The following is a 121,896-nucleotide window of genomic DNA, read 5'->3' as shown; positions in this document are numbered from 1 at the left end:
GTGGGAAAAGCCAGCGAGCGGCCGACCTGCATCGGAGCCTGCCGGTTGCCTAGTAACACGTTGGCATCAGGAATGGCGGTGGAGCGCCGAGGGCAGGGAGCTCGCCGGGCCCGAGCCTCGGCAAAGATGTTGGCACGCCCACCTGCCCCCTCCCCCCACCCACGGACACCGGGGTGACTCACTGCCTCCGCCCTCCCCTCCCCGGCAGGCAGCCCCTCACTCCGCAGTTGGAGCGGCTGGCAGCGCGGAGTGTGGAGGCGCCGCAGCACTTCGCAGCACTTTGGAGCGAAGCTTCAGGTGCCGCCTGCGCGGGCGGACGGGCGGGCGGTGGGTCACCTCGTGGGGGGATCCCAGGAAGTCACGAGCGGGGTAGGACTGTGCGGAATGGGAATAGGAGACGCTCCTGCAGCCGCCGTTGCCTCGGGCAACTCAGCCGGGTGCAGGGTCCTCAGTCTCCCGTGGTCTTCGGCGCGTTGCTCTCCTGGAAGGTGGGGGGGGGGTGGGGGGGGGTCGGGTGACTGACTGCTGCTCCCTTCCGTGCTGGGCAGCGCAGCGAGTTGGATCGCGGGATCCCTGAACTGTTGGTGACTTTTTAAAATCCCTCCTCCTTGTCTCTTTGCAGACCAGCCGGGCAACTCTCCGCGTCAGCCTGACTCGCGAGTCGAACCTCTGAGACCGACCATGGACCTTCGGCTACGGGATCTGCGCCTTCAGGAGGAAAGGGAGTTTCTGGAGAGCGTGGCGCTACCCCAGCCAGGTAAAGCGATCCAGCTCGGAAGGGTAGGGGGACGGGTAAGAGGAACCCCATCCAAAGTCCCCTACTCGCCGCGATCCGAAAGCAGAGAGCCTTTTTCGAAAAAAAAAAGAGGAATCGCCGCCTCCGGCCCTTTGCAAGCTACTCTCTCGGGGTCGGACTGGCTCGAGGCAGACCGTACGAATTGCTCTTCCCGCGAATGAAAGCGAGATACAATCGGGCACACTGATGCGCAGCTCCTATTCATTAGAATGAAGCTTGCGCAGGAGATTGTGGTAGGAGGGGGTGTCAAATGTCGCCCCCGGCCCCACATAAGGTCCACTTCCACCTACCCTTGTCTCCAGGATGAGGGGGTTGGGTGGGTGATGAGGATGTCTGTCCGGATTCCTTCTAGCAAATCTGCCTTGTTTTTAGGACTATGTTCTGTGTCGGCAGAGATCTGTTCAGTCTTTGACAGGATGCTACTTGCTCCCACCATCCACCCCAATCCACTACCGAGGCTTTTCAGTTTTATTTTACTATCACTAGTCCTTTCTCCTCCAAGACTCGCTGTGTGTTTCCACACCAAAGGGAACTCTGCAACAGTTCAACAGGTGTTCCTGAAGCTTTTTCTGACTGATAGTTAGAGCCTTCCTCTTCCATAGTTATTGCTGCCTGATCACATCTTGAGGAGCCCAGATCCTCCTGACAGCTCCAGAATGGAGGCAGCGGTGTTGACCACAAGCCCCGTGTTCAGGCTGGGCATCTTCTTAAAACGAGCCTTCCATTGCCATCAGCTTGGGGCACCCCACCATGAAGTCCTACGCAGGGAGGAGGAAAACAATGCATTTCAGCCATTTGCTTAATTAACACCCAGGGCTTTCTTCAGAGAAATGACAGCTATCTACCTGATTTCCCTTTTAATCCTTAGATTTAGAACATTTCATTTGGTTGGTTGGTTGGAGAGAAAACAAACGGACTCAAATTTAGTACTGTAAGTGGCTGTGTTCACACAGCACGTTTAAGCAGATCAGATAAAGACCAAGCAGACACTTTCACGCAACAAAGTACACTTCATTCCTGCTAACCTTAGACTAGGGCTTTTTTTGTGTGTGTCAGTGCTGCTAGATGTGAATTAATTTATAGTTCATTATATTCTGCAAACCCAGAAAATGGATTAATCAAACAAATTAAGTGTATGCAGTCACCCCTCCTCCCCCCTCCCCCGGTCTTTTCCTTCCTCGTCCAATATTTGAAGAAAACTTTCTTCAGTTAAGAATCACCCAGATTTGTTGGGATGGCAGAGGATTATAGCGGTTGAGAGAAAAAGGGGAGATGTTTAAAGATTCCAGATTAAGGCTTTTTTGTTTGTTTGTCTCTTCAATCACAGTTAATTCAGAACATGCTCCAGGGCCAATGAATGAGAGCGCTCTGGATCACTCCCCAATGGAAGAAGCCAGAAGAGGCAGTAGGGGGAAAGTCATTGTCCCTGAGCCCCTTATTACTGATGCTGATTGGCAGATGCCATGTGTCCCCAAATCCCCAAGGTAACACACATTGCCTGCTTAAGTGGAATATCTGTCTTCAGGGTTATAAGCAGGAGACAGAATTTGGAACTCCTGTCCCTGCTTGTGATAATGGGGATGTCGTGTGACATGCGGGGATGGAGTGTGGGGAAGCTGCAGGAATAACCACTGGGTCTTTTTCTTCCCTTACCCCAGAGATGCCAGTCTAATTCTGGAAGCAGTTAAACGCAATGAATTCCTGCGGTGTCTGGGTGATGGCCAAAGCCAGACACTAGTGGAGAGCTTCACTCCAGAGCAGCGCCAGCCTGGTGACACTGTAGTGGCTGAGGGCGATGAGGGAAATGCTATGTACATCGTGGCTGGTGAGGGGGCTACGTGGCAGGCGGAGGGGGCAAGAAGGGTATTCGCCTACTAGCCAGTTCCATCACTCATCCCCACCTGGGTGATTCATTAGCCTTTCTCTCTGCCTTTCCTACCACCACACTGTTTGCAGCACTGTTTGATTCCAAACAGGTTCAGCTGATATTCAATTAAAAAAGGAGGGTTTTTCCCCCTATTCATTATCCATTCATTTTGCTTTGCCTTCAGTTAACTGATTACTGCCTCTATGAGAAATGAAAAACCAGAAAGGGAAGACCATTTAACTGCATTTTCCCAGGAGGAGATGAAATTCTCCAACAATTTCTCCGCACGAGGCTCAGGGCTTCTATTCTTTGTTTGCCCTAAAATTACTTTTTTGTTAGTTTTTGCTACCAAATTGTAAGTGTAAGCTGATCTTCATTCTATATGGTTCAGAAAGTCCTGGAATGATGTTCTCTGAGGGTATTTTGTTTGTGTTTTGTGTGTGGGCAGAGGATAATTGCCATTCCCACCCCCCCAAAAAAATTGATTGGGTTCCTGAAGAAAATTCTCTAGTGACCTTTTTCAAAAGGAAAAAGAAAATGTCAAAATGTGAGTCTTTTCTCTGACAAATGTCTTCTGAGAAATTTGTACTTTGATAAGGAGACTGTTTACTTTCTGTTATCAAAGGCTCGTGGTACTGGGAATCTATAGAATTTACCAAATCAGGCATGGCTTGGTGCAGCCGAAAAAGATGGAGGTCACTCCTGTATATGATGATTTTTTGTGCTCTGAGTGCAGGTAGATTCAAAGGAGAAGAGAGCTTATATGAGATAATGAAAAGATATCACAGTCAACTGAAATTTAAAAAAAATGTTTCAGCATGTTGTTATCTCAAAACTGCAGATTGTTAGCATGGTTTTGACATACAAATTCAACCGCTTGTGATTTACTCATTAACCTAGGCTTAAGCAAAGACCCAGCCACTTAAGAGAAGATGAGAATGTCTCTGAGCCAGTAGGGAGTACTTATTCTTAACTACTCAGTGGTGACAGCCTGCTCTTGATAGGTATTCAGTATCATGGGATGCGAACTGCTTCCCGTGCTACCTTTTGCTAAAAGGGAGCTTCTCCCAACTGTCTCCTGCTCCCTGGCTGTTCCGTGTGAAAGCAGTTTGACCACTTGGTTGCCAAGGAGCTACAACATCATTTGTATTGCAGCTGTTTTCCTAATGCAATGGGGTTACATTTCCCTTGAAGTTTGGCAGGGAGGTTGAGCCCCCAGAGAAAATCAGGCAAAAACAAACCAGTGTTCGAGGAATATTGATAAGAGGAAGAGAGAGGTGCGACTCCAGCAACTGACAGCATCTTCTTGCTTTCAGCACAGGAGCGAAGTTGAGTTGAGAACCGATGGGTGGGGAGAGGAAATCAGAATGAAGAAGAAAAGCTAAACGTAAAATGCTGCCAGTTTCCTCCTCCTTTTTTTTGCTACCACAGACTAACAAAGCTCTCCTCCTCAGTGGTGTGAAATAAGGGGTTTCCTATTTTTTCTGCTGCGTAGCATTTGTGAATTGAGCTCTTTTTTATGCAGCCTAGATCCCCTTTTGACTTCATGGGATATTGGAGTATCTTAAACATATCGCTGAAGCCAGTTCCAACCTTTGTTAGGAAATCTCTTGCGCTGTATCTTCATGTTGCCACAGAACGCATGATGATAACCAATTAGGTAGACAGTACATGTGAAGATCGGGCAGAGACCTGGAGCAAGACGAGAGGTAGGGTTCAAATGTTACCTTGTCCTTTGGTATTACAGTACCCCCTAAACCAGAACTTATCAAACTAGCAGTTTGGTTTTCACTTGTTTCCCTTTGTATGAAACTAGTCAGCTAAAATAGGGAAGTTGTGGAAACCTAATCTAGTTCACATGTTATGTGAACTAGATCATCATTGTTAAGCAATAATATAGTTTATTTGTTTGGGCATACTATGGTATGGAAAGACAGCAATTGTAGACCAAGACCTTGATCCCCCTCATGCCACAGGAGAAGCCAAACTGCAATCAAGCTTTTATTAGCTTGGCTTATTACTCCCTGGAGAACCCTAGAAGTGCTGGCCACATTCCAGAAACCCTTCTATTCACTTGAATGAGCTTTAGGAAATGAAGGCCAATGCCATAGAGCAGGGGTCTTCAAACTTGGCCCTTTTATGACTTGTGGACTTCAACTCCCAGAATTCCTCAGCCAGGGTGCCTGGCTGAGGAATTCTGGGAGTTGAAGTCCACAAGTCATAAAAGGGCCAAGTTTGAAGACCCCTGCCACAGAGTGTGGAGCTGATAACACTGCCTTGACTCTCAGACACCATTAACAGAACTGGATAAATTATAACAATGCAGGGTAGGTTGAAAACAGATGCTCTGTGTATGCCATAGATACACAATGCAATAACACTGCCTACTGAATCCTAGGAGCCTGTGCTTTTCTATCAGCCCATTCCTGGAGTCTGCAAAAATGATACAGGAATCTTCCTGATATCTAAATTGGTCAGCATCACCCTTCAGAACTTTGTTCACTCTCCAGCAAATTGCTTATTTCGTAATTTAGGCATGGGTTCAGGGTATTTGAGGAGCCACCCTCATCCCAATGGGATTGGCCTGTTCCACTCGCTCCAGTGGAAGAAACCTACTCTGGATCCCATCTGCCAAAGGCAGGGTCCAGGAGAAGAGCCTTTTCTGCTATGGCCCCTGGCCTTTGGATTATTCTCCGGCTGGAGGTGAGGTCAGCCCACCCACACTCCTGGCCTTCCAGAAGAACCTTAAAACCTGGCTCTGCGACTGGCCTGGAGCCTGAGTAAGGGTGCTCTTTGCTGGGCGTGGCTGACAGGGTAGAGAGAAGATCCCCAACCCTATGTTGCCTATCCTCTTGAGTTTGAGTCTTTATTTAATCTCTCTTAATTTTAATCATTTTGCTTTATCTTTTTTTACCTTTTTCACATTCTATATGCCTCCCAGAGTCAGAGCCACAGTGAGATGCGTGGCATATAAATTTCATAAATAAACAAATAGTCTGTAAATATAATTTCTGTGGCTCATAGTAGTGGTGAAACCAGATAGACTTCTGCACTTACTTGTACGCCTTTGCTCCATTACTGTGTGTGGGCATGGGAAGAATTAGTGTTAATAGCAAATTACAGGAAGGTAGCATTTTACTAGCATGGCTAATAGCCATGAAGAGATCTCTTCCTCCTCCATGAAACAGTTCAGCCTGTGTTTATCTTGGGTCAGGGAGTTAATTCCACAAGTGATGAAGCTGCAGGTGGCAATGACACATCTTCATAGCCCTTATTCCCGTCTTGCAGAGGGGGAGCTCGGTGTGACACAGAAGGGGCGCCATCTCCGCAGGCTGCTCCCAGGGGATGTGTTTGGAGAGCTGGCTGTGCTGTACAACTGCCAGCGCACGGCAACTGTCATGGGTAAGGAAGGAATTGTGATGTGTGTCTGCTTGTCAAAATTCTCTGCCGCTAATGTCAGCTCCAGGTTTTATCAGCCACACTTCTCTCCAACAAATGAGTCCAACAATCCATGTCCACCAGTTTCTACAATTTCCCAGCACCTTCATGTCTTCCTTAGGGTCAATGTGTAACTCTTTTCAGATTGGTTCAGAAGGTAAAAGTGGAGGGGCGGGGATTTAGGAAGAAACGGAAGAGAAGAAATGATAGCTAGGGGTTGATGCATTCTTAAAGAAAACAACGAAGATCTGTGATACCATAACATTGAAACAAGAGATTGGGGCAGAAGCTATCACGCACATGGAATTCATTTGTCTTCACATTGCTTAATCTTATTTGGCTTTGCCACAAAAAAAACTATCACAATTATGCCTCTGGAATGTTATGCAATATTTGATAGTAGTTATTCATAAAATGTTAATGGCTAGGGAATATTTTCACCCATCTAAAATAATTAGCCTGAGAACTGAGAGAGGAAGCATTTATATTTTACATAAAGTATTTTATATTTAGCACAACATGTCTAAGATACACTCATCAGCCCCCTCCCTCCCCATTAATGTTTAGCGTGCCTAGAAGTGTAGCTTCCTATGGCAAGTGTACTGACCACCAGGGGCACCAAGATGTTTCTGGCTTCTTGGGCAGGGGAGATGGGGCAATTCTGGGATGAGATGGTGTCAAAATATCTCTTTCCCCACGATGCCCACCAACAGCACTCAGGCCTTGGTGTGTCCTGCCTTTGCAAGTCATGCTGGGCTGGGGCATTCTTGATTCTGTTGCTATGGCAATTGTACAATTGCATCCTTTCCCCTCTACTTCTGGAACAGAAACAGAATCTGCTTTTCTCTGTTTTCTTCCTGTGTGAATGGCTAGTTGCTGATAATGTGTCTCAATGTGTTCATCCTATTGGGATTTGTGTATGTCTTTGAATTTCAGCTCTGTTATTTGAGCACCATAGCACTAACTATAGCACCAGGAAAAAATGGAAATATTACAGGGTTTTGGAGGCTATGTGCGTCAATCACAATGTACAAGAGTGTTTCAGAAAGTTAACGGCAAAAGCTGCCCACGCTGCTTTTTGAAAATTACAGTTTCTTTCTGAAATACCCTTTCTAAAATGTGGCAGTTCCCTGTGAGAGGTGAAAGAATGTGCATTTTTAAATCAACTTTTTAAGCATTCTATAGGAAGAGATGTTTTCAGGGGCCACGGCAACAGTTTTCTCAATAGTGTTGCTGATGACAGTAAACAAACCCAGAAATAAATAAATAAAAACATTTGTTGTTACTATCAGACGTTGAAAGATTTATGCTGGAAAAGAACTAAAGTTAAACTATAGAGAAATCTTTTTCCTTGGTTAACCATAACTTCTGTCTTCTCAGCACTCACTGTGGTGCAGTTGTGGGCCATTGACCGGCAGATATATCGCAGCATCATCACGGAAAACGCCAAGCGAAAGCGTGCTTTGGCCCTTGCAGGCTTGCGAGGGTGAGTAGGGAGGGGGCAAAAGGAGGGGAGGATCAAGAAATGTTTTGGAGAAGGGAAGGAAAAAGAATAATGAACGTAACTTTTGTTCACCAGAGGTGCAGTACAAATAAGTAACTAAATGCAGGCATCAATTCTGTGATGAATATTCCCTTCTTGATTTCTTCCATGATTCCAAGAATATTGGCTGGGCTTTGGAAAAAGAAGCAGTGGAAGAAACAATAACCAACATTACCTCTAAAGCAAGATCTGAGGGGCAGAGCCGGTTGGGGTTTGAGGATCTATAGAACTGAATTTTGGATTAAAAGAAAGATTAAAAAGAGCCTTGTTGGAGCAGTGGGCTAATGCCTCCTTAAGTAACACCAGCTGCCTGCAATTAGTGCAGGTTCGAGTCCCACCAGGCTCAAGGTTGACTCAGCCTTCCATCCTTCCGAGGTAGGTAAAATGAGGACCCAGATTATTGGGGGCAATAAGCTGATTTTGGAATAATTCCGCTTGGGGGTGGGTGGGGCAAAAGCCCTAATAAGCAGGCATATACATAGAATGAAGGCTATTGCTAAGCACATTGGTTTGTGCTTAAATTGTAAGCCGCCCTGAGTCTTCGGAGAAGGGCGGGATATAAATGGGATTAAAATAAAATAAAATAAAAAATAAAAGGAGGGTGCCAGGAGTGCATTCTACAACACTGCAGGATTACCGTACCTGGAATGAAGATTTGGGGGAAGAGCAGATCCCAGAAAATATTCCAAATTTAGTATGAGCAATCAGGAGAGAGTCCTGGGTCATAGATTTCCAAAGCATTCCTTGTGTGCTCCCCTTCTCCCTCTCCCTCTCCCCCCTTCTCTTTCTATTGCCATCCCAGGGTGAAACCTCTCCAAGGCCTGTCTGATGCCGCTCTTTCACAGCTGCTGGACTCTGCAGAAGAGGTAATTGCAAACATAATAAGGACACTTTCTGACTCAAGGATGGCTAGGATCGTGCAGTAAAGGGGTCAGCACTGAGATGGGCCCCAGCGCTTTTCAGGAGACTGAACATTAGTCTGTACATTCTTGCAGCGCACCTTCATGCCCAACGAATTCATCATCCAGGAAGGAGATGAGGGGAGAGCCTTTTTCTTCATTCTCATCGGAGAGGTGAGTCTCAGAACAGTAAAGTAACAATGAAGAGATTTTGAGAAAGTGAAGACTTTCTTACGTTGATCATTCTCCTACAGTTAGCTTTCTACATGTGTAGGAGCTTCAACTCAGGGCATGTGCATGGCAAACAAGCTTAAAGCAGAGTCCCCTCTTTTTCATAGCCTTCTTACCTAGAGCTCTGCTTGACTGGACACAGGATTTCTCTGACATTTTGAGAGCTGTTTGCTAGAGGCTCTCTGTTTTCCTGCTCCTTTGTTTACTCTGAGAGATCCTTCCACAATCTCAAGCAAATTGCTGATTTCTCCTGCTTCCATCCGTCCAGTACCCTACACAAAATTGGAAAGAGCTTCACAAAACATAGTAACGTAGCTATGGCCAAACTTGAATTCAATTCTTAAGAGTTTCATGGATCTAAGTGTTCTTAACAACAGCATGAAAGTGGTTTGCCAAACTAGGCTAAAATGCAGTTTGGTGGTTTGTGGCTCAGCACATCACAGAAACGTAGTCACTATTTTAGTGTGTCGTGCAAACCAAGCCATCACATCAAACCATTATGTTACTTCACTTCAATGGGCATAGCATGTTATGTGAATACAACAGTTGCATCTTTTCAACCAAAGTCTACAGTTCAGTGTGTTTTGTGTATCTAGCCAGTATGAGCTTTTTTAACCCCTTTCCCATCTGCTGCACCTGGTACAAAAATAGCTTACCGTGTCTGGCTGCTCTCAAGTGCCAAACTGCGGACCAGTCCCCTCCTTCCCTCCTGCCATGTTGCCTGGTCCTCATTTCTTTCCTGGCCTCTGCAGGTTGAGGTAACCAGGAATGTAGATGGACAGGAGGAGCACATCCGAGTGCTAAAGGCTGGAGACCACTTCGGGGAGCTTTCCCTCCTCCGGTAAGCATGGGACACTGGCAGGCTTTGTGCACTGGTTGATACAGATGCCCACTAGAGGTGACAGAAATATCATAGTATCGAACGTGCATATTGATATAACTTTTTGCTAGACAGAAGTTGACTGGGATAGGAGGCCCTCATGGAAGATCCACATGGGTCAAGAGTTTTGGACATGGATCCCACTGAACCTCTTCCTTTCAGGAATCTTCCCTTGCTCCAGATCAATCTTCTCAGAGAGGATGCTTATGCTGGTGTGTTTTGGATGAGGAGTTACAAATGCATAGCACTTGCACTAACACTTAGGCTTATATACCATTCTACAGTGATTTACAGCATTCTCTGAGTGGTTTACAAATGTCAGCATATTGGCCCCCAACAATCTGGGTCCTCATTTTACCGAGGACTTCAGAGGACGGAAGGCTGAGTCGAACTTGAGCTGGTCAGAATCGATCTCCTGGCAGTGGGAATGCAGAGTTAACCTGCAATACTGCATTCTAGCCACTGCACTACCATGGTTCCTATATATCTTTGTATTTTCTTGTATATCAATACATCCCGCACTGTTCTCCAGCTATGGCCTGTAGTCTTACTAATCAGAGATCACAAGAGGGTAAAGTTTGAATTTCCTTTTTTGGCCATTTTTTCACTTCTCCACACTTGCAGCAACATCCGCCGGACAGCCAGCTGTCGAGCACAGAGTGAAGTAACCTGCATCGCAGTAGCTAAAGAGTAAGTGTAATGTTGACTTCTTCCACGTATGGAGCCTGAATGTGCAAAGGTGTATCATGGAACCTCTGGTTAGAAGTGGCCTTAAAAGATCCTATGATTTCTCCCTAAAGTCAGAAATGCAAACTCCCTGAAATAGTATTGTAGAGGCTGCTTCTAACCTAGCCTGCCTCATTTTCCACTCTGGGCTGGTAGGAAAGTGAAAGGAAAGGTGACAGATTTGTTAGCTCCAGAGAAGCAAAGGCACTCAAGAGCTGTCCAACAGCTCACAAATCAAAGAATGATTCTATGGAAGCTGAACTGTAGAAAATGCACAGGGTGCTTGTGAGAATCTTTTGGGTGATTTTGCTGCAGCCACAGTGACGGACTAAGAGCATTTCACCAGTATCTGGGATTATCTTCAGTAGGCATATGGATGCAGAGGGTACGAAATCAATAGCTGTGAAACACAAGAGGGAGAGTTGAACATTTTTAGGTCAGGTTGCAGTGCAAATTCAAGAATCAACAACTTTGTGGAAAGCTCAAGAGTCACATCAAAGAAGCTTTTCTTCCTTGGTTTGGAGGGTCTTCTATCCTAAGCTTATTGAAGAGCTTACTGTTTAGGTTTCATGTGCTTCCTTCCTTAAATGCTGAGAAATTATGCCATCGGTTTTCAGCAGTGGTCAAGGGACACCATGGGGACCTCACAAAAGAGGCCATATGGTATTAGGACCATGGTTAGCCACCCAAAATATAAGTTAGGGACAATTTATGGCTCTTTTCTATCTTAACTTGCACAGCTTTACATCAACGACTAAAATTTTTAATAACTGCATAATAACGAGACAGCCCTCTGATTAGATTATTGTTCGAAATATAATGGCTGGATCCTCACAACATTCCAGGCTGAAAAGAGTTTGAGTAATTGGTAGCTCAAGCTATTAAAGGAATCCAGATTTTAAAATGAAGTAGGGGTGACAACAATCACTTTCATTACTTGCCTTTCAAAAAGGGTAGAATTGGTTGTTGTATTATATTGGTTTTATGCTCCACTTTTGCAATCAATAGTCAAATAGCTTACACTTGAATAATAATGTGTATGGCAAACTTGTTTCTAATGGCAAAAGGAAAAATATGTCTTTCCCCCCTTTTTATTATGTTGTTATAAATGTTATTATACTGTATGGTTATATACTGTTTCCATTCATTGATGTTTGCATAATATGTTAAAATTATTAACATTCTATTATTTAAATAGCTTAGAATATTGAGGATAGAAAAGAGAGAAAATAGTCTATCAATGTTAATTACCATTTATACTGGCAATTTTACAAGTATAAAATTATTTAGCTTTTTCATCCAAAGTTCAATGTAACATTGAAAAAGAACCACTACAACTCACATCAAAATAATGGTTATACTAGAGATTTCAATAGCTGATTACTTATTAAAGTCTCCCTTATATTGTTACTGTGTGTGTGTGTTTGTGTGTGAGAAACACCTATTAACAAAAGGAATAGTAGAGCAAATTTAACAATTTAATTATCAGAGGGGGGGAAAAAGAAAATTAATAAAAGAGAACTATTGGGTTTCTGATTCCCCCCTTTTAATACATCTAACTGATTTGCAATATCTGTAGACATTTAGAAACTAGACTAAAAATGATTATATTTGCCATGCTGCATGATGTGTTTCAAATTGCAAAATCTGGAACCAGTTATCAAGGGAGCTGCTGAGCTTCTCTTGTCCTGATGCATCTAAACAGAGGCTGAACAGATTATTTCTTGCGGATGCTTTAATCTGAATTCTTGCATTGAGGAGATAGTTGTTCTAAGTGGCAGCTCCTCTTATAGTGGGGAGGGGGATATTGGTAGTCTTTGACTTACAACCATTTATTTAACAAACCGTTACAATGGCACTGGAAAAAAAATTGACAACCAGTCCTCACACTTATGGCTGTCGCAGCATCTCCATGGTCACATGATCAGAATTCAGGCGCTTAGCAACCAGCATGTATTTACGATGATTGCAGCTTCAGGGTCATGTGACCGCTATTTGCGACCTTCCCAGCTGGCTTCTGATAAGCAAAGTCAACAGGGGAAGCTGGATTTGTTAAACAACCGCATGGTTCACTTAACAACTGTGGCTAGAAAAGTCACAGCATTGTGCACAATTCTCTTAACAACCACCTTGCTTAGCAACTGAACTTCTGCTCCCACTTGAGGTCATAAATCAAAGGCTACCTGGATGGGGGCCTGTGAATAGTTCCAAACTGAATTTTCATTTCATGTCTCCTGTCTTCTGAATCCACCCCCTGCCCTTTTCCAGGGATTTCCAAGAGCTGAGTCCAATGTGTGCTCGTGAGCCGTAAGTACTTCCCTGCTTCTGGGGTGGGTTGAATGGGGTTCTGTGTTGTGATCACTGAGGCAGTTCAACAAAAGATGCATTTTCACCAAGTTCCCCAGCTGCAAGTATGATCTACCAATTGTTTTTGGAAGGCAGAAATGGGCAACACTCCTCTAATCATCCTAGACTCACTGCATGTGATTCCCATCCATCTATTCCTATTCCATTTTTCCTGTTTGTGCAGTCACAGGATTTGTTATCTGATTTGCCTGCTGTGCTTTACTTACTTCTAGGCACAGCATTTCTCAACTTCATTGACTTTAAGATATGTGGTCTTCAACTCCCAGAATTCCCCAACTAGACTGCTGGATGAGGAATTCTAGGAGTTGATGCCCATGCATCTTAAAGTGGCTGAGGTTGAGAAACATTGCTGTAGGCAACTCTGGCACTTTGATTGATTACTATGTGCAGTGGCAAAAATGTCTTTTCAGCTGGCTTAAGGGTTGCTGCCTTGCAACTCTCTAATCTCTGTTGCCAGCGGTGTCCCAGCAGCATTTCCCTGACATGCAAACTCACTGATTGAGAACCTGGCACAAATACATTTTTGAAATTAATATTTTTCCCCAGAGTTACCCACTTTTCCATCAGGATTTTTTTTTAAAGTTCACTTCTGCACCAATGAAACATTCCTTCCTTCCTTCCTTTTTTTTAATTTTAATTCCATTTATATCCTGCCCTTCTCTGAAGACTCAGGGCGGCTTACAAGCTTAGCAGTAGCCTTCATTCTATGTATATGCCTGCTAATTAGGGCTTTCACACACCCCCCCAAGTGGCATTATTACAAAGTCAGCTTAATTGCCCCCAACAATCTGGGTCCTCATTTTACCTACCTCGGAAGGATGGAAGGCTGAGTCAACCTTGAGCCTGGTGGGATGCGAACCTGCACTAATTGCAGGCAGCTGGTGTTACTTAAGGAGGCATTAGCCCACTGCTCCACCAAGGCTCCTTCCTTCCTTCCTTCCTTCCTTCCTTCCTTCCTTCCTTCCTTCCTTCCTTCCTTCCTTCCTTCCTTCCTTCCTTTTCTTGTTCCAAATAGCCCATGTGAATAAGAACTGCAGAGTCCCTTTTTTGGAGCTGAGATAAAACCTTCCTTTCTCTAGTATCAGAAAGAGTATGAAACAGTATATTCTTTCTCAGCAAAAGATACAACTTGAGGTGTCCTTGGTGCTTTCTGAGCTTGGTTGTTTTCTTGCAGACATTCATTACCCAGACAAGATAATATCAGTGCATTGATCATGTTACCTAGTTTGGGTAATGAATTGTCTGCAAAAAAAAAAAAGAAAAATAAACCTGAGCTCAGAGAGCTCTAAAGATCCTTCAGGTAGCAAATTCGGTGGTTCTGGGCAAAATATCTCCTAATAATAATATAAAAATCTGCTATGTTTTGACCAGTGACCTTTTGTATGTCAGGAAAATGTTATACCCACCTCACCTGAGAGGCTCCTGCAATGCGGTAATAATGGCACACAAGTTTGAGCCAAACTTAGGAAAATGAAAAAAAGGATTTTTTTTCATTGTAAAGATGCCTGGATTCATTTTTATTTGAATGCTTTAATTTTCTATACATTAATTTAATTTTACAAATATGCATTTCTATACATGCATATAAAAGTACATCTGTTCAGTAAAACCTGCCCAGAGAAAGGACTATGATTGGCAATTGCTTTCCTGGCACAGAATTTTGAGAGGACACAACAGTAAGGGAGAGAGAAGGGTGGTTTCTAAAGATGAGAAATAAAATAAAATAAATAAATATTGTCTATCATCATGAAAGAGATCAGTGCAGAATGAACACCCAGCAAGTTGCTCCTGAAGCATCACAATCCAGACAGAATTTTCTTAAATCAGTTTAGAGCCTAAGTAGCATCAGCATGGGATAGGAGCAGCTTAAAGGTACAGCACTGGTGTGCCCAGAATCACCAGGTAAATATAAATATGTCTTATTTCCTGTACAAAACCATTCAAACCTGGGCCCCATAAAATTAGATTTTATATGGTCTTGAGGATGGATACTTTGTAAAGATGAAACTATTTTTTTAAAATATAGTCTTGTATAATGATTCTGCCCCTTCATGGATTACTGCCTTGTCATGGCGAAGGGGCTTGCGTAATTCAATGAAGCTATGAACTAAGCCATGCAGGGCCACCCAAGATGGAAAGGTCATAGCAGAGAGTTCTGACAAAACATGATCCACTGGAGAAGGAAATGGCAACCCACTCCAGTATCTTTGCCATGAAAACCCTATGGACAGTACCAAAAGGCAAAATGATATGACACTGGAAGATGAGCCCCTCAGGTTGGAAGGCGTCCAATATACTACTGGGGAAGAGCAGAGGGCTAGTACTAGTAGTGCCAGAAAGAATGAAGCGACTGGGCTAAAACCGAAAGGATGCTCAGCTGTGGATATGTCTGGTGGTGAAAGGAAAATCCGATGCTGTAAAGATTTTTTCTCCATAGGAACCTGCAATGTAAGATCCATGAATCAAGAAAAGCTGGATGTGGTCAAACAAGAGATGACAAGACTGAATATCGACATCTTAGGTATCAGCAAACTAAAATGGACAGGAATGGGTGAATTTAATTCAGATGACCATCAGGTATACTACTGTGGGCAAGAATCCCTCAGAAGAAATGGAGTAGCCTTCATAGTCAATAAAAGAGTAGGAAAAGCAATACTGGGATACAATCCTCAAAATGACAGAATGATCTCAGTTCGAATCCAAGGCAAACCATTCAATATCACAGTAGTCCAAGTCTATGCCCCAACCACCAGTGCTGAAGAGGATGAAATTGACTGGTTCTACGAAGGCCTACAGCACCTGATAGAACTAACATCAAAAAATGATGTCCTTATCATCATGGGGGATTGGAATGCTAAAGTAGGAAGCCAAAAGATAACCAGAATAACAGGCAAGTTTGGCCTTGGAGTACAAAATGAAGCATGGCACAGGTTGATAGAATTTTGTCAAGAGAATACGATGGTGATAGCAAACACTCTTCCAACAACCCAAGAGACGGCTGTACACATGGACATCACCAGACGGTCAACACAGAAATCAGATTGACTATATGCTCTGCAGCCAAAGATGGAGAAGCTCTATACAGTCAGTAAAAACAAGACCAGGAGCTGACTGTGGCTCAGACCAGGTGTTCTGTACCAGCCTGCTACCGGCCCTGCAGAAAAGGCAGGGACAACCCCTTTACAAATGGCAAGAGGCTGGAATTAAGCTTGCCAAATTTATTAACATAAAACAGAGCAAAACAAGACACCAACCATGAAACAGGAGCTATGAAACAGGAACTATTCAAGCAGTTGCCTTCAGCAAACCAGCCCTCCCACGCATTCCCCTTTTAAACAGTTCAGGGCGTGGCTTCTCTCTGCCTCCTTCCGAGGTGCCCCATTGCCTTCCTCTGTTTACTCCTGATTGACTGCCTCCTGCATCGGGCGTCCTTGAACAGGGCCAGCTGTAGGTCATCTTCATCCACGTTGTCAGGCTCACACAGCTGGGTCTCCGTCGGGACCAGGTGGGAGGGGCCTGGCTGGGGGCTTTCATCAGCAAGCTCTCCAACCCCCTCAGCAAGCTCTTCAACACCCCCCTCCTCCTCTGAGTCGTCCAACCCAACTGCCGAACCCACAGGCTGACCCTGAATCACAACACCAGGAGCTTCTCATTGCAAAGTTTAGGCTTAAACTGAAGAAAGTAGGGAAAAGCACTAGGCCACTCAGGTATGAATTAAATCATATCCCTGTTGAATATACAGTAGAGGTGACAAATAGATTTAAGGAATTAGATCTGATAGACAGAGTGCCTGAAGAACTATGGACGGAGGTTTGCAACATTGTACAAGAGGTAGCAACTAAAACCATCCCAAAGAAAAAGAAATGCAAGAAAGCAAAATGGCTGTCTGAGGAAGCTTTGCAAATAGCTGAGGAAAGGAGGGAAGCGAAAGGCAAGGGAGAAAAAGAAATACACGCCCAATTGAATGCAGAATTCCAGAGAATAGCTAGAAGAGATAAGAATGCCTTCTTAAATGAACAGTGCAAAGAAATAGAAGAAAACAATAGAATAGGGAGGACCAGAGATCTTTTCAAGAAAATTGGAGAGATGAAGGGAACGTTTAATGCAAAAATGGGCATGATAAAGGACCAAAATGGCAGGGACCTAACAGAGGCAGAAGAGATTAAGAAGAGGTGGCAAAATTACACAGAAGAACTATACAAGAATGAGCTTAACGTCCCTGATAATCACAATGAGGTAGTCACTGACCTCGAGCCAGACATATTAGAATGTGAAGTGAAGTGGGCCTTAGAAAAGCTGAGCAACAACAAAGCTAGTGCAGGTGACAGTATTCCAGCTGAGCTATTCAAAATCTTAAAAGACGGTGCAGTAAAAGTGCTACACTCAATTTGCCAGCAAATTTGGAAAACTCAACAGTGGCCACAGGATTGGAAAAGATCAGTTTACATTCCAATTCCAAAGAAAGACTGGGCCAAAGAATGTTCAAACTCGCACCATTGCACTCATTTCACATGCTAGTAAAGTTATGCTTAAAATCTTACAAGCTAGACTCCAGCAGTATGTGGATCGAGAATTACCAGAAGTACAGGCAGGATTTCGAAGAGGCAGAGGAACTAGAGATCAAATTGCCAACATACGCTGGATCATGGAGAAAGCTAGAGAGTTCCAGAAAAACATCTACTTCTGCTTCATTGACTATGCTAAAGCCAGGGCTTTTTTTCTCATAGAATGCTCAGAACGGAGTTTCAGTACCTTTTTTGGATGGAACCTTGTAGGGTAGGCATGGCGGGTTGTATGACATATGTGAGTTCCGGCACCTTTTTCTTTTACAAAAAAAGCACTGTCTAAAGCCTTTGATTGTGTGGATCATAACCAAACTGTGGCAAGTTCTTAAAAAGATGGGCGTACCAGACCATCTTATTTGTCTCTTGAGAAACCTATATGTGGGCCAAGAAGCAACAGTGAGAACTGGACACGGAACCACTGATTGGTTCAAAATTGGGAAAGGAGTCCGGCAAGGCTGTATACTGTCGCCCTGCCTATTTAACTTATATGCAGAGCACATCATGAGAAAGGCAGGGCTAGATGAATCAAAAGTTGGAATTAAGATTGCCAGAAGAAATATCAACAACCTAAGATATGCAGATGATACCACTCTAATGGCAGAAAGTGAAGAAGAATTAAAGAGCCTCGTGTTGCGGGTGAAGAAGGAGAGTGCAAAAGTTGGGTTGAAACTTAACATTAAGAAAACCAAGATCATGGCATCTGGCCCTTTCAATTCCTGGCAAATAGATGGGGAAGAAATGGAGGTCATGACAGATTTTATTTTCCTGGGCTCCAAGATCACTGCAGATGGGGACTGTATCCAAGAAATTAAAAGATGCTTGCTCCTCGGGAGGAAAGCCATGGCAAATCTAGACAGCACACTAAAAAGCAGAGACATCACCCTGTCAACAAAAGTGCGTATAGTCAACGCTATGGTCTTCCCAGTTGCAATGTATGGCAGTGAAAGTTGGACCATAAGAAAGGCTGAGCGCCAAAGAATTGAGGCCTTTGAACTGTGGTGCTGGAGAAGACTCCTGAGAGTCCCTTGGACTGCAAGGTGATCAAACCGGTCAGTCCTAGAGGAGATCAACCCTGACTGCTCTTTAGAAAGCCAGATCCTGAAGCTAAAACTCAAATGCTTTGGCCACCTAATGAGAAAGAAGGACTCACTGGAGAATAGCCTAATGCTGGGAAAGATTGAGGGCAATAGAAGAAGGGGACGACAGAGAATGAGGTGGCTGGATGGAGTCACGGAAGCAGTAGGCGTGAGCTTAAATGGACTCCAGAAGATGGTAGAGGATAGGAGGGCCTGGAGGAACGTTGTCCATAGGGTCGCGATGGGTCGGACACGACTTCACAGCTAACAACATAATGATTCTGAAGGTGGGACTTAGTTCCAATTTTTTATTTGGGTTGTAATTTGAAACAGCATAATTAGTAAACCAAATTAAGTCTTAAAATGTCTAACACTCTGCACCCGAGACATGACTGTTTTCCCACAGTGTTTATCCTGTGTGATGCTTTTAACTTATACTGACCACTTGGAGCCAGTATATAATCGGTTATACACTGCCTTCTACTGGCCAGTATAAATAATAGGCTAATAATCCTCCTAATAGTATATATCTACATACACCTATAAGGGCCTGTAGCTGCTCCATTGTTGTCATAATATATTTTTTTCCTTTAGACAAGCAACAAATCACCCTAGAGTTATCATGGGTTCCTTTTGGCATCTTTACTGTCTATTTGGTTAGAGTTGCAGGCAAGCAACCTATAAGGAATGAGATAAAACGTTTGATTTATTGGCCAGTTTAGGCTGGCATGGGCATGCTTTTTCCCATCTGGCCCCTGGGCATTGTCTTTCAGAGTAATTCTGTTTTGGAGAACACAACTGACCAGCATGGTTAGAGTTGTGCAGAGAAGTGTGTGTGAGAGAGTTCTCTTCTAGCTGCTTTGTGTTCTGGCTAATCCATGTCTCTGAACTAGGGATCAGCTCAGGGATCTGGCAGGCAAAGTGCTGAACTCATATTCAGAAGGTGTCAATGATCAACTTTGGTTTGACTTAGCAGTTTAGTAGGGGTGCAATCAAAGGAACATGGAATAGTGCTTGTCCACCCTTGTCCAAACATTGTTTGAGGTCAGCTGATATTTAGCCTTTCTTTGAATGCCTCCATGCAAAACAGCACCAAACCAGAAAGAGTTGTGTCATAGGACTAAACCTACTCATTTAACCATCTGTCAAAATTTTCTTCCTCCCCTATCATTCCATATTAAGCAGAGTAATTGGTGGATGTTTGCACACTGGCTGCTAACATATGGAGGGGGGGGGAGGGAAACAAAGCTGGAGGAATCCATCAATCACTGTCCTTAGTGTGCCCTGTACACTGTAAAGGATGACAGCACCATTTGCTGGCATTGTGTCTCTGGTAGCACAAGGCCAGCCAATGGGAGCAGAAAATCTTACACTTGAATTTTATTGTTGGCTTGGTGACTGATGATAACACTTTAAAGTAGAGTCCTAAGTATGATTCTGCATTGATTAATTATCATCCCAGTACTGTAGGTATAAGATCTGTTTGATTCCCATAAATATGATTTTAGTTGTTTTGTTGTATTTTTGTAGCTGTCTGATTATGCAATCTTTGCTTTTTTTATTGTTGTTCTTTTGTGAACCACAATCAATCATCAGTGTACAAATTGAATTTAATAAATAATAGCCTGTGGGGAAAAAATACAGAACTGACTATCCTGTTTGATAGCTTAAAGAAAATTTAGTGATCTTGTGAAGAACATTTATCTGGCTTTCATTTGGATTGGTTCAAAATATATACTAGTTATGTTCACAAAACATGCTTAACCAGATCAAATAAAGATCAACCAACTGCATTCATGTAATATATGTTGAGCTTGTTTAATTTGAACCAACCTTAACATATTTGTTTGTTAGGTTCATTATTTTGCTGGGGATAGCTTAGCATGTTGCACAGACTCAGCTAGTTTGGTTAATTTGTAATTCAGTGTATTTTGTAAGTTCAGAAAATAAATGTGGTGAGTCAAAACATAGTATCCAGTTCCCTGTTTTGTTTATGAGTATAGTCAGGAGATGATAATTTTTAATTTTTCTCTCCATTCCTACTGAAAGGCTTTGTCCTTTAATTGGGATCTACTAGGTGATCTTCCTTCTGTTCTATTAATTAAAAATGAAGGATGCTTTATTTCTGTCTGCATTGTTGGGCCTGGGAAGTTCCTTTTTCTTGCCAAATAACAGCACAAATTAAGTTTATTTCTTCCTATGGAATCCTAAAGTGAAAGGATCTGGTTTTGCCTCCTTCTATGATTTCTGCAGGTGTAGATTTTGTCTTAGGCTTCAGTTTGAGAAATATGGCTTATTCTTGCTTTGGTAACTTGCTCTCATTCTGAGAAAAACCTCTACATCCGTCTGTCCAACATTCATGAGAAAGCATCCTGTGTGTGAATTCTTCAGAGCTGAAGAAGGATATGTAAGGAAAGTTTTATTCCATTAATGTCTTCTTTTTCTTCTCCTTTCCCACCCTCCCAGGGAAGTCACGGTACAAGAGGATCTCCCTCTTTCTGAAACAAGACGGTCAGTGTTAAACCTTCTTTATGAATATACTGGTGTGTCATTGCTGGGTATCCACCTCAGTTGCTGTTGCTGATCCTGGGAGCACATTCATGGAAAAGTGATCAAGTAAGGCTGAGAGCTGTTAGGACAAATAACACCTTACTTGGTTGGTTTCTGCACTGATGGCAGGCCATAGGTTGCTGTTCCATGGCTTGTTTAGCAGACATCCTATTCTTCTGTGGATATAAAAGTTACAAAAACAAATGGAAGGCAACACCTCAAAGTTCCTGTTTTTTGTTTTAGTCTAAGCTTATTTCCAGGGGCTGAATAGAAACAACAGTTCTAGGTTTTAAACTTCTAGGTTTGCCCAATTAAAGGACATATTGGGATTTCTCTTGTTGCTTGTAACCTCCAGGGTTTTGTCAGAATGATGCCTTTTTCCTGCTACTTCCAGGCACTTGCTAATGCTCTGATTTCAGTTCAGGGGGTGGAAAATAATCTAGAGGTTGCCCTAGACAACAGGAGTAGCAGCAGTGAAGTTATTCATAAAAACAGACCTCTGCTAGCAGTCCATTTGTCTTGTTGAGATCAGCATATCACACCAACATGGGAATATTTTTCCCCCGCTAATCAACAAAACATCATGACCATAATCTGGAACATTTCCACAAAGTATCAACTTTGTTTTTTGCACCTCTTATAGATTAAATAGCACTAAATAGGAATTATAGGAGCAGATTTAAGGGCAGAAAATCTCAAAGTTTAGGTGCCACACTGCTCTGAGGAATGGTCATCAATCTATACAAGTCAAAATTTGGCAGGCTGCAAGTGGAAAAGAGAGATACCAATGGCAAACCAAAAAAGATTTAAATGCAGCTGTCTCAATTAAAGAAGTCAAGCAATACATGAAGCCAAAGGCAAAAACTGTCAACTCTTTCTATGCAGCCAGAAGACCCCGGAGGAAATGCAGATACTGATCAGCTGTATCAAAGTAGAAGCAATGCAGGGAGTCTTTATTGAGTGAGGCTATCCTTGTTGAACTGAACCAGGATGAATCTGTTTTAATGGTTGGGTAATCATTTTCCTTTCAGGCTGCATTTCAGTGACAGTGATGTTATTCATGGTGGATGAGACTGTAGGAAACAGTGGATTCAAACTGGTGTTCTGCAAAAGATATTTGCCACTACTGTTTCTACATGAAATAGCTAAAGACCATATACTGTCTGGTTCTAAGATCGGTGGTAGCCCATCCTGGTTTATCTAGTCCATTTCCAACCTTTTTCCAAAAGGAGTCACCCAGATGGTTCTCTGGATTGGCATACTACCTAAATGTGAATGTTTTATTTCTCACTAACTTCTCAGCGGACTACCATGTCATTCATTTTTCCATCTCCAGCTGAGGTTCCAGAAGGTTGATAGCTGTGGATGAGAGATTCCTGACTTAAGTAGTTAGAGCAGTTGCTAGGTTTTATGTATTTGTCTGCGGTTAAAATAATATTTCAGCTTATATTATTTAGATGCAGGGCTTTTTTTCTCATAGAACGCTCCGGCACCTTTTTTGGATGGAACCTTCTAGGATAGGCAAGGTGGGTTGTATGACATGTGTGAGTTCCGGCACCTTTTTCTTATACAAAAAAGCACTGTTTAGATGGCTGTCTAATATTATTCTTCACTTTAAGAACTCTTGTGGGTTGAAAAGCTGACAATAATAGATAACTCAAACTAAAGCATCTAACTAGCAGGTATTTCAGGAATGACAAAGGCAAATTAGCAAAGACTATTTCCCCCTTGTGAATGGAATATGATGGCTCCAGAAACTTGTGATAGGTTGTCTGTGCTGTTGAGAATAATCTTCTGATGGTAGGACTGAAAGAGGGAGCTTAAAATCATCGAGTTCACCATCATAGAGGAAGTGGGGTTTCTCTGTGCTTATAGTAGGTCATGAAATTTGCTTTCTCAGGAAAGCATCTCACAGTGAGGAAAGGCATGGATTGAAAATGAACAGCTTATTCAGAATTCTGGCAAAAGAGTTAGTGAGGCGTAGAAAGTTTCCCAAACCCTAAATCATGCCCTGGCTGGGCCTGAAGTACATGCTAGTCTGTGATAAAATGGGGGTTGGATAGTTTATAAGCCAGCATGTTTTAGAACCTAGTTATTTTCTTAGCATGTTTGTATCTTGTCAACTTCAACAAGATTTAGGTTTAGTATACTGTGGATCAGTGCTTTTTTTGTAAAAGAAAAAGGTGCCGGAACTCACACATGTCATACAACCCGCCTTGCCTACCCTACAAGTTTCCATCCAAAAAAGGTGCCGGAACCCCATTCTGAGCGTTCTATGAGAAAAAAAGCCCTGCTGTGGATTCATATCCTGACGACGTACGACAATTTGTCTTGATTCTATAGCCAAGGAGGGAAATATATCCCTTTCCCTCCATTAGACTATTTTTCAAACTTACTCTGATCATGGACCACACAATTAGATAATCCCTATGTTTTTTTGTTTAAGAACATAGGTGTTCACGTTCATATTTGCTTTGGCAAATGGGATGATTATGGTTGGGTTGAGTTTGGTTATGTATGCCTTCCTATTACCTCTATTTTTAAAGGTTTTTTGTGTGAAATTTTATATCAAAAATTTTAATGCCAAATTAAGGCTTTATTTATCAGTTCAATAAATGGGCACCACATGCTAAAAGAACAGAATGTGCAAGACAAACTTACTGATCCAAAATGTTAGAAATCCCTGAGTGCTATTGAAAATCATTCTCCAACTGTATGAAATCCAATTTTTAGGTATTCATCGTAACAGTGCCTATTTGCACTTTTTCTGGTTGCCTGTGAGAGATCTGACATCCACTTAGCATTACACATGCAGACTGACAACTGCTAACCGAACTTGTTCATTATTATTGGATTCGTTTAATATTAATCTCACAGTGCTACTTGCGTTATTGCTTGCAGTTTTCAGCCCCTGATCCATCCACTGATTGCCAGGCACATGGGGACTAAGTGTCAGCATGCAGAGGAAAGTCAAAGGCTGAGACAATGAGCAGGCTCTGACCCACACATGTGAGGAGGCTGCAATGGACCACACTTTGAGAGTCACTGCTGTGGAAAGTAGTACCTTTTCAGATGATCTTTGCTTTGAGAAGGGAAGGGCTGTGCTGCTATGATTTTTCCCCCTTCACAATACTTTTGTTCCTGGTAATGAAAAGCCATTTCCCTTCCCAGTGACTATTTGCATTTTTTACAACATTCACATTAAATACAAAGTCACATTTAGGTCAATCATATACACCTGCCCCCGCAGAAGAGGATGCAGCTGCCGAGATTCAGCTAATTTTTGAGAAGGAAAAATGAGGCTGCTGGGAGGAACAAGCAGCTGCCGAGGTTGGGGTTTTGTGTGTGTGTGTGTTGCTCTTATTTTGCTAGGCTGCTGCTTTGAGCAAGGTTAATCTCTGAAAACGAAGCTCATCAAGTGACCAATTAAAAACCCTATTCCAAGAAAGGCCTTCCTGCAGCTACGTTCACGCAAAATGTTGAACAAGGACAATTGGCAGTTTAGCAGCTGGATTGACAAGCATGTTATCTTTGGTTAGTTTTGTAGCATCATGTGTGAAGCTAACCTATTTGATTCAAAGTACTATGCACTCTTTGAAGTGAGCACGTGGCTGTTTTTTTATTTCAGGTGACAAATCTAATGAGCTGAAATATAGCTAAAGGTATTCTGATTTTGCAGATTTTCTGAGACAAACCTGATTATTATGTTGCTGACTTCAGTAAGCAATGAAGAAAAAAGAGCATAATACTGTAACTTCATTAAAAAGAAAGTAAAGGGGATGTTCAAATAAATGTCCAGACCTTGTACCTCAGATTAAAGACATTGTGTTTCTCTGCACCAACACTGAGAATTTTTGATGTTGGACTGCTAAAGGAAGAATATAAATTTTTCTGCAGCTTTCCTGATCCATTTTGTAGCAGGTTGATGGTTTGCTGTCTGTGGAAGAAAGATTACTAACCTTGGTCCTGGGAAATCCCGAATCTTCGTATTATTGATGGACAATCTCTCTCTTCCCCTCCTTATTCTTTTTTCTTCCCAGGGGTTCCTTCCTAGAGGGCCCCCCAACTCCAGTGCAACTCCAGGATCTTCTGCCTGTTTTCTATGAGGATGGGGAGCAGAGAGGGAAGCCAGTGGTTTTGGGCACTGGTGGCTTTGGCACTGTTGAGCTGGTAAAGAATGGCTTGGGTGTGGGTGGATAGGTTAAAGTTGCATCTACTGTAGTTTGATTTATCTCACAGCTGAGGTGGCCTGACACCAGAAATCTGCTGTTGGTTTGACATTACACCTTTTCTCCTGAAACTCAGGATGATGTACATACTATTCCCACCTCCACTTTTTCCAACGTGAGGAACTTGGCAAAGTATAGTTTACTTTATAGGAGAAGACGTGTAGCTCAGAGTTGAAATGAGAGGTCTTTGGTGTTCTCTGAGCTTGGCTATTTTCTTGCAGATGTTTCATTACCCAAACTGGGTAACATCATCAGTGCTCCGATGACAGCACTGATAATGTTACCTAGTTTGGGTAATGAAATATCTGCAAGAAAACTATCAAGCTCAGAGAACACCAAAGACCCCGCCAAGATATGTTTTTGCTGAGAAAGAATAGCTGATCCAAGGAGACCCAGTCGTTTCCATGCTTGAGGAAGAACCTGATTCTGAGCCTCTCTAGTCCTGGTCCAACTTCATAATTATTATATCATTTTAGGTTGTTGCCAACTATCGTCAGTCTTGCCTCAATTTACCATAAAGGTTAGGACGCTGAGCTTGTCGATCAGAAGGTCGGCAGTTTGGTGGGTCGAATCCCGAGTGCCGCGTAACAGAGTGAGCACCTGTTACTCGTCCCAGCTTCTGCCAACTTAGCAGTTCGAAAGCACGTAAAAATGCAACTAGAAAAATAGGGACCACTGCGGTGGAAAGGTAACAGTGTTCCGTGCACCTTTGGCGTCTAGTCATGCCGGCCACATGACCACGGAGACGTCCTCGGACAAGCGCTGGCTCTTCGGCTTTGAAACAGAGATGAGCACCGGCCCCTAGAGTCGGAAACGACTAGCACGCATGTGCGGGGGAACCTTTACCTTTACCTTTTAGCATGGTAGAAATCGATGGGATATTTGTATTAACCAGGAATACTGTGTGAAATTCTGGTCTCCATAGTTGAATGAGAACAAAAAAGAGATGGAAAAAGTGTAGAAGAGGATCACACACACAAACACACACACACACACACACACACACATCCTTGAAACTTCCCTCGTGAGAAAAGGCTAAAATATTTAGAACTATTTAGCTTAGGAAGAAAAGACAATGCAGAGTGAATATAATCAAGATGCATAAAATCTGGTGTGGAGAAAGCTGATAGAAAAGAGTCTCTCAATGTATTAGGATCAAAGGCTATCCAATGAATAATTGGAAGTAGCTTTAGAACAAGCAAAGAGGTATTTCTTCACACATTGTATAACTGACTACTTACGGTAAATTCGTTACCCAAGATTATGGCAATAGCCATTAATTTGGACATCTTTAAAGGGAAATTAGATAAAATCCCAGGGACAAGTATTTCAACAGCTATTCATCTTTAATAGTTTGTATGAGAGACGGCATGCCTCCAAATGCCATTTGCAAGAATTATGAGCATGCCAAAGGCATTTGACTGAAAAAAAAAATGAGTTAAAATAAGTCTTGGTTGGGTTCAACAAGGGTATTTTTATTGAGAAATTAGTCCCATGGAAGTTTCTGTTCCACCCAGTCTTCCCAGCACACTGGCATGCTCAAAAGTGCTGTGGCAAAATCTAGGCAGAAGATTATTAGAAGTTCAAGGTAGATAGATGAAGGTGTGGGGATGTGGGGATTAGAAAAGGTTTGATGGAAACGGTGACTCAGCAAACTGAAAAAATGCCATCAGTGTGACAGCTGAGGATCTACTGAGTGGAAAACCTGTTTTCAAAAACTTAACAAAATCAACATTAATCAAGTTTAACATGCTGTGGATGGCAGCATTATGTCTTTAACTCACCTACATAAAACTATATTCTCATATATAGAAATATTGCAAATAAGAGTGATCATTACATAAGAGCCTGCAATCTAAAGAGCAATTGACAGAGATGCCCCCAAGAGCATTTGGAGAGAAGAAAGCTCTTGGAACACCTCGGATCTGCTAGTTAAGCTTTGTTCATCTCCCCACTTCTACTGGTCTATGCTAGGAGTTGCTGCCTGCTGGCCCTTTAAGAAATACCTTGCGGTTCTGCTACTCCTGCAATCTTCCCATATCTGCAGCAAAGTGAAGATGCTGTTTTAACAGTGGGGGGTCAGCTTAATTGGGAGGAAACTGATAATGGAATAAGAAATATGTTCCTAATGGCTTTGGGGGATAGAGATTTGATGATCTGACTTTCATTGCAGTCCTAGCTAGTTAACAAAATGAAGTAGCCTCATGGGTAGTGGGGGGATTTTTTTTGAAGAAGCTAATTACATGAATTTCCCACCTTGCCACCTAAGAGAGCTACCCCTCTGGGAATCTACCAATGACTGATAAAGGCTGATCTAGTCACATGAACATATCATTGCATAAAGGCAGCATAGTACCATGATAAAGTTAGAAATCTAGCTTTATGTTTAAGCAGGAAAAAATGAGCTTGCGATATAAGAAGCATTGGCACAAGTTGTTTAAATCTTAGGCTAGATTCAAAATACAGCAGCTGTCATGAACTGAAGAGGAAACATTAAGGCTGACATGATATTCTTATGCCATTGAAATAGTAAATGAAGAACGGGGGTTAGTTTCCTCTTTACTGGAAGTGGGATTGCCAGTTCTTTTCTTCCAAGAGGACAGAATAAGGTTTTCAACCTCCCACTTCTGGATAAAGCCTCTCTGCCCCACTTCTGTTTCATCTTCCCATTTGCTCACTAAGAGGAGGCCATCAAATACATCTGGGTTTTCAGGCACCTTACTGTTTGGGTCATAGGAGTGAGAATTTCTGAGCTACCTTCCTTCTTCTGCAGGTCCGAAACACAGTGGAGGGCCAGGATTATTTCTTTGCCCTCAAGCGCCTGAGGAAGGACCATGTGGTGCAGAAGCGTCAGCAAGACCATGTTCTGATGGAGAAGAAAGTCCTGCAGCAAAGCCGCTGCCCCTTCATTGTCAGGTTGGAATTGCCATGCTGTGGAAGGAAAAAAGGAAGGATGAACTGGGGTGGGCATGAGCTGAGGGCTGGAACTGCGGAGATGGCAGCGATCATGGCCCAGGTTTCAATGGCCAGACTGAAGCTTTTTAGCTGCCTCAATGAAGACTATCATAAATCTGGATAATCATTAGGACTCATTCTTGTTGTCTAGAGGTTGTCCAAAATTTTGAGCCAAGGTATAGTAGCCCTAGCTACTATGACCCCCAAAGGCTAATACCATTCTCAATTATGCTAACTGGACAAGAGAACTGGGGATATTTAACGAGGACCCTGCAAAGATCTTGTCTAGTATGTAAAAGCAAACATAACTCCTCCATTTTGAAAAAAAATCCAAATCCATAGTTGGATAACATCTTTTGCAAAGCCATCCATACTGATGCAAATGAGTGGGCAAGATTTTAGAAAATGTCATCATGCAAGATAGTACAAAGATGGGTGATAACTGGCTGTCTCCAGAAGTAACAAAAGCTGGAGTAGGTATTTCAGTCATGAGAAGCATAAAATCAGCCTCAGAATTGAGATTTCATTGGATATATTTTTGGTGGTTAGTATTGTGTATTCAGTTCTTGCAGGCATTGAGTGAGACGGAGGGTTCCAACAGCAACTGACTTTATTTAGAGTCAGAACATAACAGAAGCGATCTAATAGCTGCTGCGCAGCTATTTATCCAGTTGGCCTCTAGGCGGCGACCAATAGATTTAAAGCAGCAGTTTCCTGCCCAAAAACCTACTTAACCGGCTGGAGACAGCCAGTCTAGTTCGGCCCAGCAACCATTACAAACATGCAAGTGAATTCAACCATTAGCAAACGATTTAAACATAAGCAAGTAATTACAGCAAATAAAGCTAGTACATTACAGTTAGTCTCATTAGACTGATGTAATATTCAAATAAAAGGGTAATAGTTGCTATATCAGCTCCCAAAGTACAAGACCATTAGTCAACACTGTTTCTGACTTGTTTGATGTGATCTTTTTAATACTGCTTGGGTAGGCTTGTAAGAGTCTGAAAGAAAGCAGCTAAGAGGAAAGACAAGATAAAAATCAATTGATTTTGTAAAAAAAAGCCACCCCCTTGATTAATAGGATCCTCAAATTCCTATAATGGTGAATGAGATACAAGGGAAACATCTAATTCAGTGTTTCTCAACTTTGCCAACATTAAGGTGTATGGAATTCTACACCTAGAATTCCCGAACCAGTATGCTGTGAAATTTTGGGAGTTGAAGTTCACGCATCTTGAAGTTGCTAAGCTTAAAATGTGAAAGACAAACTCTCTTGTTGGAGAAGATGGATTTCTGTTAATGGTTGATCAACTGTGTCTTTTTCTTGTTGTCTGTTACTATGTCCTTTTTTATTTATCAGTGGGTATATCTTTTGTTTTCCTTTTAATATGGCTTAAAGAATGGATAATGCTTAGAGACAAAAGACTATTGTACCTAGAGGGGCAGGACCTACAAATTGTTTGGCATGCCTTTCTGTGGTATGGTAAGAATAAAATACATAGATACTTTCAAAACCATTTTATAAGGAATGCACTTCTTTCAGAATGGGAAAAAATAAAAGAAAAAAATTATATTAAGATACCTGAATGGCTTTCAACAATGGAAGCTTTTGCTTACCCAAATTTAATTAACTACAATAAAGTTGAAGGAAAATTGAAAGACAGACAAGAATTACAAGGTATTGATTTAGCATGGTAGCCATATCTGCAAATTCAAACAAGATATGAAAAAGATGTTAAAACAATGGGATTTTATAAAGAACAGATAGACTTTGATCAGATACTGTTAAAAACAGATGAAAAGTTGATTAAGAAATTCTATAGATTTCTGTTAAACTTAAAGATGGAGGAAGAACAAATAAAAGAAACAATGATAAAATGGGCAAAGAATTTTGGATATAATATACAATTAGAAGATTGGCAAAAGTTATGGGAAAGAAATGTTAAATTAACTAAAGCAGTGCCATATAAAGAAAACTTATATAAAATGGCATATGACACCAGTGAGGTTAGCAAAAATGTTTAAAAATACTTCAAACAATTGTTGGAAATATAAACAGAGACCAGGTACTTATTATCATATCTGGTGGACATGCCCCAAAGCAAAAAGATTTTGGGTTAAAATACATTTATGGTTGAAGAAAATGACTAAAAAACAAATAGACTTTAAGCCAGAATTATTTTTGTTAGGAATAATAGGAGCAAATTATGAGAAAGATTGCATATATTTAATACTACACATACTAATGGCAGCAAGAATTGTATTTGCCTAACATTGGAAAAATGAAAATTTACCAGCTGAAGAAATACTAATTACAAAAATTTTAGAGTTTGCAGAAATGGACAGATTGACTTTAAAGATAAAAGAGAAAGAAGACTCAGTGTATTTTAGAACATGGGATAATTTTTATCAATGTCTAGAAAAATGAGTTAGAGAGAAAGGAATGTGATATGTAACTTTGAATATATATTAGCAAGAAGAAGACTATTGAGTGATTAATTAACATTGTTTATGATAATTAACTATTATCTATTATTGTTTGTTAAGCTCATGAACCTAGACATTATGCTGTTTGCTGAATATTGAGAATATTATTTGGAAAACCCCAACCCCAACCCTAACCCAAACCCAAATCCCAACCCCAACCCCACCTTATTCCTAACCCTATAAAAACTAATAAAATTTATCCAAAAAAAAGGTAACATCATCAGTGCTAATAAGGAGTGGGATTTGAATTCTGGGAGTTGAGGTCCATACAGATTAAAAGTTACCTAGGTTCTTCTATAATATTGACTGTCTATCCCAGCTTGAGAAGGAACAATAAATTAGGGAAATATGGAGAAAAAACCCTCACAAACTGAAATTATTATGGTTGCCACTACCTTGAAGATTGGAAGATAATTTATGTTCATATGGCACTTAGAGTTGCATTGGATTTTCATAAGTAATTGAACTGAATTAACCCTAGGGTTCTGTAGAATGCTTAATGTATTATTTATATTCCATATATTCATTTACATAGTGGCCAAGAAACACAGAACTTACTCCGTTCAGCAAATGTGATGTTAATAGTGTTGTACTTGTGCATTTTACTCTTTTTTTATTGCTTTGTATTGGCTGGGGAAATCTAGGAGTTGAAGTTCACACATCTTAAAGTTGCCAAGGTTGAGAAACACTGATCTTGTCAAATGCAACAAAACAACATAGTCTGTTCCAGCTGTGGAGATGGTCAAATGCTTTTGCAAAGCAAAAATAGCCTGAGGAGCATTCTCTACAGGAGCTGAAAAAGCAAAGAAGGGATTGTTTTTGATCATGCTCCAAGGTTTAATATGACTTCCTGTTAAAGTGCTTTCTCTGAACATGATGGCTTTTGCAGAGAGAATAACAATAACAATAATAACAGTAGTAACAATAATAACAACAATAATAATAATAACAGTAAAGTTGGAAGGAACCTTGGAGGTCATCTAGTCCATCTAGTCCAGGGGACCCCAACCCCCGGACCAATACTGGGCCTTGGCATGCCAGCAACCGGTCCGCCCAAACAAGCAAAGCCCCATCCGCGAGATGCAGGCAGCACACAAAACCATGTCCCCTCCAGTCCGCAGAAAAACCTATCTCCACGGAACCAGTCCCTGATCGAGTCCAACCCCCCTGCTCAGGGAGGAAACCCTATACCATTTCAGACAAATGGCTGTCCAGTCTCTTCTTAAAAACTTCCAGTGTTGGAGCATTCACAGCTTCTGGAGGCAGGTTGTTCCACTGATTAATTGTTCTAACTGTCAGGAAATTTCTCCTTAATTCTAGGTTGCTTCTCTCCTTAATTAGTTTCCATCCGTTGCTTCTTTTCTTGCCTTCAGGTGCTTTGGAGAATAGCTTGATTCCCTGTTCTTTGTGGCAGCCCCTGAGATATTGGAGCACTGCTATCACGTGACCCCTCATCCTTCTCTTCATTAAACTATCCTGAAGCCTATTAAGGCAAAGGGGCTTTGAGGAAGAATATGGATTGTCCTGTCCACTGTTGATTAGACTAAAGTGCTTTAGTTCGTTTTGCTACCCCTGGGACTAATTCTGTCCATCTCTCTTCACCCTCTTTTATTCTCTCTAGGCTCTTTTCAACCTTTCGAGATAGCCGCCATGTCTACCTGCTGCTGGAGTTCTGTCAAGGAGGCGAACTATGGGCCAAGCTGCGAGAAGTGTATGAAGTCAGGGGACCTGGGCAGGGTGGGACAGAAAATGATCACCTGCATATCTTTACCAGTTATTCCAAGGTCAAGGAGGTTGTGGGCCATAAGAAACTGCTAATGTGGGAGCTGCTAGTTTTGCTTCTTGGCCCACAAAATATATCTTCCACTTAGGATATATACTTCAGGCCCATAGCTCCAGTGCCAAGGAAAAGTCCCATACAGTGCATTGTCTTCTCTATGCTGCCCTTAAGTACTTACCACCATCTAACTTTTGGGTGATTTCAAGCTTTTCATGTAGACATTGGCTGGGTTCACACAACGTATTGAATCTTACAACTTGGCTAACAAAGCACAATTGGACCAAGTCCGATAAAGCAGGGCTTTTCAACTTTTTCACCCATTGTACCACTTTTAGGATATGGCAACATCCGAGTAGCACCAGTCGCCAAGCAAGGTGTCAAAAACTTGATGACCAAAAAAAGGGGGGAAAAGTGATGAAGTACAGGTAGTCCTCGACTTGCAACAGTTCACTTAGTGACTGTTCAAAGTTACAATGGCAATGAAAAAAGTGCCCCCCAAGCCACAGCTGAGCAAGACACCTGCCTGCCCCCCCGGTGGCACTCTTCCTTCTGTCCCTGTGGGTTGGGGGGTTGTTTGGTTTTTATTCCCCCCGTCTGCTGGGTGGTTGCAGCAGGTTTTGGTTACTTCACATGACCCTGGGACACTGTGACCATCATAAATATGAATCAGTTGCCAAGCATCTGAATGTAAATCACCCTGGAGATGCTGCAACATTCCAGCTGATCGGCGCTTCTTCTGGGCTCAGCAGAAGTGCCAGGATCAGCACCGAGCTCCAGCTGGAGCCTGGCATTGATCCTGGCACTTCCATTGAGTCCTGACAGCCCTGCGGCTCCAGCATCTGTTGCTCAGGCTTGTGCGGTGCTGCCACCGGTTCAGCTCATTCCCCTCCCCCGCTACCACTTTTCTAGGATGGTCGTGTACCACCTGCCAGGTGCCAATGTACCACAGGTGGTACCCATATCACTGGTTGAAAAGCCCTGCGATAAAGAACTAACATATGATTCTTAGTGTGAACTTTGGTTATATTTTTTTATGGCTTAGTTTGTTGGAATAACTCAAAAGGTTGTACGTATGCAGGCAATTGCTGTCCCCTGAAACATGTTATACCCCTAAAGAAAAATTGTATCATGGTTTAATGTACTCATAAAACAACATTCTAAAATAATAGGAAGCTCCACACAATTTGCTTAATCATGAAAACCCAATTCCACTCTAACTAGTCTAATGAGTGGGGTGAGGCCTGTCATACAATTGCTTGTGAGGGATGGGCAGTAGATAAAAGATGGAGCTGATGAAGCAGCTTCCCACTCCACCCTGTCCATGAAGGAAGTTGCTTAAGCTACATCAAGGAGCAGCAATCTGGAAGGGTACATAGGGTCTTTCCTGGTTCAAACTGGAGATAATGTGGACTGAATCTGGGATTATTTGTACTCACTGAACTAATCCATGTTCTGGATTTGCACAATATATTGAATCAAATGCAGTCACTAGATCTATGATTGTCCTGGGTTAAGTATGTTGTATGAGAACAGCCAGTAATATAAACTCTACCACTTAAATCTTTCTTTATTTCCAGCCGCTACTTCTCAGAACCTGTGGCCATCTTCTGTTCTGCTTGTGTGGTTGAGGCTCTGGACTACTTGCATGGACAGGGCATTGTGTATCGTGACCTGAAGCCTGAGAATCTCATGTTGGATGCCAAGGGCTATGTAAAACTGGTATAAAGCATTTTTCACACAGCAGCCCTAGGCTGATTATTTGCCATGCTGAAAAACAGCTGGAAATGACATTGATGTCCAGATTTCATGCTCTTCTTCAGCTATGGCATCAGTGCTGTCCAGCCCAGGTGTCCTGTCCCAATGGTGACATTTGTGGATTCTCCTGCTGCTTTATCCCTCCAACCTGCTCCTAGAAAACAAAAACCAGTGACTTTTCTTTCCATGAACTGATGAGGATGTGTGGATTTCCATTGATAGACTATGATATGAGGCCCCCTCTTTTGCCATTCCCATATAAAACGTCTCTGAATTTACCCATTGGATGTGTGTGGCTTTTTTCTTATTTTTTCCCCCTGGACCATTTCTGAAAGTGGATCTGCCTGAAAAGCAGCAAGTCAGCTGTATCTGCCCTGTGAGTTCAGAAATGTACAGTCTGAGGCTTCAGGGCATATACAGTGCAATCTCAGCCTGGAATGTAACTCCTAGTGACCGCCAAAAGTAATTCCCAAATTGTAATTTGCAATGTGATAGACGGATAAAACAATATTATTAAATACGCACCTGGAAAAATCATCAACTATTTTCACTTTTAATTACATTTAAGTATCAATGAAATAAAATTAAATATAGCTTTCACCCTGACCCTATTACTTATTTTTGGAGGTTCAGTTTCCAGTTTTGGGGGTGGTACACGTGCTATCGGGGTCCCTGGTGCATGTCCTTTCCACAACGGCCAGGTTTAAATCTTCAGGAAAGCTCAAGTCTACATGGAGAAAATTGCTTTCTCTTTTGCTTTTCTTCACTGGTGCAGTTAAGTAGGTTTTTTTAAAGAATATCTCTAAATAGAAAAGTTTACTGTCCCACCAATGCCTGACCTCTCTTCCACTTCTTCTCTTTATTTTATTTTTAAAGTCATGTAGGTTGTTGGTCATCCGTAGAATTCTGCATTGTTTTCTGAATCAAAAGATTTTGGAACTCCAGCTTGATATACATATAGGTTGATGGGGGCAGTGGGACTCATCTGAAGAACAAGTGTCATTTTTCTGTCCTCCATTGCTAACTACTACTCCCCCCTGCTTTTTTTATAGGTGGACTTTGGGTTTGCCAAGGCACTCAGACGTGGAGAGAAGACTTACTCCTTTTGTGGGACTCCTGAATACTTGGCCCCTGAGATCTTGCGCCATGAAGGACATGATTATGCTGTGGACTTCTGGACACTTGGTGTGCTCATCTTTGAAATGCTTGTAGGACGGTAAGTCTGTCTCTGCATTTCTTCAGGCATTGAGCATAGCAATGGGACACTCACACTACTTCCTAGTGCATCTTCTTCCCTTCTTCTCTCCTAGAAGCAATTGGTGAGGGAGGGGAAGTTGGGAAAAAGAATTGGCAAGACCTGGGGAAAGAGGGACAAAGCATCAACTATGCAACATAAATTCTGAATGTGGTGCCAGAGCCATTATTGGATTTGCTTAGAGCCCAGTTGACCAGGCTGACAGTACAGGCAGAAGTGGTAGAGATTCAATTACACTTGGTGCTGGGACATACCAAGGACTGTTCCTTCTGGTGATACACCATCATGCTATTTAGACAAGCGGAAGAGTGAGTTTCATTGAGGAGGAACTTCTGGTTGTGAGGAAGTGGCTGGGTCTGTCCCATGGTAGTATCTATATATCCATGTTTTTCTTTTCTCTTCTCCTCCTTCTTAGACCACCATTCCACAGTACTGAACCTCAAAAGATATACAGCAGGATCATGGATGGTGTCTTCTCTTTCCCTGCATTTGTCAGTGAGGCTGCATGCTCCCTTGTAGCCAAGCTTTGTAGGTATGTCGCCCTGCTGACATTCATTCCAGTCAACGTGAGAGCAGACAGGGCTGTACTATGTTTAAGTTCCACCCTAAATAAAAATGAAGGAAAGAATCAGGTGGGTAACCATGCTCAACCTAATTCAAAGAAGAGAAATTGGCGTGGTGAGAACGTAATGGAGAATGTAGATGAGAGCTTTAATAATGGTACTTCTCCTGCTTGCAGATTAATCTGTGGTTTCTGTGTCAACTACAATTTAGCAAAAGCAAAATAACCCCAGTAGTGTGAACAGTCTAGGCCCCTGGTCACCTCTTCCAAGAAGCATAAACATAAAAAGGACACTGTATTTAGAATTGGTTAAATGCCCATTGTGCCCCTGAAAAGTTCCCATGTAAAACCAAAGATAATCTATGGGTGATATCCAGAGGCATCTTGAATTTCCTACTGTTCCGCTAAAACAATCCCTACTTCTAGTATTATAAATGAGAGGCAGTTTCGTGTGGTGGTCAAAGCATCACTAGTTTGGGTAATGAAATGTCTGCAAGAAAACAAGCAAGGCTCAGGGAGCACCAAGGGCCCCCTCAGGCTAGAAACCAGGAGATCGTGAGTCCCACCTTAGGTACAACATGAGCAGGGGAACTTTGGGCCAGCCATTCCCTTTTACCCCTGGGAAGGAGGCAATGGGAAACCACTTTCAAAAAACCTTGCCAAAAAAACTGTAAGGATTTTTCCAGGCAATTGCCGGGAGTCAGAAACACACGTGCTAATATTGTAAAGGTGCAAGGAAAACATCACTCCTGTCTCTTCTAATCATTTTATACACTTTTATCCTGACACTCCCCCAACCCCGTACCATCACCTTTTTGTTTAGTAAATTAAAAAATCATAATCCTTTTCTTGTAGAAAAAAAGAATCCAGTCACTTCATTACATCTTCTATACCAACTTATCCCACCAGACGTCCGCTAAGAAAACACTGGGTTTGTTTTTTCTTCCCTCCCTTCCCCCTTGGCAGGCGTCGACCAGGTCAAAGACTGGGCAATACCAGCAATGGGATCCGGGGCATTCGGAAGCACAGGTACGTTCATAAGGAAGAATCCTGGACAGAGAAAAGTTACCAGCTGAAATTGCAGAACCTGTCTCTGCCAAAAGGTGGCACAGGAGTAATAAAAAAGGTCCACATTCTATAGGAAAATAGGATGGAGTTGAGGAGTAACTCAAAATGTACAGAAGTTGGGATCAATCTATTTCCAGATGCTCATCTTTCCTATTTTCACTCAAAGGCATCATGCTCATTTAACCTACGGAACTGTTTTTGAGAAGTATTTGAGTATGCAAAGATACTGATCAGATCATTGTTCTTTGCATTGTGGTGGTTTCTTATCTGCATATGGCCCATTGACCGAGACTAAATATCCTCACAGAAGTGAATGTTTGTAGCTCAGGGTTGAAGTGTGGCATCCATGATGCTCTCTCAACTTGGTTGTTTACTTGCAGAAGTTTCATTACCAAACTAGGTAACATCATCAGTGCTAATACTCTATATTAGTCCTTTTTTTTTGGAGTCTGCTGCTCTAATGTTAAATTCAGAAAATTAATCTAGCAATCTTCCAAGGAGTGCTAAATCCAGAAGTATAAAAATCCTATGAAAAACCTGGCATTACCTGAACAAGTGCCCACTTTGTCTTGAAGCTTGTATCAAAATGGTTATTGGGGATAGTGTCCAGGGATAAAGGGGGAGGGGCACGTCAGCAGTGGTCCAAAGTGGCCAATGTATCTGAGCTTCTGGAGAGTGTCAGCAACCATATTGATAATAATAATAATAATAATAATAATAATAATAATAATAATAATAATAATAATAATAAGAAGAAGAAGAAGAAGAAGAAGAAGAAGTTGGAAGGGACCTTGGAGGTCATCTAGTCCAACCCCCTGCTCAGTCAGGAAACCCTATACCATTTCAGACAAATGGCTGGCCAGTCTCTTCTTAAAAACTTCCAGTGTTGGAGCATTCACAGCTTCTGGAGGCAGGTTGTTCCACTGGTTAGTTGTTCTAACTGTCAGGAAGTTTCTCCTTAGTTCTAGGTTGCTTCTCTCCTTGACTAGATTGTATTTATGGCAAAAATTATGTCAAGACGAAAAATGTTGTGATGGGAACAGCTGCATAACCCTTAGGTGGCCTCAGCTATGAATTATGGGTAACATGAAGGAAATATCTTAAAAATACAGCATTAAAAAGGTTATTAGAACATGTTTGCTCTATGGCTAGGGGGAATGTGAGAATTGTCAATAGGATCTAAGTGCTCAACTGCAGGATCTGCAGCCGCTTTCATTTATCTGGCTTTGGATCCTAGTACTCTAGACCAGTGTTTCTCAACCTTGGCAACTTTAAGATGTGTGGACTTCATCTCACAGAATTCCCCAGCCAGCCATGAGAAACACTGGTCTAGATCAGGGGTAGGCAACCTCGGCTCTTTTATGACTCATGGACTTCAAGTCCCAGAATTCCTGAGTCAGCATAGCTGACTCAGGAATTCTGGGACTTGAAGTCCATGAGTCATAAAAGAGCCGAGGCTGCCTACCCCTGGTCCAGATGCTTGCAGTTCATAGCCACTTCTGTCCTCAGGTGGTTCAACTCCCTTTCCTGGAAGAAGCTAGCGCTGCGTCAGATTGAGGCTCCCACCACAGTGCTGCTCAAGCAGGTATGAAAATGGCCTTCAAGAGCACTTTCCTCCTGCTTTCCCATACCAAACAGGTTGGGAAACTGCTCCCGTTTCTACTATTTGTTTCTTGTTCTTCCTCCAGGGTTTTCCTTACACCAATTTCAAGCGGTACTCTGTTTCACGGCAGCTGCCTGAGGAGGAGTTCTCCGGCTGGGATGAAGATTTCTGAGGTTCTGGGACTGCAGGGGAAAGGCCTGACCAGAGGCATCTCCCTATAGGTCCCGTGGACTGGATGGGTTTTTGGAGGCATCGCTGAGAGACATGAGTCACCCCAGCAACTTCTCCCACTCCCACAACCAGATGCCCCTGAAGAGGGGCCTGCTGCCTTGCTGTCCTCTTGCCTTTCTACCTTTCTGTTCAGTGCTTGGCAGAGACTAGACTGCCCCTCCTGTTGTCTCGCTCCCCACTGCTCTTCGGTTCTCCGACAGATTATTGCAGTGGGCAAAGTCACTGTGAGTGAGGATGGTTGTCTTCCTGTGTTGTGCTGCTCAGTGTGGGGAATAAATACATTCAGGGGACAGCCTGAGCCTCCTTTCTGTGAATCAGACATGGCTGCAGTGTGTGTGTGTGTGTGTGTGTGTGTGCGCGCGCGCACGCGCTGGGGGGTGGGGTTGGGTGGCGATCGGCTGATCTCCACTCTGGATTCCAATTGTTTTCTACTTTCAGTCCTTAAAGATGGTGCCCTCTTTAGGTGGGCAAATTTTTTTGGCCACATTTTCTTTAAAGAGATTGAGGGGAAGGTGGGGCTGGGGCCTGCAGAGTGTCAATACTGAAGCAAAGAAAGGGTTGGGTGAGAGTTTAGGATGAGGGTACCATTTTTTTTCTTCCGGCAGCATCTTCTGTCTGTCTTTCTCTCTCTCAAACAGTAATTGATCAGAGATCTGAACTGATTCCTTACACAAGAAGGAATTTGAAATTAGACTGAGGGCCTTGGCTGGGCCTATAGGTTGCCTAAATCTGATCAGGCCTTTAAATTCACGAGAGGCACACTTTTATAATGGAGCTCTACACTTGGAATAAGAAGATTTCTGCTACCAAATTAATGATTTATTACAAGTAGGACTTCTGCACTATATGTTTATTTATTTCCCAAGTTTCTATGCAGCACACACATTCCTTCCCTTGAGCATTATGAACCACCAAAACCAGATTCTGAATAAACAATTCTTGAAAGGGGTGAGAGTAGATAAATGGCCCTGGTGAGCATAGACTTGCTTTCCTTTTCAAAGAACTATATTAGCATTCCTCCAGTTCTGTGAATAACCTTACTGTAGTGTAGAAAAATAAAAAAAAAATCAGTAGGGGAAGGAGGGTTGATAAAGACATGTTCTGTTGTTCTGATGTCAGTTACTCTGAAACAAAAACCCCTCCTATCCATACTATTGTGTTCATTTATTTGCATGGAGTTGGGCTAATCCCAGCTTTTTTCTAAAAATGAAAGCTAAACTCTTGAAACATCTGGAATATGCCTTATATGAAGCTGCAAAAGAGAACAAACAGCATATGTTTCACCTCTTCCCAGAAAGAGGACAAGCATGTCAGCATGCCTGAAGATACTGTCTCTTATCAGTCATTCATTTCCAAGGTGAGCATTTTAACTCTTGTGATGCCTTGCATTACTACAGAGTTTTTGTCATTGTTGAATGTCTTTTATTTGCTGTGGTGGTACAGTAGTTAATCACTGTAGCACAGTGGTTAGAATGCATTATTGCAGGCTAAAATGCCAACAGCCAAGAGTTCAATCTTGACCAGCTCAAGGTTGACTTAGCCTTCCCTCCTTCCTAGGTCGGTAAAATGAGGAACCAGATTGTTGCCGGCAATATGCTAACTTTGTAAACTGCTTAGAGAGTGCTGTAAAGCACTGTGGAGTGGTATATAAGTCCAAGTAATATTGCTGCTTGTCCTTGCTGGCAAGCCCAAGGGGGCCACCTTTTCCCTGAATTATCAATTAGTGCAGAAAGAGCTTGGCTGAGTATTTACTATTTCTTGAAGTTCCTTGATTGGTGGACTAGTAAGTCTAAATCTAAAACTAGAATTAGTAAAGCAGAAGTGGATTAGAGATTTTGCTGAAAGGAAAGGCTGCCATTCAGCAAAATCTCTGCTGCTTTCTCACTCTGGAGTATTAATATCTTTCTTGCTGCTTCACTTTGTCCACTACAGTATAAGGGGATAGCACAGCCTTTAACAAAATCTCTATTACAAACTGAGGATGGAACAAAAAAAGGGGAAAGAATTGTTCAGTATGGTGAAAGCAATGGAAAAAGGAGTGAAGAAGGAAGTGAGTTTTGGAAGAAAGAAAAATTTAGCTGTGAATACACTAAGCTTAAAACAATGATGAATAACTTAAACTGAGTATTTAAAAAAGATTGGGAATGTAGAATTAATGAAAGGAGAACAATAAAGATGGCAGATATTCAATCACACATATGCGGATTATTGCTTCATGGAGACAAAACTGAAAATCACTGAATTTTCAGAGGCCCTCAAGAATGATCTGCAGAGAAAGAAAAGAATAACAGCTGCTCTCTGAGGAGCCTCAACAGAAAGGAAGAAAGTGGGGGAATATGTTTCCCATTCTGTGAATATTAAAAATCCAATTAAGGCAAATAAGACAAGCAACTGAAGCTAGAATCATGGAGTGTTAATGCTTTGATAGGACTGAGTAGAGAAAAATGATCAACAGTACTAATAAGAGAACATTAAGAAATATTACAACTGCATACGACCTTCTCAGTTGCACTAATGATTAAGTCATTGGTGAGTCTCATGAGGAGAGGCCTGAAGGAAGCCAGAGAAGAAGAGCTGAACAGCAGAGATAGAAGAAAGAGCATTAAAACAACAAGAATTAATAGTGGCACATTTCTGGAATTCAGAGGAAAGGAACAAAAGCTGATGGATGATAGAGAAAATGTGTAGCATTGGAAAATAGAGAAGAAGATATTTGCATAATTGAACATGCCAAGAAGAAAGAGGGAAGAGAAAGGTTGGTCAAATGTGCAGAGAAGCTAATGGTGGTAGGACAAGGGAGGGATAGTAATAAAAAATAAGACACTAGGAAAGTACATAAAGGGCTTTGACAAGGAAAGTGGTATTGTGACTGAACTCAACTCATAAATTTCCCCTAAGAAACAAACACTAGCTACATGCACATAAGGTATCTTTGTTATTGAGTTAACCAATTTTCTGGGCTCACATAATAATTTGAATCAAAAACCAATGAAACAGATCAGGTTTGCACAACACACTATGCCACAAAAACCTTTGTGTATTGTAAGAATACAGCCTTGGTTGGTTTTTAATCTCTCCTCATTATATGAATCACAGCCTTTGAGTTCCAATCTTTATCTCCTACCCTAGATGTTCTTTATATGGCTAAATGTTTTGATTCCTAATATTGCTAACAACTAACTATAATATATACTTTGGTTTTATTAAATTTTTGAACCAATATTAAGAAGATAAAAGGACTGTTGGACTGAATTAAGAGCCTTCTTAAATCAAATCGAAAATCTGTTTGGTTCAGCACCTGTGTGGAAATAATGTGGCATCACTTCTTCCCTAAGATAAAATCTCAAGTCAGGCCTGACTCCTGATATTTTCACTGATATGTACGTATTAATTTCTGGCAACATAGTGATTTGCCATTGTTTTTCCCCCAGGATGTTTTTTAGATTTCTCAGTTGAGCAGTCAACTATTTTCTAGTGGACTGATATTCAAGTATTAATCAAATCCAATTTCACTTAGGTTTTGAGATCTGTGAAGATTGTCTACTGAAATGCATAATAATATATTGTTCCATTTCAAATAGAGATGTGAATGCTGATCCCTCTTGAAATAGCCAGAATAATCTCAAATGAAATGGGAATAATCAAATTACTTTATTTCTTATGCATCCAATGTCAATAACTCAAGGTTACAGCAATGGTCCATCCGGAATGCAAGATTGTAATTTGGATCCATCTCATTAGGTAAAAAAATGATGAACTTTCCATCCTGTGCAAAGTTACATGTTGAAGATGGAGCTTGACATTCCCAGCCAGATGCCAGGGTTCATCCAGAGAGATAGTACAAAGACAAAGGCAGGAAGTCCTTCTATAAACTATGAAAGCTTCATCCACTTAACTAGAAAGCATGGTATTCACTATACAGCTAGACTACAATTCCCATAAGGCATCTGTTGAGGAAATAACATTTAGCCCTGTAAATGCTACATGTTCTTACATACAATGCTGCTGGGTGCTGTATTAACCCTGTAAATGCTGAATACAGTAACATAGTTCTTAATTCCTAAACTAGATATAAAATGGAGCAGCTGAATGTATACTGGTCCAGCACATATATTATGTTCAGTGTACAGAAGCTGACCTTTTGTCTTTCTAGCACCATTGGGCAGAAGGAACAAGCAGAAAGATCTTGTTGTTATTTTGCACTCCAGATAAAATACTATCTACTGCATGAGGAAAAGAAGATCTATCTCACTCAGAGATATAAATCTGAACTTATCTGTATTCTTCCCTTGTTCTCTAATCATTTAAAAACTGAACCTTGGCAGACAGCATAATTCAATGGATTCCTGGACTTGGCCCTTTAATCTACGATATCACTGAAAGTATCAGGCAGTGCCAGAGAGCACAATTCACACAATACACTAGACTAGACTAGAAAGCAATTTTATTTTATTTATTATACAAATTTTGTATGGCTCCCCAACTCACATACAGGTGACTCTGGGTGGCTTACAATGTTAAAAATCCACACTTCCCCTTTCCCCCATAGCAGCAGCAATGCAAACAAATCAGTCACTTGATCAGCTCCATCTCCATTCATGATCCCCAGGCTCTCTGATGAAACCATATTTCAGGGTTTTTCAGAAAAGCAATGGGGGGGGGGAATTAGATCTTGGGGGAGTGATGGTCCATAGAGAAGAGGCCATCACTAAGAAGGCCTTTTTCGTGGTCCCACCAGATGAATATCCCTAATATATGGGACCACAACATACCCTGCCTCCCCATCCTGGTGAGTTTGGTGGATGTAATAGAAGAGAGTTTTTTGTTAGGCTGCAGTTAAAAGCTGGTCTATTTTTAAACTTACAGGTATTGTATTAGGCTATGCACAGTTCCTTTCATACCAAAACCAGGAATCAAATTTATCACCCCCATCAGCAACAATTCCCCATCAATAACCCCATCCGAAATATTAAAAGCAATTAACTTGTTTTCTTAAACCCTATGGTGGATAGGTGCTCACACATCTTTCTCCACTGATTGATAACTAGTTGACATAAGTAATGTCAGCTATTCCTTTGTGGCCCACGATTCTTTTGATTTATCAATGTGTCCACTCACGTAGTGTAGGTTTGCTACCAGTTTCTAGTCTGTTCAACTGCCAAATGAGTGCTTTTATCTTGTGTGGGTTGGGTACCAAACTACTCTCTTCCAACCCAATAATTCATTGGCTCAGTACATATGAGACGGGCCTTTGACTTAATTTTCCTGACTGGGCAGAATCTGAAACTGGTTGGAAATTTCTACCTTCTTGTGAAGATTAGATATTTCCTCCTAAGGTTTAAATGCTTTGGACCCTTCAGCTCTGCAAGTGAAATTAAATGTTAAAATGTCTAAAAGTCTCTGTAGGGCTCTGAGGGATTCTTTTCTGCTGCTAGATCTGTCATCCTGCAGTGCTTTTCTGAATGATTAATCTGGACTAAGAAGAAAAAAAATACGGAATCTCAATTACATGCTGTGAAATTTGAAAAGCACATGGCTTTTAATCTACAATTAATGCAATCTGTTTATTTTAATTTTACTGGCTGACTTTTAATTGTTCACCCAAGAACATTCATTTATTTAGTTAAAACATTTGTATACAGGTAATCTTCGATTGACACCTGGCACCTCTTTCGCTTGGTCATTAAAATATCACACGACCACAATGGGTTTATGATTACACTTTCATGTAGTTGTTAAGCAAATCACTCAAAGACATTAAACAGGACATCAGAAGATCACAATTTGCAATTTTACTGCCAATTTCTCCATTGATTCTGCTTATTGGAAGCTGGCTGGTAAGATCACATGAATGACAACCATGTGATTATGGGACACTGCAGGATTCATAAATCCCTGCCAGCTGCAAATTGCCTGAATCTCAGTCAGGTATTCATGGGCACTCTGAAACAGTCGTAAGTGTAAGGACCATCATCAAGTTCCTTTTTCAGAGCCATAGTAACTTCAAATGGTCATTAAACAGGACAGTCATTAAACAAACTACTTATATTGCTATCTTGAAACAGTTTAAGCCTATATGTAAAAATGCTACTAAAGCAATAATGTTAATGCTAAATGCTAATAAAACAACATAAGATATGTACATTAAAATAGATGGAAGTAAACAAGAAAGAAAACTTTGTCTCTGCATTTCACCAAAGTTTGAGTGGAACATTAGATCTTTAATTATATCAAAAGGGCTCCTTAAATAACAGAGATAAGATCCTTTTAAGATCAAGTGTCTTCAGAGAGAAAGCTTGTCTGTTTATTTATTCTACTTGTATAGCCACCCACCTCAAATAAGTGACTCTCGGCGACTTACAATGAAATAGAAAATAAAAGTAACATACATAATGTAAAACAATAACGTATAATATACAAACATATAAAATAACCACTGTGTGTAACCACAAGATTGCAATCCCCTATTTATGGCACTCCGTATCATCTGTCACAAGCAGTGAAGTAATACACCACAATCTAGCACTTGATAGATGTCCTTATGGCCTTGAAAAAAATATTCATACGGAGTGCTGAGTTTATACCTACAGAGATCAGAATTAGGCAAGCCATGATATTCCCTGTCACACTCTATGGAAGGGAAACTTGGATTTTGAAGAAGCAAGATAGGAAGAATAATTTATGCTTTAGAACTTCTGTTTTTGGAGAAGACTCCTGAGACTACTGTGAACAGCCAAGGTAGCAAACAGAGGAATCATTGAATAAATCAACCCAGAGTTCTCACTTGAGACACAAATGAGCAGGCTGAAATTGACCTACTTCAGATACATTATGATAACTATTCATTAGCTGCACAGGCTGGCTTGGTCACTCAACAGCGAGACACTGATGAAGCGGGCATAGCAGCGCCTGCATTTTCTGCATCGCATGAGAAAAGCACATCTTCCTTCCCCTGTCCTTACCACTTTCTACAGAGGGACGATCGAGAGCATCCTGTCATATTGCATTACAGTCTGGTTTGGAAGCATCACTGCTTCGAACAGGAAGGCAGTGCAGAGAGTGGTGAGGAGGGCTGGAAAGATTATTGGCAGTCCCTCCCTTCCATCCAGGACATAGCATATAAGCGTTGCTTGAGCGGGATCCACAGGAATTATGAATAGATCATAGCTTTTATAAAGCTTTTATAAAGCTCTAGAGTCAGGATGGGTTTTTATACCAAGTTGCTTATTTTAAAGTTGTTTGGACAAACCTTACTGATTATCTGTGAGTTTGATCATTGCTCACTTATATGTGATGCCCAGCTGTGTCCAGGGAATGATGTATTCCTCCTTGATGAGAGGGAATAAGCCAGCCATTTGAACAAATGGCGTAATTAAGCCTATCTAGGATGCACAAGATCTGAATTATAGATCTTCGTGAGAAAATACTTGAATCAACATCCAACTCCAGACAGTTTTGGAAGAAACTGGTAATATGTTGTACAGTGAATTGTCTTTGAAAATGCCAGTAATTTCAACAGGCGTAAAATAAGACAGCGAGATGGTTAACAGGAACTGGCTGATATTATCATGTTATGTCAGGTCTATGCCTCATGATACATTTTAACTTCATTTCCAGACTCGGTTCAAAGTGTTAATACTCCCCTTAAAACATTAATCAGTCTGGGACCACACTTTTCCTCCACATACTTTTGCCCAGATGTTAATATAATCTTCAGAAGTCTCCCTCAAGATGTATCTGCTGAGAGATGAGATAGATGGCTACTAAAAAAAAGGCCTTTCATTGGTCTCTTTAACTGAAAAAAAAACCCCATTTAACTTCTTAGCAATCATTCCAATAGCCCTATCCACAGAATATTTGAACAAAAGCACACTTGTATGTATTTACAGACCAACATTTTTGTACTGTCAATATATTTTTCATATGCAATTGCCAAATCAGGATTATTATCAGAGAATTGGGAGAACTATTTTCTTCATTACATTCTGCTTTGCCTAGGATTATCTAACTCCCAACTGTTACCATTCATGCTTTAAAATAATGTATTTTTTTAAAAAATAATTTGGGATGAAGACATGCATCTTCTCCTGTTGGCCCATGCCCAAAATGGAACGAAAAGATTCCATGCATGTGTTTGTACTTGAACATGTTTATTACTAAAGGGAGCCAACATCTTTCTTGCCCTACACAACCAGGCAGGTTGGTTGAATTACTTGCAGTACTCTTACCCTTATTCTAAAATTTTACTCTGCCTTTCCCTCTTATCCACAGGTGATCACTTATGAGGTCCTTAGAAGGAGTCCCATTTTAGGGGGTCAAGTATTTCTTAATTTGGTTGGTTACTTGTCTGAGACAGTTGCATCAGGGGATGTCAATGCAAGCAACCAGAACCCCTCAGTGAATAGTCTCAAAGCAGCAGCTTTAGTGTTAAGCCACCTGTGTTACAAGAATCTTGTCAGATTGCTCACATTCCCTTGGGCACAGTCAGATAAGGCTTCGGGGATTCAGAGGTAAGTTATGTTGCTTTCTGCAGTGCAAAGACTCTATAAACTCAGCACCCTCTGAACACCTCCCTCCAGGCTATCTGGAGATGCCACTACAGGGGAAGGAAGAACAGTAATCTTCCACCCCCTTTCTTACATGACTGAATTTGCCACACACCACACAAATGAAAAGAAAGGGGCATCCTTTTTTTAAAAAAAAACTTTATTCAATAATTATATCATTAGCTGAGTTTAGCCATTATACAGCATATACATAAGGGATGAAACAGAGAGAGGTGGAAGAACTTCCATTCATCACCACCTTCCTTTGCTTACAACTCTGCCAAAAAGATTGCAAAAGATATCTTTTCTTCCTCGCTTATTGTAGGAATTAGTGGCTTTGTGGCTTGGAAATCCAGGACTCTGAAATCTATAGCAAATTAGCCTGGTTTTTGGCAGCTTGGCAGCAGACATGATTAGATGAGACAGCTCGGGTTGTGAGAAAATGTGGGCAAAGCAGGGAGTTAGTTGGCGATGCAAAAAGACAGGAGCAGTGGGCATTTTCTCTGGGAAATGACAGACACAGATAAATAACAAAAGGGATTCTTCCCTCCATTCCACAGTAAGTAAGTAAGGGCTAATTCCTAAACCAATGATGGCGAACCTTTTGGCTCGACATGTCAAAACTTCAGAAAACACTTGACTCTGCTGACCCCCCCCCCTCTCTCTCTCTCTCACACACACACATACACACACACACCGCAAACAAAAGAGAAATAATTTTCTACCCCATCTAGGCCACCCTGAACATTAGCTCAGGCCTCAACTTCATCCCTAGCACCAACACTGCCACTAATAAAGGCACAAAAACTTCAGGCTATGGCAGAATTGCCCCCATGGCCCAACTTTCCCCAGCATCTGCTACGTGCCACTTACCTTTAGGAGATGTTCTCCTTCTGTTAACTGGTTCTTGCAGCCTACCTGACTTTGCTTCAGGTCAAATCAGGCTTTGAGGTGGCTTTGGAGAATGCTCTTCCATGGCTTTCACAGCCTCCAGAAACCACACAAAAGCACAATCTGTTCTTGCATGATTTTCAGTGGCTTAGGAGGCTATGTAAGAGCATGGCCCTCTTGCTCAACTTCTGGAGGACCCAGAAGCTGTACCAAAGCACACCTCATTCTTGCCTGGCCTCCACAGCCTCTGAAAATCGCAGGAGAATGGGGTGTGCTTTTGAGAATAGTTGTTGAATGTTGGCATAAACTCTGGTGTGTTACTCAAAATGTTGTGGTGTGTCAGCTTTGACATGCATGTCGTAGGTTTGCCATCACTGTCCTAGACAATGTGTTCTCTTGGTCTAGGCAGCTGCACTTTCTGACTTTTTAATTCCAATTTTTCTTCTAGACAATGCAGGGAGTACTAATATACATACAGCAGTGGTGGTGAACCTATGGCACGCGTGCCAAGGGCAGCACTCAGAACCCTCTATGTGGGCATGCGCACCGTTGCCCCAGCAGAGTTTGCCAGAGTAGCGAGCACGTGGCATTTGGATGCGACAGGGCAGGAAGCGAGCAAGCGGCATTGGCCCCCCCCGGGGATGCCCCAGAGATGGTGAGGGACTGGCCCCGGCCACACTCACCCAGTCTGCCGTGACCACTGCAGCCATGCCCACTCAGTGGGCCACACTCCCCGCCCCCCCTGAGGGCACCACAATGCTGATGCAGCCCTGGCACTTTGCGATAAATAAGTGGGTTTTGGGTTGCAGTTTGGGCACTCGGTCTCTAAAAGGTTCACCATCACCGATCTATAGTGTAGCCTGCAGGGCCTCAGAAAGGCAGAATCTCTCCATGGTTCGTGCCTTAGGGCTGGCCGGAGGGAAATAGGAAGTGCCAGCAAAAAGTTCGCTTGAGACTACTTAAGTTCTCAGGAAGTTAGCTGACAGCTTCAAAACTGGGGTGGCAAAAGTTGCCAATTTATTGGTTTATTAGATTTATACCTTGCCTTTCCACCAAGGTTCAAGGCAGCTTCCATGGGAACTCCTGTTGTTTTATCCCTACAACAGCAACCTTGTGAGGTAGGTTGGCCTGAAAGAGAGTAAATGGCCCAAAGTGACCCCGTGAATTTCTATGGCGAAGAGAAGACTTGACCCCGCTTTTCCCTAGTCCTAATCCAACACCTTAATCACTATATCTCCACCATCCTCGTTATCACTGGGTGATACCAGCCCAGAAAGGAAGAACAGAGGTGTTATTAGGGTGCAAGTTGGGGTTCCTTGGTATCCCTTTCCCTGCTGGGCTGTGGGCTGCTTTGGGTTGCTCCCTACCCCCATTGAGGAACTATATGGACCCCCAAATCTTCCTCATAAAGCAAGGCAGCGCTGAAAACTGTCAGTGGCTCATCTGGAGAGTGGGCTAGCTGGCCAGACACGAGGTCCACACAGAGGGTCTCATCAGACTCCATTGGGACAATGAGAGTGAAGACTGCCAAAGCACCAGCACTTGGTTGGCTTTCAGCCACCGGTTTGTTCTCCAGTCCTTCAGGCTGATATCCAGCTGAGTCGCTGCGGGCAATGGCCTTGTTGGAAAGGGAGAGCACTGCCTCAACTTTCTCGCCTCTGTGCCCGGTCAAAATTGCGCTGACCAGATAGCGGCCAGAAACAGGAGCAGTGAAAATTCCTGAAGGGAGAAAAGGACAGAAGAATCATTGGGCAAAGAAAGAGATTTTGCCTTTAACCCTAGCTTACAGAGTACACGTCAGGAGTTGGAGACAAAGTCTTAATTTCAGAGATGGCTAGGGGATGATCTGACAGAAAAAAAGAGCTTGAGGAAGAAAATTCCATGGGAAACCATTGTAATCGGCGGGTCATGGCAATAGGCAACTTCATATTGTAGTGGAGAGGGCATGCTGAATTTTCGTGGCTAGGGCACCTTAGTGAAAAAAGATTGCAGCATTCAGGTTCATCCTAAAATGTCTGCTTGGCTATTACCCTTCCATGGGAAATAGGACCCCTTCGTGGATTACCGCCTTGTCGTGGCGAAGGGGCTTGCGTAATTCAATGAAGCTATGAGCTATGCCGTGCAGGGCCACCCAAGACGGACAGGTCATAGCAGAGAGTTCTGTCAAAACATGAGAAGGAAATGGCAACCCACTCCAGTATCTTTGCCATGAAAATCCCATGGACAGTACCAAAGGGAAATAGGATGCTAAACAAGTGGTCTGACCCAGCTGCAGGCTCCTTCACGCTATTATGACAACCATCCCATTCTTTGCATCTGATATTCACTGACCTGTATTTGGGTTATAGAAATTGCCATCGTTCACCAGCTCCTTGTCAAAGATGATGGTTCCAGTATTGACATGCCAGGTTGTCAGAGCCGCTGAGAAGGAGACTTTGGGCACTCTTCCAGGAGGACCTGGTGGTCCTACAAGAGAATTGGGAGAAGAATCACCTTCTATTGCTTGCTTTCCTTCTCTATCCTAATCTACCAGCTTTTCAATTTGATCACATTGGTTCATTTACATGAAACTCAGCAATCAAAACTGTGATCTCCCCTAGCTTCTATAATTCAAGCAACAGCTTGTAAATATTCTCCTCGCTCTCCTTCATTACCCCATCCCCACCCTACAGCATTACAGAAACAGGGGAGATGAAAGAAACTGCCTGAAAAGGAGACGTCCAGTAGTAAAGCATATAAGTTATCCCAATATCAGCCAGGTTTAGCACTAAACTCCTGTTCTGCTAGAGATTTTAAAGCACTATTGCTACCAGTTCTAAACTAGATAGGACACAGGACTTAGTAGATCCAATTTCCTAGGTTTAAGCCTTCAGTTTCCTCCAAGAATAGAAATTACTTCTCTTCCACATCTCGTTATCTGGCCTTTATTACCTTGTTTTCCAGGGAAACCTACAAAAGAAAGAGAAGGAATCACATGAATGAATACAGGTATGGCCATGAGGTGGGATAAGCTATAGTGTCTTGCACTTATTGGATTGTACTTCCTACAGTGTTGATAGTTAACGCTGCAGGTCAAATAAGGAGAAAATGTGCCCTTGAGGCACCTAGACTGCATTTAGTGAAGTCTAGTTAAGTTCATACAGTAGTTGAAGGTTTGGCAGCTGTTACTTTTTTGCATACTGCATGCCAACAAGAGTACTCTGGTACAATTCTTCCCATTATCATCCTAATCAAGCCTTCCTTGTTTGTTTGTTTTAAGCCTTATTATCCACTATAAAAAAATCTCCAATCTCAACTTCCTTGTAAGAACATCTGTTTAATCCAAGAAGTAGACCTGTTGCAGCTGTTTTTCTTCCATCTGAAAATCATTAATTGAGGAAGCTCCTGAAACTCTTATCACTAACATATTTGGCAAGGATGACTATGGAATGAAAGGGAATTGGAAGAGATACAGCATTTGCTAAGCAGTAAAGCGGATCTTCTTGGGAGCATTGTATATTAAAGGCGCAGGTTAGAACACCAACAGTAATTGAACTTGGCCAGTTTCTCACCTGGAGGCCCCTCCATGCCAGTCTTTCCATCCTTGCCAGGAGGTCCCATCAGGCCTGGGGGGCCCTGTTTTCCCATGGGACCTGGAAGACCTGGAGGGCCTGAAATTCAGAACAAAGGACAGTCATTCCAGATAGCACCTCATGAGAAAGGGGAAGATGGCTAGGATATACAGGTAGTCCTTGACTTCCAACAGTTCATTTAGTGACCATTCAAAGTTACAACGGGACTGTAAAAAGTGACTTATAACCGTTTTTCACATTTACGACCATTCCAGTGTCCCCATAGTCACGTGATCAAAATTCGGAGGCTTGGCAACTGACTCATATCTATGACGTTCGCAGTGTCTTGGGATCATGTGGTCCCCTTTTGCAATCTTCTGACAAGCAAAATCAGTGGGGAAACCAGATGCACTTAACAACTGTGTAACTAACGTAACAGCTACAGTGATTCACTTAACAACTGTGGCAAGAAAATGGGGCAAAACTCACAACAAATGTCTCAATTAACAGAAGAAATGTTGGACTCAATTGTGGTTGTAAGCCGAGGACTACCTGTACTATGACAACCTTGAGTCCTACCTCAAATCAACCCATGCTACTACTCCTAGTCCATCTTTCCCCATCAGAGCTGCTAAAAATACCTGTGAAGTCCTGCAGTGTGAGGTCATGCAGCTGACCCTTCAGAGTATGAAGGGAGCCATTAAGAGTGCTGAGGTGGCGGTGGATGGTGCCCAACTGGCTGCCGTGGATCTTCTCTAACAAGGCTCCGTGGCTGCGCAGAGTCCCATTCACTTCATGAATGCAGCCCCACAAAGCCGAGATGTGCTTGTCCAGCCCTTCCTTAATCTTGCGCAAGCTCCCTGAGACGTGGTCCAGTCGTTCACAGGTGCCTTCCAGCTTAGTCAGTCGCTCTGCCAGACCTCCAGAGGCCCTCCGACAGTCTAATGCCTCCACTTGAAGAGTACCGCTAAACCGATGAATCTCGTGACCCAGGTCCTGGAAGCGCACATCACTCTCGCCCACATGCTCCGTCACCTCCTGCTGTACGCGGTTGATCTCTGTGATGATGCGATCCTTGGTAGTGCCCAGCTCATGGATGTCGGTTTCATGCTTTTCCACTGTGGCCTGCAGCCCAGCCAGTGTCTCATTGAGTGAGCTGAAGCCCAAGATCACCTCGGAGAGCTCTCCCTGCAAAGACTGAAGGTGGATGCTGGAACTGCCGCCAGTCACGCTGAAGCCATCCAAAGGTTTGGAGGTCTCCCCTTGCTCTGTGCCCAGTTCTGGCTTTTTCCCCATTAGTTGGCAGGCTGTTTGGCAGGTTCCCACTTGCTCCCTGAGCTGTCTCATTTCTCCCCATAGCTGGGAGCAGCTCTGACTGCAGGGATGGTGTTCCAACCTTTCGACCTCTTGCTCCAATTTATCCAAGCGCTTATTGGTGCGATTGGAATAATGTATTAAATCTGGCAGCCCTGCACTCATGGAAATCACCACCTGGTTCTCAAGCTCGCCAATTTCTCCAGCCAGCTTGCTAAGGGCTTCACTGTTTGCTCCCACCAAGCCTTGCAAGTTTCGCAATTTCCCCGACACGTCGAGCTGGTGGAGGTTGGAGCCCAGCAAGCGCAGTTGCCCCTCATTGTCCAGCACGCGCCGTTCCAGGTCGCTCAAGATGTTGCTGATCTGCGAGTCCTGGTTGCCTGGTTCGGTGCAGATCTGGGTGCAGGCGTGAACCGAGACGCGGACCCGCTCCAGCGCCCCCTGCTGCTGCAGGCTACTGTCCTTCAGCCCGCTGATGTCCCGTGACAGATTGGCCAGAGCTCGGCCCACGTGGCTCTGGAAATCGTTCACACGGGAGAAGAGGAAGTCGAGCTGCCTCTCAGCCCGGCCAAGCCGATCATCCGCTCCCTGCAGCATGACCTGCAAGTCCATCAAGTGCTCCTCCAGGCTGCGCTGCGTGGTGTTGACGCGGCTCTCCATCTCGGTCATTCGGCTGTCCACACTCCAAGGCCCCTGTGGCTGCGGCCGGCCTCCCACATGCTCGTTGAGCGTGGCTACCGAATCGGACACGGTTTCCAGGCGGCGCTCCAGCTCGGCCACCCGACTCTCCATCTGAGGGCAGCAGGCCTTGGGCAGCTGCTCGGCCAGGCGGCTCACGTGCTGCTGGATGGTGCTCATGGCTTCACGGTTCCGCTGGTCCTGGGAGGAAAGCAACTTCTCCAGAGCTCGCATTCGGTCATGGTCCTCAGCTTGCTGCCGCCTCAGCCCCTCCATGCCCGTCAGGCAGGAGGCACAGGAGTCCTTCAAGCGCCGCTCCACCTCCCGGATGACCTCGCCCCGGACGTCTGACCCGCTGCCGCCCGTGCCTCGCCCGTTCTCGTGGCTGGTGATGCGGTTGTCGAGGCGCTGCAAGTGGCGCTGGATCTCATTGAGGGCTTCCTTCATCTCCGGGTGGGCGGCGGCGTCTGCTGGCTGCTTGCCGTTCAGGGAGGTCTCCACTGCCCGGCGCACATCTTCGGTCAGCTTGGAGTTACTGGCCTGCATGGTGGACTGCAAGTCTTGCAGTTGCTTGGTCAGGCTCTGCACTTTTTCTTCCAGCTGTTGTACTTTCGCTGAGTCCCTGTGTCCTAATGGGAGAGATTGAAAAAGGCGTCAGAGCACTTTGGCTTGAATTTATCAACTTGACAAAATAGTGGGGAGCTTAAATCTGAGATGCTTGTTTAATTCTAAGATAACCTCTCTTAACCTGCTCCCCTCTTCTTGTGTGGAGGGCAGTATGTATAACACCAATGATCAAGCTACCGTGGAAGTTTAATCCAACTCTTCCATTTGGGATGCCCTACATTGGGCGGGATATAAATGGGATTAAAAAAAACACCAATAGAAAAAAAAGTGTAGTTCAGGGTTAAGCAGTGGAATCCTTGGTGCTTTCTCAGCTTGGCTTTTTGCTTGCAGATGTTTCATTGTATGTGCTAAACAGGGAGCAAACCCACATAACATTGCACTGATATTACCTAGTTGAACAATGAATCAGTTGCAAACAAACAGCCAACCACAGAGAGCAACAAGGACTAGGAAGTTTCACCAGAAGGGCCTGAGAATCAAGTAAATGCTTAGATCATTTTCCTGAAATCAAAATTGCGTTAAGAAATGCTTAAAATGGGCTGTTGATTCTTGGAATATTCTTGCACAAATCACATAAGCCTTTTCCTTACATGCAGTTTTCATTGCCATCTCAATGCTCGTTGATCATCTTTAATCATCTCCAGCCTGTGATTTAAATCATGTTACACCAGTCCTTTGTATAGTGTAAAACCTTTTCCAAACAGAGTGGCACAGAAGCATGAGGTATTGATATTATTGTCCCCCCCCTCCCCAATTATATAAAGTATAACAAGTATAAATTATCAGTAATTATAAGATGGTTGTTTTAGTATGATTCTATTATTGCATTTATGTGCTACCCATCTCATGATTATGCAACTCTGGGCAGCATACGTGAGAAACACATGTCGTTGGCTATTCATCAACCAGGATGTTTTTATCATAATCACCAATGAGGACAATACAGTTTACTAGCTAGCCAGGACAAAATGTAACTTTAAATTATTCTAGAATAACTTAGTTACTCTACCCTAATGGGGGGGGGGGGGAAGGTTCCTTCCTGGAACTTAATCTGAAGAAAAGTAAAGTTTATTAGCTTTTTTCAGCCATATGGCCAAGTAAGAGGCAACTACAGGATACAAACTTTTTTTTAAAAATCCCATTTATATCCCGCCCTTCTCCGAAGACTCAGGGCGGCTTACAATCTAAGAAGCACAAATCAATGTGCTTAGCAAGAGCCTTCATTCTATGTATCTGCCTGCTTATTAGGGCTTTCGCCCCCCCCCCCCAGCAGCATTTTTACAAAGTCAGCTTATTGCCCCCAACAATCTGGGTCCTCATTTTACCTACCTCGGAAGGATGGAAGGCTGAGTCAACCTTGAGCCTGGTGGGACTCGAACCTGCACTAATTGCAGGCAGCTGGTGTTACTTAAGGAGGCATTAGCCCACTGCTCCACCAAGGCTCTAAACTTGCTGGAATATGACCAAAGCTCCCTCTCATTCAGCACTTTCTTCCAATAGCAATTGGCTAGTATTTCTAAGAAACTGATGATGGCTTCGTCTATAACTTGCCTCCAACATCTGGTCTTCCAAAATCCACTGCATTTGAATGAGGAAAAACTTAACAACATCTCTCCATGCATTTACTGAATGCTCTTTAAAATCCTATCCTTAAGCCTTTTTAAAATAATCTCGTGAGAACCTGAATCTCTCCACATCTGGCACATCTTTCCATCAGCCTCCTTCAACAATGAGCAGCTGCAAAGATACTGGGTAGATTGTAGATTTGAAGATATTTGACAGATGCAGCTTGTCACAGAGGGGTGAGAAAATAAATCCCACTAAAATGCCATATTTTCACCCATTAAAGATTGAAGAACTCCACTGTTCTTCATCTCCTCTGACAATTTCATGCAGATTCCCCTAGAACAGGAGTAGGCAACCGTGGCTCTTTTGTGACTTGTGGACTTCAATTCCCAGAATTCCTGAGTCAGCTGAGCCAAGGTTGCCTACCCCTGCCCTAGAAGCAGCAGCACGGGAGTAAGTAGCATAGGAAAATACCCAATGCTAGGAATCAGATTTATTCTAATGTACATTTAGGCTGAGAAAATCTGAGAAGATGTTTGTGGCAGGAGAAACCAGAGTGATGAGTTGTCGGTGCTGGGAGCCAACCAGGTGAGAATCTGTGAAGATGTGTTGCAATATTGCCAAGTTATAAACCCAGAGCAATCCTCAAGTTTTTTCAAAAGGCAACCTTTAAAGAGTCAATCTCTTAGGAAGCTGGCAAATGCTATGATTTATGCTCTCTCTATATACATTTGCATATGCTGATCACATACATAGCTATGCTTTACCTCCCTGGCTTCCTCATTTTAGAGGTTTTCTTTTATGCTAGGAAAACCACATGTAGATTTTTTTTTTAAAGATAGCAATTATACCATCACAGCAAACTGGAAACTTTATTTACACCTTTTGAATTTACCTTCTCCGCCACTGAGTGGGTTGCCAAAGCCGGATAGGTTGGGTTGACCAGGCTGAGGTCGTGGTCGGCTGGTAGTAAGTAGCGTCCCGCTTTCAGCACAGTCATTGCCTGAATAGCCAGGGCAGCAGCGCCACTCCAAGTCTGAGACCATCTTATAGGCCACCTTATAGCGTGGGCGCACAAAACTTCGATATCTGTCAGGTAGAAGGAAGAGCCAAGAGGATTTGTGCTTGGAGGAAGAAATGGGGCAGGGGTCTTTTTGTGGGTTAACTATTTGCTTGGAGAAGTAATAACATTCTTAGCAGGCAGCTGGTAAGCAAACTGCTAGCATTAGATATTTTCCTTCTTAGGGTGAGGTGGTTCTCTTCTGTATAGCATTCCTTTCACCTAGGGATAGTCAGAGCTCACTGCATATATTCCTCAGAAAAAGATAAAAGCTCATCTAGTTTGAACAAGCATTGGTCTTTCTTCTGGACAGATAGGCTTGACAGTGACTGATCTAAAAAAAACTAAACGGAGTCAAACCTGGTTAATGCTTTAGTAGGAGACCACCAGAAATCCTTAAGATGTAGTCTACACTGGGAAGTAAAAAAAAAATCCCAGAAGGTGATAATGGCAAGCCACTTCTGTGTTGTTGCTAAAATGACAGTAGGTGGATGTGTTTGTATCTAGTCAAATACATACACTCAAATAGTCACCAAAAGTCAAATCTGACTCCAAGAAAAAATTATAATTTGTTTGCAATCCAAAAGTTCACCTCTAGGAGGCAGCAGATCACTTCCATGTACATAGCCCATTAACTTTTATTGGCACTGGGATGGCTGCATTTCCCTGATGGACTGGGCACACGCCAGGCAACAGCCACAGGCATCCAGCCTCTCTTCCCCATTTGCCCAGAGAAGTCATGACCTCTTACTCCACCCAGGTAGCAAGCCAGCTTGCCAGTGAGGCTGTGAGCACTGCGAATGAGAAGGAGGAGAGATGCTTTTTGTTGCGCTGCTGCTGTTTTCAGTCCAAACCCAATTCTACAGGCTCTGCAATGACTCGGAACAGTAAGAGATTTACAGTGACTTACACAGGTGTTCCCTTTTCCCTGCTCGCCCCTCACTCACGTGACAACACGAGGACACTGGAGTTGTCCCCAAACACATGGCTGATAATCTGGTTTCACATATGTGTCGACTCCATCCTCCACCACACAGCTCACACTCCGTGATACCACATAAGCACACCAATTCCTGCAACGGTGCAAGAAAGAAGGGTTGGGTTGATCCACAACTGAATTATTTTGTTCTATTCTAGCCCATGTACAGCAAATAGTAAGGTAAAGTAAAGGTAAAGGTTTCCCCCGCACATGCGTGCTAGTCGTTTCCGACTCTAGGGGCCGGTGCTCATCTCCGTTTCAAAGCCAAAGAGCCAGCGCTTGTCCGAGGACGTCTCCGTGGTCATTTGGCCAGCATGACTAGACTCCAGAGGCGCACGGAACGCTGTTACCTTCCCACCGTAGTGGTCCCTATTTTTCTACTTGCATTTTTACGTGCTTTCGAACTGCTAGGTTGGCAGAAGCTGGGACAAGTAACAGGCGCTCACTCTGCTACGCGGCACTCGGGATTCGACCCGCCAAACTGCCGACCTTCTGATCGACAAGCTCAGCGTCCTAACCCACACCAATTCCTGCAACGCTGCAAGAAAGAAGGGTTGGGTTGATCCACAACTGAATTATTTTGTTCTATTCTAGCCCATGTACAGCAAATAGTAGCAAAGCCCAAAATCTACCCCACTTCCATCTTCCCACATGCCAAAGATGCTCTAATTCAGAGCTGAGACCAGGACTTAAACGGCTTCATTTTCAGCAAGATTCTCTGAGTAGCATGTTTCTAACTTCTGCCTACTCCAAATTGCTAAAGATAAAAGAGCAACATTGCTTTGACATATTTGGCACAAGATTCAACTTCTAGAGAGGATGAGGATTTGAGAGAGGCCTTAAATTTTAATGCTTGTTTTAAATAAATTAAATCCCCAAACAAAGCATGGGATTCAAGTAAAAGCCAGAGGCAGATGTGCCTAGGCACACTTTGATGTTAATCTAAACTAAGAAACTACTCTTCATTTTTGCTATTGTTGATAAAGACCAAAAAAGGTACTGACTGGAGAAGCTTTGTGCTGAGCTACAGAAGTGGGGCATGGCTATACAAAGACAACACAGGATGGGGGGGAGACTTGGCTCTTCAATAGAACATCTGAAAAGAGTCTGTTGCTGTTGACCACATTGAGCCAGCAATGTGATGCAGCTGCTAAAAAGGCACACGCTATCTTGCATTTCATCAGGGGTTCCCAACCAGAGGTGTGAGGTAATATTCCAGGGGGTGTGAAAACTTGGGTTTTCAAAATTACAGTGTATATGCATAATTTGTTGCTGTTATTTTGAACTTTTGTAAGGGGTGAGAGAATATATCAGAAAAGTACTAGGGGTGCGGGGTATAGAAAAGGTTGGGAGCCGCTGCATTACATTAATAAGTATAAAACTCAAATCATAGGAAGTAATTGTTCCTTTCCACAGACTCCATTTGGAAAGGGGGGTACCATAGTTCAAAAAGATAATGACAAATTGCAGTAAGCTCAGAGGAAGGCTACTGGGAACCAATCTGCTCTGCAATCCAGCCCGATGATGAAAAAAGGTGCTTTTCCACAAGGCAACTGGACTTCTGTTTTTCCTTGAAGACATTTGGCTTTTCATTCAAGAAGGCTCTTCAGTTCCGGCTGAATAGTGAAGGACCCATTTGAACTACTCAGGTGACCTTGAAAGCAGAGCTGAGTCCAAGTGGCCTCAATGACTCTCAGAAAGAGTGCTAACAACCAGATGACTGCAAGGAATATAAATCCTCCCATCCTCCACCATTCAGTCAGAAATGAAGAAGCTTCTTGGATGAGAAGTGAAACATCTAGGAAAAACAAAGTCCAGTTGCCTTGTGAAAATGCACCTTTGGGAGAACCATGACCTGGATGACTAAGAATCTTCCTAGACATTCAGCCCTATGATGAGCAGCAAAAGAATCTGGACAGGAAAAAAAACAAGACCGAAGAGAGAAATGACAGAAGTCTTCAATTATCTGAACTGCTGTCACAAGAAAAAGGAATGAATTAATTTTCCATTGCCCCAGAGGGCAGGACCAGAACCAATGGGTTAAAATAACAAGGAAAGAGTTCAGGCTTAATGTCAGGAGGAACTTCCCAACTATATGTGCTATCAGCCAGTAGAACAGGCTGCTACACAAAATAATGAGTTCTCTGGCAGAGGGCGGATAGTCAAGAGAGATTCTAAGGGATCCTGTACTTACTAGGTGGTTTGAGTAGAACAATGCCTTTAATATCCTTTTCTGTGAACAGACTAAGTAAGTTGCTCATGATCTGTGGAATCCCACTGCTCTAGTGAGAGAAAATGTGTCATCTCCTCCTCCTGTAGTATAGTGAATCCCTCAAAATCTTAAGTAACTGAGGAAATGGCACCAGAGCAATTCCCTCTTCTTTTGTCTCGTGGCAATGCACTTAATGAAGGAGTCCTAACTCCCTGCTTTATTGACATCACTTGTCACCAAGACCCCAGTTGCAGTACATATTGGATCCAGGTGAATTGCCTCAAGAATGCTTTTCACCTTTGCTCGGACAGACCCTTAAGGCCTAATGGCCTTTAATTGAGGAGGAGTTTGATCTTAACAAGAGAGATTCTGCTGAAAAACAGCCAGGTCAAAGGCCAGGCAGGGATGCCTCTTTCCATTATTGGAAGAGATTAGTCTGAACTAACAAGTTACTTTCCTACTGGTTAATGTTTGCCCAGTTCACCTTATCTTATTTCCCATCCTCATAGAGGAAATTTAGGGCATTTCCTGCATGCCAGGGTCAACTTGAGAAAAGAATTCATATGAAATGATAATAGATTGATCCTCTAAGCATGTGCTGAGAACCTTTCCTGCATTATAATTACTATGAGAAGATTTTGAATAGGGGCAGTTCAAATCAGACTTCAGTATAAGCCTTTTCCCATTATCTGGTGCTCAACATTTCTGCCTCCACTGAGAACTGCCAGAAGGCCCCACTCTGTTGGGAATTTCCAGCAGATGGCAAAACTCATTGGTTTTGACAGCCTTTGGAGATCTGAGATAATATGTTGTTTCTGTCTGGCTGCTATTTTTGTGTAATGTTTGTGCACTGATTCAGTACATTTCCATAATGGATGATTTTAGTCTTGGTTGTTATAAACTGCAATAGATGTGTGGCTGAAGGACTGCCTATAAATCTAACAACAAATAAATATTCTCCAGATCTCCAAAACCAGCCCCTGAGAAGAGGCCTAACTAGGAGAAATCTTGGGCAGAAATCTATCCTATTCTGGGCAAGTTATGGAGTAGTTAAGATGGGAGGAGGAAGTGAAGGGTGGTTGTATGAATGAACAAATCTTGTATTACTTTCCTTTTCTCCCCTAGCTACAACTCTTGCCAAGATCCATTTCTTCTTACTATTTTCTGGAGCCCCTTTCTTTCTGCCTCTGTACAATGCTGCTCCTATTTCTCAAACTAGCTGCAAATTTACCCTGGAATCTAATTCCCCCTTCAAAAAGCAGTATCCATTCAAACCCCAACTGTTTTTGCTTTTCCTCCCCACCTTCCTCCCCCCTGCCCCAGGCTAGCTAAAAAAAGAATCTGAAGTACTGGATAAAGCAGCAAAACTTCTTTCTCCCACCCCACTCCCACCTTGTCTCTTGTTTCCATTATTTGATTCTTCAGCATTTAACTCAATTCCTCAACATCCCACAAATATTTTGTGGTCATCTTGATGCACAACCCTTTCTCCCATAAAGACAACCCATCCCCAAGTCTTATCCTCACAAATATTAACAGCTTACGATACTTCTAGCAAGCAGGACTCTCCATTGAAAGCCTCCACGCTCACCCCACGTTTGTGGGAAAAGACCGCTCCCCCAAACAAAAGAGGAAGCTGATGGGGTGGGTAGCTAGACCAATTGTTTAGGATCATGTTGGGCATGGGATAGTCCTCAGCCCTTAATTTGCATCCAGAGCCTCTTTCCACCTTCTGTTGGGAAAGATAAGCACATGGACAGGAATTGAAGTGTGTTGCTATGGAAACACCATTGTCACCACCTCTTTTCCATGTTCACTGTCAGGCATCTTTCTTGGGATTTCAAGCCAGCGTATAATCATTCATAACAAACATATAACAGAACATAGAGTCCATTACAATAAAAAGCAATCATTTTATGAGGCTTGCCGCTATTCAGATTTAAAATTTAAAACTGACATAGTGTGAATCCTATTTTTTCCCCCCAAACCCACATGGAGGGATAAACAATGGGCACTTTTAAACCTGCAATCACATGCAATGAAGATTTGCCACTGCTGAGATGGACAGCCAGCCATATCTAAATATGCAATATTTAAGCAAAGAAGGAGGCCCTTCTCTAGTGGGGCCTTTTTTCAACCCTCCATCCTCTTCCAACCAGCTCCCGGGTCTTCCCCATATCCTTTAAACCTCATAGGAAGACAAAAGCTGTCTTTTCCAGTGGCCTCCCCTCAGGCCGGTGGGAAGCAGAAGGCAGTAACCAGTTTTGCAGAAGCTCAGACGCAGATGTGCATTATGCCTGTGGAAGTCTGAATTCCTTCTTTTTGCCTTTCCATTTCTTTCTGCGGGACCCTCATCCAGACAGCTTGATTTTGCTCCAGCCCTGCATCTCCCATAGTCTGTATAGTCAGCTGTCTTACCTGTGGCGGCTGGCCACTCGGGCCCCATTGGTTGCTTGTGCTGTCGCTTGGAGCTGGGTGAAAGGCAGGTTGCTTCCTGTGTATAGATTGTACCTGGGAGGATAGTTCATGCCCCAGACCTCCCTGGCCAGGAGGCCCCACCAAATACAGAGCCATGCAGTGGCCCCAGGGCTGGCCATTCCCAGTTCTTGGTGGTCCTCTCCCTGAGTCCCCGGGTCAGCTGCACATGGCCTGGGCCCCTAGGCCTTGACAGCAGGGCCAGTGATGCTGGCGGAGCAGGAGTCCTCCTTCCTTTCTGGCCCTCTCCCTGACACTCAGCCTGCAGGCGCGACGCGGGCCGAGAGGGCTCTCTGTGCAGCCGCTCACTCCTCACACACTGACAGCTTTGCAAACTTCCCAGAGCTGGCTTGCTCACTCCCCCCAACTTCCTGCCTGGCAGCTATGAGCCCCAGCGCCCTGTCCCCCCCCCCAGCCTTCCCTATCCTGGGCTTCCCTGCTCCCTGCCCAACCGCTGGCTCCCTCACCCCTGGGTTGGCCTTGGCCCTCTGAACATCCCCTCCGCCAGCCAGCCTCGTTCGAAATGGGGATTTTCTGCATTCTCAGTTCCTGCTTGGCCGCCCCCTCCCTCCTGTGCTGGGTTTGGGCTGCTCACTCACATCTGCTTCTCGTTACAGTCAGGACTGGGAAGGGGGGGGGAGTGTGCAGGAATGGGAAAAAACGAGAGGGGGTGTGCATGAAGCCTGACCAGCCCAAGGGAGTCAGCACAACACGGCTACTGAGTGAAGTCCCTGCCACAGGGCAAGAGGCCACGTACCCACCATGCGGGGACCCTGTGCCTCAACATGCCACATTCCCCCTCCCCCCGTAAGGCTGGGGAAATGATCTCAGCTCTGGGTCCGATTCACGGGTCTTGGTGTCTGCTGCCCCTCCGGTTCTCCCACGTCACTAGCCAGGAGAGTTTCCAGCAAGCGGCCTGTCTGGCTAGCCCCCAAAGAGATGTATGCATGACTGTGTGTGAGAAAGAAACACATCAGAGACAGGCGAGCCTTTGTCTCTGAGAGGTGGGGTGGTATTCTCCGACTCGTTTCCCTAGTCCTGCAATCTTGCTGCTCTTCCATGGTCAGTCTCACCTGCTCCCCTTGACTACAGTGCAGCCATCCCACGCTGGGATTTTTTCCCCAATGTCCCAAACAGGATTGCAATGAAACGTGGAGGCTGCAACTATTGGAGAGGCCTGATTTTATACAAAGTGTCTCAGTCCATCTGGGCTTAATGGCACTATGCCCCAGCCTCTACGTTTCCTGTATATAGGAAGTTTTTGCCTAGAAGGCTCAAAATGCCTGAGGGCTTCCAGACAGGGCTGAGCAAAACAAAACAACAAAAAAAACGAGATACCAAAGTTAAATCTCCCTTAGAAGGCCTTGAAGCTGAATTCCCCATTCCCTTTATATGGAGAACAGAATATGTCAGAGTGAGATATCAAGGAAGGCTGATTTCATGGGCAAATGCATATTATTTGACCTCTCCCTACTAACAACTTGTAGCTGTTCCCAGGACAGTCCTGGAAACCTTAGATCCCATCACCACCACCACCACCACCCTATCCTAGAAGGAAGAAGTGTGTTTTCTTCAAGCTTCTAAAAGGACATCTAATCCATGTGCATAACAATTCCTCTTCTGACTTCAGTAGCTCCAGAAAGCCACTCTCCTTGCTACTTATACCTCGGTAGAACTGGCAAAAGGAGATGGGTGTGATACATCAGGGCAGCAGGACTTTCCCCAGCTTTTCCAAATCTGTAGTTGTACCTGGACTATAATACCTCCCATCTTCAAGAGCTAGAAATGCTGGGTGGGGTTTCTAGAAAGTTCCATCTGGAAACAATGGAATTCATTATATTTTCCAAAACAACAGTTGACCTTGAAGAGTTGTCTAGTTTCAGCTGCTACATCCAGTGGGGTGGCAGCATCTAGCCAACCCTGGCTAACCTCAACAAATTCTAATTGTACCAGATTAGTATTTGGATGGGAGACCACCAGGAAATTTCAGGGCTACAGACTAGACTGGAACTTAAAACAAAATCTTGGAAGAAGGCACTAAGAAAGTATCCCCATGTGATTGCCAAAAATCTGTGTTGCTGTGGCCAGGAAGTCACCAGGAGTTGAGCTCAGCTTGAAGGAGACTTCACTGCTTATTTATATGTGTGCAGGTGAGGAATGAAACATATGTGTCAGAATCCATTTATATCACATTCATAAATGTATGTTTAAAACATTATTTCCCCCCCCCCATGGATTCTGCCATCTCCCGAGGAAGGAGGAGCGCATGTGGATTCAGCCTGCCTTAGGTTATTTCAAAGACCAAGGGAAACCTTTTGAACTGGGGGAACAAAAGGGAGGGTTAGAGAAGAAGGCATCTGGCCTGTGTCTCCATTTGAGTCTGTAGAGGAAGAAGGCAATAACCGTAAAGATCCGAAGTTCCCTTTTTCCCATGAAAGGGATGACACGAAGTAAATGATGGGGGGCTGACCAAATGGGGTTGAGGGAAGGGGGGGTTGAACCGGGAACCCTTTATAAAGTTTCAATTTGTAAAACAATACCAAGTCCTGTCTTGTATTTCCACAACCAAGCATGTCCTAGTAAAAATTCCTTTTGGACTAGAACTGACTCCAGGAGTTTTTGTTTCCTAAGACGTGGATTGGGGTGGGTCTTGACAGTATGTCTGTGCTGCCCCTCTCATCTATGTGTGTTCATATCGCACACCTGAACAGAGTGTCTGGAACATTCAGTTCATGCATAAAGGGTGTCAATGTTGCACAGATGTGAACAAGAAGTATGAGCTGAGACAGATGTGGGTAAGGAAAATAGTATGTATGCCATAGTACATACCTGTGTGATGTGCAGCTGCAGGGCTGTTTACCTACAAGGTACTATAGTACAGTCCAATCTTCCCCCAAAGACCTTTGAGACTCACAGACAACAGGTAAACTTTCCTGCTCTTCTTCTCTGCAGAGACTAATATCTTTGCCTCCCCTTTTCTGTTCTTTTGTTCATCCCTATGCTGAGCTAGTGTCTGGTGTGGCTGACTTTTCTCTCTGCAAAAGCCATCAATGTGAGGAAAGCAAACTACCATCAGGGGAAAAAAATGGTCCCCCGCTTCTGAATAGCAGGAGGGGGAAGAAAGGAACAAGACACGCAAGCCAGAAATATGAAACACACAAACACACGGTGCAACTTCCAGCTGGAAATTGCTAAGGGACTTTTATTTTGGCCCAGAGTGACAGGAAACAACTTCCGGTCAGATCCTTTTGCATGGAACAGAGCTCAAATTATAGATTATTGGGGGGGGGGGAAATCCAGTACCCCTATCTTTTACAATGGGCCCCTTAACTCCTGTTCTCTTAGCGCAGTTTGGCTAAATTAGGAGGACTCACGCAAGAGTCCAAGAGTCGGGCTTATGGATTTCATTACCCCCCCTCCTATATAATCAAAGCATTGTGCATGAGTGATGGTTGCCCTGGGGGAGGGAGAGACTTACATCTGGTAGTAGATTCAGAATGAGAAGCTCTCTGACCTAAGAACACACATCTACTACATCAGCACATTGGGCAGAAATTCAATGAATTTTGCTTTCTCATCCTGGTATCCCCATGCTCACGAGTTATATGAGAATTACCCTTATCTCAGTTGAAGAAATAGAGGTTTCCTTACTCAGTGGATAATTTCAATGTTAAACACTGAAAATTGTCATCAAACACAAGGCTTGGCCTTTGCCATCCAAGACTGTGCAATGATCTTGGCCCTCAGATAGAGGCTTGGTCTACCCTCCCTATGATTCCATTAATCATTAATTTCCCACCAAATCCTCCTGTACTAGAGCCAAGAATGGAAATGTGTGAGGCCTCTCCCCCCCCAACCATGTCCCTTGTAAGACCCTCATATCAGGGTTTTAAATGCAGGACACTCTATTTTCCCTCCATAAACAGACTCCAGGCTGTGAGTTCATTGTTTGCATAAGGTGGGGGAGGGAAAGTAAGTATCCTGGAGGCACCAACAGATTTTGGTGTACAGGGAGACAGCAAGCATAAAATAGTGTAGAGGAGAAAAATGTTTAAATGAAGTTGCAATGAGTATTGTGGTGAAGGCAACTCCGGTCCATAGTTTTTACATATCCATCCCTCCTCCAAGTCATCCTAATACAGAAAGAGAACCTTGTGTGGGCTTGATCATTTGAATTTCTTGCTGTCCAGAATAAATAAAATCAGGCACACATATCTATCTCCAGAGTCTAATAACTCCAAGCTTGACTGCCCTAAGTAAACTAAGGAATGCCTTTGGTCAGCTGAGGGTGGCCCCTCAGCTTCAACCTTTCCTGAACAAGGAAGTTGGCCACAGTAATCTATGATCTAGTAACTTCCCAGTTAGACTCCTGGAACCCACTTTATGTGGATCTGCCCTTGAAGAGAATGCGAAAACTGGAGCATCTGGCAGAAGCACAGCCAGTTGGATTATTTCTTGGAGATCCTGTAACACACACATCCTAAAGGATCTGCTCTGGCTACTAGGTTGGACTTCAACGTTTAGAAAATGAAGTCAACAGCTAAAGAGGTTTAAGGTTTTTATTGATAGAATACCTCTCGTGGTAACTAATTGCACATTAAGATCGGGGGGGGTGTTAGTGGGGGCTCATTAACATCCTTTGGCTAATAGAAGGTCATGATGTGAGGTTGTGGGAAGTTTTCTTTGTTGTTGTGGACTCCCACATTCAAATGCCTTTCTCTGCATGACAGACTGCAGCTAACATTTTTTGCTTTGGGTCCTGCCAACCCAGCAGTTTGAAAGGCATGCAAATGCAAGTAGATTAATAGGTACCACTTTGTTAGGAAGGTAATAACGTTTCATGCACCTTTGGCATATAGCCAAGCTGGCCGTATGACCATGGCAATTGTCTTTGGGCAGCACTGGCTCCCTCAGTCAAGAAACAGAGATGAGCACCATTCACTAGAGTTGGACACAACTGACAGGTAAACCTTTGTCTTTACCTTACAATATGAAAACTTGGTTTTACATTCCAGCATTTGTGATAGAATAACCTTAACCTGTCTTTGCCTTACCATTTGTTGTGAAAGATGTTGCTTCTCAACTCACTGCAGCTATGATCTATTTTTATCACATTTTATTTTATTTTGTTAGCTTATTTACTTGTCAACTCAATTACCGTACAAGAGTAGTTCCAGAGTGACTTAGGATATTGTGTGCAGGCTATAAATGTAAGATATTGTTGGCATATGATTAGGTACACACAAGAAATCAGTGATGGTTTACTGTGGCTTAACTTGCCTCTGTAGAAATGATGATGTCATAAATCAAAGAAGAATGACATAATCAGAGAGGCAGCCAGCCAGCTAACCAGTCAAGTCTTGCTGACTAGGAAAATGAGCAATAATATCATGTGGGAGATAGAGAGGAAAAGGCCACTGCTGTCTTTCTTCAATGAAGACGTCTAAATAGCTTTAAACTAGCTTTGTTTGAAGTGCAGTGGGGCTTTTGTAATTCTTCAGTTTAAAGAAAACATAAAATCACAATTCTTTTAAGTGTGCCCACGTTTAAATAAAAATACATTTTGTTTACTGTCTGTATGGATATACATACAGTACATGCCATCCATGCTCCTTACCCTCAGATTGAAGGAAACACCCAGCCTGGCCTCTCACCACAACTTTACTATTATTTGGTGGTGGAAGACCACAGGCTAAGGAAGCCACAGCAATGCACATGATCTCAGAAAAGAAAGCAGTCATGGGACACTTGGTGTCTTACTCCAAGATTATTACATGTGGAAGGTCCTGACGATTCTTCCGACTGACCTCAAGCAGCAGAATACCTGGAGCAGGGGCAGAGCTGATCTGGGCTTCTGAAAGAGAACCTTGATGCCCTGATGGATCAGGGCTTTGGGAGTGGGCGGCTTCTATAGTTCCAGGGTCCTGATTCTTCGGGGGGGGGGGGGGAGGGAGAGCTGTGCCCTGGGTTACTCCTGATTTGCTGGACAATCCTGTGGAGAAGGAAGCCCTTTAAACTTGGCCCCCTCCAGGGCCTCTGGCCAGAAGAGAGGCTAGTTTTAAGTAAAGCCTTTTTTTCCCTGTGGTCACATTTCCAGGCTAGGATTCAGTTGCAGAGCACTGTGATTATGATTAAATCCAAATGTTCAGCTCTGCAGGCTGCATATCTAGAGTTTCTTTTGAAGGGTTGGTGGGCAGGGGTTTATGCAGGGTATGGTAAAAAAAAAGAAAAAGATTAAGATGACAGCTCCAACAGTGAGATCAAAACTCTTATGACATTGTGTGGAACTTTAAATGCAGTGTCGGCTACCACGTTTGCTATTTTTTTAACCATACCCTGGGACATCTCTGCTCCTGGATTAAACAGTGACAGCAACACGGAGCTGAGAAAAACAGAATAACAGAATTGGAAGGGATCTTGGAGCTCTTCGAGTTCAAACCACTGCTCAAGCAGGAAACCCTGTACCATTTCAAATCAAGTTGCCCACCTGAGCATGGTACATTCCTATGGTTAAAATAAGATGGGTTTCCAGCTAGATACAAGCGTGGGAGATTTTATTTCTGACTCTGGAGTTTTGTACCTACGGTAAATGTTACCATCATAAAATCCAAGTGAATAAGAGCTCCTCTAATCGCCAGTTGTTGCTTCCTACGGCCTTCTCATTCACTCGGATTAGGTTTATCTTGGGATCTTTGGATGCTGGGTTTCCTCCTCTTGGGATTTTGTTGTTCAATAAGCCTTCTGTATGTACTGAACAGAAAGCAAGGGGGAAGTCTCCAGATATCTTGCAAATGTAACTGTTAAGTCGTGGGCTCTTGGGAGCAGGAATGATGACACAAGGCTGAGTACAGGATAACTCATACTTTTATTCTTGCTGGAACTGTACTGAAGCTTGAGCTGCAACCAGCCACAATATATAGTCTAGCCCCTAGGCGGCAGCCAATAGGTTTGAACCCATGCTTGCAGCCTGGGGCTGACCAATTGCAGGACCGGAGACGGCCTGTCTGGGTTGCTGGAGAGCCGTTAGCTCCTCCAGCAATGCATGTGGTGTAACACCACAAGCCCAATACATAACAATAATCTTCCAGTATTTTCTGACAGCATCTATTTATTTTCATTCTACTTAGGGAAAATTTGAGTAGCAATTGTCCACCTGAAATCATCTTGAGATAGAGGGCTTCCTTTTACTGCTGAGTGAAACTCCTGTCTTGTGAGTTGGTGGGAAACATTTGTTGCCTCAATTGCCGATCCTTAAGCCCACTATTTTTGTTCTAAATCACCACTAAATGCTGCTATCTTGATTATAAGTATGATATAGACTTTGAGGAAGCAAGATAGGGAGAGTACTGATGCTTTTGAACTTTGTTGTTGGGGAAAACTGAGAATACAATGGACAGCAAAGAAAGCAAACAAATGGATCACTGAACAGATCAGCTCAGAGTTCTCACTCAAGGCACAAATGATCAGGTTCAAATGATCTAACTTTGGACAATTATGTGAAGACTTAACTCTCTGCAGAAAGCTTTAATGCTGAGAAAGATGGAAGGAGAACAAAGGATGACGAGCAGCAAAGTGGATGGACTCAGAATGGCTATTGGGAAACATTGGGAGAGCTGAAGGACCAGATTAGGACAACATCACCAAGGAGGAAATCTATCCAGGTTGTCACTAAGAACTGACAACAATTTAATGGTACATAATCAGTTAATCAGACAAATGTGATAAGCAAAGTAATTGGTGATTCTTCTGGCTTTGTTGCCATTACTCTTCATCATGTCATCACCCAGTGAGAAAAACACCTACCAGTCATGCACAGCAGCAGAAACAGGGTAAATCTGGCCATTCATGTCTATAACTACTCCTCCCAAATTATCACATTTGATGATAATGTGAGCTGAATTGGGGGTTTTTTTGTCCTTAAAAAAATCAGTATCACAAAGAAAACTTAATCTCCAGTACTTTTATTTATGATTTAGTTCTTTATATGGATTATTTGGGAAGCTGGCTGGCTTTAGGTTAAGACCAAGTAGGCACTGACCTAGGGCATCAAAGTTTACAGGGTGCCAATGCCCACTCCTCCTTCTGAAACATTCTAAAAATGCAAATTGTTGCATGGGAAAGAGGTGGCGCCATCAGTCAGTGTGGCCTAGGGGCAGTAATGGGATTCAGCCACTTCACACTACTTCAGCAGAACTGGTAGCTAATTTTTTGTTGCTCAGGCCCAGAATGGAATTCCAGAACCGGCATCCACACAGAGAACCGGTTGTTCACATATTTGAATCCAGGGCTTTTTTGGTCATGGAATGTTCAGAACGGAGTTCCGGCACCTTTTTTGGATGGAACCTTGTAGGGTAGGCAAGGCGGGTTGTATGACATGTGTGAGTTCTGGCACCTTTTTCTTTTACAAAAAAAGCACTGTTTGAATCCCACCACGTAGGGGAACTTGCACCTCTGAGATGGAAAGCATGAAAGTGAGTTGTTCTCATCATTCCACTATTACATTTTTTCAGCCTGCATTCCTTTCAGTTAGAATTTTCACAATCTGATCATCTGAGTAGCTTAGACTCATTGCACAATTTTGGTTGACTGCTGTTTAAACTTAACAGCTGTTTCCTCCATTCTTTGAAGGATGTAAAATGGTGATAGGTCGTGTCCAGTGGTGGGATTCAGCTGGTTCACAACAGTTTGGCAGAACCGGTAGCTAATATTTTTGTTGCCCAGGTGCAGAATGGACCTCCGGAAGTGGCATCCACACAGAGAACCAGTTGTTCACATATTTGAATCCCACCACTGGTCATGTCACTATGACCAAACCTGTGTTATGTTATACTACATGGGAAGTTGATTGCTTGAGGCAGGGACGTGTTTGCAAACAACTCAAAGAATCCCGATGTTAAACAAATAGAGCTCTTGAACTATTCCCCCCCAGTTTAAAGTGTCATCAGCCCTGCACTGCTACATCCAGATTCTCAGAGAAACAACAGCAGATTGGCAGCAGACAAGACTGACCAGGGAACAGGGTAGAGGAGGTGTGCTTCCATAGGCCTGAAACTGTCAGGAAGACCTTTATGATCCCATTTGGTAAAGGTCATCTGATTTCCACTCCAATGTAATGGGTATCAAAGCATAGCAGATTCTACACAGGCTGCAGAAGCTGCTGGTTGTTGTTAACAGAATGGGGATAGGTGGGAGTTAATAAGATAAGATAATCTTCAATCTTTATTGTCATTTTTACTGTGGGCACAATGGCACACATCAAAAATGAAATTTAGTTGCCCGCTCTCAAAGTAAGACACATACATGACACCCCCCAAAACATACTACATACAACATATGTATAGACCCACACCCCTACATATACATAACAATAAAATATTAAATACTTTCCAACTTGAATATATAATGGAAGGAGGAAGCCTGAGAGTTCACAAGGTTAATGCTGTATGGAATGAAACTATGGTTGAATCTGGATGTTCTGCTATGGATACCACAGAGCCTCCTCCCAGAAGGTAACAAGGAAAACAGGTCGTGAAGAGGATGAGTAGTGTCCCAGATAATCTTGCGGACCCTGTTCAAACAACGCTTCTGTGCTACGTCCTGGATGGGAGGGAGGGAACTGCCAATGATCTTTTCGGCCATCCTCACTACTCTCTGCACTTCCTTCCTGTCTGAAGCAGGGATGCTTCCAAACCAGACAGTGATGCTGTATGTCAGGATCCTCTCAATCGTCCCTCTGTAGAAAGTGGTCAGAACAGGGGAAGGAAGATGAGCTTTTTTTATGCGACGCAGAAAGTGCAGACGCTGCTGTGAAACTGCTTCACCAGTTTCTCACTGTTGAGCGACCAAGCCAGCCTACTTGTTAGCTGCACACCCAGGAATTTGATGCTGGTAACCATCTCCACAGGTGAATCAATAATGCACAGAGAAGTGTGGCTGTGCCTGCCTTTTCTGAAATCGACAATGATTTCTTTGGTTTTACCGGTATTTAAAATTAGGCTGTTTTCTTTACACCAGTTCACCAACCCCTCAACCTCCTTGCGATAAACTTCCACATTGTCATCATGAATAAGGCCTACTACTGTTGTATTATCTGCCAACTTTACAATATGGTTGGTGGCAAACCTAGCACAACAGTCATGGGTCAACAGGGTGAACAGCAGCGGACTTAGGACGCAGCCCTGAGGAAAACCTGTGCTCAGGGAAATGGTATTACAGGTATTTGTTCTAGCTCGCACATATTGGGGCCCGTTGGTAAGAAAATCCAGAATCCAGTTGCACAAAGGGGTGTTTAAGCCTAAAAGGCCCAGTTTGTCTACTAGACGCTGGGGAATGATTGTGTTAAATGCCGAACTGAAGTCAACAAACAACAAACGCACATGAGTATTTCTTTCCTCTAAGTGCTTCAAGCTCAGATGGAGAACAGAAGAGATAGCATCCTCTGTAGAGTGATTTGGTCGGTAGGCAAACTGAAGCGGGTCAAATGCTGGTGGGAGGCTAGATACAATAAAGTCCTTTATCAGCTTCTCAAAGCATTTCATAATGGTGGATGTCAGTGGAACCGTGCCAATAGTTAAAGTAGTTAAGTAGTTAAAGACACTACTTTAACACCAATCCTTAAGCTATGAGCTCCTCACTCATAGACAGGGGATAAGATGAAAGCATAAGACACAGCAGGAAAAAGTGTTTCTTGGTATATTTGTATCTTGGTTTGGTGCAAATAAGAAGTGGCCAGAAACAATTCTGATTGCCTAATCTTTTTTTTCCTTTTAATGGGACTGGACTGAGCTTTTATGACTTCTCTTTGCAAGGCATCTGCTTTGCCAAGAAGCAAGGAATACTCTTTAACATAAAGTTCCTGGCTGCTTCTGCTGACACTCTTCCAAGCTGCCTCTTTACCAACATCCCTGTAAGTCTCTTCATCCAGTCTGGACTTCATGAGTGTGGTTATGGCTGTGGTCTGCATCATATCTTGTGTCTCTTGACAGATGCAGGAGATGAGGGGGGAGGAGGGGAGGGCTTGATTTTGCAGGTGCCTGAGATGTAGTAGCATAACTCCAACTGGATATGATTTGTAAAGAGCACTGGATGTATTCAGAAGGGGGGGGAGAGTAGTAGTGGAAAGCTTTGTCAACCAGGACAATTGATGATGGCCAAGGTAGGATTTCCCTTGCTTCTTTCATCTTCATTTTCAGATGCCAAGAAAAACCTTGCAGCCCACTCTTCAAGTTTGGAGCCCACTATAACTTCCTTACAATGGAGGGTTGATTGACAATATAGGGTGTGCCCTTCCAACCTTCCCAACCCACTTTTCTAAAGGCAAAGGTGATGTCCCAGCAGAACTATGGAATGTCCTTCTCAAACACACACACACACACACACACCTCCAATCCTGGGGCTGGGGACATTGCCAGGTAGCTCAGCCATAGATTGAAAATATGCTCTGGCTGCACTCCTGCTCTGTCTTTCTCCCTTGCTATTTTTAGCTGCCTCCAAATAACTTGTTTTTGTCCTGGAAATGGAAAGAGCTACCCCTCCCAGAGATAGAGAATGGGGTGGTGCCAATTTTTAGGCAGTAGGCTTGAGGGCAGAGGCTGTGTAATTATTAATCTTTGAAAACCTTGTGGTTTTGCCAGCTTAAATGAGGTATGAGTACCTTAAATAAGGAAATGAAATTTCTGCTCCCCTCCCTCCTTTGTCACTGATTGTTACTGTGCTCAACTGGACAAGGAAGATTTTTTTTTGCAATAAAAGGGGAAAGGAGAAACAGCTTATATAGCCAGAGACTGGGACAGAATGTTTCTGCTAAAATCAGTGGCTGAGTCAGATGTGTCTGGTCATCTAGTGGGTTTATTCTTAAACAAGTAGGATTGGATCTTGTAGTGCAAACCAGCATGTGAATTCACACATGTGAAGCATTCATGTGAAAACACAGCTTACTTGGGTCAAGCCACTGCTGAGGGGCCAATCTACGGCATCTCATGCTTGCAAACCCAGGTCAGCGACATACTCGGCCATATTCCACTGCCCTAAAATGTTTATATGCAGAATAGCTCTAGGCCAACTTCCTGCATATTTTTCAACCAATTCTGAACATCCTTTCCTAGTGCATGCCTCCATCTCTAAGTAAACTTTCAAAATGCGAACTCAAATGATATGTCTTTATGTTGTGTGTATTGTGGTTGTGGTTATGACTGTGCAATGCAGAGAAAGTGGGCCAATTATGGGGCTGAAGTGGCTGCTCAGCTAACTCTCTGAATGTATGATTTATTTTCTGTTGGCACAGAGATGGCCGCCCTCCCGTCACTTGCAAACGTAGGCATGTTTCATCTCCCTCTTCCCTGCACCCCTCCCCAAAGAAATCTTCAGTAAACTGGCTCCCATTAGTTCTAGCAGCTCCCTCCCAATAAAGACACTTTTCCTTTTATGGCAAAAGCATCTGGAAAGTGATGGCAGGGAGGAATGGAGGGGGGAGTTTGCCACTCCCAGTTCAACAGTCCAATGGTACTCTCTTGGCAGAACCTGGAGAACAGCCTGAGACATCTCAGTGAGAACTGGCTGGCTGATGGTCTTGGGGGTGGGACAGGGCACTTTTTCCGCAAGAGGGTGCTGTCCCCAACTCCTTCTGGGCCTGTTTCACAGACTGCTGCTCACCATTGAACAGAATTAGCAGCATTCAAAAGAATCCAGAGTGAACAGAATGCCAAGCCCTTGCAGCTAGATTTCTGTCTGCTGCAAAAGCTTTCAGCAAAGCTGAGATGATCAGGCATTTCCTCTTCCCTGCAACATGCTAAATCTCCAGAAAGCAGCTCCCTTGCATGCCTCTTGAAGCAGTAACTATGGCTTGAAGTGGCCTTTAGATGTTTATCACACTATGGTTACATTCAGACAACATAAAACCACCTTAACAAATTGCAACGCCTATGTTCATATTGTTTGCTTTACTGAAACAAATAAACTGTATTATGACTTAATACGATGGTCTAGTTTGCTCAACATATAAAGAACACAGCTGGTTTCCTATTTACACCCTCAGCATCACATCTTCTTCAAACAGAGCTCAATTCTTGATAAATTAATTGATATGTCCATGTAGTATTTTTGACACTCTGGTGATTTGCTATTGCTTTCTTCCAGCATGCTTTTACTTCTCAGGATAAAATTATGGGATTTTCTGGTGGTCTCCCATCCAAGTGTTGAGTAGATCCATTCTTATTATTCAAAAATCAGCCAAGGTTGGCTTGAAGCTACTACATAGCTGGGTAGTAGATTTAGCCAATCTCTACTTTAGTCTTGTCTCATATGCCTTATGAACCCACATACAAATACATGTGCTAATCCTTGAAGCTTTTAAGGCAGAACTGGAAAGGCCAAAACATTGGTTTTATGAAGAACATGGAGGACAGAAGGCCAAAGTGTTTGTGAAGTGTGAATGCCATGCAGACGTAGCCACTTCTAGTGGCCAACTTGGCAAGGACTAGGAAAGGACTAGCAAAGGCATTCTGGGTGAAGATTGCTCTTTTGTTACAGATGGTAAACTGACCACCTCCAAAAGGGCCTGATTGTTCCAGAAAATCATCATGGTCCTTCGAAGTAACGTTCTGGCATCCACATAGCCAATTTCATTCAGAAGCATCAAAAAAGAAAATCTTGAAATAATACCAGGTAGTCCTCATTTAATATTTGTAGCTCAGGGTTAAAATGAGGGGTCCTTAATCTTCTCTGAGCTTGGTGGTTTTCTTGCAGATGTTTCGTTACCCAAACTAGCTAACATTATCAGAGCAAGAAAACAACCAACCTTAGAGAACCCAGGACCCCTCAGTCCTTATTTAGCAACTGCCTCATTTAGCGATCATTTGAAATTATGATGGTGATGAAAAAGTAATTTTATGACCAATCTTCATGTTTATGACCTTCACAGATCTGTAAAGCAAAGGAAAGCTGAAATTTATATATATATTTATATTTTATTACATTTATATACCGCCCTTTCCCTGAGGAAATAAGATTGTAAGCAGTTTCACTTAGCAACTATATCATTTAATGACTGAGATGCCAATCTCAATTGTGATTGCCAACCATTCTAACAGCCTCTTCCCAAGACTTGAACCAGATGCCTGCAAGGAAACCCTCAGTAGGACCTCAGTTGTACAGATACCCATTGGCTAATCCTGAGAAGCCCTGCATCTTGTCTAGCTCAGGGGTCCTCAAACCTGGCAACTTTAAGACTTGTGGACTTCAACTCCCAGAATTCCTGGCTGAGGAATTTTGGGAATTGAAATCCACAAGTCTTAAAGTTGCCAAGGTTGGAGACCCCTGGTCTAGCTGACAGTAAAAGCTCCTCCGCCAGGAATGTGATTGATTAGCAGTGGAATCAGTTGCTCAGAGAGATGTTCAAACAGAGGCTAGATAATCATCTTTTGAAGATACCTCAATTCAGATTCCTACACTTGAGGAGGGGAATTCAACTCCGTAGCCATCAAACAACCTCCCCACAAGTGCATGTTACACCATTGCAACAAATGTCACCCGTTGTGTGAACAGAGTCAAAATTTCTATCATTATTTAAGTTCTGTTTAAGCCATGCAAAGGGGTAGCTCTCAGTACTCATGAATTCCACATTTGAAATTCCACATTCAAACAAAATGCTTTGTAAAACAAACCCTCCTTTTATTTTCTAACAAACATAAAGTTTTTTTTTTAAAAAAACCTCCCTCCAGCTTTTTTGGTATTAGAAAAGAAGGAGCAAAAATTTATGCAGGCATACTTCTTCCTCCCATGTACAGTATCACTTTACCTGTCTCTGCAAATATGATGACATCTCTTGTACACATTTGAACTAAAAAGCCCCTTATCGTAACCTTTCTGTTTCTGTTCAGCCCCTTGATCACTTGGGTTTTCCATATTTGCACAATTTCAAATTTCAAAGTGTGGCAATCAGAACAAAATACAATATAATTTTGTTAAATAAATCAATAAATACAAATAAAAATTAATAAATTTTAAGTCTTTTTTTGCTCTAGATATATTCTGTGTGCAGGCAATACAAAAGGGTAGGTCTAATTTTGGGTGACTTTCTTGTTTCCAAAAATGAAATCTGGTGATGGTAGTGGGTTTCATAGCAGCAGCACACTCACACAGAGATTCTCAGCAAATTCAGCATCATAACCTCAAGCCCCTTTTCCTGGTCAATGAAGTTTTAAAGATTAAATACAATATTTATTCCATTTCCCCCTTTTAATCACTTTCCACCCATTTTATTTTCCTGGTGAATGTTCTCTTGTTTTGGGTGGCAAAAGTTGTACATTTGATTACTGTACACTTGCTTTTTTTGTTTTATGAATGTATTATTTTTAATGGATTGTATTAATCCAGCATGTATTGATTTATCAGATGTTTTGGAAGGCTCCAAAGTGAGTGACTCTAAATATCTATAGAAATTAAATGTTCAAATAATATGAGGATTGACTCAACTACCCATGCGCAGTCTCAAAAACTGTAAACGCTCAGTCTTGGATGACAGCACAACTGCCCTGGCAGAGCGACAAAGATATAGGGCATTCATAGGGAACATTCACGCTGTCCGTATATGTTAATCTTTTGAAATTGGCAGGTAGAGAATAAAGGGAAATTTGTGGTGGATTGCAATTGTTATGGCTATCTTCCTTCCAGGATTAGCGGCATTAGATGAATACCAATGTATGAGGAAAGGAATCACCCGTGGCTTTGCCACAACCTTCACATCCTCCCTCTGTGAATGGACTGCCATCTGCCCTTCCCATGTTTAAGAGGCAAATTCCAGGAAGTTTATGGAGTTGCATGGCTTGAAAGTAAATGAGGACTCTGGTTGGTCTGATCCAGCTCAGGTCTTCCTATACTGACTTAATTCTGCTGCTTTCTTCTATCTCCTTGAAAGAAAAGCAGTTTGTGTTATTTTGGAGAGGGTTGACGGTTTAAAGATGCTTAATTCCTAGATTTTAGAGAACGTCTTCGTCTTTTTTTTAAATCCCATCACACTGTCATTCTCTCTGTTTATTTATTAATTGGTCTATCCTCTGGTTGGTTTCTCCTCACTTTCACTTCCTTCTAGGGAAGGAAGCTGAGGATAAAGGGCAGAAAGCAGAAGACAGTAGGTCCTCATTCACACAATACAGCAGGGTGTTACCCCAGATGCTTCCTCCTCTGTGGCTGAACTTCTGGTGCAGAGACCAACTGCCCCATTCCCTCTGCAGAGAAGATTACTAGCATTGCACAAAGCATAATTTCCATCACTGCCTGAACCCAGAAAAAAAATCTTAGGGGAACATTTGCAGAAGCAATAGAATACAGAAGATTTCTGGTGACAGCCAAAAATGGAGCCAATGGTCACTTGTGGACAGATGGTTGAGCCAGAACATGAAGCAGGCCCTCCACCCCAGTGCAGCTGCTGATGGTTGGTAAATAGAAGCCAGGCTGGACTGTCATAAAGATTTGTGTCTTTTCCATAATGAGCAGAGAACAGCCTTTGACAAATAGCCACAAACAGAACACAAGAGACCACCCTGAAGCTGGAGCAGACATGATTAAAAGTCCAATTTCCAGCAATGATCATACAGGTGTTGCACTTTCCATCAGAAGATCATTTAAACATTGTCCTTCCTGCTATTGTGAAATAGCACAATTCCACGGGGTGGGTGGAAGCTGTTTTCTCAGAAAAGAAGTCAAGAGGACAGTTTATCAACTGATCTGTTTTATTGCTGCATGTTCATCTTAATATATTGATCGCTTTCTGGACCAGTCAGATTTTCTGATCATATCCCAAGGTCAATCTACAACAGTCTCCAATATTGATTTTATTTATTTAAAAGATTTGTATGGCTGGAACATCTAAACAAACAACTCCATGAGGCTCACAACAACAGAAAAACCCCAAACTATAAAAATAATAAAACATAAAACCATCAAGCAAAAACAAAACCTGGCACCTCAATCATCTCCTTGGGATGCCCTATGATCAACTCCAGATAGCCTCATTCTGTCTCAGTGCCTATGTAAAAAGCCAGGTCTTTATGGCCTTCCAAAGGCTAAAAGGTTGAGGGCCCACAGAATTTTGTGTGTGTGTGTGTGTGTGTGTGTGTGTGTGTGTGTGTGTGTGCTTGTGTTCCATTAGGTAGGGACAGCCATGGAAAAGGCACACTTCCAAGGTTTCCCTAGATGGCAAGATCTCAGGGAAGGAATCTGAAGTGTGCCTACACTATCCAATCTGGTAGGTTGGGCAGATAATTTCAGGGAGAGGTGGACCCATAAACACCCTAACAAGATAATCCATAACTTCTAGGCTGGATATGTCTTACTTGTAAACCATCTGACCGTCTCCATTATTAGATAACACCATTACTCTCTCTTCTGGTAGAAAAGTATTGTGGGAAGTCAGCCCCCCAGAGAAAGAAATATTAAAAGGGCAGAATATTATATTTCCTCAAAGAATCTTAAAGAGGCAGAAAAGCATGCCCAGTTTTTTAAATAGCCTCAAGTCTCCCTCCTCCAAGCAGAAAACAGCTCTGTAGAAATGCAGATGTGGTAATCCATTCAGGAAGGTTGGAGCCCTCCAGCTAGAAGCTTAGGAAGACAAAGACACCTAAAATCTACATTACCCCATCCAAACTCTAGGACAGGACATAATAAGATTAACCCACAGATGCCAAAGGGGCACACTCAGACTCAGGTCAATGTACATGACACAGGAAATACAAAGCTTCAAACAGGAACAGGAAACAACTCCAAACAAAAGCCCAAGAGGGTATAAAACCCACTCCCTACATATGCTCTCTCTCTCTTCTTCCACAGCCATCTTTCTGTCTGGCTCTCCTCTTCAATAAACTACAATCTTCTTTCTAAAGCCGTCGTCATGTTGTTTATTCCTGGCTTGGACTGAACCCTGATGAAGACTTTTCCTTCAACAGTATATAGAGAGGAATATAGCAGTTGCTGAAGGAAATGTTGCCATGCATACCCTGCCTTCAGCAGGTTCCCCCCCCTGCAGCAATTTTTATTTGCAAAGAATCTTATCTTCTCTCAGAGAAAAGAGTCAAATCACCAAAATGCCTATTTTTCAGATACGAAATGAATACAGAAGATGTGATTAACTGCATTTTGTAGCACAGCAATTTCTGAAAAAGTAGAAAATACATTTTCGCATGACTTCTTCTTGAAATTACCAGTATTGTAACCTTTGTTCACATATCTATTCAAGCAGGACCAATCATGTCATCTACAATATTGTTGGGCTCTATTCCCTGCTCTGTTTCCACCATGACATAACTCATCATCCATCAGCCATGCCCTCCTGCACTCTATATAGGCCACAGCACAGTCTTTTTCATAAAAGAATAAATGGCCACAAAGCTCACTTCACAAAGGACTCGGAAACTGACTTTGCAGTACACTATGTTAGTGAATTTAAACTAAGTACAGTATCCATTCTTTTCAAAGGAAGATTGCAGGACAAAGTTGCTAAGGTATAATTGATTAGGAAAATTTTGGAAGGGTGGCATATAAATTTAATAAATATTTTTTTATTTATTTAAATATTATTTATTTATTTATTTCTATTTGTTTGTATTTCCATTTTGGAAAGAATAGGAATTACAGGTTTTTGGCACACTATAATTGGTTTAACACAACATGCTAAATCCAGGTTAACAAACACAATTATTTTCTTCTACTGATATCTCATAAACTAAAGCTTAATGCAAGGTCTGATTCAAACAGAGGATAAAGCAGTGCTTAATTAGATCAGATAAAGGCCTAGAAGCTCTATTTATTCTATACGCTGGGTTTGGTTTGCTTTGTTTTGTGACTTAGTGTTATACACAATTGGCTGGGAATGTTTATGGTTTGTCTATTATGCAAACATGAAAAATTATTTCTGTAACCAAGTTAAATGTGTTTTTAAACACAGCTTATGTGCCTGCCAATCAGCTGTTCATGAAAGCTTATGCCTTTTATTAAAATGTGTTAGTCAGAAAAAGTACTAGCAAACTCCTGTTTTTTTTCCTTTTTTTGCCATTCTGATTATCTTAAAAGACGGATTCCAATCCAAGAACGTTGATGTCATAGGGCATTACAGAATTCTTTCTTACTAAGAGGCTGACACGTCTATTTTCTGGAAAATTCAGGAGAGTGGGAGGGATGGAGAGAAGTGAATCCTTGATCACTCATAAAGGCCAGCTTTATCGTGTCCCGCCACTTAGTCAGCTGAACTGCAAGCAACCAGAAGGAAAGGAAGCCGCCATCAATTTATCCTGATGCTTTAGGTCCCCTCTACACACCCACCCATCCAACACCTTCTACACAAACACATACACACCCACCTACATTTCATTCATCATCAACTGTAAGGGCAAGGCATGGGGCAAAGATATTAGCACTGATCTTTAGAAAAGAGCAAGGGAAAAACAGAGGAACATTTGAGGTTCTTCCTGCAAAAGCTCCTCCCTATTCTCTCCACCTTTCCAATCAAAAGGTAATTTCTGACAAAGTTCAACATCTTTTGAAGGATTTTGTCCATTCTGGAATTTATTTGTCTTTTTATATATAGCCTTTATAATCCAGTTCTAATAGCAATATTTTATAGTAATCCTTTGTCTCAAGTATCCTGAAAATTATCAGTCACACAAGGTTGTAATCCACAATGTTCCAAGTGTTCAAAATGTTCAACCTCCCTGCAGCCAGATGTATTGAAAAGTCAATTTTTTTCTCTCTCCCACTAGCTCTTGAGATTAAAAGTCCAAGCTCAGTAGGTATTTATAGTCCAAGAAGGTCAGGATGATAAATATGCCAAAATATTTTCCTGTATTGCCGCCTTAAGCTGAAAGTCACCAAGCAGCCAAGGAGCTAGTTATAGTGCTGTACTCAAATCCACCACTAGATTTTATTCAAAGTCCATTTTCTACTCTTACTCTTAAAAGAAAGGGTTGATTTCTTATATTTCTTATATTTCACCTCAATAATTTTTTCCAAAGAGGAAATCCTAACAATTATCTCAGTTCTCACATTTATTAAAACTGTAGCTTTGTATTACCGTATTTTCCAGTGTATAAGATGACTTTTTAACCCATGAAAATCTTCTCAAAAGTCGGGGGTTGTCTTATACGCTCAGTCGTCTTATACGCCGGAAAATACGGGTACATAAATCAATCGAGCACCCCCGTTCTTGCAAAGGAACTTCAAGCCTCCTTAGCCCAGTCCCCCCTTCAATGTGACTGTTAGAATATGTTGTTGAAAAAATGGTTTGTTTAACAGAGTATTATTAATACACAGTGGAAATTGTACTGGGACTTTTAGGCAAACAGTAATGCACTAACACGAGTTTTATAACTTATTTTTACTCAGACAACAAAAAGAAACACAGTAAGAAATAGTCCAAGTATCAATCCAATATCATGCACATAAAAGTCAGTCCATAAAAAACATAGTATCAAAAATACAAAAGCTGCTTACCAATATCAAAAACAATATACACTGTAGCAAGCAGTTGATTCTTGAGAGAATAAATATCAAGTTAGCAAACAAGAGAACAAGAGGTATCCAAACACTAACATCAAACACATATACAAGAGCAACTACGTGTAACATCTAACTCTCTTTTATATGGAATAATTACAGCCACACCCTTAGACCGTTTAACTCCTTAAAGGTGCTTTTACTCCATTATATAATATTGTCACCCAAATCAAGTTTAATCTCTAACAATCTCCCCTTTTGGGTGGCATATTATACATATATTTTTACAATCTCAAATTACACATATCACAAACAGATTTATGCTTTATAGCACCCTGAGCCTTAGTAAACTGGTCAGCAATATTATCTTCAGTTGCACAATATTCCAGTTTAATCAAATTATCTTTAACACATTGTCTGACATTTAGATACCGTAGATCCGTATGTTTTGATCTAGTTTTCACTGCAGCATTAGTTGCTAATTTTATAGCTGCTTGATTGTCTTCATACACTTTTATTGGTTCATTACAATTTAAACCCATATCAAACAATAATTGTTTCCATACCAATAGCTCAGTACATAATAAAGATAAACAAGAAAATTCGGATTCAGTTGTTGATAAGCTTATATGCTTCTGTCTGTTAGACCTCCATCCTACTAAAGCGTTTCCCAATAATACAACCAATCCTGAAGTGGATTTCCTGGTTACAGTATCAGATGCAAAACTAGCATCTGCAAATGCTTTTAGTTCCAATTCCTTTGTTGGCTCTAGATATAGAGAATAATGTATGGTGTGCTTCAAATATCTTAAAACTCTTTTCGCACCTTGCCAACATCTGGTTGTAGGATTCTCACAATATCTAGCTAAATGATTAACTGTAAATGCTATATCAGGTCTTGACCAGTTACATAAATACATCAAGCTTCCTATTAATGATTGATATATCTTTTTATCAAAGACATTGCTGTTATCTGCTGAACTCTCAAAACCTTGAACCATAGGTGTTTTTACTGGTTTACAGTTTTCCATATTATAACGTTTCAGCAAACCATTAATTTTCTTAGCTTGAGACAATTTAAATCCTTTACTAGTCCTGACAATATCCAGCCCTAGATAATGACTAATAGCTCCTAGATCTTTTACTCTAAATTTTCTTTTTAACCCTGAAATTATTCTTTCAGTTTCTGTTTCATCTTTTGCTATAATAGCAATATCATCAGTGAATAATAATAACAATGATAATTCACTATTTTGCTGTTTTATAAATAAACAAGGATCTGCAATACTAGCTTTAAATCCCAAACTATTTAACTCTTTTACTAAACATCTATTCCACTCATAACCTGACTGTTTTAAACCATACAAACTCTTATTCAGTTTCCAACAGTACCCTACCTTACTTTCTATTCCTGATGGAACTTTCATATATATATCATGGTTTAATGTTGCATGCAAATAAGCAGTTTCAATATCTACATGTTTTATACTATAATTCTTATTTGCTGCCCAAACTAAAGCAGCCCTAAGAGTGGAAGCTCTTAACGTTGGGGAAAATACTTCATCATAGTCACTATTATTCTGTGCAAATCCTTGAGCAACTAATCTTGCTTTATGTATTACCTCTCCTGTAACACTTTCTTTCAGTTTAAAAACCCATTTACATCCAATTAACTTTTCTGTTTTAGGTATTTTAACCTCTTGATAAACATTAAGATCTTGCAAAGACTTTATTTCTTTATCCATAGCTACTTTCCAATTCTTTCTTTCATTCTCAGGATACATTTTTATTTCTTCAACATTAGAAGGTTCAATGTCTATTTGACAAATTAAACCTGCCTCGAAACGATCAGGCTGTCGTCTTTCCCTGTTAGACCTTCTGAGAATTATTGGACTTATAGGTACATTTACATTATTATCTTCTTCCTCTCCTGTCTCCACTATCAGTGGTTCTTGTTTGATCTCTCTAGCAGGTTCCTCCTCTTCTTTATCACTTTCATTTGAGGAGTTAGTTAAATCTTGTTGAGGAATATATACAATATCTTCTACCCTTTCCCAGCCTGACTGTTCTTGAAAAACAGCGCTAGAACTACAATAAATGTTTTTAGTACCTTTCTCCCAGAACCGATAAGACTTATGGTTTAACTCATAGCCAACAAAAAATAATTGTTTAGCTCTATGTTCTCCTTTATTTCTTATTGAACTTGGAATATGTACCCAAGCAGGTGTCCCAAATGTGTGAATATAACTAAGATTTGGTTTTCTCTTATACCATAAGGTATAAGGAATTTTACCTGTAGCTGAACTAACCACATTGTTTAAAATATGATTAGCACATTTTGCTGCTTCTCCCCATAAGCTATCAGGTAAACCAGAATCTTCAATCATAGATCTAATCATAGCTTGCAATGTTTGGCCCCTCCGTTCAACAAATGCATTATGCTGAGGTCTATAAGGAGCTGTACGTCTATGCTCTATTCCCTCTGAAACTAACAGCTCATTGAACTGTTTATTAACAAACTCAGTTCCATTGTCTGTTATTATGGTTTTTACATTTAACTGAGTTTTCCTTTGTACAAACTTGAGCCAATTAGATATTGTTTGTATAGTTTCAGTTTTTGACGTAAGGAGATAACAGAACCCATATCTGCTATAATGGTCTAGAATATTTAATATGTAGCAAGCACCCCCTAAACTGGGTTTCATAGGACCTATCAAATCCATAAATACCAGTTCTAATGGAGTTGTGGTTTTAAATCCATCTAACCTATTAGCTGGTGCTGCCCTGCTCTTTTCTCTACCACATACGTTACACTGTAGATATTTCTTACAAGCCTTTAACTTAAACCCATTAGACAAAGCTACAGTTCTTTTTAGTGTATTAAAATTCACATGACCCAATCTTCTATGTAATAAATGAATACATTCATCATGTGGTTTTTGATTTGTACAAGTAGTAGCCATTATAATAGGATCATTGCTAATTACAAACAAACCGTCTTTCATATTAGCTATTAAGTTCACTTCATTCTTTTGAATAAGACATTCCTCCCCTTGGAAAGTAACTTTAAAACCTGCTTCCAATAATGCCTTAACTGATAATAGATTATAATCACATCTGGGAACATATAGCATTTCCAAATTTTGTTTTAAAAATGAACAGTAAACCTTACCCTCTCCAGAGACCTTGACTCTCCAGCCATTAGCCATAGAAATATATTTTTTACTAGACCTTATATTCTCAAAATCCCTTTTTATTTTTGAAATACAGTGTGTAGCTCCACTATCTACCACCCACCAATTGTGGTTATTAGTAGTTCTATTAGCTACAGCTACATTAATCAGCTTTTTATTCTTTCTATGGCTTTCCTTTCTCTGACAATTACTATTCTGACAAAACTTAGCAATATGTCCCTTTAACCCACAATTAAAGCATTTCCTTAAAATATAAGCAGATTCAGTCTTCTTTATTTCTTGTTGCAATGGCTCTCTCAACTGTTTTCTCTCCATACGACATCTTGATTCTTCCAACAACCTTCCAGTTATTGAAGAAACAGTTAGGTCTTCTTTGGACAAAACCTCCAAGGACGATACAAAGGCATCGTAGCTCTCATCCAATGATGATAAAATGATGTAAACCTGGTGAAGCTCTGAGAAAATAAGTTCTTTTTCTTGCAGTTCCAACAAAGTTGCTTTTATAAAGTTAAGGTGAGCTAACATATCGCCATTCTTTTCCAGTCTAGCTCTAAATAGCTTTCTGGTAAGATTTATATGAGCACCAACACTGTCCCGAACAAAAATCTTTTTCAACTTAGCCCAACATTTAGCAGCAGACTCTTCTCCACACACATGGACTAGCTGTTGGTCTCCTAATGTTAGCCCAATGATAGATAAAGCCTTATCATTGTCTTTATTGAAGTCTACAATCTTCTTGTTATCTTCTTCATTAGTTGGATCCCAGGCAGTTACATCAGGAGGATTATGGACTATTTTCCAAAGACCTTGATTTTGTAATAGCAAACTACATTGTGTAGACCAGGATACGTAGTTTGACCCATTAAGCCGGGTAATGCAGAATGGATTGAATAGTCCTTGTGCCATTGTCTGAATTTGAAAACTCAGTTAGGAAATGTAAATACAATACTGTGCCTGTCCTCAGCACCACACTGGATCTGGGCCCATAACCATTGTTAAAATATGTTGTTGAAAAAATGGTTTGTTTAACAGAGTATTATTAATACACAGTGGAAGTTGTACTGGGACTTTTAGGCAAACAGTAATGCACTAACACGAGTTTTGTAACTTATTTTTACTCAGACAACAAAAAGAAACACAGTAAGAAATAGTCCAAGTATCAATCCAATATCATGCACATAAAAGTCAGTCCATAAAAAACATAGTATCAAAAATACAAAAGCTGCTTACCAATATCAAAAACAATATACACTGTAGCAAGCAGTTGATTCTTGAGAGAATAAATATCAAGTTAGCAAACAAGAGAACAAGAGGTATCCAAACACTAACATCAAACACATATACAAGAGCAACTACGTGTAACATCTAACTCTCTTTTATATGGAATAATTACAGCCACACCCTTAGACCGTTTAACTCCTTAAAGGTGCTTTTACTCCATTATATAATATTGTCACCCAAATCAAGTTTAATCTCTAACAGTGACCCTCCCTTCCCACCCCCAAGAGCCTCTAAGCCCCTTCCCCTCCCCCTTGCAAATGCCAGACCCTGGGAGCGGCAGGAAGCCCCTCCCCCTCACCCAAGCAGCATCTGAGCATAAGCAGGGTGCGCCCTGCTACCCACTATCTCTCCCGGCAGCCTGGACAGTGGTGCTGTACAGAGCAAGATTGTGGATGACCTTGTACAGCGGCTGAAAGAGGCTCTTGTGGGGGACAGCTGGTTGCAGCAGCACCCGTGGCTCCTAACTCGACGGGACGGATTGGCATGGTACGGGAGTAAGATGTACGTGCCGCAGACCATGCGCGAGACTGTACTTTACAGGTGTCATGATGCCAAGCAGGCCGGACACCTCGGGTTCCTAAAAACCCTGCACCTTGCCAGGCGTCAGTTCTGGTGGCCCGGGATGAGGCGGCAGGTCAAGGATTATGTTCGGCACTGCCACACGTGTGCTATGGCCAAACCCCAGCCCGGGAAACCAGCAGGGCTTTTACAGACAGTGGCGGACCCTAGCCGACCATGGCAGGACATCGGGATGGATTTCATCGTGGACCTGCCAGAGAGCCGGGGGTACACTGTTATCTGGACCGTGGTTGACCTGTTTTCCAAACAGGCCCATTTTGTCCCGTTGAAGGGCTTGCCTTCGGCCCGGCGTCTGGCCTGGCTGTTTATAACCCACGTGTACCGTTTACACGGGGCGCCTAGACGCATTATCTCGGACCGGGGAGTGCAGTTTACCGCCAGGTTTTGGCGTGAGTTCCTCCGGTTTATCGGGTCGTCCCAGGGATTAAGCTTGGGGTACCATCCCTGCACGAACGGTGCTGCTGAACGGGCCAACGCCGCAGTGGAGCAATATCTACGCAGCTACGTCTCGTATCAGCAGGTGGATTGGGCCAACCTATTGGCGTTTGCAGAAATCGCCCACAACAATGCTGTGCACAGTAGCACTGGCCTCCCACCGTACACAGTGGTGTCCGGCTACGATTTCCCTCCCGTTCCCGAGTGCGACCAGGGATCGCCCTCCCCCTGTCAACCCCAGGAGTGGATGCTGCAAATCAGGAAGGCATGGGCAGCAACCAAGGAGGCACTGAACAAGCAAGCCAGCATCGTAAAGGCCCAAGCAGACAAGAAGCGCCAACCGTTCTACACCCCAGGGGTTGGGGATTGGGTGTACTTGTCCACAAAATATTTGCGGCTGCAAATACCTAGCAAGAAGCTGGGCCCTAAGTACATAGGCCCCTTCCAGGTCACCCACATCATCAACCCGGTCACGGTGCGCCTCCGGCTGCCTAGGTTCCTGGGCAGGGTGCACCCCGTGTTCCACGGGAGCTTGCTAAAACCAGACCCCGTTCCTGTCCGGGGGGAGTCAGTAGGCCCGGGGCCTGTAGGTAATGGACAATATGAAATACAGGAGGTTCTAGATTCCAGGGTGCGGAGAGGGCGGCTGCAATACCTAGTGCTTTGAAAGACAAGGTGGAATGGTTAATTGGAATCGTTTCTTTCCTCCTTTACGTCACCGACCTAATGCAATTGCTTGGATATCCTGCTAGTAAAGGTACTCTCGCAGTCAACCGTACTACGTCGTCGTTTTTGCTTGCTTGCGTTTCCCGGCGTAGACGAGGATTTGACAGGTACTTGGCGGCCTGGCGCCCCTCTCGCCCGCAGACCACACAGCGGCCCTCGCCAGCCGGCCTCGGCATGGCCGCCCCAAGCCCGGCTCTCCAGCGCGTCTTCCGGGCCTGCCTGGCCGATCCCCTCCCGGGTGGGGCTTGGCTCCAGACGCGGTGGCTGCTCCGTCTGCAAATGCGCTCTCAAAGCTGGACCGCGCTCGGCTGTGCAGGCTGCCAAAAGGCAGGGACTGGGAGTTTCCGCGGTGGTTGCGGCTTCTGATGTGCCGTTTGCAGAGTCTGGCCTGGAAGAGTGTGTCGTGTGAATGCAGCTCTTGCGTGTATTCCAAAGGGTGGGTGGAAGGAAAAGCCCCTTTGGGCTTCAAAAGGGCGGCTTTGCACCATCTGCATCAGACGGGGCTGAATCGGGCTTGTGTTCCAGCTGGATTTAGTTTAGTTTAGTTTAGTTTAATAATATTTCTATACCGCCCTTCTCCCGAAGGAGTCAGGGCGGTGAACAGGGCAAGAATAAAAATACAGAATTACAAAAATTAAAAGATGATTAAATACATGCCCACTAAAACAATCAATACATATTAAAACCCCAATAAAATGACAGTAAAAAAAACCCACCAATCCCCCATCAGGCCAGGCCGGCTTGTTCGAACAAGTATGTTTTTAGATCGCGGCGAAAGGAGTGAAGATCGGGCGCCATCCGGAGCTCAACCGGTAGCTGATTCCATAGCTCCGGGGCGCCCACAGAGAAGGATCTCCCCCTGGGGGCCACCAATCGACATTCTCTGATCGGTGGCACCCTGAGGAGGCCCTCTCTGTGGGAACGCACAGGGCGAAGGCAAGTTGATGCCGGCAGCAGGTGTTCCCTAAGATTTAGCCGGAGGATAAAACATACAAAGAACAGTTGCTGGAATTGGGTATGTCTAGTCAAGGGGTAGGCAATCTTGGTTCTTTTATGGATCGTGGACTTCAACTCCCAGAATTCCTGAGCCAGCCAGGAATTCTGGGAGTTGAAGTCCACATAGCTGTGTTCCAATATCTCAGGGGCTGCCCCAAAGAAGAGGGAGTCAAGCTATTCTCCAAAGCACCACAAGGCTGGACAAGAAGCAACGGATGGAAACTAACCAAAGAGAGAAGCAACCTGGAACTAAGGAGAAACCTCCTGACAGTGAGGACAATTAACCAGTGGAACAACCTGCCTCCAGAAGTGGTGAATGCTCCAGCACTGGAAGTTTTTAAGAAGAGACTGGACAGTCATTTATCTGAAATGGTATAGGGTTTCCAGCATATAAGATGACTTTTTAACCCATGAAAATCTTCTCAAAAGTCGGGGGTCGTATTATACGCCCAGTCATCTTATACGCCGGAAAATATGGTACTTTTATTTCAGTATTGTGTATTTCTGTCCCCCATAAAAAATTTAAAATGCCACTTCCATTCACATCCAGAGCTTTTTAGCTTCTTGGGAGCCTTTCCCAGGAAATTCAGTTGTAAAATAGTAAAGAAAGGATCAATATTCTCACCCATGCCATTTATGATGTGCTAATTAAAGCTTTCGTTCTTCGGTTGTCAGCAGCTAATGGCCTGCCTCAGAGGTGTGGCCGGTGTTTCCCCTGCCGGTTTAGAGGGCTTTCCTTGGATTGAACGAAGAGACCGCCATCTCTCTGTGATAGACAAAGCACCCTTCCTTCTTAATTGCCTCTTCAGGGAGACTTTAGGCCCTTTTCAGTGCCCCCAGCAGGGCAAAATTGGGCATGGAAGGCAGAGCTCTGCCTTCCTGCGTCCCATCTTACCGCGATGCAAAACTGGAAGTTGCCATTAATTCATTCATTAATTCATTCATTCATATTCATACGTTTATTTACTCATTCATTCCATCACTCATAGTTTATTCACATTGTTGATATCTAAAGGTAACCTCACTCCACTCAGGCCTACAGCCTACAATAGTCTGGGTGTGCAAAAGTGAAGAACACAACAAGCAGCCAAGGAAATGGGAAATGACATCTGGGAATGTATAAGGATTACAGGCAAGGACTTCAACTGCCAAGTAAGCAGCTCATTATGATGTGATTCTTGCCTGAAGATTGGCTTAGAAGTGGCCCTGAAGCTTGGAGCAACCAGAAGAGGAGCAATCAAGAGGAGGCAGCACCTAATCTCAACAAACACAAGAACTTTAAGACTTTTATTTAAAGACTAATCATCAAAGATGTATTTATATGGCTAAATCAACTGGCAAAGCCTATGAGGGTGGAGTTAACCCAGAAAAGGTGTGTGCTACAATAAAGTATTTTGTACAGTTATCTTCCACCATGTTCTTGGAAAATAAAGAAGCCTTACAGGCTTAATTATGGCTTTCCCATTTTCTCTTATTTTCTTGATCAAAGTGGAGGAACTGATGCTCTTCTGATGTGAAGTGACTTAGTCCAGTCCATTCAGTTTACCTATTCTCAGAGTGTCAATTTACATTCTTGTCATTTTTTTCTCTGACCACATCAAAGTTGCCTGGATAGTTCTGACATTCCACAAACCAATTGCGTGTATGTGTGCACGCACGCATGCTGACATATGTATTTATATATATTGTACTGCAACACTGGATTTTCCTTTTGCCAATGGCCACGTCAGCAGCTAGTCATCCTTTTTTGACTTCAATCCAGCCACATCATAAACACAGTCTTGTCCTCTGCTCATTCCCAGTAGCTCAATAGGTACTTTCTATCCTGGGGGGGGGGGGGAGGAAAGTGTTTCATTTTACAGGATTATAGTGACATTATCTGTGCTATGAATATCCCTTCATTTTTCCTGTTGGAATATTGGAAGTGGATTAGATGGCAGCAGAATTCCTTATTTAGGGAAATTAAGGCACATTTTTGTGCAATAGAAGTCATGTAACAAACAAACCTTTGCTAGTTTGGGTGTACTGCTTTGTCTACTCTAACATAGATAAATGTCAGAATGCCAAGGATTATCTCTGATATTTTTTTTAAAAAATGTACCCATGTTCCTACATTGTACTTAGCTCAATAAAAATTTTAACAGTGTAAGTAGAAGCGTGACTAATTTTTAATAGTGACCTAACAGTTGTGTTTACTGGTTAGTTATAGTACAATGTATTGGGGCGGGGGGGACAATCTATTATCTAAAGCAGTTGAGGGCTTTAGTAATGGATGGAGACTTATCGAAAAAAATAATTGAACTTTCAATGTATTATACAAGCCCAGAAAACATGCTAATTCAATAGCAGCCTTAAATATATTGTGAAAATTCAGCCTATCAACAATTATTGTCCATGATGTCTACATGAAATCTACATGGTCTATCTCCAAATTCTAATCCTAAAGGTATCTAGCAAGAAAAGTATTTCCCTAACTTGGCCTCATCTAAGTTTTAAAGTATTTTTCTTAACACCTTGACTATGGCAATGGTCTGATCTGGCCAAAGGCAGAGATGCTAGTTGCCTCAACTATCCAATTAAAACAAATTCTTCTAGTATTGAAGAAGAAAGAAGAGGGGGACAACCTATTCTCTAAAGCACCTGAGGGCAAGACAAAAAGTAATGGATGGAGACTTATCAAAAAAAAAAATACAATGTAGAATTAAAGAAAAATTTCCAGACAGCGAGAGCAATTAATTCGTGGAACATCTTGCCGTCAGAAGTTCTGTGTGCTCCAGCATTGGAGGTTTTAAGAAGAGATTGGACAGCCATTTGTCTGGAATGGTACAGTCTCCTGCTTGGGTAGGGATGGGATTAGAAGACATCCAAGTTCCCTTCCAATTCTGTTATTCTGTATTTTGTAAATAAAATGCAACGTGAAACCCCATAGAAAGTAAGTGGCAGCAAGGCAGTCATTTAACATCTAAAACAATACAAATTAAAACACAATTTCAAGCCAGTTAAAAAGCATAGGAAAACAAGAAGTTCTTCACTTAGTGTTAAAATTATACTAATGTGGGTGTTAATGAAGCCTCTTTGATGGTGGTGGGAATTCCATAAAAGAGTTGCAAGCAAAGAAGCTCTGTCCCTTGTAAAGACCCACCTCACTTCCTTTGGTGGGGGGGATCTGGAGGATTAGAAGATCCTAAGGTCTGGGTAGGTACATTTAGGAGGAGGCACCCATTAGGTAACCTCATCCTATTTAGAGTTTTAAAGCAGTGGCCCCCAACCTTTTGTGCACCAGAGACCAGTTTCGTGGAGTGAGATTTTTCCGTGGACCGGAGGAGGAGTGGTTTTGTGTGCTGCCTGCATCCCGTGGATGGGGCTTCACTTGTTTGCATGGCCTGGTTTCTGGCATGCCACAGCCTGGTGCCAATCCATGGACGGGGGTTTGGGGACCCCTGCTTTAAAGGTCGAAACATTTTGAATTAACTACTTAGTATACTGATCTTCAGATTAACATGTTTTGCTTAGAAACACTGTGTGATTGTTAAAACAGTTGAAATATATGCTGTTCATTTGTGCCCAAAATCCAAATTTATCCATGGACTTCAACCTTCAGATTGCACAATACCACTTGAAGGTTGAAGTCCATGGATAAATCTGGATGTTGCACACAAATGTATGCAGTGCATTCATTACCATACTTGTGTCTGAAACAATCACATCCCATAAGGTAAAAAAATAATAATCCACAATTGGAGCCTGTGCTGACAGCTGCAGCTTCATTACTGTAATGTATTGGGCTTTGTCTTGCTAAAGGAATATCGTGGATTAAATGCTGGAAGGTTGCTCAAGCAGGGAAGCTGGCTAATGGCTCCCAGCTCCTCAGACAACCTGTCTCCAGCACCGCCATTGGCTGCCTCTAGGGCGGCAATAGGTTGCTTTAAACCTATTGGCCGCCACCTAAGGCCAGGGTATAAATCTGAGTTAACTTTTAGGAGTGTAGGCTTGAATAATTATTCATGAATAGCTTAGAATAATTTCAAGGCTTCAGTTTGTTTGTTTTCTTAAAACAAGTGCACACAACTTCTTTTACCAGTTCTACTATATAGTACTAAAATTCTCACTGTATCTGTTGGTACTGTCAGCCAAAACAGTACATTATAGTGTAACAATCTCTTAATTTAAAGAATTATCACCTAATCACCTAATGCGTAAAAAATCCAGGACCCATAACTGCTGTGGAATTGAAATTTCCATGATGTCCTGACCAATTTTATTCAAGAAGTTGTGACTGTTTCAGTGTTGCTGTGGTTGTAACAAAATAACAGACTTGGAAGGGATCTTGCAGGTCTTCTAGACCATGGGTGTTAAACTCGTCACGTCATGTCACGTATCACGATGTATCGCGACTCTTTTTGCATTGCCGGCAATGGGGTAGGTGCGGCTTCAGTATGATGAAACCTGCCTGCGGGTCGGCAGTTGGACACCCCTGTTCTAGACCAACTCCCTGCTCTACCCCCTACCATTTCAGACAAATGGTTGCCCAATCTCGTCTTAAAAACTTCCTGTGTTGGAGCACTCACAACTTCTAGAGGCAAGTCATTCCACTGATTAATTGTTTTTGCTATCAGGAAGTTTCTCCTTAGTTCTAGGTTGCTTTTCTCCCTGACTACTTTCCATCCGTTGCTTCTTGTCCTGCCTACAGATGATCTGGAGAATAGGTTGGCCCCTCTTCTTTGTGGCAGCCTTCAAATACTGGAACAGTTCTATCATGTTACCATGTTTTATTACACAGAATAACCTGTCACTGAGTACTTTAATGGAGTTTCATTTTGTTGTCTTAGTAAAATTCATCAAAATAAACTTATAGCCTATGCTGAAATATTTGTGTGTAATGGCAGCCCCATCTTGTGGTTCACTATTGTAGGTTCCCTTTTTCCTGTCTTGGAAAACGCTGCAGTCTTGTTTTCCTGTCATGTAGCATATGGTGTCTTTGTTGTTGTTTGTTGTTAGCTGTGAAGTCGTGTCCGACCCTTCGCGACCCTATGGACAATGTTCCTTCAGGTCTTCCTGTCCTCTACCATCTTCTGGAGTCCATTTAAGCTCACGCCTACTGCTTCAGTGACTCCATCCAGCCACCTCATTCTCTGTCGTCCCCTTCTTCTCTTGCCCTCAACCTTTCCCAGCATTAGGCTCTTCTCCAGTAAGTCCTTCCTTCTCATTAGGTGTCTTAATTTCTCATAAACCAGAATATATTTCCCCACTTTTCAGGGAATACAGCATACCTACAATATACTGTGAATTTGAAATAAACCCTTCAAGCTATTTTTTTCTACAGTAGTTCCAAAGAATACTGTAGAACTAGAATAATCTTTGTTTCCTAAATTGTGCTGGGATGCTGGAATATAACCCAAGAGTAATATCTACAGCCTACATCTAGCATCCTTCAAGGGGACCCCAGGGAAAGAACAATTAAGTCATTAGTACCAGAAGCAGTTTCAATCACCTATAGTTCTGTTGAAAATCTGAACTATCCAGCTTTTCTATACTAATGAAACATATCACTTTGGCTTTGGCTTCCCACTCTTTTATAAAGACTTGCAGATAAAATTGAGAACTTTTTTCCCCATAGTCGCCCATTTTAATTTTCCTTCTCAAGCTAGGATAGACAGCCGATATTATAGATTCTATATAGGAGGAGGACCTAGGCCAGGGGTAGGCAACCTCGGCTCTTTTATGACTCATGGACTTCAACTCCCAGAATTCCTGAGTCAGCATAGCTGACTCAGGAATTCTGGGAGTTGAAGTCCATGAGTCATAAAAGAGCCGAGATTGCCTATCCCTGACCTAGGCAAACTTTTAAATGTGTGGACTTCAATTCCCAGAATTCCCTGTCCATTGCTGAGAATTTGCTTTTATTTTTAATTGGCTGGTTGGCTGATTTGTGTAAGCCGCCCGGAGGATATAAATATCTTACCTAAATAACACACCTTTTAAAGATAAATTGAAACGCGCGTGTTGCATTTCCATTTGACACTTTTGAGGGATTGGAGAGAGGGCGTCACGGAGAGACGCCACCAGCTGGACTCGCCTATAGGACGGCCTGGGGGAGGGGGCGGGCACGCTTTCCCTTTCAGCCGCCGGGGGGCGGGGGGAGGCGCCCGGTCACGCGGTCCAGGCGCAATTCGACTCCCTGCGCCGAGGGCGGTGCGCGAGGACACGAGAAGAAAGAGGCGTCTCTTCAGTACTTCCGGAACTCGGTGGTTTCCGTTCCCCTTTACCCCGCAGCTTTTCTAGAGAGCGGAAGGAAAGAGCGGCGTGTCTTGACGTCGCCGGCCTGAGCCTTCGGAAGACGCAAGGAGGACGGTGGAGGAGGGGGCTGCCCAAACCGAGAGGTGAGCGGCGTTGGCTCCAGTCGAATCGGCCTTGCCACGTCTCGGCTCACTTGCGACCGCCGCTGAGGGACTCCTAGGGCCCGTCGTCCCTTCTGGCCCTTCCAAGCCTTCCGGCGACCAAAGCACTGGCCGTGGCGGACTAATCTCTCGGCTTTTCTCCGGCAGGATGGTGACGGACGTGCAACTGGCTATCTTTGCCAATATGCTTGGAGTCTCGCTGTTTCTCCTGGTCGTCCTTTATCACTACGTGGCCGTCAACAATCCGAAGAAGCAGGAGTGAGCCAATGACCGGAGCGTCCCCTCCTTACCCCCATCCCCAAAGGTAATTCAGCTGCACTTCCCCCCCCCCCGCGTCCACCCGACCCCCGATCGAGATGCAGTGGTTATCTCACACCCACCCCTCCTTTTCTCTTGACAGAATGCAGAGCCATCAGCACACGAAGGCCCAGATGCTATAGCTGTACTTGGCTTTGTTGAAATCCTGAAGATAATAAATGACTAGAGAATACACTTCATTTTCTGTATCAAAAGACTTGTTACCTTTGCATCGCTTCCCAAAGCAGATTCTAACCATCAGTCTCTCTTATACACAACACACACACACACACACACACACACACATTCAAAAGGCAGTAGGATTTCTTTTGTTTTTCTGACAAATGCAATTTATTAATAGAAACATGTTATAAGACAAACTTGTTTCAAAAATAGCTTCCAACCTAGCAACCAATTATGTACAGTGGTGGAAATAACATTGGAGGAAGGGTCTTGGCCACGGCACTAGGCTGCAGTCAGACCAGGAGGAGCTGATCATGTTATGCTTTCCATATGTCATACACGCAACCTACACAGCTTCTTACAATTAGCTGGTTTGCTTCTTTTTTTTTGAAAGGCACCTCCTTCACAAAAAACAAATTAGATGGAGTCCCAGATTTAGATGAGGATTACTGGGAAAGAGTCGGGGGGCCCATTTTCCTTTAAGCCTTCAATGTCTTGTGTAGCTGGCTACAAAAAAAGATGTGATGTGAGGCCCTTATTCCTGGCAGTCTCAAAGCCAGAACTACTGGCTGCTGTTCTAAAAAGCAGTTTTGATTTAAAAGAGGAGAGGAAGGGGGTGGGTGGGTGATTGGATCACGAACTCATCAAGTGCCAACAAGAAGGGTCTCAAGAGGTTTCTTCCACACCAAGGAATGAGTTGGAGTCAGCTGGCATGCCGTGGGGTGGTGGCACTTGAGGCGCTAGAGCACATGGGCTGCAGCTGTTGTGCCCCCACTGGCAAGTCAGGCCTCAGTGCAGAAAGACAGGATCTTGCGGTAGGTGAGTTGGGGGGAATCTGGTCGCCCAGGCAGATGCTGCAACAGAGAGAGCTGGCTCAGGGGACTAATGATGTCAACTGCAGCTATAGTGCCCCAAAGTTTCAATAAGGAGGGTGGCTACTGCCTATACAACGGTAAAGGCGTTGCTTCTTCTTCTTCTGTCTACAAGACAAGGGTTCAAGGGGATGGCAGCGGCTGCAGGTAAGGGTTGCAGCAGCAGCAGCTGGCTTTGCCGAGCTCCCTCCTCCCCATACCTCATCCAGCAAAACTTTGGGAGGGTTGCACATAAAAAGTGATTCTTCCTTCTGACTCGTTACTGGCATTTCCAGTTGAAATTCTGTAGGGAGAGAAACAAGGTTGTATCTGTTGCCACTATCTAGTATGGAAAATCTGAGGGACTGTCCAAAAAGGACAAACAGCAGGCTTGGTAACAATACAGAATGCCTTGCAAGAACCTACCTGGCAAGGAACTTTGTGCTGGTATCTCTGGTGGTGCATATTTCCACACCTTGAGGGAAGAGTCATCACTGCAGCTATGAAATCTCAGTAAGTGTTGAGTTTGTCCTACTGGTCTCCTGCGTATGGGGATCCGGCTTGGCCGAGGCATCAGTATATCTAAACTGCAAGGAAAATACTTTGTTGGAAGTTGTGCATCATAGTCAACCAATAACAAGGAACCTTAGGAATCCTAAGGGAATGCTGGAGAGCACTAAGTGTATGCACAATTTCTAGAATGGTGTTAGTTTTCTAGCTTACAGATGACTTAATATGAAGCTCTTCCAGACTTGGTCCTTCCACGTTGGTAGGCACAAAAGGGGAAATCGTACAGATCTTATTTCTACCCCAGTTTATAAAACTATTTTTTTAATCTTCTAGTTGCTATTACCTAGTAGTTTCTGATAGTTTTTCATTGTTCAGCCGTCTTGAAAAGTTCTGCATGGAGAAAGAGAAACCAGTTGGGACAGTATTGGCAAGAATTGCACGTAAAGCTTGTATGTCCAATGCTACCACAGTACTGGTACAGCTGATATTGATGATAAGAAATCACTGTGCTAGAGGGGTCCTACAATGTGTTCTTAAAGTTTGGTAATGCCAGACAACTCTTTTAACAGCCCAGTGATTGATCTCTACTGTAAGGAAAGCCCTAAACAGACTAGCAGCCTAGGGGAATACTATCTACCCATGGCAATCAAGCTCTGTGTACCAATGTAATCACTGCCCTTTACCTGTAGCAATGCTAGGCCACAAGGTGGAGGCTTCAGCTCCTCAGGGACATGCTCAGTGCTAGCCTTAGCAGCTGTACGTAGGCTGGTGCAGCTGGGTCCTGCATGATCAATGAAAGAAAAGTAAATGAGGAAGTTCATTAAGCTGAACTCCCCAGACTCTTAATTCTTAGTTGCGATTTGATTGGCAATCAGTTGCAGAAAAAGCAATACTAATACCAAAACTCCGGCAGATTTTGCTTCTGTTTGGCTTGTTTGGAGCTATGATATCAATAATACTTAGGAGTGTTGGAATGATATCCTTAACAGAAGCATGGAGGTTTGTTATATCAGATCCCTCAGAATAATATTGGCTTGGCTGTATTGTTTGGGACAGTGATTTCAGTCAAGATGCAAAGGGACTGTGATGAGTTTTCATAAGAGACTTGCTGAAATCAGGACAGCTGCTCACTTCCAACACATTAGTTCCATCAAGGCGAATACCACGGACCCGCAAACTAGTAAGAGGCTATTTAATCTGGCATGTTATGTAATTTCTGCTTATATAATTAATTCATAGTTTGATGTGTTCAGCAAAGAAAATTGAGTAAATTGAATAAATTAGTTTAAGTTGTGGGAGAATAGCATAAATACAGCCAATGAATATTACAAAGCAAAATATATAAAAAATCTAGACCAGACATGTCAAACTCGCGATGTCACATGACGTAGCGAGACGTATCGGGACTATTTTGCCATTGTCGGCAATGGGGTGGGCGAGGCTTCCGGATGATGCATCCGACCCACAGGCCGGCAGTTTGACATCCCTGATCTGGACCATTTGGCTGGATAGTGGATTTCACAGATGTTCGATTCTATTCAGGTGATGATTTTATATTTCTTTTGTCTGCAAATAAAATACAATCTATATTTTTCAAATGTGACCATGCCTATACATATGGAGGCAAGAAATTGGGAGAGAGGCTGTATCTTCCTTAGTGAACAGTGGGAAAAAAAGTCAATTTCTGGGCCGAATCCTTAAGAAAGCTTGAAGACAGAAGCATATTTGAATAATTCTTATTTTCAGTCAAACCAGAATAAATTCAAAAGTTCAATGTTGTATTTTAAAGAACAGAGGCTCATTTGCTTGTTTCTTTTTCTCAAATTGCTGAGTCCCTGGTATAGCTTATCACACCTCCATCACTGATTGGACCCAATTTGCTAGTTTATTAATATATTACTGCCACCTAAGACTGTAAGCTGATACAGATTTGGCTCAAACAAACCTTTGCCTCCGTTTCTTCCCTCCCTTCCAAGATTTTTAATTGTTTGAGCTATTGAGTTTAAATATATATATTACTCTTTTTTTAAAAAAATCCCATTTATATCCTGCCCTTCTCCAAACTCAGGGCGACTTACAATCTAAGCACAAATCAATGTGCTTAGCAATAGCCTTCATTCTATGTATATGCCTGCTTATTAGGGCTTTCGCCCCCCCCCAAGCGGCATTATTACAAAGTCAGCTTATTGCCCCCAACAATCTGGGTCCTCATTTTACCTACCTCGGAAGGATGGAAGGCTGAGTCAACCTTGAGCCTGGTGGGACGCGAACCTGCACTAATTGCAGGCAGCTGGTGTTACTTAAGGAGGCATTAGCCCACTGCTCCACCAAGGCTCTTGAGTTGAGTTGTATAGGTAAAAACCTATTTGAGAAAGCCTAACATTTCTTCCAAATGATATAGAGTAAGCTGAATAAGTAAACTGTCCTGGCAGCATATAGTGAACTTTTTAAAGTCATGCTGCTTTTACCCACCATTAAGATCACAGTGATGTTAGTTCCAGTTCTGCTCAAGAATAACAGCCTTCTCTCTGATTTTTTTTTTTGTTGATTGGAACCGCTTGAGTGGGTGAATGGGGAAAAAATGAATAGGCCCCTGTAAATGGAATGGTCTGTCCAACTTCAATGTCAAACATCTCTCTCATCCCCCAATTATGTTTAGTATCAGTAAACGTTTTTTCCAACCAACCTTGCAAGAAACTGTGAGTTGAATGGCTATGCTTACCCTTAATTACTCAGGTAATATAGGTGCAACTGACATCTAGAAGGAACGGGTCAACAGTAAGTGACCTGTTACACCTGTTACATCACTTATCTCTCTTCTCCTGGCATACTCCCAATAGTCCATTTGATTTCTGTTGTAGAGGCACTCTTTGGCAAAGGGAGAGAGGCAAAGTGGCATACAAACCTGGTATGTTGATAGTAGTTGGAAGGGAGCAGGAGCCTAGGCTGGGAGCCAGCTGGAGATGAGAGGCGTTTCTGGTGGAACAAGGGAGGGTGGGTGCCTGGATGCTGCTCACAGCAGCTCGTAGCAAGGTCTGGTGCTGATGGCGCCTCTTCTCCTGAACTCGAGGTTCTAAGTAGGATGAGGGACAAGCAAAATGCCAGCTCTGAAAGGTCTTGGTATCACTATCCCTTAAGTTCTACTTCTTCCTTTACAGAAATTAACTATGCATCATCCCTCAGTGAAAGAAGCTTATCGACAGTAGCATAGCAAGAGACCTTTGTTATCTTCTTTTCAACTAAGTCCAATATCATTGTTTCAGAGTGTATTGCTATAGACCAGGTCCTCAACCTTTCTGGAACCAGGAACTGGTTTCGTGGAAGGCAATTTTTCCATGGACCGGGTGGTGGTGCAACTCTGATCCCAAGCATGCATAGATGTTGCTCGCTCACCCATTGCTTGTGTGGCCCAGTTCCTAACATGCCGCTGACTGGTACTGGTCTGTGGCCTGGGAGTTGTGGACCCTTCCTATAGACTATTACACTGTGACAAAATGGAGAACTGTATTGCATACTTAGTGCTACTGCATCCATGGAAAATATGCCTGCAATGTGTGTGTGTGTACTTGGGCACATGCCCAGACAAATGTACAAGATTTGGACAGGCTGGTCTTTTCAGGAACAAGGCAGAATAACCCAAGATATTACTGGAAAGCTCACGTTTCAGAAAAGCTGACAACATGTCATCCTTGCAAGGATGCCAATTTCTTCTGCCATCCACCACATGCAGAGACTGGTGCTTATATTGTGCTGCAGGAATCTGGGGAGTCTGTAGGCCATCTTCACTCTACGTTACAAAGTCAGCAGGGTGTTGCTTGGGGAAGGGAGCCAGTTATAGAAAGTACAGATACATTTGCTGAGCAACACAAAACAGAGAGATTCCTTGCATTTACTGTTTCCTTCCTCCTTAAGACTTGTCAAATGTTGACATTTTTTTCTTTTGCAGCAGTAGCAAGTAAAGATGCCAAGTAGAAGAATAGCTGAGTATTTGTCCTCTCTAAGCTTTACCAATGCAGAGTTTAAGTGATACAATGATGCATTTACACAACACAGTCAACATGTTATCTAAGTAACCCATCTTCTGAGTTCATTTAATATACTAAACCACTAATTACCTATAGTTCTATTGTTTGTCAATGCCAGGCAGAATAATGTTACCTTATATACTCAAATATTTGTTTTCACCCAAGAGAAAAGATAATCATGAGTGTGGTATTCATCCACTGACTGGGTCACCTTGGATCTTACCTGGTACACCTTATATATAAGGGGAGATTTTTCTAGTATGATACAGTTTGCTACCCCCTCATTATATATATTAGGTTGGGATTTAGAGCTGAAGAATTCAGACTCGGATCCTTGCTTTATGAATAAATACTCCTGATGAACTTTATCCCCTATTAGTTTAATAAGTTATACCGGGGACAAAATTAATTGGCATAGACACTACCCTAAAGCTTCTCAGTAGGGTGAAATCAATTAATACAAAACAACAGCCTGAAGGGATAGAACAGAGTATATCTCATGAGAGGTTGAAAAGAGGAGGCTCCGTAACCTTTTTTCAAAGTACCCAACATATTGCTAGAGAAGGCCATGTTCCTGCAGCGGTCTCATGAGGCAGTAGTTCACAACTTTATCAAGTGACATCTCTATCCAGTGCTATATGCAAGTATCACGTGAAATGTGAAAGGAAAAAGGGGGCTTGAAGATTCTTGTACGTGTTTATTTCGTGAGAAAAATTAAGAAGAAACAACGTTCTTTTAAGGCTGCCTCTTTCCACAGCACATCCATTCCCAGATCCATCTGAATGCTCCCAGCACAGATTCGTTAGGCAGCTTACCTCGCACAAGGGCCAGCACCCTTGAGGCACCTTTCCGAGGGCTCTGCCCCAAGCCCCCTGAGGAGGCAGGGGTGTGAGAGGAGCTGAAGGTGAAGCTGGGTGAGGTCTTGACCTGAGGGGTAGCTTGTTGATTGACACTACCATTACTGAAGCTCCTGGCTCGGCAGAGAGAATTCTCTGAGCTGGAAGCAGAAATCCCACTGGGAGAAAATATATATATAAAAAAAAAGAATCAGAGACAGCGCAACTCTTTCCACAATGCCCCTGCAAGAGTTATTTTTTTGCATCTGAGATATAAAGACTTATTCTAAAGTAGTCCTTCTGAAAACTTTTGCATGGTGCTTAAGCACAGTGTCTGAGTTCCCATATACAACTCTCAACTGTTAGTCTATTCCTCTCCTGCTCACGTCCTTTTTCTTTAAACCTGGCTCCTTACCCAGGCACTGGGCTAGAGCGATGGAGCTTAAGGAGAGTCATTACAGCACCCTGGGAGATTGATTTTTGGTTTTTAGTTTTTATATATTCTTATAGTGTTATTATAAGATGCCCAGAGTTGTTTTAAGATGGTCAGATGTATAAACCTGAAAAAAACACCATAAAATAAATTCCCTCAGCCCAACTCATCTCACAGAGTGTTGTGGGGAAAATAGGAGGTGGAATATTAAATATGTTCATCATCTTGAGGTTTTTGTTTTTTTTACAACTCTATAATCTCTTAATTCAGGGTAGAATCAAAGCGTCTAAGTGGGTCTGAAAAAAAGCTAAACCTAAAATAAAATAAAATAAAATATACAGTGATAGCTAGTTTGATGTGTAGTTATAGCTATCAGGCTAGAAACTGGGAGATTGGGTTTTAGTCCCACTTTAGATAAGCCAGCTAGGTCACTCAATCTCAGTCCTAGAAAAAGGCAAAGGCAAATCACTTCCAATAAAGTTCAGGGACTTGTCAAGGCAATCATCAGGAGTCGAAAGGGAATCAGATACAAAACAAAATACAAAGCAACATATCTGTTAACATCTGTTAACACAGGATAAATTTGCCATGTTTCTTAAATGTAGTTCCAATCATTTCATTGCTAAAAAAATGTATTGCAGTGTTCTCTCCAGTGCAGGTATTAGAAGAGAATAATGCAGGTCATATATAATCCTTTTCTAAACAATATAGGAGAAAATAGTACTAGAACAAAGTACCATTTCTTCTCTGAAATCTGAATAGAACTGTTGTTAAGTTAGAGGAGGAGGCATTCTTCCAAATTGAATATAAATCAGTGAGGATTTCAGGGTTATCATTTAACTTCTTAGGTCCCCTTTTTAGAATATTAGCCTTTCTTCTATTCTCTTTCCAGTCACAAGGATTGGAAATGCAAGGTAATATGTGCAGTTTCAAATGCCACAAACACCTCTTCTCTAAAAGATTATTTTTTAAAAAAGCTTTGTGACAAAATAATATGCAGGTAGAAAGATTCTATTCCATTATTAGGACTAATTGAATGGAAGGGAAGGGAAGGGTATAATAATTTTCCAGGTATTTGGTGCAGGCAGATATACTTTCCACGCAGCAAAGCTGCAAATAAAGAGACTGCGGCAGTCCAGGACTAAAGTCAGGGAAAGATTTGTGGAAAGCAATCCTGAATTCCTATAGATCAGGGGTGTCAAACTGCCAGCCCGCGGGCCAGCCGCGCCCACCCCATTGCCGGCAATGGCAAAACCGTCCCGATATGTGGCGCGAGGTCACGTGACATCGCGAGTTTGACATGTCTGCTATGGATAGTCCTTTGCCTGTTCCAGTTCAATTTCCTATGAGCTTTACTTTTTTCACTGAACCTACATTCCCATCTGGTCACGTACTTGCCCCCCTTGGGTGGGGTTTTGGTACCCTTCCTCTTGGAGTAGCCTGTCACTCCTCTCATGCTGCGCACATGTTTCAGCATCCAGGCACGCAGATTGCTAAGGCAACTGTGTTCAGAAAGGACAATCCGAGGCCAGGGGTTGCATTCTGCCATATCCAGTGCTGCGATCGCTAAGGCCCTTCCAACCTGTAGATGGAGGATGGCAGTAGATTGTTAAAATTCAGGCCTTGTTTTTCCGCTTGTTTTTAAATCTAGAGTAGGAACCCTGCATTTAACAAAAACTGGAAATACCCACACCTTAAACAATTGCTAAGTCTACCCCTACAAATAAAGGGTGATGAGCTTTATTAAATATGTGCTTCCTAAACTTATATCATGTTGATCAATAAGTTAAGAAAACAACATTGAGGCACCCTGTCACCGGCATCAATTAAACTGAAGGCCAGCCAATCTCCAGCATGTCCTTTCAGTACCAAGTTGTGTGCCAATTCCATGATTCCAAATTTCTTTTGTGTACTGCACGTTTGCCTTATATGTTTCAGAGTACAAAGCAAAAAAACCCCAAAAACCTTGAAGACCCAGAATATTGGGTAGAACACTTTAACAGGCATAGTATGATTCCTATGCTGTTCATTGTAAATCAGCTTCCCACTTAGTAAAGGCATCATATTGTTCAATTTTCCCAATTTTAAGGTAAGGGTTTCCCCTTTCCATTCATGTCCAAATCTAGGGAGCAGTGCTTATCTCCGTTTCTTAGCTGAGGTAGCACTGTTTGAAGACATTTCCGTGTTCATGTAGCCAGCATGGCTATACACCTGAGATGGATGGAACGATATTACCTTCCCACCAAAGTGGTACTTATTCATCTATTCACATCTGCATGCTTTCGAACCGCTGGGTGGCAGGAGCTGGGGGATAATGGGAGCTCACACTGTCACAGGGCATTAGGGTCTCAAACCTGGACTATCAGCTTTTCAGCTGCCAAGCTCAGTGTCTTTAACTGCTGAGCCATTGTTATGCTCTGCTGAGAATGGATAATCTCAAAGTAAATCACTTCACATTTTACAGCAGCAGTAAATCAAAATAAATAATTTATATTTTACAGCAGCATCTGATGTTCCATCAACTGCCCGTATTCAAGGAGCCCTCACAATGAGTTTATGATAAATGATTTTTCATGTGGCTGCACTTTTCAGTCTGTGATGTGCAATTTGTTGGCATTCAAGAAAGAACAGTATCCAAGCACTTACTCCTGAATCTGAAGAGCCAGAGCAAGAAAATCTAAAAACACATCCTCGGCACAGCTCCCTGAAATGCTGAAGTTCTGGGAAACTCCTAACACTTTTGCGACATAAGAATCTGCAATTTGGCCAACTTTATAACCCCAAGATCCAAAGGCTACAAATGGCTTTCCTCTGAATTAATCATGGCATGAAGAGTTGTCTCTGTGTTTAGGGTTTGAGCAAGACAGAGTGAAGTATATAGGCTAAATAAATAGTCCTGACAGCTCTTTGCAAATACTGCTTCCACTTCTGCCTGGATAGGAGGAGGTTTCCTAGTGTAGGAGTTTAGACTACTCTTCCACCTGCCCTGGAACATGGTGACTTAATCTAACACTGAATCTGGGCCAGGGTGGCCTGAGATACCTGCTCAAACAGTTCCACGGTGTATTTGGATGGGAATGTTGGGAGAGGAGGCGGTGTTGCCCGCCCATTATCGTGACATGCTGCTGGAACAGTATTGACTGATCTTCCTGTGTTGTAATTGCATTCCAGTGTGTAACTAGAAAACAGATGGAAAAGGTTAATAATGTTAATGCAAATTATGAACTAATTCTTAGTTTTTAATATGACACATTCTGAAAACATCTGATAGCTAACTCCATGATGAAAGGTTTTAATACACTGAATTCATAATTTTTTTCTCCCAAACAGACTTTTTCATTCAATAGCATGACTGGGGGGGGGGAAACAACTTTATTATTCAACTATGTGTTAGTAAAAAGACAGATTCAGCCATCAAATAATATTATGGTTTACTGTTAGACTCTTGACATCAGAAATGGAACATTCTGCTTACTCTGATTAAGAAAAGCATCCATTTCTCTGCACAGAGCAATGGACTGAACTGTATGACCTTTGCGATCTCTTCCAATTCTGTGATTCCCCAAAGAAGCCAGCTTTCTTTTAATTCACTTCATTGTATCTTCCATACACCTGGAATAGCATTCAACCAATAGGAGCAAAAGGAGAGGGCCTTTAAGGGACCCCAGTAATTTTTCTCCAACTGCAGTGAATTTTAATTGTGTTAAAATTCAAGCTCTGATTTGGGCAGTTAATTATTAGTAGCTAATTCAGCTAGATTGATTGTACTCATGGTTGTTGCTTAATCTTGTTTTTCTGCGTTCCTCTTTTTTCAGTAAGTATCTTTTTATAACTAAATAATTGGTTTCACTAACTTAAAAACAAAAATTTTATTTAATTTTTCTCATCTGCCAGACCACAGTGTTGTATAGCTACGACTTGTATTTAGCACTGATGCAAGATTTGTTAAATGCTCTGTCTTCTGGATTTCTCAGAGCTGAGCCTAAGAGAGAGGTCCTAGGTGGAAAAGCTAAATACACCCCAGGTAGACAAATTAGAATGATCAAAAAAGTCAATCTAACTGGTAGCAATCTATTATAACTCTCCTTTACAGGGAAATTTTTAAGGAGCCTGGCTGAGAATTCTGGGAGTTGAAGCCCATACATCTTAAAGTTGCAAAGTTTGAAAACACTAACAACCAAAATGCTAATGAAAAGACCTTGGCCTCATGTTATTCCTAGATGAAAAAGAGATATGTTGGTAGCACCAAAAGGATCAGCATGTAATCATCCTAAGCAATAATATATACCTCTGCTCAAATATGGCTTCCTGTCATATGTTGTTATAGATACAACTTGAAATAGTGTTTATACAAATCCCAGCCTTCCTCAGGAGGCCAACTATTTAGCACTGGGAAACTCACTCCATGGCACTAGTTACCACTTATGCTGCCAGGATTCCCTAATGAGCTTTCTCTCAACGTTACTCTACTTGTGGGAATTTCTTCTCTCTGGCTTCAATTTGATCTAGCAGATTCTTAAGGTGGCAGGAACTCTGTAGATATTGGCGGTATGGAAGTGGGAGAAAAGGAACAGACCTACAGAACCAATGGTTGCAATCATGAGGCAGTATCTCACTGAAGCACAAACCTGTGAATGATGCCTGAGGCCTTATAAATGGCCACACGCCCACTGCCCTCTTTTGATTGTCCATCCCGCTTGTCTTTAGCATACATATTCTTCTCTGAAAAGTTGCACCCCGTGAAATCAAAATGAGCAGAGTTCAAGGAGATGAGCTTAGGAAACAGCATATTTTCAACCTGTAAAAGCAATTGAGAAACTAGAGACACAAATCTCTTCCTATTTCGACATGCTACAGAAACAGGCAGTTTTACTTCTCGTCAGAGACACTGGCTGGGAAGCAACAATCTAGCCAAAGAAACTGAAAACAGTAATAAAGAGATTCAGCCTACTAGAGAAAGCAATTCATGGTGATTAGGTTTAACAATTGAAAAAACAAACACAGTACATGGAGTCCTCAGAAGACTATGTGTCATGGTCAAGCAACATCATCAGCATGGAAGTTATAAAAGAGAACCAACACACATTGGAACTTGACACCATCTTTTGGTCTGAATGGCACCTGAAGAAAATATTTATTGGTTTAGTCAGAGAATCTCAGTTGATTCTATTCTGTAACCCAGAGGTCCCCAACTTATTATTATTATTATTATTAATTTAATTTGTATACCGCCCTTCTCCCGAAGGACTCAGGGCGGTGAACAGGGCAATACATAAAAACAAGATACAAAAATTAAAAATTATTAAAAAAGTAATTAAACAACAGTGCCCGTAATAAATTAATACAAATTAAAAGTTAAGATCCATTTATAAAATCCAACCCCGTCCCATCAGGCCAGGCCAGTTTGTTCAAAGAGATGGGTTTTAAGATCGCGCCGGAAGGAGCGGAGATCGGGCGCCATCCGGAGCTCGACCGGAAGATGGTTCCATAGATCCGGTGCGCCCACAGAGAACGCCCTCCCCCTGGGGGCCACCAGTCGGCATTCTTTGACCGGTGGCACCCTGAGGAGGCCCTCTCTGTGGCCCACTACTTGGCTGTAGCCTCTTGGCCACTGGGCTGCATGGGTGGCTGGCAATGCACACACGCAGGTGTGCACATTCACCCCCCTTGCACCAGTGCTAGCCGAGCCACGAGCCTCTCACCAGCGCTAGCTGAGCCTCAAGCCACATGCTGGCACTAGCTGACCCACGAGCCATATGCTGGCGCTAGCAGCCCCATTTGCGGAGGGTGCATGCTCACAGTCCCATTTGTGCGCGTGCGCACGCGGCCACATTTGTGTGTGCACATGCATGCATAGTGTGCTTGCCCCTCCCTTTCCCACTGGGTCGTTGTAACACTCCAAACCCAGTCCTACAAAGAAGTTAATTAGAGAGAAAAGCAAAAGAGGCGTACACAAAAACATCCCCTTTTGTTTTGTCCCTGAAGCCACTTTATCTGTACATCCTTAGTAAGTCTAAACTCATTCTGTAGGAGCCAAATATGAACTCTTTATCTGCCTGTAATCCTTTCTGTCTTGTTCTTGGGATTACACAATAGAGAATTATTCCTGCAAAACCCCAATTTTGCCTGTGTTGTCCAAGGGGCTGCTAGAATATGTCTCACCTGGTAGTTCTCATCAGAAATGTTGTTCCCATACATGAAACAGCCACGCTTAGAGGCATGTCCATGCAGATCAACATAGTAAGCCAGACCACTCTGTTGAGGTGGGATGGTTTCTGGGGCTGGTGGAGGATTTTCAACTTCATTCTCACAGTGCTCAGATAACAGTTCTTTTGAAAGGATCCAGACATCATGGTCTTTCCTTCCTGGTACCTCTGAGGTTTCAAGGTCCTGGGATGAGGAGATACAGAACTCTCTGGAACAGTTGCGAAGGTTGTTTGATTTTTCCAGCTCAGAAAGAGGGATGTCTTCACTATGGGGACATTTGCGGGTAGAACGTTGATTGGCTGTTTTTGTGTTGAGTGGAGAGACATAGGTTCGCCAATCGGGAGAATCAGGCTGCATCCGGCTGTGAACATGGTGATAGAGCATGACAGCCTTGGCCCCATACACAGCAGGATGCAGCTCTGCATCAGGGTTCAAATACTGACGATTCAAATTAACTCCACGAGCATCTGTCCTGTGGGAAGCAGAATAAATCATGATGAATGGGACTGGGAAAAGATGTCTCTTGTGGATCTTGAACACTGCTACACAATATCTATCTATCATCTATCTATCTATCTATCTATCTATCTATCTATCTATCTATCTATCTAATTTCCTGCTTTTATTATTTTTACAAATAACTCAAGGTGGCAAATTAAGACATTCTTCCACTTGTGAAGGAAGGGAAATTGCAACTATTGTCTTCTGCAGCCAATATTGCCACGTCCCACATTATTTACAGACTGCTCAGTTAAATTTGTATCCTAGATTAAGAGATCCAAGCAGCCCCCGTCCTCTCCACATATGGAGCTAGGAGGCAATTACAATGTATCTGTGAAATGGAACAGACACTGCTGACCATCAGACTATCCTAGTTTTCTGTTCATTAGATCAGTGGCTAGGCAGCCTTACAGGCTGAGATTTGGACTGGCTGTTGTTTTGAGAGCAAAGCAGATATTGCTCATGTGAACATTTAAAGTCTTTTATCTGAATCTACAATTCCCTTATAACTGGAGGAAGGCAAAGCGGAAAAACAAGGATCTACTCTAGGGAGGAGTGCCCCCTCCACATCTATTGGCCTTAGGCTGTTGCTGTTACTCGGACTCCAAGCAATAGCAATCTGTTGTAGAAGCTAAATGTGGATAGATTACAATCAGTCACAGGGAGCCAGAGTTTCTTCCTGTCCAAGACCCATCCTCCAAAGCCTACATGTCTGCAGGATATTTACCGATAGTGTCCTCGCATCACTCCATCTGGATTTAGCATAGGGATGAGCTTAAAGACAAACATACGACGCAGCATTTGGGCCCGAGGATCCTCCTTCCTCAGTATGAATTCCAGGAATCCATTGAACACAAAGCTGGAGGGCGTTTCCCCAGGATGCACTCTGCTGCTCAGAAAGAATACCTGTCACAGGGTGAGGGGATCGGGAAGAGGAGAAATGCAAAAGTATTGGTGATCTTTCAAAATCAAAAGCTTTCTAGCTTTCCTTAATGACCGTAAGCCCTGAAAATAATTTTGTTTCCCATCTGTTTATGACATAATTATTTATAATCAGTACTGCTTTACTGTTAAGTGTCACAGCACAGAAATTAAAGAGGGAGAACTATCTTCAGGATCACCCTAAGATACAAACAGAAAAGAGGAAGAGAGAAGCAAAAGGAAATAGTTTGAGCCTTAAAATTATTGGGGAAAACATTTGAAAAAGATAGGTTTCAAAAACAGGCATTCAAAAAGCAAATAGAAACTCACAGATCACCAGAAGAACAAAGAATGTGAAAGAGAAATGTGAGAGATAAATAAATAAGCAATTACAAAGATGATTTTTCAATTAAATAAGGAAGAGGTAATTAGACCCAAAAAAGCAATGTGAAATATGAAAAATCAGAAAAAAATTAGATGAGATCATAGAAGAAGAGCAACAAGACGAGGAAGCAAACTAAGGAGAAGTGTTATATTATCTTGATTGATGTGGGCAAAGCAATGACACGGTAATGTTGGAAGACACTTGACGGTTTATCCCCCACTGAAATAAGGAATGGGCAGTCAGAACTGCCTGCCTATCTCGTCCATAGCAGTTGTAGACCCATGGCTCTTTCTGAATAACCTATTGCATTACAGCCAGTTCAGCAGCTTCCACACCTGTGTATTCTACACCTCACACGCATCAACTAACTTACTCTCTTTCCCACAAAACAGTGTGGTCGGGGTGTGTTCTTGTCTGGGAATAACTTTTCCAGTCGAGCCTCCCGCTTCTCCTGCATGCCATGACATGATGTGATGGTGAGCAATTCCACACGTAGCTTATCCAGGGAATAGCACAACAATTCCCGATGATAATAGATGGCATCCAGATAGCTGGAGATTAAAAGAATAGAAAGGTCAATTCAGTGTAGTGTAGTTTCTCATTTACTCCAAGAGCACCACCCTTTAATTCTGTTCAAGGATCCTCATACTGACTTCTGTCTCCTCCCCAAAAAGAACTTTACACAAGGCCAGAAGGAAGCCCCCCCCCCAAAAACAATCTTTTAAGGATTTTACTTTGGAAAAAAGAGGAAGGAACTTCTAGAGAATTCTCTCTATTGCTAGTTTTCCTTCCTCGTTTTTGTCCCTTTTTCTGTTGGACTTTGATCCAAGAATCATTCCAACACTCAAGCGGAATTATTTTAGCTATCTGGTCCAGCTTGTTATCCTTGTGCAATAACGAGCCATTCCCGAAGTTTTCTACTCCCTGAGCGGATGTTCTGAAAACTGATATGAAGTGGAAGGCCGAAAGAACTTTCTGGTAGCCTCAGCCTTTCAATGGGGCCTCATTTTGAGATAACTTTATTTCTAGAAGAGATGAGAGAGGGGGAAAAACTGACCATTTAGTTCTTTAACAATTCTGGGGGCCCGATGAAGAATCTTGCCTGTCAGCTACCTCCCACTGGAGATCACCTAGGCCTGGCAAGGGAATCAAAGCAGTCACTTACGGTGTCCCCCTGCGTGGAGCCGCCGCCTTTTTCCCTTTTCCACGTCCTCCTCTAGGGCACTTTCTTGCTCTGTGGGTGGTGGGGCGCGGCTTCCCCTCAGCTTTTCTAGAGTCTCCGCCTGCCCTCCGACTAATTGTGCCATAATGTTGGACACTAGTTTAGATGGGCAAAGAAGGGTCTAGCTAAGTTTTTCTTTTCCAGACCATTCCCCCAGCCAAGTCCTCTTCATTAATTCAATCTTATCATCCCAGCTTCTTTGAATAATAAACGAGCCCAGGTGTTTCCAAAGAGACAGAGGAATAAGAAAAACTGAGTAAAAGGCAAGAATTTTATCAAAGTGTGTTGGAAAGAATAAGATTAATACGATGAGGAATTTCTTTCCATTTAGATATTCCATTTTCTTTATCCTCTTTCCTAGAGAATCGGTGTAGGATCACAGAGATTTTTTTAACTGGACTCCGAAAGAGCTACTTTTGCTTTTTTATTATTGCCACAGCTGCAAGTACACTCAACAATAGGAGACAACAAGGATTGAGGAAGAATAAGTAACCAGTAAGAACACTATCTCATCATGCTCCAGAAGAACTCCTGGTTGTCATGTATTTATTTTAAATATTTATGCCTGTTGTTTGTTTAATAGTATCCAAATTATCCTACAGAAAATGAAGCAGCAAAAATATAATGATCACAGTAGAAAGTATTGCAGATAAAAAGACAGAAGAATAAAACCTCTCTCCAGCAAAATGTTTTGAAACAAATATGTTTTAATGCCAAGAAAAAGAGAAGAGGGCAAATGGGGAAAAGTTTTTTCTTTGGGAAAAAGTTGTAAAACGTATCTGGCAATCATTCCTCGGTACAAAGATGGGAGAGGACCCAATGAATAGCAGAAAACCCATTCTGTCCGATAAGGAAGAGGGCATTCTAAGAAGGGGCTTCTTCCACCAAGGGCATGGTTTTGCATGAATATTCTGGGGCTGGGCTCTCACCACAAATTTAATTTGATCACTAAGTTAACCCATTTTGGGGATTTGCAGGATAAACTGATACACTGAATTAAATGGACAATACCAGCAAACAAAGGAAAATGAAAAAAGTTTAGCAATGCAACCACTAGCTTTTTAAATGATCTGGTTGGAGGTATTGTTATATGTATACAGCTTATAGTTACAGATGAATCTGATCTGCCATAACTTTTCTGTAATAAAGCTTCATTTCTGACTAGAACCTGTATTGTATTTAATTTGAATTGAGTTGAATAGTTTATTGGCCAAGTGTGATTAGACACTAGACACACAAGGAATTCGTCTCCGGTACAGATAATCATGATAATACTACTACTAATAATAATAATACCACCACCAATAAAAGGGGGAAGTAAAGAATAAAAGGAATAAATAATAACACTGCAGCCACACTCTAGGGGGGACACACACTATTTAGAGAAGAGATGGCCTGCTTCTATAACTGGCTTTTATAATAGACTCGGACTTTTAATACTGATGATCCAAGCCATGAGATGCCTTTTAGAGTTAAAAAGTTCTTAAATAGTGATTCAGGAACAGGATTGTAAGTCACTGACACAGCAGAAGTTTTGCATAAAGAAGAAGCTACATTAAAACCTTAGCAACTTCAAGAGAACTAGAAAAATCTGCCTGAAACCATTTGGATCATTCCCACTCACTGTAACTAACACCAAGCTGTAGACACCTTTGGTTAGATTCAAGAGAGGCACTTTTTGATATTTATGTGAGCAGAAAAACTCTTAACAAAAAAAAATACTAGATTAACTAGAAACATACACAGATAGCACTTTGTGGCTCTTCTTGGGATCTGAATGACAGCAAGAATATTCCAAGCCAAGCAACACTATGGTTACATATGTTATAAGGTGATGTCCATTTCTGATATTTTGTATTAATTATTTCTTTTTGATTTCCCACGAATCTGCATATTTGAGTTTAGGTTCTGGGTTTAAGGAGAATTACTGTAATAGAGTTCTTTTGTGCTAATGGATAGGAAATAAGAAAAAGCTTAGCATTCAGTATCTAATTGTTTACTCAATTTATAAACTTTGTTAGAACTGCCTTCACACAAACGATCTAAGAGATACAAGTGATTTACATAAAACTTGAGTCTATAACAACTGTTGCTTGGACAGAGGATCTATTTTCCTGCACACTAGAAACCCACAATAGTAAACAAATATAAGGTGGAAAATTTTGCTCAACCATCTCCAAACCTAAGCTTGGTGATCAAGCCCTAGCACTAATAGAGGAAGGTTTGAATATCACCAAGACCCAGTTTGAACAGAACAATGTTACCCACTCTGTTCCCAAATGGTTCCTTCCTCCTTATTGTTTACTCAGGTAACTTCAGGTAAACAATCATTTGTATATATATATGCTTAATTTACAAAGTATTTCTCCTAGCTGACTCTATAGGACATAAGACTTGCTAGGAAGGGAATGGTAGCAGTGTATCAAAACTAGAGTTACCTGCTAGGAGAGAGATGTCTGCATTCTGTAAAGTGGGCATCCAGCTGTGTCAGCATGTCCTGGCATTCTGTATATGAGTAGGGATAGCAGAAGGCAAAGTATGTGGTGGCTCCTCGACAATCCAGAAATCGGTGCACAAAAGATAAGACAAACTGAGTCTCCGCCATCTGCATGAGTTAAAATGCCCAAGGATGATCACCAGTACAAGTTGAAGCACTACAGACAACTTAGGACACAGACAGACACTAGGTTCTTCCCAGCCTGCTGCAATTCAGGTTTGCACAAATCCTTAGTTTTTTAGTATTATCTGGATCAGATGTCCAGCTCTGCCAGATATATCCATTATTTTTATATTATTATTATTATTATTATTATTATTATTATTATTATTATTATTATTATTATTATTATTATTATTATTATTATTATTATTATATTATCACTGCCTTTATCAACTTTACTGTCCCAACACAACCCACCTGTTGTGATATTTTAGACAAATAAACTTAAAATACTGTTTGCACCAGGATGTTAAAATAACAATCTAGAAAAACTATGATATACAGACTGTTCTTTATTCTTTTGGGCAGTGTAAGCACACGAATGAAGGCAAATACACATGTCTCAGCATAATGTTGCGGGATCCAATCTGAATCGGTCACCGGGACCAGAGGTTTAGTCTTCCAAGCTTTTGGAATCATGCTGGAGCCCATCCTCAGGGAATTTCTCTCTCAACAGAATGTGTGTTTTGGGCTATTTTATGCATAGTATTTATGTAGTGCCTGCTTGTGTGTGGCTTCTAAAGTAATGTACAGAATAGGCTTCTAAAGTAGTGATCTCAGATGATAGGTTCAACTCTGCTATTACTGGCCACACAAAACCAGTACCACATAAACATTACGTACAGAATAGCCCAAAGCACATATTCTGGGGAGAGAGTTCACTGATGGGCTCCAGCATGAATCCAAAGCTCAGAAAACTCAACCTCTGGTCCCAGTGACCGACCCAGATTGGATCCTGCGGTGTAAGCACACATGCATTTTCTTATATTGTTAAGCAGTAAGAAGAATCATATAAGCACATATCTGTGACTCAACCAAACAGCCTGAAATTAAACCAAGCTGGTATTGGATCCTGGGATAGGTGGAAGAGGGGAGAATAAATTAATGTATTCCAACTTTTTGAAACATGGAGGAAACAGTCCAATAGAAACACAAAGCAGATAGTATCAGGACCTCTTAATCAACACTCAAGGCTTCCCTTTCTGATAATTAGATACTGCCTCTGCCATTCCTCTATTCTGAAGCCCCAAGTTGATTGTGGCTCAAATAAATTCAGTTTTCCATCCACCCCTCACATTTAAGAAAGTCACGTTCATGTCATACGTTGTTTCTGGAGGCCATCAGGATACAATCGTGCATTTAAGCCCAACCTCAGCACATCTTTCCTCAGAGTACCATGTTATGCAGTTACCTCAAAGGCAGGTCGCTCACGAATGCGTTCCCAACGGGGCTTGACAGGTACTGTCTTGACTAAGGGTGTCATTCCCTGGGAATAAAGTTTGGTCTGCTTGTTCATATTCAAAATATGAATCTTGATCAACTTGCCAGGTATTCCTCCCCTCACACTAAAGTAAAACCAGGATCTGTGGAAGAAGGGGAAAGACACAGAAGAGTTAGACAACAGCCACCCATCATTTACACTTCAGATCCCATAAACTGCATTTCTGCCCAGAAAGACCAGGCACACTTGGAAATGGGAACTGTCATGGGCTACATATTTTTTCACAGTTGACCTCCAATTTTCTGTTAAAAGAACAAACTACCTTATATCCAACTGAAAGTCATTTACTTTTCCTGTCTACCAACCTGTATTTTCCTTTTCACTGGTATTTTCCTGTGCCTATTTTAAACTGTGATGCCTTGGAGTAAGATTTATTATATTGTAGGTAACTGCTTTTGGCACTACGGCAGGCCGGGGGATGTTGGCGCTGGGGATGATGGGCGTGGAAGTCCGCGGAGCCACAGCTGGGCTTGGTGCCACAAGCCCGAAGGGGCCTAGTGCATCATCCCCTGAAGCCCACCTAGATCCCATGCTGGCTTAGCCCCAGCTATCAGGGTTAACAAGAAGCCATGATGCTCCTTGTTGTAAGCTGGACCCACCCAGAAGCCTAAGCTGAGTAGGGGTGATCTTGGCTTGTGTAAAAACATATCTGTTTGAGCAATCCGGTCTGGTCTGACGGGTTCTGTTGTAATCATTGTTTTAAGGTAACTATCTTCTGCATTTGGGCAAAATTAGGGTTTAATTTGTTTTCAATATCTGTATTGTCCATTCTGTTATTTATGTCACTGTTCACCGCCCTGAGTCCTTAGGGAGAAGGGCGGTATACAAATCAAATAAATAAATAAATAAATAAATATATGTAATGTATACATGCATGTGTGTGTGTACATATATGTGTCTCTGGGCATAAATATATGTATCAATATATAAATCAAATTAAAAGTGATAAGTTCTGGTCTGTTTAGAATAGGCTTCTAAAGTAATGATAGGTTCAACTCTGCTATTACTAAATGGAAAAAGATAGAAAGCTTGTGAGATAAAAAGGGTTAGGAATGGCTTCCTTGACAGCTCTATTCCTACAATCAGCAGATATAATAGAAATATGGATGTTGTTTTTACCTGTTCCCATTCTCATATTCTGTGTCACCACAATCTGGCTTGGTCCACACATTGAATTCATAGTCTGCAGTGGGGAGGGAGTTGCCAAACACCACTGAGGCAGAAGAAGTATTGATGCTGTTACTGCCGTTCAAATTGTTGTCACCATCACCTTCCTGGTGTTCCACTTTCTCAACATGAGCCAAATTGCCAGAGTCAAATTTGGAGCTGAACAATAGGCCACCACAGCGTATTTCCATCGTAATCTCGGTGACCAGAGTGGTTTCATCCTCCTACAATATGTTTTGAAGTATTTCCTAAAGAACAAAATGAAATGGCCACCTTTTTACCTAAAATTCCTTACTATCATATCATAATGATAAGAACACACAAAAAAACCCTCTCTTCAGTCAATATCGACTGAGCCCAAGTTTATAAAAATAAATTACTGGATCACAAAACTTATATTCTGAAGTTCCTATAAGAATAGCATTCAAATTTAACATTTTCTTATTCGATCCAGACTACCAACATCATTTTTGCCAAACCCAGTATTGAAAGTTGACTCCAAACCTGCCTTTGGAAAGATGTCGAATTTTAGCAGCTTGAATATAATCCACATGCCTGTGGTCATTTACCAAAGAGGACTTGAGACATAGCTGTCCCTAGTCAGATTGATACAGGTTACACTACTTGATTTAACTGACTGTCAGGCTCCAGGTCCCTTTACAGTGCTAGCTTTGAAATCAAAGTTATTTGTGAAGAGGGCTTTGGTCTGTCAAATATTTTTATGTGCAGAATTTTCCTTACTGCTATCCTGTTCTGTAAGAGGTCTTCTGCTCATCTATATATAAAAAGAAGGTAATAAAGCACTGTGATACCCATAGATCTATATCAGGCCAGTTCATAAATAATCAAGAGCTGGGGATGAAGAGTTAGGAAGGGTTAAATTTGTAAATGTCACAGAATGGTTTAGGAATGGAAGCAGATACCAAAGAAAACTGTGATTTAGTTGCACTAAGAGAAGGAGTATTTAAACTAATTATTTTAGCATGCTGTTTGTAAAATACACCAAGATGATGTGCAATTTTAAAATATTTCTGTATCTAGAAACAAAAAACTTTAATCTGCATATACATCATCTGGTTCTGAATGTGTAATTAATAATAGAGGTTTGTGTAAACACCTCAGTTGAAATAATTGATACAATGTACACCAAAAATGTATTGGCTAGAAATGAAGAAAGCTGCCAAACTACTATCTTTACATAGGTCTACAGAGCACTCACATGCAAAATCTGCATTTTTAAACAATTGGGGGTTTGGGGAATAAATGTAACAAAAAAAGTAATGGAAACACTTGCAAAATTCAGGTTACTCTAAATACTCTCACTTTCATATTAGACAGCCAGTGAGATGTAGTGATGAAAGTGTTGGACTGGTACTTGGGAAGACACTAGGTGAGTTTGGGACAGTCACAATTTTTCAGCCCAATCTCACTAGGTTGCGGGGGGGGGGGGGGGGGGGGTTAAGAGGGGGAAATGCTACATGCACACCTTAAAACTTTCAAATGAAAAGCAGGTATAAAGCAAACAAACAAATGCACATAATTAAAAGTGATGACCTACTCATCACAATGTTATATATTTTCTCCAGTACTCCAGCCAGGCTGAGTTACACATGTTTAACTTGGATTCACACAACATAGCATGCAATAAATTATCCAACAGTTTGAATAATACCAAGACTCAGTTCACTCCTTTGCATCAAGCCATAATTGGTTAATTGTGTGAACCAGGCACAATATTACTCTGGATAATATTGATTGGAAGCTAGAAGCGAGTGGCTGCTATTGTGCTAATACTGGGGCACGCCATTTCCTGAAGAATGTTTCTATAGTAGAAAACTACAATACGGATATAATGGAGTAAAAGGCGTAAAAAAACAACAAGGCCTGAGCATGTTTTTAGTCCCTGGGAGGAGACAGATTAATCCGAAGGGCTGTTACTATCTTTTGCCTAATGGCTCAGTGGATACCCGAGCGTCACACCCCCTCCATTTCATTCCCGTTCTTAAGGGCCGCTTGCCACATGGAGTCAGAAGTCAGCCAGGTAGACGCAGAAGGGCCATTATTTTACTGTCCCCTTTATTCTTTCCGTCCCCCTTTCCGGAACCGAAGCTTCGATGGAGAGGCAATGAAGGGAAGGTCCATAAACTCCTATTTTTATATTTTTATATATTGGACACATACACACACACACACACACGTGAGAACAAGAGAGTTAAAACGGGTGCAGCTATCGCCCCAGCGCGGCCCACTCTCCTCCCTTCTCCCCTCAAATCGACCAACCTGCTCCCGTCGCCGCCGCCGCCAGGGGCACCGGGCCAGGCCAGCCCTACCTTCGGCCGGTTGCTCAGGCAACAACAAGGTTTTTTATCATAGGCTACGCTTCTTCAGTTGGAGCAATCCAGCTCCCTATTGGTCTGCTCTACCTCTCCATAGCAACTCGATGCACCGTAGCCGTATCCCTTCCCCGGTGACACGCCTGTTTGGTTGCTATGGTAGCCGGCGGGGCGGGAGCGCCGCCAATGAACTCATTTTCGTTATAAAGTAGGTGACCCGAAGCCATAGGCCAGAGGTAGGCAACCTCGGCTCTTTTATGACTCATGGACTTCAACTCCCAGAATTCCTGAGCCAGCTTGGCTGGCTCAGGAATTCTGGGAGTTGAAGTCCATGAGTCATAAAAGAGCCGAGGTTGCCTACCCCTGCCATAGGCGAATCTCACGAGTGGGTGTGGCTACGGCTACGTCGACTTATGTTCTCTGTAGTTTGTGAGATGCTTTTTCAAGGAAGGCCCAAATCGTGGGGCTTGCCTGGGAACGATGTCGGAAAGGCATTCCCGCTGGTCCAAGCCCGCAGGGACAAGCGGTGTGCAGAGTGGAAGATGATGCAAATGCAGTGAAAAATATTTTTCAGTCGGCCGGGGGCAACAGGCAAAAGAGATCGAACCCAGCCGTCGGCCGCCGATGGCCAGCCAAAAGCGTCCTAAATCGCAACCTCAACAAACCGTTCGGCTGTTCCCCGCAGCGCCTCAGTGATATTCCGGGTCGTTTTCAGGAAAGCAACGGAACATCTTCCTCTCCACTCGGAAAGTCCTAAAGCAGGGGTAGGCAACCTCGGCTCTTTTATGACTCATGGACTTCAACTCCCAGAATTCCTGAGCCAGCTATGCTGGCTCAGGAATTCTGGGAGTTGAAGTCCATGAGTCATAAAAGAGCCGAGGTTGCCTACCCCTGTCCTAAAGGCAGGGCAGAGCGAGGTTTTTGGCTTCAGCAGAAACAAGCCCCGAGTGATATACCTCCTGGATCGCACAAGGAAGATTTCAAGGATTTAAAATTTTAAAGCTTGCCTCGGGCTACAATCCTCCTTCTCTCTTTGCCTTCTGAAAAGTCCCTTCATTCGTGGAATCCCCTCCCGTTCGATGCTCCGGATGTGCTGTAGAGCTGATTTTTCCATAGCCCTCCCATCCTCGTCCTCGAAGAGGGTGTCCCTTTAGGAACTGGATTGAAGG

At 42.5% G+C, this 121,896-nt stretch overlaps 4 protein-coding genes across 9 annotated transcripts; 2 read left to right on the top strand and 2 right to left on the bottom strand.

Annotated features, from left to right (window-relative positions):
* The first annotated feature begins 232 nt into the window (after positions 1–232).
* Positions 233–38,833, top strand: LOC308663769 (cGMP-dependent protein kinase 2-like). Its single transcript, XM_081320444.1, has 21 exons — positions 233–297; positions 623–757; positions 2,124–2,280; positions 2,455–2,621; positions 5,952–6,065; positions 7,482–7,587; positions 8,447–8,510; positions 8,640–8,717; positions 9,527–9,615; positions 10,279–10,344; positions 12,649–12,687; positions 20,855–20,899; positions 24,979–25,108; positions 27,941–28,083; positions 32,234–32,323; positions 33,970–34,111; positions 35,200–35,363; positions 35,818–35,934; positions 36,931–36,993; positions 38,542–38,617; positions 38,721–38,833. The coding sequence occupies exons 2-21, from the start codon at positions 682–684 to the stop codon at positions 38,805–38,807; spliced, it is 2,013 nt and encodes a 670-aa protein (XP_081176570.1). The 5' UTR covers positions 233–297; positions 623–681; the 3' UTR covers positions 38,808–38,833.
* An 8,758-nt stretch (positions 38,834–47,591) lies between these two features.
* On the bottom strand, positions 47,592–63,075 carry EMILIN1 (elastin microfibril interfacer 1). Its single transcript, XM_081325560.1, has 8 exons — positions 62,709–63,075; positions 58,047–58,172; positions 56,935–57,128; positions 52,496–54,475; positions 51,855–51,953; positions 51,235–51,252; positions 50,635–50,769; positions 47,592–50,022 (listed from the first exon to the last, which is right to left on the bottom strand). The coding sequence occupies exons 1-8, from the start codon at positions 62,885–62,887 to the stop codon at positions 49,667–49,669; spliced, it is 3,087 nt and encodes a 1,028-aa protein (XP_081181686.1). The 5' UTR covers positions 62,888–63,075; the 3' UTR covers positions 47,592–49,666.
* A 33,558-nt stretch (positions 63,076–96,633) lies between these two features.
* On the top strand, positions 96,634–97,352 carry OST4 (oligosaccharyltransferase complex subunit 4, non-catalytic). Of its 2 annotated transcripts, XR_014024611.1 has the most exons (3): positions 96,634–96,837; positions 97,003–97,159; positions 97,256–97,352. XR_014024611.1 is itself a non-coding variant. In XM_081313786.1 (2 exons), the coding sequence occupies exon 1, from the start codon at positions 97,004–97,006 to the stop codon at positions 97,115–97,117; it is 114 nt and encodes a 37-aa protein (XP_081169912.1). In that variant the 5' UTR covers position 97,003; the 3' UTR covers positions 97,118–97,159; positions 97,256–97,352. The 2 variants fall into 2 exon arrangements, 1 of the variants encoding a protein (XP_081169912.1); XM_081313786.1 differs by lacking the exon at positions 96,634–96,837.
* A 133-nt stretch (positions 97,353–97,485) lies between these two features.
* Positions 97,486–120,734, bottom strand: AGBL5 (AGBL carboxypeptidase 5). 5 transcript variants are annotated; one of them, XM_081313782.1, is made up of 18 exons: positions 120,675–120,734; positions 118,347–118,642; positions 117,138–117,309; positions 115,665–115,831; positions 113,170–113,322; positions 112,378–112,555; positions 111,426–111,604; positions 110,153–110,669; positions 108,619–108,788; positions 107,033–107,168; positions 105,385–105,572; positions 103,537–103,736; positions 101,602–101,769; positions 99,380–99,477; positions 99,040–99,086; positions 98,613–98,773; positions 98,408–98,490; positions 97,486–98,189 (listed from the first exon to the last, which is right to left on the bottom strand). In XM_081313782.1, the coding sequence occupies exons 2-18, from the start codon at positions 118,583–118,585 to the stop codon at positions 98,118–98,120; spliced, it is 2,928 nt and encodes a 975-aa protein (XP_081169908.1). In that variant the 5' UTR covers positions 118,586–118,642; positions 120,675–120,734; the 3' UTR covers positions 97,486–98,117. The 5 variants fall into 5 exon arrangements, with proteins under 5 accessions (XP_081169908.1, XP_081169906.1, XP_081169910.1 ...); XM_081313780.1 differs by having other exon boundaries at positions 97,486–98,490; XM_081313784.1 differs by lacking the exon at positions 113,170–113,322.
* Between the last annotated feature and the right edge of the window lie 1,162 nt (positions 120,735–121,896).

This window comes from Vipera berus (assembly GCF_964194415.1).
Source record: "Vipera berus genome assembly, chromosome: 1".
Taxonomy (NCBI): Eukaryota; Metazoa; Chordata; class Lepidosauria; order Squamata; family Viperidae; genus Vipera; species Vipera berus.
This window is presented reverse-complemented; position numbering and strand designations above follow the sequence as displayed.

Excerpts from the sequence above, each read along its gene's own strand:
- LOC308663769 (XM_081320444.1), top strand. The coding sequence starts at position 682 with ATGGACCTTCGGCTACGGGATCTGCGCCTTCAGGAGGAAAGGGAGTTT. Across the intron at positions 32,324-33,969 it reads TGGGCCAAGCTGCGAGAAGT|CCGCTACTTCTCAGAACCTG; the intron begins GTATGAAGTCAG and ends CTTTATTTCCAG. Across the intron at positions 38,618-38,720 it reads CCACAGTGCTGCTCAAGCAG|GGTTTTCCTTACACCAATTT; the intron begins GTATGAAAATGG and ends TTCTTCCTCCAG.
- EMILIN1 (XM_081325560.1), bottom strand. The coding sequence starts at position 62,887 with ATGGCCAGCCCTGGGGCCACTGCATGGCTCTGTATTTGGTGGGGCCTC. Across the intron at positions 58,173-62,708 it reads CGAGTGGCCAGCCGCCACAG|GAATTGGTGTGCTTATGTGG; the intron begins GTAAGACAGCTG and ends GCACCGTTGCAG. Across the intron at positions 57,129-58,046 it reads CAGTGTCCTCGTGTTGTCAC|ATATCGAAGTTTTGTGCGCC; the intron begins GTGAGTGAGGGG and ends TCTACCTGACAG.
- OST4 (XM_081313786.1), top strand. The coding sequence starts at position 97,004 with ATGGTGACGGACGTGCAACTGGCTATCTTTGCCAATATGCTTGGAGTC.
- AGBL5 (XM_081313780.1), bottom strand. The coding sequence starts at position 118,585 with ATGGAAATACGCTGTGGTGGCCTATTGTTCAGCTCCAAATTTGACTCT. Across the intron at positions 113,323-115,664 it reads AGACATCTCTCTCCTAGCAG|TGTCCAACATTATGGCACAA; the intron begins GTAACTCTAGTT and ends CATCTAAACTAG. Across the intron at positions 101,770-103,536 it reads GGTGCTGGCCCTTGTGCGAG|AACCTCGAGTTCAGGAGAAG; the intron begins GTAAGCTGCCTA and ends CATCCTACTTAG.